This window comes from Phascolarctos cinereus, unplaced genomic scaffold, assembly GCF_003287225.1.
Source record: "Phascolarctos cinereus isolate Bilbo 61053 unplaced genomic scaffold, phaCin_HiC Scaffold_5;HRSCAF=322, whole genome shotgun sequence".
NCBI classification, from domain to species: domain Eukaryota; kingdom Metazoa; phylum Chordata; class Mammalia; order Diprotodontia; family Phascolarctidae; genus Phascolarctos; species Phascolarctos cinereus.
In genome coordinates, this window is record NW_027555958.1 from 440,753,464 (window position 1) to 440,878,364 (window position 124,901).

Here is a 124,901-nt window from a genome sequence, read left to right on the forward strand (position 1 = left end):
CTTTGTTGTCTTCTTCTGAGTGTGTGTTTTGATCTTGCCATCACAGTAACTCTCTATGGTCAGAATTTTTTTTTCTGTTGTTTGCTCATTTTCCAGCCTATTTCTTGACTTTCAACTCTATGCTAAAGTGTGGCTTTGCTTCCCAAGTGGAGGGGGCAGCATCCCAAGCTTTAGGTTTTTTGTGCAGCTGTTTTCAGAAGTAATTCTGGCAACCTGTAAGTTTTTGGCTCTTCGAAGGTGGTACGATCCAGGAAGAGATGTGTTTACTACTCTCTTGCACTGTGCACTGGTTTGTGAGTGACCATAAGCACTCTTTTCAACTCTGGAACTGTGACCAGGGTCCCTGTTCCCCTGTGACCCCAAGCTCTGCTGGGTTAGTGCTCCTCCTTGCCCTGTGACTAAGACCCAGGACTGAAACCCAGATCCAAGTACACATCCTTGGTCCCAGCAAATGGATCCTGTAAATCTCCTTCTGACCTGTTGCCTGATCCCCTTACCATCTGCGGGCTAAGAGGTCTGGAAACTGCCATTGCTGCCACTCGGTCCCTCTGAGCCTTGCTCCTGGTTTGGGCAGCTTGTGCTGGGCTGGGGCTCCTCTCTCACCCTGGTGCAACAGACCTCTTTCGCCAACTTTCTAAGTTGTCTTGGTCCAGAAAATAGTTTCACTCTGTCTTTTTGTGGATTTTGCTTCTCTAGAATTTGTTTAGAGTCATTATTTAAAGGTATTTGGAGGAGTCTGGGGGAGAGCTCATGCGAATCCCTGCCTTTACTCTGCCATCTTGGCTCTGCCTCCCTCAATTCTACGCATTTCTAAAGACCCTGGCTGTGTTAACTACTTCATGGAGCATTTCTGGAACATCCCAGCTAGAATTAATACCACTTCTATACTCCAATAGCATTTGTACCATCACGACCCTTCATGACCTGTCCTATCTTCATTAGATACAGATTTGTGTACTTGTCACCTATCCTACAGAGCTATAAACTCCAAGGGAAGGGACAGTCTCATATTTTGGTACTCCTACAAATACTCAAAAATTTTCAACTCACATATAAGGACAAACAGCACAGAACAGCTAGGATTCTTTTTCAATTAATACTTATCGTTGCAGTGTTGTGGTAGTAATTAATACAACATTGAGAACTTAAAAACCTTAGCACTATTAAGTACAGCTATATTGTTTCCCTGATAGTTGAGTCTTTGGTGTCAATTTTGCACATCTCTGACCACTTCGTATCTTCATGCATTGTTCTTTGCAAATCCATGGGTAACAAGAAAGTGGTGTCAAAAGTCAGGGTTAGAACTTCATACAGAATTCTAATCGACCAAGCTTGGCTCCAGAGTACAGTTGGGGAAAAGCTCCCCACTGGCACAAAAGTGAGGGGGTGTGATGAGACAGAACATTGGGGATGCTGTGCTGGCAGATTCGCTGAACTGCTCCTCTTATTTTTTGTGGTGGGGAGAAGGTAGAGATATTTGAAAATGAAAGTCACATTAAGAACAAAAGAAATCCATAAAAATAAGATGAGGAAAAAACCTTAACAACAGAGCATTGTCACTTTCTTTTCTGAGTAATGAAACCAAATGTTCAGGACAATTTTGGCTTTGTTCACATTCCAGGAACAGATTATCTGCTGTACTTAGGATCTCCTCCTCCTATCGTGTATCTTCATTAATTGGCCATAAATAAAGTCTTTGGCTTTGTCTGTGTGCCATGCTAGATAGGAAAACAATTGTCAAGATTATGAAATGATCCTGTTTCAGACTCACTTTATTATTCACAATGAAATACATAATTTGTGGAACAAGTTATTTTTGGAAAACAATTTATTCAGAATTACATAATTTCAAATATCTTCCAAAATACAATTTACTAGAATGCTACAAAAGAAATGAAATACAATAAGAAATTAATCTTAACTGCCATTAAATATTTACTTTCACTAATATATACATACAAAATGCCACACAATTATTTTGCTTAGCCTTGGAATGTGCATTATGTTCCATACTGCTGCATCTTCCCGTTTGTTTCTCCAACCTCATGTTAGGAAGGCTCAATTTCAGCAATTTATATAGTTCTTACAATGGGCAAGTTCAATGTTCATGAAAGCTTAAAATACATGTAGCAATTTACAGTTGGGGGAGTTTGTCCACGGGTGTATCAAATTTGAAGTCTGCAGGAAACAGGTCTGGGGCTCGAGGATAGATGAGTCTGTAAGACTGCCTGATTGTAACATCAGCAACTCCAGCAATATCTCCAATTTCTATGAGGCCCAAAACAAACAAACAAACAAGTTACAGGCTACACAGTTTTTCTTTTCCCACATTTATGTTACAACGTGTTCGTATCAGAAAGAAATAGAAAGGTAATTTTTCAGGAAGTTGATAAGAGTTGAGCTCTTGCTTCAGGCAGTGTTTACAATGACTGAGCACCACTTAAAAACCTAGTCTGATAAGACACAAGTGTACCTCTTTATGGCACAGTGAGTCTCCAAAGAGCTGTGTCCTGGGGAAATGACATTTTTATAAACCATATTTTGTAAGCTCTCTGAAATCACCGGTCACTTAGACTGCTTTGCCAGTCTATCAACTACACACTCTGGCCTCCTCTTCTTTCCTTTTAAAATACTGATGCTACAAGTTAACCAGTTCAGCTTCACACTGTCCTCCACACGTGAGATGCCTTTAATCCCTTTTCACCCTCTGCCTCTGAGCAGGACCCATGTGTGCTGGACAAAGTTACCCAGCTGCGCTGACAGGACCACACACCAAACGTGTGCTCCTGCTGCTGCTCACCAGTCGCCACCACACTTCCCACAGTATCTACTGTAAATTTACAGGGTCGCTTCTCATTCTCTGCCAAGAGCACAGAGGCCACTGAGCTCCCACCTCCTCATCACCTCCCAGCCTCCTGATCCCATTCCCTCCACCCTGCCCCTTTGATCATTCTCTCCCTTTTCTAATCCTCCATGCCTCATGTCTTTTAAACACCGGTTCCTCCTTTCTTGTTGCCTACAAACAGGCTCACATTTGTTCTGAGCTTATTATCCCTTCCCTTGATCCTATCATTCTCTCAAACTATCATCTTATCTCTCTTTTATAGTCAAAGTCCTAGAAGAAAAAATATTATAGCCTTCTCCATGTTCTCATTCCCCATTCACCTTTTTTTCTCCTGAGGATCAAATGAGATTGAAGTACCACACGAACAAGTGGTCCTTATAATACAGTAAATAAGTCATCTACTTTGTAAACATATGGGGCTTGGTATATTGAGTTTTCTTGAAGGAGGGGCAGATCTGAATTCCAAATCATTGAGAAGGTACCTTTTTATACCAATAAAAAAGCTCCCAGTACTGAGGAAACTTTTAAAAAACTCTAATGGCATTCATTTTTATACTACAACAAAATCTCATATACATCAATTAAAAACTTAATGAAGATGTTGGTGAGACTTACATGTTAGGTATTAAAAAGTGCTAAGTATGTTAAAATAGGAAAAAGAATTTGACACTAGAAAGTTCATTACCAGCTTCACATTAAGTCTGAAATTGTAGGGATGTGGTAGTGGAGGAAAAATGGGATGGAGACTAGCACTTGGATTTTTGGAAACTGTTCCCTGTTCTTTTCAAGCACTCCTTTATAATGCAGTTACTTTTATCAGCACAGGCGGGCATAAAGTGGATATTTAAGCTGATAAAACTAAAATTAAGACATACAGGGAGACTTCAATCTCATGACAGCAAGTTTGAGCTATGTACCAAGATACACAAGCTTAGCCACACAAACAAAAAACCACCCACCCACTCTCTTCAATAACCAACCACTCTTCAAAATACAGCAATCCAAATGTCCCCAAGAATGTAAGGCTGAGTGCTGAACTACTTACACCTAATTATGTTACAGAATGATCACTTCAGTTCATATTAGCATATAAAAGTGTAACTGGAGGTTGCATGAAAAGAGTCATTACATAAACATTCCCTTTTTGGGAAGGGGCTGGCAGCTGCTGTGACAGTACAGGGACAGGGGTCTTCCTGACTCTCAGGCCTAACTCTCTGTTGCTCCCTTATGAGACACACAGATAAAACCAAGTAATGGCCTTTTCCTTTTATACACTATAAGTGATAATCACCAGAAGTGTCAGGGTAAGCCATAAATATTTCATGTCATCCTAACCAAGTTTACTTAAAATATAAATAAGAATAATTGAACTCTGATCACACATCACTGCCTCAGGTGGTGAAATCTGTAGTGCTAGCTTTTTCTTTCTTTCTTTCTTTCTTTATTTTTAGGCAATTGGGGTTAAGTGACTTGCCCAGGGTCACATAGCTAGTGCCAAGTGTTTGGTCTGAGGTCACATTTGAACTCAGGTCCTCCTGACTTCAGGGTCGGTGCTCTATCCACTGCACCACCTAGCTGCCCCCCAAGTGCTAGCTTTTTAAAAAGGGAAAAAAACAATGCCAAGGAAGAAGTCAGAAAACAAGAAAGTTTAAAGAGGGAAAGGATCTGAAGAAAACACTGACAGCGGTTTGAACAGTTCACTACCAGAAGAAAAGCAGGACCTGATTTTAGCATCTGGGGAACTCTTGTCTAGTGGCAGGTCATCCACCTAACAGAAGGCTGAACCCATCATCCCACAAAGAACCCACACTGACTCCTTTTGCTCCTGCTGGCACTAACGAAACGCTTACCTTTTTGGGTCCTTTTCTCTGCAGAGGCTTGGGAGGCCATGTAGATGGCTGCAGCAGCCACAGAAATGGGGCTCCTGCCGGGCACCAGGTCCAACTCCACAGCCTTCCGGGCAATGTGTGTGGCTGCCATCTGTACTTGCTTAGGAAGACCAAGGTTGGAACAAAACCGTGACATGAAATCCCCCGTTGTGATCAAATCCACACTGGTTTCTAAAGCCTTCAAAATTAGTTTAAAACACCGGCCTATTTCTTTCTTGGAAATCCGTGATACTGCACATATTTCTGAAGACAGAAACAAGACACACAAGAAGCTTTAGCTATAGCATAATTTACGCCGTATTATTTAAGATTTCTTAGTAAACAAAAGTAGTACTTTTTCCCTTAAAGAGGGAAGTATGAGGCTGTAATAAGAGAATATATTCAAATTCTGCCTGACACTTTGATCATTTAATATTTATCAGAATTTCAAGCTTCCCCATCTATAAAACAGGGACAACTATTTTCAAACTATCTCGGTTATTTTTTTCTTTTTTCTTTTTGGTGAGGCAATTGGGGTTAAGTGACTTGCCCAGGGTCACACAGCTAGTAAGTGTTATGTGTCTGAGGCCAGATTTGAACTCAGGTCCTCCTGACTCCAAGACTGGAGCTCTATCCACTGTGCCACCTAGCTGCCCCTATCTCAGTGTTATTTTGAGGAAAAGCTTTGTGCAAACCTTAAACATTATTAAAACAAGAATTGTTGTTATATCTCCATGGATTGATTTAGGCAATTTTCTGATAAAAACTTAAGTTATTTCAGAAATTCAATAAATAAGCAATTAAAAAATATCAAGCCTTCTCTTGAAGAACTGAACATAAACAGACAATCCTTAACTCCTTCCTTCTCAAGGGGGCAAGAATGGGACAGAGATCCAGTAGCACTTCCTGAAGAATGCAGAAGTTCTCTGATTTAAGGGGAAGGTACACGAGTTATTACTCCACAAGTCCTATCCTACGTCACAGGCTTCAACTATAAGATAATGCCGTCAACTAGTATATCAAAGCATTCTGTTTTGACAAGCATGCTTGGAGTGAAAAAAATTAAGCTAACAAAATATCGAATTAAATAAAGGACAAAATAAAATGGTTGAAAAATCAAGATAAAGGTAGAAACTGGGGGCAGGTAGGTGGCGCAGTGGATAGAGCACCAGCCCTGGAGTCAGGAGGACCTGAGTTCAAATCCTGCCTCAGAAATATAACACTTACTAGCTGTGTGAACCTAGGCAAGTCACTTAACCCCACTGCCTAGCAAAAAAAAAAAAAAGGTAGAAACTGTCTGTAATCAAAGTAACAAAAGAAACTCAAAGATGGCACTCAAGTAGGTCAAACTGCATTGTGAAAAAGACTACCAAAAAATAAGATGTCTGTACAGATATTATTTAAGCTACTGCTGAAAACAGATAATTTACTCGGAACCTGCTTTTAACCAGCATCTATGAAATTAACATTTTTTGGATAATAAATCTAATGATGGTAACATACCTTTAAATGTTCGAGGAACACCCTCTTGTCTACAGGCAATATAGAGACAAGCAGAAGCTATGGCATCATTAGCTCTCCCCTTCAGGCTCTTCTGTTCGTACACTTGCTTGAATAAATTATTTGTTCGATCCTTCAAAGCAAAGAAACTAAGTTTAATTAACTCTAGGCCATTTAATTAGCCACAATATCAAAAATTCATATGCTCATTATATTATGCTAACTAAGTCAATGCCAGCACAGTTTAAGAAAGGTAGACAAGAACTTACAACTATATTTCGAGGGAGGTTGATTCTGTCTGCCATGGTAGTAATTTCTTTGAAAGCATTCATCATTGCACGATCAGAACTGCTCATAGTTCTGCGATTTTGATACTTTGAATTTCCAAATTCGTCAAAGCTTGCTGCTCCTGTACCCTAAAGAATAAGAGTTTGTTTAGAACACAGTTTAAATTTAAATATTTAAAATTTCTTCAATAAGTTTTGGACACAAATTAAAGTAAAACAAAAACATACAATTAAAGATCCATTTCTAGATAGATCTAGGTATGCTGCTAACTTCTTTTAAAATTGCATATACAGAACATAAGGTTCTTCTGAATAAGAACTGTGATTTTAACTAAATGGTATGAACAGCAAAATAATTACAGAATTTCTCTCAATACAATTTTAAAAACAGTATATTTACTTAATTTACGTATTTAATGTCATACTGAATTACCAAAGTATCATTTTATAGCTACAAAAAATAGTAACAAAACTCATCTGGAAGAACAAGAGGTCAAGAATATCAAGGGAAATAATAAGTAAAAAAGTGGTAAAGAAAGAGACAATCTTAGCAGTAGTATACCATCTCAAACTGTTCTACACACCAGCAGTCATTAAAACTATTTGGTAAGGACTGAAAAATTGAGAGGCTGATCAATGGAACAGATCATGTATAAAACAAAAATAAGCAAATGAATACTGTTGGCATAGTACTCAAGAAACCCCCAAATCCCAAATCTTACTTGGGTAAGGTCCACCATTTAACAAAAAGAAGCAGTTTGGCAGAAATGAGGAGTAGACTAATACCTTACACCATATACCAAGATAAGCTCCAAATAGATATATAATTTTAGATATAAAAGATCACACCATAAATCAGAAGTGCAAAGAAGGGAACTGCAACTCTGGCTGGAGAAAGAGTTCATGCCCAAACAAGGGGCACAGAGGATTGTAGAAGATAAAACAGAAGGTTTTTATTATATAAAATAAATAATTGTTTTTACACAAACCCAATATAGTTAAAACTGGGAAGCAGAAAAAAAAAACCCCAAGAACTTTTCATCCAGGTTCTCTATTAAACATCCAAAAGTCAAGCTATACAAGTAACTGAGCGAAATTTATAAGATCAAGAACTGTTCCTAAAACAAATGGATGTGAAAAGGCAGTTTTTAAAGGACAAAATCCAAACTATTAACAGCCATATTTAAAAATGCTCCAAATCGCTAGTAATTAGAGAAATGCAGCTTAAATATCTCTTAGGTGCTACACCTCACACCTATCAGATTGGCAAAGTTGGCAAAAAAAAGAAAAAGAGTGTCAGTAGAGAGGCTTTGAGAAGCCATGCATATTAATGCAAGACCAGCAGAGGATGAGCTGGTCCAGCCATTCCAGAAAGCAACTGGGAACTACATCCCAAAAGTCATTAAAACTATCTAGTAACATAATCAGCCTCTCTTTATATGTATACATGTGTGTCTATGTGTGTATATATATGTTTATGTGTTTATATGGGGGGGGTGTATATGCTCAAAAGATTTTTTAAAAAAATGAGGACCCATAAACACAAAAACATTTATAGCAAAGACCCAGAAAGTCATAGAGAGTTCATCAACTGGGAAATGGTTGAACAAATTATGATATATAAATGCAATGGAATAGTCTTGTGCTGTAAGAAATGATGGAAGGATGATTTAACAGAAACCTGAGAAGACTTGTATGAAATGACATAGAGTGAAGTGAGAAGAATCAGAACAATGTATACAATAATAACAACATGGTTAAAGAAAGAAAAAAAACTTACTTTAGAACTCTGATCAATCTAATGACTGACCATGATGCCAGAAGACCAAAAAGGAATCATGCTACCCTATCCCTCCCAGGTAATTTATGGATTAGAGGTGAAGAATGATGCACAGACAATGGGACAACATGTAGATTTATTTTTCTTGAGTAGCAGTATCTGTTACAAGAGTTTTGTTTCTCTTTTCTTCCCTTCCACCCCCATCACATACCCCACTCCCACTATAGGGAGGATGGAAGGGAGAGAAGGTAGGGATAGAACAGCCAAAAGGAAAAAGAAAAGAAAAAAAAGATCGATTAAGTATTTTTTAAAATCCTTAGAAAAGAACACAAGGAAGTCAGAAAGAATCAAGGACAAGCAGGATGCTTCAAAAGTTAAATGTACAAAGAACTTCAGCTTCATATTCAATTCTCTTCTTCTTGATTTGGTATTCGGAGCGCAAAAAAAATTCTTTTAAAAAAGGTGAATTACTCTATATACCTGATATAGAACATACAAGGCCTCTGGGGACTATTCACTTGCCACTAAGTTTAGATAGCTTGACTATGTTATTTGCAGATTATTGTACCACTTAAATGTTAAGAAGAGTGAATGGATAGAAAATCAAAATCCAAAAATCAAAGAATACACATCTGTACAAGTTCAATCCATCTCAATATACTGAAATAAAATATTGATTCTCCCCCCACAAAAAAACAAGCACATGATCCTATTTCAGAGCAGAATCTTTTCAAACTCTCCAACAATCTGTTATGTAGATTACTCATAAAACAAATATGAATAATCAGTATCTTCTATGAGGTAAATATGGTGTTGACTTTAAAGCCAGTTAAATGCTACAAAAAAAAGAAAATATAGACCAATTTTGCTAATGAATACATACAAAAAATACTAAATAAAATAGCAGTCAACCGAAATATAGCAATACATTGAGAAAATTACTCATCATGACCAAACCCAGTTTATGGTAGGCTGATTCAATATCTGAAAGACTATAATAAATAATGTAAACAAAAAAATCTTCAAAACTACAATTACATAAACCAAATTTTAAAAATTACTTGATAAAATCCAATACAATTTATGATACAAATCCTAAAGAAATGGTCAGAGATAGATTCCCTATCCCCAACACAATTAAAGCCACTTTCTATCTACACAGCAATACCTAGGCATTACACAAATTATCATACATCCCTTGGACCAATCATTCCAACACTGGTGACATATCTTGAAAGTGTTAGCAAAAACAAAACAAAATCTATTCAGAGATTTCTGCAACAGCATCATATGTAATTGCAAACAAAAAACTATCAAAAAAAAAACTTTCCCTCAAACCTAGAAGCAACCAAAATGTCCAACAATAGGGGAATTGATCAAATTGTGGCATGTTCATATAATGTAATACAAGATAAGATTAAATGGACAACTATGAGGAATAAAAAGAAATGTTACTTTTAATACTGAAATGAATTTTAATAGTTACTAAGCAAGTTTAGCTATCTGCACTGATATTAAAAGCTTCTATTTTTTTTAAAACTATGTGAGTTTCCTCACTGTTAGTTAGAAACTATACTTAAGGAATGAAGGGATAGGAAAAAAAAACAACAAAAACAGGGCAACCATCAATACCCTTCTCCTCCCTCTCCCCTAGACCTGACTTAAGGGGAACACGTTTCAAAGTCCTTGTGTCACACCAGCATAAGACACATAGACTATTTCTAGAACAATGATTCCCATATCTTGCTTGTGTGACAAGGTAGGGTGCTTGGCTACATACATTTATTAAGAATACAATGAAGTTTTTAAAATTAACTTTCACACATGCAAATGATGAACACAACTTTGAGGGAGGAAAGAATGTTATGAAATTAAACTACTGATAAAGTGCCAACAACTCCAAGAAGGTTGCGCACTGTTGTGGGAACAGAACATATCAATCAATCAATCACTCCATCCTTGTTTAAATGTCACCTAGAATACTGGGAATTCAAATGTCAAACATGTCATTTATGTATCTGCACAATATTCAAAATCGGTACAGTTTGCTTAATGCAAATACGACTCTATTAAGAAGAGACTGAGTCTTTATAGTATTTCCTTTTTAAAAACCACAATTTATAAAATCTCAAGTGTCCTTCAAAACAACAAAACTAGTTTTTGTCTAATCCTAGTTTTGCACAATTGCTGGCAGTGGCTGCTCTGGGGACCATCCCAACCTCTTTAAGCTCCTGGCTCTACCCTAAAAATAAGACAGCAACGAAAAGGGACACAGTCACCCTGTAACAGAAACACCTTTTGCCCTGGTCTGTACTCATTTAGTTAAGGTGATGTAAACATTACCAGGCAAAAATCACTATGACCCTCCTCAAAGGTTACTCCTTATACTCCATTTCTTCCTTTTTCCATCACACTTCCATTTTTAAGAAAGATAACCAGACCTACATGGGAAAACCCTGTGATGTTAAGCACATCTGATTTAGTTCACACTACTTCTTATGGCTGAAAATGAAATGTTCTAATTTAGTTCTTCCCCCAATGGCAGGTGGAGCACAAAAGAGGACAGTTTTCCTAATGACAGAACATACCTTGCCAATCATCGTAGTCAAGTCTCCATCACTCAAGAGAGGATTCTGAGAGTCTCCAACCCGAGACGGGTCTTTGGTTGCTTTGTCATTGCTGAAAGTTCTCCATTCAGATCCCACGTCTATAACACGATCACCTGAAGAAGCAAAGTTCTAATTTAATCATTAAATTTCAGCTTTCTGAACACCATATAAATATCTAAGTCGGGTTATAATTCTTCACTTTTCTCTATGGATGCAGATATCACCTGAAATGTCAATCTTCCTCTAGGAGCTTGTTTTGAAGTAAGAGATATTATCCCACCTCGAAAAAGACTGTACATGTGCGCGCACGCGCGCACACACACACACACACACATACACACACACGCGTGCGCCAGGACCTAATTAGTACAAACAACAAATTCCCCTGAAGTGTTTAGCACGTATTAAAAGTCTCATTATTCAAAGTTATAATTGTCTTCAGTATTCTTTTTTAAAAAGCAAAAATTAAAGGTGGAGGGGAAAAAGTGGGAAAGAAGAAAGATCTGGAAGTTTAGCTGTGAGATCCTGATTGCTTTTCTGGGCCTAAGCTTCATCTGTTAAACAAGGGAGCTGGACTAAATGAGCCCCTTCATCTCCAAATTCCGTGATAAACTATAATGAAAGATAAGACAAAGGTGACTCGGAAGCAATTACAGTACAATTGTTTTGAGAGGCAGAGAAAATAAAATACACATCAGCGTTAATAGATAAGGCACAAGTCCAGAGAACAGGTTCTCATTTTCTCTTTCACTTTCAGTTAAGTTTTCACAGGAATTTTGTCTCTGGAATGAGATCACTTAAGCAAAATCTTCAACATTCTACATTTGTTGAACAAATGTTCTTTTGGCTTAGTTTATGTGTGCACACGCATGTGCGCGTACACACACACACACACACACACACACACACAATGTGCACACACACATACACAGACACCCCCAACCATTAATTCTTTCTGTCTGACAATCTCATCTTTCTGTACCTTAGTCTGAACTTTCACTCCACCTTATATTGCTTATTATTACTATTATTCATCTTGCCTAATGCCATTAACTGGCTCTGCAAAAAAAAAAAACATTATATGCAGCATTATGGGGAGTTAATGTCATAAAAATGATTCAATACAACCATTTATTAAGTGACTGATCTGTGCAACAGAGTAGGTGATACAAAGATGAAAACCAACAGCCCCTAACTTCCAAAACTTTATCATCTACAAGGAGACAGAACATGCCAATAACTTACAAGAGACAAAGTACAATGTGATCTAACAAGGATGAGGGAGAGAGGGCTTTGGGGGTTGGGTGTGTCAGGGAAAGCTGCAAGGAGGAATTATAACCCCAAGCTGGAATTTCAAGGTAGGGTACTGGAACAGATGGAGGATGAGGGAGACATGTCCGTGATGATGGGATAGTCTCTATGAATACACAGAGGCAGCAGAGTCCTAGATCAGTCTGGGGAATAACCAGGAGTCCAGCCTGCTTGTCAATAGCTGGTAAACCGTTATAAGTGCTTCCTATGGGTCAAGCTGAGGGTACAAAGGTAAATGCCTCTGCTTTCAAGCTCAGTACAAACAAGTAATATACAGAAAAAACAGTAAATAATCAACAGAGGGAAGGCACTGGAATGAAGAAGGGTTGGAGGCAGATATGAGGAGAGACCATTCCAGGCACAGGGGGCAGCCAAGGAAACAGACGGTGTCAGGAGATGGGGTGTCTGTCATGTGTGGAACAGTAAGGAGACCAGTGTCACTGGATCACAGAGGACGTGGGGCAGGGGAGTGGATGGTGTAAGAAGAGTGGAAATGTACAGAAGGGCTTGGTTATCGAAGACTTTGAATGCTACATAGAGGATTCTATATTGCATCCTGGAGTGTATCAGTGGTGTGTGCGTGTATGTAGAGTTAACATGGACAGAACTGCACCTTAGGAAGATCACCGTGACAAACCCACCAGCAGGCTACTGAAAGAGTCCAGATGCGAGATGATTAGGGCCTTTGGGAGAGGTGGGGAGGAAAGAGTGGGAATGGGAGTGTCAGAGAAAGGGATGTACAGGAAACGTGTGGAGAGCTGGGTGGTACAGTGACTAGAGCTCTGGGCCTAGAGTCTGGCAGACCTGACCTCAAATCCTGCCTCAGATACTTACTAGCTGTGTGACCCTGGGCAAGTCACTCAACCTGTTTGCCTCAGTTTCCTTAATCTGTAAAATATGAACAATAATGAGAGAATAACTGTAAACAGTTTAGCACAGTGCCTACCACACAGCCTTCTCTCCACATGAATGTAAAATCAACAGGCTGTGGCAATAGACTGGATAGAAAAATGAGGAGTGCAGAATGACACCCAGGTGGCAACCCAGGGAGCTGGGAAGATGGTGGTGTCTTTGACAGTAACAGAGGTTTGGAAATAGGGAAGGTTTTAGCGGGGGGGGGGAATATATAACACACTGAGTTTAACACGTCTATGGGACGTTCAGTTCCAGCGATCAACAGGCAACTGGAGATGTGACAGCGGAGGTCAGCATAGAGTTTAGGGCTGCATAAGCAGATATGAGAATTATCAGCACAGAGATAACCGAGTCAATGGGAGCTGATGAGATCTCCAAGTGAAAAGGTTTAGAGGAGAAGAGGGTCTAAGACAGGGCCTTGTGGGGTACCTGGATAAAATTCCACAAAGGAGACTGAGAAGAGTGCCACAGAAATCCAGAGAGTATTAGGGAGAAGAGGGTGACTGAGAGTGCCAAAGGTCGCAGAGAGGTCAAGAAGGAAGAGGACTGAGAAAAGGCCATCAGATTTGGCAATTAGAATAACTTCAAAGAGAGTACTTTTGGTTGAATGATGACGCCTAAAGTCAGACAGTAAAAAATTAAGAAAGAGTGAGAGGAAAAGAAGGCGGCACCAACTATCAATGCCAGCAAGGGAGATCTAAGAGAACAGTGGGCAAGGACGGCAAAGACACTGGCACACTTCTAGGCAGCAGAGGAGAAGCCAGTAGACAGGAGGAGACTGAGGATGAGTGAGAGAATGAGAATGACAGAGGGGGCAGTCTGCTGGAGGAAATGGGGAGGAGGGGCTGACCTTGGCCAGGAGAAGGGTCGCCTCTTCGTGTAAGACCCTAGAGGTGAAGGAGGAGACAGCAGCACCTGAGTGACAGAAGAGGAGCATGGAATGACTTTAATTTAGTGTTCATACCACAGCTGCCAGTGTTGATGGAAATGGAGCTATCAAGGAAGGAATGAGCAGATACTACAAGGAAAGTGAAAAAAAGGATATCATGCTGGGCCTGAAAAGGATCCCTGGTGACCTTGGTAAGAACATTTACCATGGTAATCAGGATGGAGCCAAATTGCTGGAGCTTCAGGAACCAGTTGTTAGGTGGAAAGCAAAAAGAAGCAGTGAGTGTACGCTATTTTTTCTTCAAATTTAGCAGTAAAAGAGAGAAGAACTAGCAGAAAATATCTGAAGTAAAGGAAAAGTTTTTAGGATATGGAAAACCTGAATAGGTTTGTAGGCAGGAGACTGGAGATAGTGAGAGATGGGATAACAGATGGGGCAGACAGCCCAGAGGGCACAAATGGAGGAGAGAGCCTAGGTGGATAGATATTACATGTTAGAATTTCCTAAAGGAGTAATTGGTTGAATAGTGTAGACTAACTATTTAATTATAATGATTCTATTAATGTCATCTTGGCAAAAACTTCATTGGTTGAGACATCATGCAACACACACCCATATGCATCTGTATCACTTCCTCTAAAACAATAAGTTTAGATTCCACTCAGACCTTAGCACACTGTCTTTTTATTTGTAGGGACTCAATATTTGTTGAACCTGATGGAATGAACTGCCATGGCCTACCCTAAACTGTTAAGAATCAAATCCCAACAATCCTCAAAGAACTTGAGCTCAGAAGACCCAAAGCACAACAGAAAACCGCTTGCTGGGTGTAAGGAGGCTGACACATTAGCAACGATGACACAGTCACACAAATAATATAAAATTTTTCATCCACAGAGTGTCTGATTGGAAAGGGAGATAGACTGCTCAGGTAGTGAGAAAAGGGACAGAGGAAGCTCTCCACTGCATTGCCTAGGATCATCTACTTTTTTTTTTTTACAGAAGTTTTACAGAAGGAGGCAGACAAAAGTCACAGATAAAGAAAGCATGGAACATTAGTCACTTGTGCTGATGGTAGATGAAAATATGGCTATTTTAGGTATTCAAAAAATTTTTTAAAAAATGAATAAAAAAATCAGCCTCTCCCTGTTCACCTCTCAAGTCTCTCCTCACTCCAGTTAATCCACACCCACATATCAAAGTGATTTTCCTTAAGTGCAAATTTGACTGGGTCACTCCTTTCTCAATCAACCACACTGGGCTCCCTAATGCCTTTAGGACAAACTATAAATCCTGTTTTGCAGCCTGGCTCCCAGCTCTCCTTACAGCTTCCCTCCCTCCCCCTCAGTGACCCAGCCCCCAGCCTGCTCTTAACTTTTGCCATCTCCATGTCTTGGCACTGACAGGCAGTCTCACAGGTGTGGGCATGCTCTGCATCCTGACCTTTGTCTCACAGTCCTTCCCCTTCCTTTAAGATGCAGCTCAGGAACAAAAACGAAACAGTCCCTGCTCTCACAATGTAGTTTACACTTCATTAGCAGAGACAACATACACACATATTCTAAAGTACAAGTTCATTGGGGGAGCCTCATTTAGATAGCAATGTTTTAGCAGAGATTTGAAAGAAATCAGGGATTCTGAGAGGCAAAGATGAGGCACTGAACTGTTATGACTTGTGTGGGGGACAGTAAGTTTGGCTACACCATAGGGTATATAAAGGGAATAATGTATAAAGACTGGAAAGGTATGAACAGTTACCTACTTGCTGGAATGGCATCCACTGACTATCAAAGTAAATACTGTTACACCACTGTTCCAACCAGGACTGAAGAAGTTACAAACATGTGCAAAAGGCCCATGTGATTGTGGAGTGAACTAAAGAGTGCCTACCTAAGGAAATGAAAGTTGTGTGAACATTTAGGAAATTAGAAGATGTGATCAAAGGCAGGTAGATATGTTCACATTTCCCTGTGTGTGTATATGTATGTATAGGTGTGTATGTATGTATATATGCATGTATAGTTATATCCTCCAAATACGTAATTTACCTACACACCTCCTCACTGTGATTGCAAATGTCTGAATAGATAGTGTTCTTCTTCTGGCCCAAGAATAACTTCTGACATATGACAAGCCCTTTTACTGCTTTTGCTGTACCTTAAAGAAAGCAAAATTTTAAAGAAAATCTGGCATGGCATAAATAGAACACTCAGTACTGGGCGGTGATGTAATTTTTCCACACACAGGGAACGACCTAAATGACTCATTCAAGTATCTGTGGTTTGAGTTACAAACCAGTCCCTTGTTAATGATTTTTAAATATACATATAATTGTTCAGGACGTTGCATTTACAAGAACTCAACTAAATTTCCAACACCTAAATCACAAAATGCATTGTGAAGAACCACCAAACCAAGAAGGTAAGTTCATGAGGAAGGGAAACAGACAAAAAAATCACATGGAAGATAACATACAAATCATTTAAAGACTATCTTAGGAAAGCAAACTTTTACGTGTTCCTTCAGAAAAACACTACATATGGATCACAGGATCTTCTCAAAGTTTAACTGGACTGTAACAGAATCCTACCTACCAATGGGTGTGGTGCCTTTTGATGAGGAACAAATCTGTCACTCTGCCAACAAGCACATCACATATGCTTTAAAATTCTAAAAAGAGAAAACTAAGTACCAAGTTTTATCAGTTCACATTCTCAACCACACCTTGATCTTTGGATGTTAATATCTATAAGAAGTGTAAACACCAGTCTTTCCTCTACCCACAGACACTCTAGTACGGGGTACTAGAGAAAAAGACCGGATTTAGAGTCAGTTACTCGGGTTAGCGTCTGGCTCTGCCACTTACTAGTTGTGTAACCTTGGACAAATTTCTTAATTCTTCTAAACTATATTAGCTCCTCCATCTGTAAAATGGGGACAACACTTTATAACGATAAAGCACTGTATACAGGAGTCCTGATATAGGCTAATTTAGGGGGTGGGATACACTGACTCAGTATCACTACTGCTGCAGGTTGCAGAGAATGCCAGCCTTCAAAAGGGTCCTGCCCCCCTCCCCTGTCCTGTTCCCACTCCAATGCTGACTACAGGCCATGCAGGGCAGGTTAAATCCAAGAGCCCCAGTCCATGAGCTGTGCTTCCAGCCCCCTCCCCTCCCCTTCCCCACCAGAGCCATCATCCAGGCGAGTGACTTCTATGGAGAAGTGGCCAACTCTACCCACTCCCACTGATGGACAGGGAGGACAAAGAGCTCCAGGCAGAGCAGGCCTCTGCAGCCGTGACGCATGGAAAAAATCCTTTCCTAGCTGTGCCCAGGCAACTGTCTTTGAAGGTGCCTCAGTCCTCTCCTCTACCATAGGTGTGGCTACTGAAGAACCAAAAACTGAGGTTCTCAATACCAACATCCCTGACATGGTCAAAGACTTCTTCAAACTTACAATTTGTTCATTGAAATGACAATAAATGAAATGCATTATCATCTGCCTGGAGGAGTTGTTCCTCAGGAGAACCACAGACACAGCTAAATTTCCTAAATGTGTCGTCTTTCTCTATCAGCAAGTGATTGCCCAGAGACTAGGGACTGTCTTCCTTTCTACTGGTATTCCAGCACTTTGCACACAGTTAAGAGCTTAATAAATGCTTTTCCATTCATTTAGAAGAGAAGCCTGTCACAGAATCAGAATCTGTGAGCTGAAAGGGACGTCCGTGGCCATTGATTTCAACTCTGCACAAAAGGAAGCCTCCAGCACTATGATGTCCTCAAGAAGAAGGAGTCATCTCCTCAGCCTGAAAAGAGACCCTGAAGACAGGGAACCCACATCATCTCTAGGCAGTCTGTTTCCTCTTCTGGACAGTTCTCACTGGCACCAAGTTCTTCCTGGCATCAGTCTACATTTGCCTCTTTGCCAAGTTCATCCACTGCTCCTGGTTCTAGCCCCTCCTCATGATAACCCTTCAAATCCTTGAAAGTAGCTGCCATGGTCCTATGCCCAGTGTCTCCCAACAGATCCTCGCTGGTCTGCTCTCGAGATCCTTCATCCCTGGAACATGCTCACTGATATCCTTTTTAAACAGCAGTGCTCAGCGGGACTATCACATCAATTTTTGGGAGCCTATGATCATCTAAAGGCAGCACAAGATCAAAACTGCTTCTTCAGTTGTCACAGATCACTCTGGTAAATCATAGTGAGCTTGCAACTGCTGTCTATCCATGCTTCCCCCACACTGTACTTGTGAAGACTGGTTTTTTGGCCCCAAGTACAAGGCTTCATATTTTATCCCTACTGAATTGAGTGTATTACATCTAACCCAGTGAACTAATCTGGCAAGATCCTTTTGGATACTGATTCTATCACCCAGCGAGTTAGCTGTCCCTCATAGCATTGTGTCTTCTCCAAATCTGATGAGTGTATTCATCCAAGTCATTGACGGCAATGTTCAACAGCACAGATCTCCCATATGCTCCTGTGCTGACATCCATCCAAGCACTTCTGAAGCTATTTGACTCTAGTCAGATCTAATCTGTATGCCTCTGCTCCCTTCACAAGGATAGTATCAAACACTTCACCCCGAGTTTTGCTAAAATCTAGGTGAGCTATATCTATAGCATGCTTCATCTCATTTACTAGGTTAGCAATCCTGTCAAAAAAGGGAAATAAGAACAGATTCTACTATCCAGAATTTTGTTTTATGAGCACATTTAATTCACAGGTCACAGTGACAACTGTCTCTTAGTCTACAAGTACCTAAAACACAGCAACACCAAGCCAACTGCTTGTAATTCAGACCATCATTTGGTGCCAGCCAGATAAGGAATGTATTTACACAAGTCTGTGACCTTGGCAAAGTCATCTAATTGGCTCTTATGAGGTACAGAAACCACATGTGTATGTTCTTGGTGTCATCTAAAAGAAAAGAGCCACATAAAACGAGGACTTGTTATTAGGAAGCAAAGAAAATTCTGAATGAAAAGTGACAAAGTATGCTTAACATAAAATAACTACATCTCAATCTTAACTTTTTAAATAAACCGAAAACTATATAAAAAACATAAAATTCTCGGTTCCAACTAAGTTTTATCTTAACAAGCTGGGAAGAAAATGTGAAATTTACTGAAGACTTTCTTTTAAAGTTCCTTTTAGGCATATTAAACTGTTTAAAAGCCTTTACAAGACAACATACAGTAGCCCAGGGGTGGGGAACCTGTGGCCTTAAGGCCATACGTTTAAGGCCCACCCCTGCAGTACCTCCCTCATCTCTCTAGAATCCTACTATTCAGTGATCTCACTTACTCCCAACAATACAGATTCACAGCACAGAAGGAAATCAGAAGCTACCCAGTTTGACTTTTTCATGGAGATAAGGAAAACTCCCAGAGCTCCCTAGGACTGTATAAAATTCTAACTACTATACAGAAAGACAACAGGTTAATCATAACCAAATTAACTTTGGATTTTTTTCTTTTTTAGAAACTGGGAGAAATACTGACAAATACCAAACTTACAGGCTGTCACAACCCCAATAACTTATTTTATTTAGCACTTTGTTTGCAAAGAGCTTTTCTCACAATGGCCTGGTGAGACAATTAGCATAAGTATCATTATATCCATTTTACAGATGAGGAAACAGAAAGCTGGAGACATATAGGAAAGAGACTTGTCTTGTGGTCACTAGTATTAAGTAACACCTCCTTAGTCTGTTCAGGCCTCAGTAAGCATTCAATGCCAAAGAAGGGTCTGTGAACACTTTCAGATCAGCAATCTAGCCTTTACTGGGGACAAGCAGCATGAACAGTATAAAGGAAAAAGCACTGGATTTGAAATAAGGAAATCAGGTTTAAAGGCCTGCTCTGCTATTTCCTTGCAGTGACCTTGCAGCAAGTCAAAACCTCTGAGTTGGAATTTCCTCATTTATAAAATGGAAATAGGGATGTTGGGAGGAAAAGCATTTTGCAAACCTCAAAGTGCTCCAAGTGTGAACTCTCATCACCTTAAAGCACTGTTCCATTCAAGTTATTACTAACAGTAGTAATAAAACAGCAAATAAAAAGTATTAGCCAATGCAAAGAAATGTTGTTTTTTTCATTTCCAACATTTACTGAACATCTAAATCAACAAATGATTGCATATTTCCCTATGTGTAGGATATTACATGCTAATTTGCTTTAGGGAATAAAATATAAGACTATGTCTGCCCTCAGGGAACTTATGCCATCCCTTTGGGGAAGCAAGGCAAATACAGCAAAGGAAGAATAAATAATGAGAGAGAAGCCAAGAGCTTCCACACGAATAGTGGAAACAAAAAATGCTACAATTTCAGAAGTCATTTGATCACAAGTTTATAAAATCTATGAACACAAATTGCAAAATACGCCAGTAAAGGTATGAATATGCTGCCACCTAGTGATCAATTTTTAATATGTTCAACATTTTAAACAAAAACCGAATATCAATTCTAACAAGATTATGTAGTCACTTGATTAGAAATGCAAAGTCTTACTTTATAAACAAGCTCTTTAAAAATGGAAAAAAAAACATACAACCCCCCCCAAAACTACTAAGTCAGCCAATTTTAGTTTAAAAGCACCAAATTATGCAGTTAAAAAGCCTCAACAGTTCCAATTTTAAACACAAAAACAAACAAACCAAAACAAAACAAAAAACCAGATACTGTACACTGGATTCTGACTAGTTTTTAAAACAAATATTGATGCCAAGTTTTGAATACAAATAAAAGTGAACCAAAAAAGCCACAAATACGATCAAGGCTCAGAGGACTTGACCCATAAGAAAAGGGTAAAGGAACAGATGATTTTCTTTGGGAGCATTTAGAGAAAGCAAGGGAAAACTTAATAATGTTCCTCAAAAGCTAATCTGTAGACTGAGAAAACATGTCTATTGAGGTCAGAATGAGACAAAGGGCTTCGTCTGGAAAACAAGAAATTTAGGCCAGAAATGACAAAGTTCCCTGACAACGAGGAGTTTATATATTGTTGAGAGCTGCAAAAGAAAACTATGAGAATCTTTTACTGCAGCTTTTAAGTGGTTTAAATCTGTGTCAGCCCTGGCAAATTTGAGTATGGTTTTAACTGAATAAATTTAGGAAATGATATTCTAAATTTTCATCGAAGAGAATACCAAAATCTCCTCATGTGCCTAACAGTGCTCTGAACTTAGGCATTTAGAAAGCATTTACTATGCACCAGGTACTATGCTAAGCCTTGGTAAGGTGGCTTCCCATTATTAAGCATCTAAGTTTATGCAAGTTGTCATTCACTATATACTCAAAACACTAAGGAGGTACCATAGACTTTTCCCTCTTGGGAGGTAAGAGGAAATGAATTTTTCCAGTCCTCAATTATTAAATGCTCATCAATGCTCTTTCCATGGCTCTCAATTTTAATAAGAATTAATTAGGGAAGGGGAACAAGCATTTATTAAGTACCTACCATCTTACTAGGCACTGTGCTAAGTATTTTACAAATATCATCTCATTTGATCCTCACAACAACCTTGGAAGGTTGTATTATTATTATTATTGTTATCTTCTAACAGGTGGGGAAACTGAAGCAGATTTCTAGAGACAAAGTAACTTAACCAGGGTCAAACAACTTGGAAGTTTCTGAAGCTGGACTGGAACTCAGGTCTTCCTGACTCCAAGCCCAGTGCACCATCTGCTAACTAATTAAATGCCTATTTATGTCAGGCACTGGGGATGATATGAAGACAAAAATCTCCAAATCCCCAACTAGACAGTCCCTTACTTCAAAGAAAGGGAAAGGGAGCTAGGTGCAGAACACAATCAAGATATAACAAAGATATTTACAAAATAAAAACACAAGGGGAAGTTAAGAAAGAAGAGCCTTCCAGGTTGGGGGGGTGGGGTCAGCCTGGCCCATATGGCTGCAATAAAGAGTTCTTGCCTGCATAATCAGCCTGGAAAAGTAAGGTAGAGGCAGACTGTGTAAGCCTTACACTTTTAATAAATCCTTTTAATAAAAGGATTTGTTCTGTAAAATTTGGATTCAGTCAAAAGGCAGCACTGAAGGATTTAGAAGGCCACAAGTCCCCGTCCTGGGTAAGGCTTTAAAACGCCACAAACAGATGACTTTATATTTTATCCCAAAGACCAAAGGGAGTCAAAGAAGTCCTGGCACCAACAAAGTCCAACTTTAGGCATCTGTCTGGAAGACTGATGAGGGGAGAAGCTGGATGCATTCAGACCAGTTAGGAAGTTAATGCCAACAGCTTTGGTACAAAATGAAGATCACTGGTTGTGAGGGACAGGAAGGGGTGACCAATGACTCTGCTCACTCACGTGTTTATCTTCCCATGGCTTCCATGAGGCACCTTTCTCCTAATGACTCAAAAATTGTACCTCAAGCTGAGCCTGGACTCATTTTCTACAGGTCCCCACGATATCCTCACTTGGTTGTTCTGCTACCTCAAAGTTAAAGAACAAACACAATCCACAAAAGAGGAGAATGAGTAAATTTAAACAAGGGTGAGAAAGTAGGAAAGCCATAATTCTTGAATCAGCAAGTTCTATCTCCTAAATGGGGACGGGGATGGTGAAGCACCACTCTTCAAAAATATTCAGGGCTATCGTGGTTAGAACTAGTACCAAAAGGTCGGACGCAATTTCAGGGGGGCAGATTTCTGTTTAATAAAAAGAGCCTTCTAACAGAGAGAAATGCCCAGCAACAAATGGCCCAAGCTGCCTAGATATGTCGTGAATGCCCTATCGATGGAAGCTTCGAGCAGAGGCTTGACGACCACTTGACAGAGATGTGACAAGATTCCTACATCAAGCCTGGTGCTGGACTGGTTGTCCACCTAAGTCCCTCCGCCTTGGCTTTCACAATCACCTTCCTTCACCTTCATCCTCTCCATCCAATCAATCCCTGAATTCTGGCCTTTCCCCCCTTCAAGTTCAGCATTACTCTTTAGTTCCACAATCACTGCCTGCAGCTGACTTAACATAGCTTTGAGGTTTGCAGAGCACTTTACAAGTCATCAAATTTCATTCATTCAAGCCATTCACCTCATTGGACACTTATCCACTAAATAAACTCCAACATACATGGATGGCATGTTGCTAGGTATGACTCAGAAAAAAGGCATAAGACATTGTGTCTTCCACCCTCCAGGAGCTTAAAATCTAGTAAAGACAAGACCTGTGTCCAAATAGCTTTAATATATAAATGCATGAGACAGGTACAAAGCAGTCCAATGACTAGTCTCCTGGCTCATCTTCCTATTTGTAGCCTCTTCCCCTCTAATCCAGTCAGGATCATAGACCTAGAGCAAGAAAGAAACTCAGAAGTCACCTAACCCCAAATTGTCACTTTACAGCTAAGGAGCTGAAGTCCATGGATATTAAGGGACCTCCCCAAGATCAAGTGGCAATAAATGGCAGAGCTCTCAACTGAACTCTAGGTCAGCGATATGTGTAGTTGCCTTGAGCCATGATGCTTTAAAATTTTAGCCAATTCAAAAATCTATGATGATCGATTTCTTTAACTGCCAGTATACAATGATTTCTTCTGCCCAGATTTTAAGGGTCTCCATACTGGCTTCATGAGCAACCTTCTTTCCACATCAAGTGGAATTCCAAACATGTGCCTTCCTCAAGGCCACTTTCCTATGCTCCTCATAAGCACAATGCTTGTGAAGTTCTATTTTTGTAGATACTGTCGTCCTTAAGAAAAACACCTACCTAATAAAGCTGGTGACTTTGCATAGCCCTCTCTCACTTAAATCCAATTCACCTGCATGTCATGACATCACCTCCTTCGTGTCATGGTTTTCTTTGAGAATAAAGGACGAACAACCTCTGTGAGTAGTAGTAGGAGCTGCCCCACTGGGGACTCAATTGGAACTTACCAGCTAGACAACACAACTCCTTCTTTTCCTTCCTTCCTCCCTCCTTCTGTCCACATAGGGCTATCATACCCTTGCCTGCAGATGCTCTGCCCAAAAGAATGTAAATTTTGATTGCTGAAACCTCACAAGATATCTTGGGGTTATAGCTAGATTTCCTTCTTAAGGACCATGCCTTAAACCCAAATCACTCTGGCTCTCATTGACTGGCCAACAATAAGTCCTAGGCCAAGCCCCACTTGGTCATTGTTTGGGCCCTAATTGGCCCAATCACACTCAGAGAGTGAGTGTAAATAGTACTTATTTCTGTTATGGCCAGAAACCCTGAGGGTCTTCCCCTCCCAGATTGTGTGTGTGTGTGTGTGTGTGTGTGTGTGTGTGTGTGTGTGTGTGTGTGTGTTTGGCTAAGAAAGGAGAACACTCTCTACCTCATTTCTTACCTAGTCTTAATCACTGAAAGGGTGTTGTCTCAGTCAAATTGAGATCTTAGCTTAAAACGTCAAGGTCTCCCATTGCATCCAGGGCCATCTCCAGTCATCCCGATTTGTTATCTTGCCACTGGACACAATGGCTCCAGAGGAGAAAGTGAGGCTGGTGACTTTGCACTGGCCTCCTTCCCTTAAACTCAATTCACCTGGAAGTCACAGCATCACCTCCCTGATGTCATGGTCCTCTTGAAGAACAAAGGATAAATGACAACCACCACCTGTTGGGCAACTATTATATTCAAGGTACTGTGTTGTTGGGCACCATGGCATATACAAATATGAAAAAAGGCTCCTGCCCTTAAGGTGCTTTCAACTGCCAGGAGGAGCACATGAAGGAGGAAAAGGATGAAGCAGGTTCATCAAAGACCACATGACAAGACAGAATCAACGGCACATAAGAATCCATCATTACAAAATACCACGACAGTCCAGAGGAAGAAATCCTGTCCAGCAAGGGAAAAGTCAGGGGAGAAAGGGTATAACGTTTGAATATGGCCTTTCAATATAAAGAAGACTTCAGGGGAAGCATTTCGGGCTGGGGAAACAAAATAAGTAAGACAGAGAACATGGTATGCCTGACTAGAAGGAAGCAAGTGCCAAGACTGGTGTGTGGGATACCCAAAGAAAGAAATAAAGATAAGACTGTAAAGACCGGGGACAGGAAAGGGGAGAGGAGTTTTGTGGACCAAGGCAAGAATTTTCAATGTTACTGAGGAATCACAAAAGATTTAAAGATTAAGAATTTTAACTGGATATCATAGCCATTTCCCCCGTTTGACACCTTATACACTGGCAAAACCGAATCCAGCTGCCAAAGCAGCTCTTTGAGCCTGTTGACACCACTCCCGTCCTGCTACTGAAATGAAGCACCACAGATTGAAAGAGTCTGAAGAGACCTTAAAGACCATCTTGTTCAAATCCTTCATTTTACAAATAAGGAAACTAAGGCTAAGGTTACAAAGGTTAAGTGATTTACCAAAGAATACAGAGACATACAGCAAAGGGAAAATTTGCCTGCAGGTCCTGCTTTAAAATGCTCTTTCCACCCCACCAGTTCCCCCACTCACCCCATTCTTCTGCCCTCAGGAATTAGCAAGTAAGTGCACTAACCTACTCTGCTGAAGAAAGTAAGATCTGGGGGCAATGGGATATACATTTTCATGTTAAAGAAAATTCAAACGTGTACTGTTTAGACTACTTGGTTTGGTGGAAAGTACATTAAGACTGTTTGTCTTACTGGATTACTATTAAGTATTCAAGCGGTCATCTTGGACAAGTGCTTCACACTTCCCGATACAAGCTATGCTCTTTCTTTCCCTTTTAAGGAGGAGAGAGGAAGCAACGGAGACAGATTCCAGCTTTTGGGCATTAATCTAGTAAGTGCCTGCTACATGCCACAGTGAGAGAGTTCTTATTTCAAGGATCTTAAGATCTTTAAACTAAATCTGAGACCTTTCATTCCTGGTAGGTCTGGATCTTTGAGGGGCAGAGATTTACTTCATGCGTCATCCTAAGGTAAATGGATCTTATGTGGCTCACAACAGGGGAAATCACAGTTCACTTGGCACTATACCTTTTTTTGGCTTGGATTTTAACCAAGGGTCCTTGGATAGATTTCAGGAGGCTCTGTAAATTTGAATGGGAAAAAATTTACATCTCTATTTCAATATAATTGGTTTCCTTTGTAATCCTGTATCTTTTATATATTTAAAAACATTCTGAGACGGGGTCCATTGGCTTCACCAGAATGCCAAAGGGAGTGCAGGACACACACAAAAGGTTAAGAACTGCTCTAAGTCACCTTCATTTGAACTCACCAAGGAAATTAAAAGCTACACTGAACTTTCTTCTCTTTCATCCTCCGTCTCCCACATTCAGCCAGTCATTGAATTTAGTCTGCTCTGCCTGGCTTAGAGCTCTTCATCTGTCCCCACTTTTGTCCATGCCTTTGCTCATTCCTTCCTTTATGTTCCTCACCCCCTCCCCAACCTCTGTTTTCTACTGTTTCAAGTCAGTCAGTCAAGTGCTAAGAATACAAAGAAAGGCAAAAACACAGTCACTTCGCTCAGGAAGAATCCACAATGGGGGAGTTATCATCATGTTAATAAGTGAGTTTATACCATATATTTACAGAGTGGATGCAAGGCAATGGCGGGAGGAGAGGGAAATGGAAGAGGGAAGTCATCTGGGAAAGGCCGGCATAAGAAAGGATTTTCACTGAGAAGTCAGGGAAACTAGGAGAGGTACAGGAGGGGGGCAGAGCATTCCAGGCATGAGGGGTGAGTCCACACAAAGGCACATGAAGCTCTGTGTTTAAGGTAATAAGGCCTACTTCAGTGTAGCTGGATAACATAGAGTGCGTGAAGGGGAATAAAACAGAACAAGATGGGTTTTATATTTGATCTTTAAGGTAACAGGGAGACAATGACACTCAATGAGTAGGGGGCTGATGGTCACACTTGTGGTTTAGAATTATCATTCTGGCAACTAAGCAGAGTTGGACTGGAGTGGGAAGAGATCTGAAGCAAGAAGATAAATTAGAGGCTGGTGCAGTAGCCCAGGGTACAGGTGATGCTGGTCTGAGCTAGGGTAACAGACTGTGTGAGTGGACAGAGGAGGAAAGGCATAGAGAAGAACCACTGGGAAGGTCAAAAGGACATAGCAACAGACTGGACATGTGGGGTGACAGAAAAGAGTGGAGGGTGACAATGAAGTTGTAAGCCTGGGTAACTGGGAGGATAGATGTTTAACAGGGAAGCTGGGAAGAAGTAGGGCTTGTGTTCAAGATGCCTACAGAACACCAAGTTCAAGATCTCTAAAAGACACTTGGTGATGTGGGACTCTTAGTTCAGAAGAGAGACCAGGGCCGGATACTAAAATCGAGGAATTGTCTGCATACGGTTAACGAAGCTATGCAATCACCACATCAAAAAGTGCAGCACAAAAGGAGAAGAGGGTCTAGGAAAAAGCCCTGAAGGACAGACATTCTGTTACCAAAACTGAAGGACCCTGAATGTGCGAGAGGAGAGACTATTCAGGAAATGATGATCAGCAAGAAAGGTCAAGAAATTTGAGGAATGAGAAACGGACATGAGATTTGGCAATTAAGAGACTACTGGATACTGTGGAAAGCAGTTTCAGTTGAAAGATGAAGCTGGAAACCAGACTGCAAAGACAGGACAGGAAATGAGGACACTGAAAAGCATGGCACCTCCTCCCTAAAGCCTTCCCAGGCGCCCCACAGGGACCCCAAACTTCTCACAGCATTTTTCCTGGACCTGTTTTCAGTTTTCATTCATACACATACGTGCACACGCGCGCACGTGTGCGCACACACACACACACACACACACACACACACTCTTTAATGTTATTTAAAATCCAATTTCATTGTATTTTAAATTTAAAATTCGCTCCCCTACCCACTGAGAAGGCAATAAAAACAAAATCTGTTACAAATATGTAGTCAAGTAAAATAAAATTCTGCATTAGCCATGTTCCACTCTGCTTTCCCCCACCCTCCCTCCCCCAAAAAAAAGAAGAGGAGAGAAAGAAAATATTTCTCAATCTGCACTGAGTTGATCAACTCTCTTTCTGAGGGCAGGCAGCATGTTTCATCATGCATCCTTTGGAACTGTGGTGAGTCATTAAGCTGAGAAGAGTTAACTCTTTCAAATCTGATTATCTTTACAATGTATAAATTGTTCTCCTAGTTCTGCTCATTTCATTGCATCAATTCATACAAGCCTTACCTGGGGTTCTTCTGAAACCATCCCCTTTATCACTCATCATTTCTCACAGCACAATACCGTCCCATTTACATACCATAACTTGTTCAGTCATTCCCCAATCAATCCCCTCAGTTTCCAATTCTTTGCCACCATTACAAGAGTTTCTATAAGTATTTCTGCACAGAGGTGGACCTCTCCTTTACCTCAGTTCAACAAACATCAAGCAGGCACTACGGTCAGGGCACCATGCTCAGCTCTGGAGACACACGGATAAAAATTAAATAATCTATGTTCTCAAGGAGCTTATATTCCACCAAAAACATTCTTTATAATATCAGTTATTTGTATACATGCCTTTCTTCCCTATTAGATTTTCCAAATATCTCTAAGGCATGGACTGTATTATATCTATCATTATATCCCCCAGTGCCCAGCACACAGTAACAAATATGATGAATATATGTTGAACTGAAAGGTCACATACACCAAAAAAATCCAGAAACCAAGAAAATTTAAATATGAAAAACAACAAACAGGTGTTCCAACACTTTAGGAAAATTACTCTACTTCATCCCAAACGCCATTGTCAGAAAAGGGAAAGAGACTAAATTGTGAAGACCAGTTGGGAAGCTATATTGCAAGAAGGCAAGGGCAAGGACCTCTAAAATTAAATAAAATCAAGATCTGCGCATATAAAATAGAAATGAAGTAAGCTGAAAAATTCAGGAAGATAAATATAGAAAAAAACCTCAATAAAGCAGAATAATTCAGAGCATGAAAAAAATGCCACTGTTGAAGAAAAGTACAGCAAAATTTCAAAACATTAAGCTAGAGAATTATTTAACTCTTTACAAATCAAAGCAAAAGAACTAGAGTTCAGAAATTGGGAAGACAGTTTAAGTTAAGATAGTTTTTACTGGTCTACTAGAAAAATATGAAGAAAGTCTGACTACCCCATGCTAAAAAACTGTTCAGTTGCTAAGAAGAATGAGTGCACATCTACCAAATCCAAAAGAACCTCATACAGAGAAATCCTAAATTTTACAAAGCCCAAATTAAGCCAAGTCACAGAGTTTAAACAAAGAGAATTTGGCGAGCAGTTAGGAAGAAGCAATTCACATGCTAAAAAGGACTAATTCAAATTATGTAAGAATATTCAAAGAAAATGAGAAATGAAAGAGGCAAAAACTCGATACATGGAAACAGGAAATGTGCCTCCTCCCCCACCCCCTATCACCTGCATCTAGTAACTGGACACAGGAGGCACAAGTCCTCTGTTGTCAGCTTCCACTCCTTCACAAGCATTTGTTGTGCGTCAGGCACTGTGTTCAGTGCTAGGCATACAAAGACATGCAACAAAAATACCTGATCCCTGCCCTCATGGAGTAGACATTCTAATAGGGAAGATAACATGAAAAAAAAACTATGTACAACATGTAGATTGTAAATAGCAGTTCATCTCAGAGAGAAGGCATACCTCTGCAACTGATCTTTGAAATAAGATCCTCTCATCTTAGATCACAAATCATGTTAATTTAAGTACAAAAATTCTGATACAAAACAGCAAGCTTACAAGAGCAGTTTTACTGAGTTTGGGATATCTGAAATGTAATAGTGGTCAAAGGAAATAGGAGAATTTGCAATGAACAAGACGGGCAAAAAACCGAGTCATAAAAAAGCTGGATGTATAAATTCTCAATCCCTTGGTTTAAGCTAGTAACATTATAGTCTTGAATATTTAATAATAATAATATTTAATAATTTGTGACTTTCCCTATCCTAGTTTTGATATATTGTGGGTCAGCACAAGAAATTAAATGATAATTTTTGGAGTGTGCTGCAGAAGCCACAGATGACATGTGAAGGCCAGCAGATGACACAGAAAGTTTAGAAACTCAGAAATGCATAAAATATATGTATAGAATTGTGCAATATCAAGAAAAAAGAGAAGGAAACCTGCAAAGCCAGAAGACTACTTCTTTGGTACAAAGGAAGGACCAATAAACTTTACAAGGATTTTCCAGATAGAGGGGGCATTGTGCCCCTAACCCCAACGGTGTGGAAGGGATAACTGTAGTTCAAGTAATAAGTAGATTTATATCAGCAGTTCATCCAGATCAGTTTGGAAAATTTAGTTAATTGGGTATTGTTGTTACCCTAGAGGTTATTCAAGGTAACTGGAGAGAGGGGAAAAATGGGGTCCTTATTACAAAACACACAAACTACCTTAGCAGGCCAGGCAATGTGTATTTTCTCCTATGCTGATGGGAACCTTGAGTGTCTTTGGCCTTGCAGACTTCCACCAAACCAGCAAGTACCAAGATAAGGGATAAATTCTCTATTGGAATACAGAAGAAATACTAACAATGGTGAGCACTTTAAGAATCACAAAGAGCTTCACACATGTGATCATACTTGGACCTCACAACATCCCACGAGGGAGAGGTTCAGTGACTTGCTCACGGCCCCCTATCTGGGGTACAGAGCAGAGAAGGCACCAGGGTATCAGCTCACAAGTCTGAACTAGGAGTCTTTTACTTTTACCTACAGGGGAATGGCACAGCACCAAACATCAGATTTTTACATACTGAGTGAGGGTTCTCATACTACTTTGTACTGACATAGACTTAGGCTAGAATTCTGTACATCCCACATGAAGGGCTGGGGGAGCTGTCTTAGGGTGATTCATATTGGCTTATTTGTTGACAAATATACTCAAGGAACAAAGGCAGGTCTAGAAAGCCTGACTCACCCTCACACCTCAAGTACAAGTCCAAGGAGTTGCAAGGATATCATGACTCTAGAAGGGAGACAGCACATGATGTCAGGACTGAAATACAGGAGAGCGGGAGACAATCTTGGAATCAAACTTCAGGTCCTAAACTTAACCCTGAATTTCAGATAATGATTTCAACAAAAACTGCATATTAATAACAAACAATTTGAATTGATGATTTAGGGCATGATTATTCAAGTACACTATTAAACTCCCGTAACAATCTGCAATAATTCAAAATATTTCAATACCCCAAAAATGTCCAAACCACGTTATCAGAATTGATTTAGTGCTCACATTCACAATTTAAAAGCAAAATATTGTAAGTTTGCAAGCAATTTTTAAAAATGATAAGCAGGATCAGCCCATTGTCTGAGTAATTTTTCTTGAAGTTGTTCAGAGGCTGAATCCAGACATCAGAATAGACGTCAACAATTTAAATGTAAAGAACTGTAAATGGGGGCAGCTAGGTGGCGCAGCGGATAAAGCACCGGCCCTGGATTCAGGAGGACTTGAGTTCAAATCCGGCCTCAGACACATAGCACTTACTAGCTGTGTGACCCTGGGCAAGTCACTTAACCCCACTGCCCAGCCAAAAAAAAAAAGGAAAACAAAACTGTAAATGTTATCTCCTTAATGTATTATAGAGTATTTGCCCAGCTTGAGTTCTTCCTCACTTCCTTAGTGTAATAGGTAGAACACTGATTAAGCTGGTTACAGACGGCACATGGCTGGAACCAATTAGCAAGAAGCCAAATTTGACAAAGTGTTAGTGAGATCTTTTTTTTTATTGACAAAGGCACTACCTTAGATTTATTTTGCTTCTTCTTAAAAGAAACACCTAAGAGAAATTTACCTAAAAACAAAATTTATCTTATCTAGACTCTGAATGTCAAGAGCCTCTCCAGGGATTCTTAGGATTTCCCTAGCAAGGTACTATTCAAACATATCCACAGGTTTTCTGTCCATCCTTGTCTAGTTAAAGAACAGGAATTTTGCAGTGTAAGTGACAACTACCTAATTCAACATCTGCTGGATACTTCTATAACATACTTTAAAATTAAAGTTACATTTTATACTATCATTATAAGAAGCATCATGTAAAGACAACTATGAACGGGGGGGGGGAGCAAATAAACCCTCAAGTAGAACACTGAAAGAGCCCTTATTGTATTTTGCAAGTGTTAGGTCTTAAAAATGTGTATTCAAAGAAGCATAGGTAGTGAGGGGGGTGTAAAAGTCAGTCAGCAAGCACTGATTAAGCACTGTCCTAAGTGCTGGGAATCCAAAGAAAGGCAAACAGGGCTCTAGCCTCAGGGAGCCAACATGCTATGGGGGAGATAATATGTACTTACTAGACAGGTATATATCTTGTAAGATATATGTATATATAAAGTTCTGTGCATCTCATATATGATAAGGATATATCTTTTATCTACATCTTATATTTTGCAAGATACTTATCTATGGTTATTTGCATATTATCTCCCCCAGAACAAGTCAGCTCCTGGAGGACTTGGGCTAGGTTTGCCTTTCTTTGGATCTTCAACACTCAACACAACGCTCTCTACATACACTGTTTGTGTGTATATACACATGTGTATATGTGAATACACATATACATGTAACATACATGTAGCGTAAACAGAAGGTAATCTTGGAGGGAACTGACTTGAGGGGGAAAGGGAAAGGAGGGGTGAGGAAGGTCTTCTGCAGAAGAGACTTGAGTCTTGAAGCCAGGGAAGCCTGGAAGTGGAGGTGAGCCGGGAAGGGAATTCTAGGCATGGGCAATGGCCAGTGACAATGCACTGAGTGGACAGATAGAGAGTCTTCAGTCTTCTTGAGAATCACAAGGTAGGAAGAGAACACATTATGAAGGGTTTTAGGAGCCAAACAGAGGATGTCATATTTGATCGAGGAGGAGGGATCATTGGAGTTTTCCGAGTAAAGAGAGAATTGAGGACAACTGGAAGACTATTAATTGCAATACTCCAGGCAAGAAGTGATGGGGAGTACTATGGAGGTGGCTATGTGGATGTACACAAGAAGTTGTGAAGATAAAAAAACAAAAAGACTTTTTTTTTTTTAGGCAATTGGGGTTAAGTGACTTGCCCAGGGTCACACAGCTAGTAAGTGTCAAGTGTTTGGTCTGAGGCCAAATTTGAACTCAGGTACTCCTGACTTCAGGGCCGATGCTCTATCCACTGCACCACCTAGCTGCCCCCCAAAAATTTAACATTATATTAGATATATGAGGTGAGTATAAAGAAGCAGAGAATGGAAGAGAGCATGGGGGGGACTAACTGCCCTTGACAATAACAGAAGAGTGGAAGCAGGGGAAAGTTCGGGGACAAGAGATAATGAGTTCTGCTTTAGATGTAATTTGAGAATTTGAGGAAATCCAAGATGTCCAAGATGTCCAAGATGTGAGGAGAGGGACGAGGGCTGGATTTATAGATCTGGGAATCAACTCCACAGAGATGAAAACTGAGCCCCCAGCACCTCACCAAGTAAGACAGCATAGAATGAAAAGAGAAGACAGTCCAAGGAGAGAGCCTTGGGGGACACTTAGGGTCAGGAAAAACTACATGGATAATGAAGAATCACTGAGAAGGAGCATACCTGACCAAGGGAACCAGAAAAGAGTAGTGTCACAAAAACCTAAAGAGAAAAAGGTATCAAGGAGAAGCCCAAAAGGTTACAGAGATCTCAAGAAGGATGAGGATAGAGACAAGAAGCCAGATTGCAGAAGATTTAGAATTGTGAGAGGAGAGGAACTGGAGGTAGTGAGTCCAGATGACTTTCTCAATAGCTGAGATGACAAGGTGGAAAGAAATGGACATGGGACAATAGCACAGATTGTTGAATCAAATGATAAGGTGTTTTAGTTTTTTTTTTAACCCTTTTAACCTAAATAAAGGTCAGAATTGAAAATTAAATGGAAATAGCTAAACCAACTTTCCTTTTGAGTTGATATAGAATGGAAAATGCAAGAAAAAACAGGCTAGAACTTAAGAATCTGAGAGAAGAAACTCAATTGTCCAGCTCATAGCTTGATCTTTGTCTATACCAAGAAACTCGTGGTTGCCATAAAAAGTAGCTAATGTCAAAGCACAGCCATTATGAAGCACAATAAAACAAATTCATAACATGTTAAGCCCCTCCATGAAGCACTGATCTTACTCCACAAGACTCCTCAAAGGTCCTGATGAGATGGAGCTCCAGTCACTCCATTTCACATCCCTAACACAAGGGGTTTTTTTTCCCCATTACTTTAATTCTAGGAAACTCTACAGAACCTGAGATTGGTTACAAAGTCTTTTCACTACTAGCTTTTAGTGTGAATTCCAAGGCCAAGTCAGTTACATGTTCTCCATATGACTGATAAGAGACAATACATTTGCACCATCCTGCTTCAAGTATCCTTGCTGGATGAAATGAAATGCTAACACCAAGAAAATGTTCATTCTTTATCTCATTTATCTTAGTGGTGCCATGCTCAGATAGAAAGGGATCTTGCTGGCTGCACTGACTTAGAAAACTACCAATGCACATTAGACATGCACTATATTTTTATTTAGTTCGTTAAACATTTCCCGATTACATTTTAAGCTGGTCTGGGCCTCTCTTTGACACCTCTGCTCTCCATCATAGGAATAATTATTTTTACACACTGTCTTCATAAGAACCTCAGGAAACACCACTCACCAACAACCAGGCCGCACTCAGGGCAGATCATGTCCCCAGCTCGGTAGTCTTCCACCAAAATAGCATCTGGATGGTTTGGACACGTAACTCTTGGAAGTACATCCAATCTAAATTAAAAAGAAAAGAGTTTTATATTGATCTTCAACCAACCAATCGCATTTGTTTTGCAAAAAAGGATAAAGTATTCAAATGGGAGGCTTTTGAATACTCTTCTACTATCACAGACACAGCTTACTTTATAACTTATATGTACCTTCTAACTTATTAGTAACAAAAACACTAATCGCACTACATTTCCTTATCATCTTTTGTACTAAAAAGTAGAAAACAAAGCTTATTTTCTACTAGGGCCATCTTGGTCTGTTAACACTTAAGATTTAGAACAATAATCCCAAATTCTTAAAATACTTTTTAAAAGATATGTCAAAAAGGAAGATCATTTATTTTTAAAATGTAGACAAACTGCCTAGACCAGAAGTCTCAAAGGCACAGTGTACCCACCAGATCAAAATGTAACTGAGAAATATAAAAATACAATAAAACATAGACTACATTACAAATATGCAGTCAGCAAGGATGCTTAGTATGGTTTAGTGGCCCCTATTTCTATTTAATCTCACACGCCTGGTCTAGACCAGTGTCTCCCAAGTAGGGGCCACAGGAAGTCAGAACAGACCCATAAAGTGCATAACTAATGGTATGCTGGTGAGGTGTCATATCCCCATTCTCCCTGATAGCCAATCACACACCTACCTTAGTACATCATCCCCCTACCACTCTTCCAATTCATTCCCTCCTTCCCCTTTCCCCCACCAGCATACTTAGTCCTCCCCACCCCAGATCCCCAATTGAGCAAAGTCTTACTAATTGGCCTCCTGGCCTCAAGTCCCCACTCTAATTCATCTTCCACACCTGCCAAAGTGATTTTCCCGAACTGCAGATCTGACCATGTCAACACTTCGGGGGCTCCCTCTCCCTCCCCAAACTCTAGCAGCTAGATGATGCAATGGATATAGAGTTGGGCCTGGAGTCTCATCTGTAAAAAGATGTTGAAAATAACAGCACCTACCTCATAGAATTGTGAGAATCAAAGGAGATAATACTTATAAAGCCCTCAGCACAGTGCCTGGTACATAGCAGGCTTATAACTGCTTAATTCCTTCTTTCCTTCCTCTGTTAACTTGTTCACTGCAAGACCAAATACAAGCCAATCTCTTTGACAGTTAAGGTCCTTCACAACCCTGTACCAACTCATCTTTCCAGCCTTATTACCATTGACTCCCGTCCCTACACTCTACAGTTCATCAAAACAGGCCTTTTTCCTACTTCACACTCAGACAAAAATCCAACTAAAATACATGAACATGAACAAAGAGGAAGTTATGATGTGATACCATCCACTAATCAAAAAACACAAGTAAAGAATAGACGTAAATAACATTCTGTTTAGCTGAAATCATACCTTTTACTAGTTTTTGCACTAGTAAATATCAATGGAAAAAATTACTCCTGCTGAAACATTAAATCCAGACAGAAATTCACATTGCTTTCACTGAAAAATACTGATTAGTAACAGAAACAGTTTTGTATCATTAAAATGTAAAATATCATTTATTTCATTATAATTTGTATTTTGTGTGATTTATAAGGTACACAGCACATTAACACAGTAGCATATATAATCTATACATAAACAAATATTGAGGATACATTTTCAAAACTTTCTTGTTAATAAGAGTAATCAAAAAAGTTTGGAGATCATTGGTTTATAGTACAAATATTGCTTTACATAAACCGGACTTCCTGAAGGTTGTGATGATTATTAACCAGAACTACAAAAAAACTACACGTTGTGTAAAGTTATATTTAGGCAACTGAACTGGATTAATTCAGAGACTAATTATCCAGTTGTGGGTTTTCCAAGTAATCTGGTTTCACTTTCTGCCAACTGGTTGATTCCCTTGTTGTCAAAAAAAAAGAAAAGCTCTACTCTGTTAATTTTGGTACTTGTTACTTACTCTAGTAATGTTGCTTATGTGTAATCAAATATTTGTGTACACACTAGTTGCTGGTTAAAGTTGAACCTTTTAGCCTTAAGATTTGTTAAAGGCAGAACATGAATCAGTTAAATCAGAAAGGCATAAGCATTCATCATGTTTTAAAAGCTGCCTTCCTCACCCTCTTAAGATCCAATTAATATTGTCTCACTTATCACTTCTATTCCATTCATAAATCCACTTTAGGACAGATATAAAAAATGTTTCCTCAACAATCAATATCCCATTGAATGAAAAACTCCCATAATCCAATTCTTAGGGCTAATGCTAAGTATCCTGGTTCTCCAAGTACGTTATTTGAGGTAACTAAAGATTTTCACAGGCTATAGCATCAAGTAGCTTGACTATTATAGGTCTGGTTTCAGGATTTTTATTCTCAAAGAATGGACATACCAACTCAGGTTAAAGCTTAACAGAGGAGCAGTTAAATTTTCAAAGTTTCATAGACCTTTCACTGGAAGGTGAACTAGAGGATCATTTAGTCAGACATCTTAACTTACAGATGAGGAAACTGAGGTCTGGTGAGGCTTAGTAACTTGACTGAGATTTCTTGACTCCCACATCATTGCTCTCTGCACTATATCATAATGCAATTTTGCATCGATATGATAACATATAAAGATGATTCCAATTATTCCTGCAAAACTTAAATTTCCTTGAGGTATACTATTAAGCTTTCTACTCCATTCTCTTCCCTTACCACCAATAAAACATGAAAATCTCCCTGACCTATAAATACCTAAAACGAACATGAAAGCATTAAAAAAAAAAAAAACAATTACACCACCATCAAAAGATATTGGAGAAGGAAGAAGATGAAGGGAGAAAGAGAATCCAAGATAGAGGATTCTACGGTAAAGGGAAACAGGAAGCAAATGGCCCCTCTAAAGCTAATTACAAACTCTGTTTTGGGTTCCAGGCTGTATCCAACTCCATGAAGGCAGGGCCTATGTCTTATCTAAACTCTTTAAAAGTGCATAGCACAGGCTTCTACTCATCGCCGAAGTTGAATGTGAAAATATAACTTTCTTTTTTTGACGGGGACCATAGCTCTTTCAAAAACTCAACAGCTTAAAGAAGTAACATTAACAGATTAGGGTTTCCCAGTCTTTCCTTGTAGCTCCTTTCTTTGATGAAGGTACTAATTCAGGAGAAATCGATTAGGAGAAGAAAAGAAAAAGTCCTTAATCCACAAACTGCAAACACAGCCCTGAATAGTGATTTAACACATTCTCTGATTCGCAGGGCAATCCCTAGCATATTCCAACATATTTTCAACAAATTTCTGCCCTAAATATCATTGATGATTATGAAATATATTTAAATATCTATGGTCAAGAGATTTTTTTTAATTAAGTGCTGAGTGGCCGTGTGAACAACTGAAACTCTGCAATAGGGAAGGCGCTAAAGGCATTAGGCAGATTGGACTGTCAAGTGCTTCCCTCCACACCCTCAACCTAACAGCCACACCCACTTCGATGATGAAAGTAGTGGTCACCCAAAGCATCCTCGGCAGACTGTAAACAAAGGCGTCGGGGCCACCCAAATTACTGCCATCCGGGCCAGCAATCAGGCAGCCAGATGATGGTTCTCCAATCGTTTATCCAGGTCAGCGCTCGGGAAGGGCCCGAGAGCTTCCAGAAGTAGTTTCATTGGGAACGCTCAGAATTAGAGGCCACCCTGGAGATGCAGGAGGCTGCCGGACAGACCCCACGGGGGTGCACGGGGTACATGGGCACAGTGTCATGACGGCGGGAGGAAAGCTACGAGTAGGTGTGTCTCCCAGTGGGAAAGTCAACAGCCGCATGACTCAGTTTCGACTTCGGGTAAGAGGCCCTAAGAACATCTTCCCGGGAAGGGAGGGTTGGCTGTGGTCTGCACCCACCCGAGAGACCCGCGCCCTGGTGCAAGGGCAGCCGGCCCGGAGGAAGGTCCCCTACCCCCACCGAGGGACTTCCCCAAATCGCCCCAACAGATTTTTGGCAGAAAGATTTGTTTTCAGAGGCCGAAGGCGAAGCCGCCCCGGCGGCCTGGGCTGAGCCCGGGACGGAGGCCGGGGCGACAGAAAGAGGAAGCGCCGGAGGAAAGCCCCGGGGCGGGGGAACAGAAAGAAGCCCCCGCGACCCCCCGAAAGCGCCTTTGTCCAACCCCGCCTCCTCGGCCTCGTTTCCCCCACGACGCCGCCACGACGCCCCTGGAAGCTGCCCCACCGAGGACTCGCTCCCGGCCGGTCTCGGTAGGACTTACTAACCGGCTGGTGGACGCCATCTTGACGGCGGCCGCAGCTGCAGGTTCGCTGAGACTCCAGGGGGACAGGAAAACACGACCAGAGGCAGAGATGAAGCAAACACAACTCCGGGAAGCCGCAGGCGGCGGCGCTTTTATAGACGGACAGCGGCGCAGTCGCAGTGGGCGCGCGGAGTACGGGACGGGAGAGGAGCCAAGAAGCTCCACGGTGCACGTGCTTCGCCTTTTCTTCCGCCTGCGCGCCTCCATTGTAATTAACTCAGCCTCCCACGGGAGTCAGCTGACTCAACCTGAGTAATGCTCGTAATGAATGAAAAAGCAGGAAAGGACGGGGCGAGGAAAGCTTTTGCTGTGGTTCCTAGAGCTATATTACGTAAACCGGGCCTGCCCCTCACAGTCACGCCTGAAATTAGACACCGTAAGTACAGCCTTTTTGGTCCCAAGACCCGTTTATTATCTAGGATTCCCCCAAAATGTTTGTTTATGTGGCTTGTATCTATCGATATTTACCACTTTAGACATTTAAACTGATAAAAAATGTTAAATGTTTATAAATTTATTATTAAAATAAAAACAAACCCATTATGATAGCATCAATCAATCAACACTTATATAATTATATATTAATCATATATTTATAAATAACATTGTGTGTGTGTGTAGTTAGGTGGTGAAGTGGATTGAGCACCAGGCCTAGAATCAGGAAGATGTGAGTTCGATTTCAGCCTCATACACCTACTACCTATGTGATCCTGGGCAAGTCACTTAACCCTTATTTAACCTCACTTCCTCATTTGTATAAAGGAGACACACTGGAAAAGGAAATGGCAAACCACTTCAATATCTTTGGCAAGGAGACCTCATTGACAGAAGTCCATGGCGTTACATAGAGTTGGACGCATCTGAACAACAACAAATATAATACTGTTGTATGAGACCAGTGAAAGTTTCTCGTGTAAGATGTAAGCTATGCTCCATAAATGTTGTAAGGCTTCAGTATGAGCTGGGCCTAAGTTTCACTTTCATTTCTGGGGAAGGGGGTTGTGCACCAGCTGCCCACCCCCCTCCCTTGTTTTTTGACCACCCTCTCTGTTGTTTTGTGCTTTAACTTTACCACATAAGGCAATCCTCTAGCTCCCAAGCTAGTTTTGAGTAAAATGTATCTCTTGGGTTCTGAATATAGACTGCAAGGTCTCTTGCCTCAGCCAATGAGGATAAAGAGATTGAGACAAACAGGTGGGGAGGGGGGCTTTTTGGCATGCTTTGTCTAAGACTATGTAACTGCTTGCTGTTTGTGCTTCACCTCTCTACACCAGTCTGCCCTGGGTAGGAGATGCCCAACTCTTGTGTGAGACTTGTTAAAATAAAACCTTCTGTTTTCTACCTGGAGATACCTCTGAGTTTTTATTTGGGTAGGTGGTCTCTATTACACACTGTAATGTGTAATATCATTATATAATCGATAAATGTTTAATAAATACCAAGTATGTGGTAGACACTGTGCTAAACACTGGGGATACAAAAGGAGGCAAAAGACAGCCCCTGCCTTCAAGGAGCTTACAATCTAATAGGAAAACAACATGCCAACAGTTATCTAAAAAGCACAAGATAAAAAAAAAAGATGAACAGAGGGAAGACACTAGAATTAAAATGGGTTGGAAAAGGTTTCCTGTAAAAAACATAATTTTATTAAAAAATAACTATTTTCCAAAACAAAATTAGAGACAAGTGGCAATTCAGCCCATTTTTGCAAAACTGTTTAATGTCTGGCTTAAGTAGAAGACAGATTCTCATGCCTGCTTCTGCAGTCTGTCTGTCTGTGAGCACCTTGGAAGCCATAAGATAAAAGTTTCTGCCGAGGTACAAAGGAAAGACAGTTCGTAAAAATTTTTGCATTACAGAAGTTTGCATCTTTATAACAGTAGGGCAGGAAGTAGGAGGTACCGGATATCTCCGCCTAAAGGGGTGTGGTATGGGAGGGGAAAGGTGAAGTAAAGGTGGGAAAAGGACAAAACCCCTCTTGAAGGGGTTTTCCTTTCGGAACTTCTGGACAGAAAATAGGATGGTCTGCTTATCTGCAGGGTCCCAGCTGCACAAGCAGATTCTCAGCCTAGAGCAGACTAACGGATCCCCGCCTTAACTCCCAAGGGCACACAGCGAGTCCAGTTTGGTATGCAAACAAAAATGATGGGCCTCCTGTATATTTCAGGTCCAGTGTTTCTGGAATATATGGCAACTCAAAAAAGACAAATTCAGGGGATCCCTTAACCTTCCTTAATGCGTGCCACCAAGCTGTATCATGTATTTAGAACTGAAAGGACTCTCAGATACCAGCTAATCTAAACTCCACATTTTACAGATGAAGAAACTGAGACCCTGGGAAGGTTTAGAGATTTGTCAGAGTTCACATAGGTTGAGCTAGGATTCAAACCCAGGACCACTGACTCTAAATATAGCAGTCTTTTTACTGTTTCATGTTTCCATGGCCCCAGTTGCAATAGAGGGCAACACAAGACAATCTTATTTCAAACCTACATTTAGGATTGAAGAGAAGCATTGGAGTGAAAAACTACTTTGCACAAAACACAGAAGAGACCCAAGGAAACCAGTCATCTTAAAGACTTTACAAAACCAGAAAGATAATGACCAGAAGAAAAATAAGAAATCCATAAGCATTTCTATAACAATGTCAAATTCTAACATCACTGCCTTCTATGCAAATGAGAAAATAAAAAGTGGCAGTAAAAAAGCCAAAACCAAAAGAACAGCTGGAGTAGACCAAGAATATACAGCAGAGGTTTGTTCTGTAGGTGACACAATTTTGAGGATGCTGAGGCATCCGTACTAAACTCTTGGGGAAAAAAATCATGTATCTTATTGCTGAAAAAAGGGAAACCGAGAAGACATCAATAACTAGTGAGCAACGTGGTTAGTTTCTCACTGACACAAATTTTTTTTAGTATTTTATTTTGTATTTAATATAAATTTATTTATTTTTAGTTTTCAACATTTACTTCCACAAGGTTTGAGTCCCAAATTTTCTCCCCATCTCAACCCTCCCCCCACCTCAAGATGGCACACATTCTGAATACCCCTTTGCCTAGTATGCCCTTCTCTTCCCCACCTTTCTCTTATCCCCTTCCCCTTCTATTTTCCTGTAGGGCAGGATAGACTTCTGTACCCCATTTCCTGTATTTCCTATTTCACAGTTGCATGTGAAAACATTTTTTTAAGCATGTGTTTTTAAAACTTTAGGTTCCAAATTTTCTCCCTTCCTCCCTCCCCAACCGTCCTCTTTGAACAGGCAAGCAACTCAATATAAGTTATACATGTGCAGTTATGCAAAACACTTCCATAGTAGACAATGTTGTAAAAAACTAACTCTATTTCCCTTCATCCTATCCTGCCCCCCATTTATTCTGTTCTTTCTTTTGACCCTGTCCCTCCTCAGAAGTATTTGCTTCTGGTTACCCCCTTTCCCAATCTGCCCTCCTCTCTATCATCCCCCTGCTCTCTTCTCCCCTTCCCCCCCCCATTCTCCTGTAGGGAAAGATAGATTTCCATACCCAACTGAATGTGTATGTTATTCCCTCCCTAAGCCAAATCCTAACAGAATAAGATTACTCTCATTCCCTCTCACCTTCCCCCGTTTCCCCTCCACTATAGAGCTTTTTCTTTTCTGTTGTTTGTTTTTGAGATAATTTACTCCATTCTACTTCTCCCTTTCTTCTTCTCCTAGTATAATCCTCTCTCATCCCTTAATTTTATTCTCCAGATATGACCCTTTAATCTTCAACTCACCCTGTGCTCTCTATCTATATATGTGCGTATAATTTTTTCCCCTCCAACTACCCTAATACTGACAAAGGTCTCATGAGTTATAAATATCATCTTTCCATGCAGGAATGTAAACAGTTCAACCTTAATAAATCTCTTATGATTCCTCTTTCCTGTTTACCTCTTCATGTTCCACCTGAGTCTTGTATTTGAAAGTCAAATTTTCTATTCAGCTCTGGTCTTTTCATCAAGAATGCTTGAAAGTCTTCTGTTCCACTAAATGACAGTTTTTTCCCCTGAAGGATTATACTCAGTTTTGCTGGGTAGGTGATTCTTGGTTGTCATCCTATCTCCTTTGCCCTCTGGAATATTATATTCCATGCCCTGTGGTCCTTTAATGTAGAAGCTGCTAAGTCTTGTGTTATCCTGATTGTGTTTCCACAGTACTTGAATGGTTTCTTTCTGGCAGCTTGTAATATTTCCTCCTTGACCTGGGAACTCTGGAATTTGGCTACAATATTCCTAGGAGTTTTCCTTTGGGGATCTCTTTCAGGAGGAGATTGTGGATTCTTTCGATTTCTGTTTTGCTCTCTGGTTCTAAAATATCAGAGCAGTTTTCCTTGATAATTCCTTGAAAGATGATGTCTAGGCTCTTTTTTTGATCATGGATTTCAGATAGTCCAATAATTTTTAAATTCTCTCTCCTGGATCTATTTTCCAGGTCAGTTGTTTTTCCAATGAGATATTTCATATTGTCTTCTATTTTTTCATTCTTTTGGATTTGTTTTACAGTGTCTTGATTTCTCATAAAGTCACTGTCTTCCAATTGCTCTATTCTAATTTTTAAGGAAGTATTTTCTTCAGTAATCTTTTGGACTTCCTTTTCCATTTGGCCAATTTTTCTTTTTAGGGCATTCTTCTCCTCATTGGCTTTTTGGACCTCTTTTGCCATTTGGGTTAGGCTATTTTTTAAGGTGTTACTTTCTTCAGTATTTTTTGGGGGTCTCCTTTAGCAAGCTGTTGACTTGTTTTTCATGATTTTCTTGCATCACTCTCATTTCTCTTCCCAGTTTTTCCTCTCCTTCTCTTGCTTCTCAAAATCCCTTTTGAGCTCTTCCAAGGCCTGGGACTGATTCATATTTTTCTTGGAGGCTTTGGATGTAGGAGCTTTGACTTTGTTGTCTTCTTCAGGTTGTATGTTTTCATCTTCTTTGTCACCAAAGTAAGATAATATAGCCTGACTCTTTTTGCGCTGCTTGCTCATGATCCCGGCCAATTACTTGAGTTTTAAACTCTTTGTTAAGGTACAAATCTGCTTCCAATGTGGAGAATGTACTGTCCCAAGCTTCGGGGGTTTATACAGCTATTTTCAGAGATACTTGTAGGGACCTGTAAATTTTCAGTTCTTGCAAAGTGGTATGATAAGGGGCGAGGTGGTTACTCCTTTCCTGGCCTGTGCTCTGGTCTATTAGTGACCACAAGCACTCCTTTCTGTCCTGGAACTGTGAGGAAGGTTTTCTCTTCACAGCCACTACAAGCTCTACCACCCGCCAGCACTCTTCCTTGGCCCAGGACCGCTGCCCAGAACTGTGACCTAGATCCAAGCATGGGCAAAGCAAGAGATTTCTGCCTCATTACTGGCAAAGAGAACCCTGCAATCCCCCCTCTGATCAGCCATTGGATTCCCCCTCAGTCTGTGGGCCAGAAGCTCAAGAGGTAGCCCCCACCTTGGGCTGCATTCGGGGAATGGAGCTGAGACCCAGCACTTCTCTCTCATTACTGCAGAAACAGACTTCTCCCACTGACCTTCTAAGCTGTCTTTGGCATTTGTGGGTTGAAAAGTCTGGAAACCACCACAGCTGCCCACGGTTCAGTCCTCTGAGGCCTGCTCCAGGTCAGCTGTGGCCTGCACCTCCACATCGCACTGTGCTCCTCTTCCCACATTGCACAATATACCTTTCTGATCAATCATCCAGATTGTCTTAGGCTGGAAATTTGCTTCACTCTGTCTTTTTGTGGGTTCTGCTGCTTTAGAATTTGTTTAGAGCCATTTTTTATAGGTAGTTGGAGGGGTTTGGGGGAGAGCTCAAGCAAGTCACTGCTTTCACTCTGCCATCTTGGCTTCGCCCCCAATACAAAATCTTTGTGATGATAATCTACACACACATCAAGAATATAATCAATAAAAGCTTAAAAAGGAATCAAGTAGGCGCTTGCAAATTACGTTTTACAGCACACTACATCATCTCGGTTTATTCAATTTTTAGTCATATCTTTTGTTTTTATATCGACTTCATTTCTGAACAAATCTTCCCACCCACACCTACCCCTACCTTGAGAGTCATACTTTGTAACAACGAATGAAAAAGGGAAAAAAAATCTATTTATGGAACTAATCTATATATCAGCTGAGTCTGATAAAGTTGTCCCCCCTGCCTGGAATGCATTCCTTCCTTACTTCATCCTCTTAAAGTCCCTTCCTTTATTTAAGATACAGTTCAAGGGGCAGCTAGGTGGCTCAGTGGATAGAGTACTGGCACTGGAATCAGGAAAACTCATCTTCCTGAGTTCAAATCTGGCCTCAAATACTTCCTGGCTGTGTGAGTCTGGGAAAGTCAGTTAACCCTGCTTACCTCAGTTTCCTCACCTGTAAAATGAGAGAGATGGCAAACTACTCCAGTATCTTTGCCAAAAAAACTCCAAATGGGGTCATGAAGAGTCAGACTTGACTGAACATCATTATCATATTAATATGCCAGAGACATAATGGCTTTTCACTTTCCTTTTATGAGTTGTCTTCCTCATTAAAATGTAAGCAAATTGAGGGCAGGAACGGCTTTTTCTTTGTATTTCCGGCACAATGTCTGGCACTTAGCAAGCCCTTAACACATGCTTTTTGAGTGACAAAAATAGGGTCCTTGCCCTCCAGTTGTTCACATTCTAATGGAGGAGACAACATGTAAAAAACTATATACATACATGAGATACACAGTGTAAATGGAAAGTCATCTTAGAGGGAAGGTAGCAAGAAAAAGATAGCAAAGGGGCCTCCTGAAGAAAGCAGAATTTGAGCTGAATCTTAAGGAAAGCCAGAAAAGCTGGGAGCCAGACTAAGTGATCATTGGCCATGGAGTTCATATTTAAAGCAACAACCATTACATTAATTTTTGTGGACGTCTGAAAAACTGTGATTCTTAGCGCTCTCTCCCCCTTTTCAACCACCTTGACAATGTCACTGCAGAATAGAGCCGTAAATAGGGTAAGGCCATGGAACCCCAGGAGGGGAGCCTTAGAAGATCTGAGCTTGTTGGCCTGGGGCACATTTCTTCTCCCTTCCCACTAGGCCATTTGCAACTTTCTCCCTGATCCTGATCCTTCCCCTTTCTGGCTCATGCCAGGACTCTTTCCTTTCCCTTCGTTGTTGGAGAAGCATTGTGGTCTCCAAGGGTATACTTTTCCTCTGAAGCTTCAGCTGTGGTTACAGGTATAATCCTAGAACCCCTTCTCCTGTACCCCTACCCCAGCTGCTCCTACACCTCATGGTATCCCAGTGTGAGCAGCTAGATGCACAGTGGGCCTAGAGTCAGGAAGACCTGATTTTAAATCTAGTTTCGGTTACTTACTAGCTCTGTGATCCTGGACAAGTCACTTAACAAACTCTGTCTGCCTCTGTTTCTTCAACTATAGAATGGAGTTCATTTTAGTATGTAACTCTCAGGACTGTTGTGAGGATTAAATAAATATTTGAAAGGCACTTCACAAATAATGTCCGGCACACAGTAGGTGCTTTAAAAATACCCTCCTCTTCTCTTTCTGGGCTACACAGTGCAGGTAATCCTGCCCTGGCTAGTACCCTGGTCTTTTAGCATATAAAGCTTGTGATGTCAAGGGTGACCTTCCTCTCACCAAGGCTCCAGCTAGGATAGCCCCTCTTTTCTCATAGTAGTGATCCAGGAATAGCTTCCTGCTATTCCAGGTGTAGCCATCACTAGTTATGAATATGCCAAAGTCCCTCAGGATTGAGGACAGCTTTATATTTTTCTTTTTCATAGGTTGCCACGGCCAAAGAATCCAGCACCAAATGGCCAGCCTTTGGTATTGAGCACAAGCGAGGCTGGTTCTCAGAAAGCAGTTTGTTGCTGTAGAGGCAGCCAGAAGTTCAATGGCCTTCAAGAATCAAGGACCACCTTCACATCATGTGGAGGCACCAGAGTAGGACTTTGCAGGCTCAAATTAATCGTTTGAAGGCAGAGTTTCTTAACCTTTCTTGTGTCAGCTTGGAGAAACCTATGCATCCCTTCTCAGAATCACGTTTTTAAATCCATAATATAAATATATGTATGTAATAGATAATGTATCATAAATTACATATTATATAATATATTAATAAAAACATACTATACATAAATACCAAATAATAACCCTGGCATCCTCTTTGATGCCTTCCCTCCCATGGCATCAGTCCCATTTTTCATTGAATAGTCCAGTTTTCTACCCTCTGTGCACCTAGCTATGATATATTATATTAACATGTATAATACAGTATGATAGTAATGTATTATATATATTTAATATAAAATACATAGGATTGAAAAAGGAACCCATTAGGTTGAAATACAGTTATTAAAATTAAAAGAAAAGTTGGAGGACCCCAGGTTAAAGAACTAAAGAGGTTAGTAGTACCCTGAACTAAATTCAACATAGCAGGGTGTGATCCACCAGGGCCAGGGAAAATTGTTATCAGTTATCTAATTCGGTGATGCTGTGACTCTCTTTATGGTGTTTGTGATCGCATTATCTTTCTTAGCAGCCTCATCCCACTATTAAGTCATATTAAGTTTGTGGTCTACCAAAACCCTGAGACTATTTTCAGATGAACTGCTGTCTTATCATGTCTCCCCCATCTTGTACTTAGGAAGTTGAGGTTTTGAATCCTTTGAATGCTTAATATTTGTCCCTACTTAATTTCTTTTTATTATATTTTGCCCAGCATTCTATGAGGGAAGGAAACATTTATTAAGTACCTGTTATGTACCAGGCAAGTGACTTAACCTCTATTTGCCTAAGAGGCAGCTAGGTGGCTCAGTGGATGGAGCACTGGGCCCGGAGTCAGGAAGACTTGAGTTCAAATGTGGCCTCAGACACTTATTAGCTTTGTGACCCTGGGCAAGTCACTTGACCTCTGTTTGTTCCACTGAAGAAAGAAATGGCAAACCACTCTATTGTCTTTGCCAAGAAGACCCCATGAATAGTATTGGTGTGCCACGACCCAAAGGGTCACAAAGAGTCAGGCATGACTGAACGAGAAGGAATGTAAGAGGCACTATGCTAAGTTCTTCACGAATGTTATCTCATTTGATCCTCACAATAACCCTGGGAGGTAGGTGAAATATGGTCCTCACTCTGCACTTGAGGAAACTGAGGCAAAGAGAGATTGAGTGATTTTCCCAAGTTCATACAGCTAGTAAGTGCCTGAGGCAGGATTTGACGCTACGCTCAGGGCTCTGTGCACTGTATCACCACCTGTTGGCCCCAGTTGAGGCAGATATCAGTTGAGATCCTTTGAATCTGACTTTTTCATCCAATGAATTAGTGATCTCTCTCAGCTTTGTCATTTGCAGATCCAATAAACATATTCCCTCTATCTTTATACAAGTCTTTTTTTTTCATTTTTTTCTTTTTTTGGCCAGGCAATCGAGGTTAAGTGACTTGCCCGGAGTCACACAGGTACTAAGTATTATGTGTCTGAGGTGAGATTTGAACTCAGGTCCTCCTGACTCCAGGGCTGGTGCTCTATCCACTGAGCAACCTGGCTGCCCCTCTTATATAAGTCTTTAAAAAAAAAGTATTAATTGCAGAACCCTGGAGCACTCCACTGGAGCTCTCTTTCTACCTTGACATCTGATCATTAATAATTACTTATTTAGCCAGTTCTGAATCTAATTATAGTAGTGGCTATCTAATATCTCTTAAATTTATCAACAAGAATATCATGAGAAATTTTACCAAATGTTTACCTGAAATACAGGGAAATTACTAGTCATGTCTAATAGTCTTGTTATCCTGTTGAAAAACTAAATGAGGTTAGTCTGGCATGACCTGTTCTGGATGAAATTATGAGGGCACTTGGTGGTGGCTGCTTCCTTTTTGAGTTTTTACTTGCCATCCTTCTAATGAACTGCTAGGATTTAGGCAATTTCTGTCTTGAAGGACTTTGCTCTTTAGTAGGTAGAAAAGGTATGAACACAAATAACTGATACAAGGCAGTGTGTATGTTATATATGGTATATGATAATATATTGTGATATAAAGCAAGGAGAGAGGCCGCTATTGGTTGGGCTGAACAGGGGAAACTTCAGAGAGGAGGTGGCAGAGAAGCTAGGTTTGGAATGGTAGGGAGGCGTTAAATTGTAGAGGGCCTCGAATAGCATACTGAGAAGTTTGGACTAGATCTTTTAGGAACTAGGGGACCATTTAAAGGTTATCGAAAGGGATGATCAAAGTGGGGCTACTGTAGAAAGATTACTCCAGTGGTAGTGGTCAGGCTTGATTGGAAAAAGACACTGGGAATGGGGAAACAATTAGGAAGCCTTTGCAATAATTCAGACCATAGGTAATAAGGAAGGGGCAGATGGGAGGGCTATTCTGCAGACAGAATCAACAATCAATGAAACTCGGGGGCTGATGCCATATGAGAGAAGGCATCAAAGAGGACACAAGGGTTAATATACGCTCAAAAAGCAAATCCTTCTCCGTAGTGCCTTGACTAAGCCAAACTCTGCTAACCTACCTCGTGTTGTTGCATATTCTTACATTGCGTTTCTTAAAAAAAATAGTCTATAATTCAAGTATCTCCCCAGTATCCACAAACTCAGGTTTATTCCAAAAGGCTTTGCCCATTAATGATTGTGGGAAGAGATGTTATGACTGCCTTTGCACTCTTCTTTCCCTTAGCCTCACCGCCCTTGGTCTCTCCTTAACTAGTTTTCTGACCTTTCACAGAAGAGGTAGCTTAGCTCTGTTCCGAGAGACAGGATGTTGGAATGGAAGGGCTACAGAGCCCTCATTTGCTTCTTATCTCTAACTTCATGGTTTTGTTATATAGAGACTGGATTTGTGGTTCTCCTGTGATAGGAAACTCCCTGGGGCAGAAACTCCCTCTGGCAATGAAAGTGCCTGGCACCTTCTTTGCAATTTATATCCTCATTTGTTGTTGTTCAGTCTGGTTGAACTACTCGAGACCCCATTTTGGGGGGATTTTCTTCTAAGAGGTTTGCCATTTCCTTTTCCAGCTCATTTTAAAGATGAGGAATTGAGACAAAAAGTGACTTGCCCAGGGATACACAGCTGGTGAGCTCATTTTACAGATGAGGAAACTGAGGTAAACAAGGTTAAGTGACTTTCCCAGGACACAGTTTGTACGTGTCTGAGGCCAAATTTGAACTCAGGAAGATGAATCTTCCTGACTCTAGGGCCAGTACTCTATCCCAGTGCTCCACCTAGTGGCCGGATTTAGGGAGTGGCCTATTTTTTGTACTTATTTTTTGAAACTAATGATGCAAGACAATTAACTCCTTCTGTGTCTCTTTCACTGTCTTAGCATACGTACCTTGGCTCTGTAGTTCCGTATATCCAGGCACTCTACCATGACCATTATCTTATCAGCTGACTGAGGATGTAAGCCACCTGAAGGCAGAGCCTATTCCTCCTTCTCTGCTGTCTTCCTTCCTTTCCTCCTTCCCCCTTTCTTTTCCTACCTTCCTCCCCAATCTCTCCTTTCTTCTCTCCTTCCCTCCTCCTTCTCCACGTCCGTCCCTCCCTTTCCTCTTCTTGCCTCCCCTCCCCTCCTCTCCCCTCTCCTTGCCTTTCCTTTCCTTTCATTTCTTTTCCCCTGATACACAGTAGGCTTTTAATAAATACTTGCTTAATTGAATTAAATTGAAGCAAGAAAGACAATCTCTTTGCCCAAAGTTTAAAGTGATCTTAAAACAAACAGTTCCAAAACAGTTAGCCATTAGGATAGTCACAATTCAATTATCAAAAGTGACTTTTGTTTTGGCGGTAGACTTGTGGGGCAAGGGGGAAAGACATGAAACAAATGTACTATTAAATTTCAGCTTTTAAAAAAATTACATCTACAGGGGGCTCAGCATGTCAGAAATCCTCCGCTGATTTTAATGTCATTCTTCTCTGCATCCTGTCTCAAAATTCAGAATAAAAGTAACATTGGAATCAGTGAAGCTTTTCTCACGCATCTGTCTTGACCCAGGTCTCTGATAGAAACACTGCAGCTAACTCAGTGGTACATTACCATCACATCCCCACTGTTAGAGTATCTATGGGTCATCATTTTTATTCTTTTCAATAGCACTGAAGTCTGGCTGTGGTTGCACCTTATTATCTACTCTGGGCAAGAAGTGTTAGTTATTCAGATCTTTGAAAACTGGAGAGATTTTGGTTTTTGACTGTTTTTTAAAAATCCCTAAGGCCTAGGTCTTCCTTTCAGTATATACTATAGGTCATGGGGATGTCCCCCCAAGCAACAAATGTTCTCCTAAGTCCAGTGAAATCAGTCACAAATCTCTATACTCAAAGTGGCTGAAATTTTTCTGACCCTTTCAAGTCTCTATACATGATATCCTACCTGAGTCGGATATCATGAGCTGCATTTCAGCCTAATGAGGATTTTGCTCTCTTTCAAACAGTCAGAAGGCACTACGGGACACTGACATTTTGGACTGCTTTGACTTGTGGGTATCAAAGGAGTTTAGACAGTTAATGTGCTTGCTCCTCTTGAAGCAAATCGGTACTGTATTCCCCCAGAGCTGATTAGGAAGCTAAGGAAGGAGCTTAAATAGTTTGCATGAAGTCATGCTGGGCACCAGTCAGGAGCTCCTGATGACTATATTTAGCAGCTCTGTCACGAGCCTGGTTTGTGCTCTCATTAGCTCTTGACTAGGCTATTGTTATAACCTCCTAACAGCTTTCCCTGTCTCCGATCTCCACCTTGTCCAACCTGTCCTTCACACCACTGCTGTTGTTTCAGTCATGTCTGACTCTTCCTGATCCCATTTAGGGTCTTCTTGACAAAGATACTAGAGTAATTTGCCATTTCCTTCTCCAGCTCATTTTAGAGATGAGGAGATTGAGGCAAACAGTTAAATGGCTTGCCCAGGGTCACACACCTAGTAAATGTCTGAGGCCAGTTTTGACTCCACATCTGGTCTTCTATCCACTGTGCCTCCTAGCTACCTGTATCTTTTGCCATTTATCGACTGGGTATTTGCTAATTTCTGTGTAAATCTGAATCAGTTCCTTATATAGAAACTTGCTGCGAAGACTTTTCCCCCACTTAGCCGTTTCCTTTTTAGTTTTAGCTGTATTGGACTTGACTGTGCAAAACCTTTTGTATGCAATCAAAATTGTCTGTTTTGTTTGCTCTGCTTCTCTCTATCCCTTGTTTGGTCATGAACCCTTCTCCTATCCATATATCTGACAGTAATTTCTTCTTTATTCCTCTATTTTGTTTATGATACGTCATTTTATATGTAGGTCATATAACCATTTGAAGCTTTTCTTGGTATTTGGTGTGAAATGTTAGTCTAAACCTAATTTCTGCCAGCCTACTGTCTAATTTACCTAACAGTTTTTGTTAAAGTGACTTCTTATGCCAGGAGCTGGAGTTTTTGAGTTTGTCGAATACTAGGCTACTAGCGTCTTTTGCTTTGGTATGTTGTATAACCTGTTTCACTAATCAACCTCACCATCTTAAAAATCAATGTCAAATTGTTTTAATGATTATTTCCTTCTTTTATATTTTGAGAACTGGTATTGCCAAACCCCCTTCCTTCCCTCTTTTTTTTTTATGATTTCTTTCAAGAGTCTTGATCCTTTTATTCTTCCTGATTAATTTTGTTTTTTTTTAGTTGTATAAAAGAATCCTTTGATATTCTGATTGGAATATCACTAAGTAAATTAATTTAGGTAGTATTGTCATGTTTATTACACTGGCTCAGTCTAACTCATGAGGAATTAATACTTCTCCAATTATTTAGGTCTGTCTTAACTTTCATAAACTATGTTGTAGTTATATTCATCTAGTTCCTGTGTGTATCTTGGTTAGTCAGTTAAAAAAAACTTATTATGTACCTACTATGTGCTAAGCACTCGACATACAAAGAAAAGCAAAATGTGGTCTCTGTCTCCAAGGAACTCACAGTCTAATGGAGGAAGACAACACATAAAAAAACTGAAAAGCAGAGGAGGGACCTAAGGGTAACCCGAGAGGGTGTGGCCGAATATTAGCATGTTGACCTTCTGCAGCTGGGTGGTACTCTAGGCCCCCTCCTTAAGTGGAGGACCTAGGAGGAAATCTCCGAAGTCCACCCTCCATCGTCTCCAGTCAGAGGGAGGGACCTATGCTAGGAGAGGGGTTACTGAGGAGATGTGAGTTTCAGAGTTGATTCCATCTTGCAGGATGATGGCTTTCTAGGGACAATAATGGAGTTGAGGACAGTTACCAGGTGGGAAATGATGATCTTGGTAGCTTGCAAATATTTTATCTGTTCCCTAAGTATTGTAAATGATTTTCTCTTTCTCTTCATGCTGGTCTTTATTGGGCATATTTTTTAAAATGTTGGAAGATTGATAAGGATTTATTTTCTAACCCTCAACTTTGGTGAATTTATTGTTTCAGTTATTTTTTAGTTGACTGTTTTGGGTTCTCTAGGCACATTTCCCACCCAGCTGCACTTCTCTGCACTTTATTACACATACCACAAACCTCCTTCTTCTGCAAGATCACATCAACCCTGCAACTCATACCTCAGCAGTACCATCTGCCTGTGGGGCCCCTCTTTCCCTCTGATTACAGAAGGTGGAGAGTAGGGAACAGAAATCTTTTCCTAGTTAGCCCCTTCATTTAAGGGAAATATCTAGGTCAGCCACCTCTTCATTTTCCACATTTGATTATGAGCTCCTTGAGGGCAGGGACTGTCTTTTTTCTTTCTTTACATTCCTAGCAGTTAGCACAATGCCTGGCACATGGTAACTTCTTAATAAATGTTCATTAACAGACTGATTACACCATCATATTATTTAGAAAAAGTGTTAATTTTCTTCCTTCTTTGCCTAAGCTTATTCCCTCAAATTTTTTTTTTATCTCATTGCTTTAGTTTTACTAGTGGTCACAGTGGACATGCTTGCTTCACTGTTGGTCTTACTGGAAAAGACTCTAGTGTGTCTGCCTTACATATAATGCTGGCTGTAGCCATATCGTATAAGCTTTGTGATGTGACGCTGTGGTCTCTTTGCTAATGTATTATTTAAAATTTTCACATCAGTGATCGTTAAGTCAACAAGCGTTTATTCAGCTTATTTACTGTGTGCCAGGAACTATGCTAAACATTGTTGTTGTTTGTGCTTTGTTCTCGAAGAGGACCATGACTTCAGGAAGGTGAGGCCGGGCCTTGCAATTGGATTTAAGTGAGGGAGGGCTGTGCACAGCCTCACTTACACCTCCAGAGCCATCTGGATCCAGTGGCAAGATATGAATCAGGATGACTGGAGATGCCCCCCTCCCCCACCGTGTTAAACATACAAGCAGAAACAAAAAGACACTGGCTTCTAGAGCTTACATTCTAATGGGGAAACAAGACATAAAAGGAAGCTGAAAATTGTTGGTGGCAGGAGCGAATTCAGGAAGTACCCAAGATTCACTATGGTAGAGAAGGAAGGCTGAAGAGTCAGAAGTGAGGCCCACAAAAGAATGGAGGATGCTTTCAGAAGAAAGTTTTCTTTCTCCGGTTTGACTCTCCCTGATTCAGATATCAAGATCATATTTATACCATAGAAGGAATTATGTGGGACCCCTTCTTTTGCTGTTTTTTACAAATAATTTGTGTAATATTGGAATGAATTGTTCTTTGAATGTTTGATAGAATTTGCTTGTGCATTCATCTAGTCCTTAGGGCTTGTTTCTTTTTTTCTCTCTCAGTTCATTTGTGTCTTGCTTAATTTCTTCCTCTGAAATTGGGTTATTTCTTGTTCTATTAATGGATATTTTATGTTTTGTAAACATCCATCCATTTCTATGATTTCATCAGTGGAGAAGTTTCTCCCAGCAATTTATAATCTTATAGTTGTCTGAGGCTCAGAGAGGCAGAGAGACATTAGCAGAAATTTTGGGGTTTCGGGGGCTCATTTGGAAAGAAAAGTATCCTAGGACAGAGAACCAGTTGCTGCTGGGAAGTAGGATTAGGTATGTAACTGGTAGGAAACATACACTGAGACAGTGCTTTGTGTGCCCTCAAAGTTTCAGTGCCCTGGAACAAAGTCCCATGAGGGGGAAAGGAAGGAAATAAGTATTTACTTATTTATTTATTTAAATTAATTAATTTTTAGTTTTCAACATTCACTTCCATAAGCTTTTGAGTTTAAAATTTTTTCTCCCTCCCTCTCCTCCTTCCTCCCCAAGATGGGGTGCAATCTGATATAGGCTCTACATATACATTCCTATTAAACATATTTTCACATTACTCATGTTGTAAAAAAGAATTAGAACCAATAAAAGGAACCACAAGAAAGAAGAAACAAAAGAAAAAACAGAAGGGAAAAAAAAGAGCAAATAGTATACTTCGATCTGCATTCAAATTCTATAGTTCTTTCTCTGGATGTAAATAGCATTTTCCATCATGAGACTTTGGGAGATGTCTTAGATCCTTGCATCACTGAGAAGAACTAAGTTTATCAGAGTCATTGAACAACATGGCTATTATTGTGTACGACGTTCTCCTGGTTCTGCTCACTTCACACAGCATCAGTCCGTACAAGTCTTTCCAGGTTTTTCTGAAGGCTACTTGCTCATCATTTGTTATAGCACAATAATATTCCATTACATTCATATACCACAACTTGTCCAACCATTCCCCGATTGATGGGCATCCCCTCAATTTCCAGTTTAGGAAACCAGCATTAATTAAGCACCTACCACATGCTTAATTGTGGACTGAGCAATTGATGTAACAAGATTATTACCTCTTGAAGTATGAAGTTTAGGAGTGTGTGTGTGTGTGTGTGTGTGTGTGTGTGTATTTCCAAGGAGAACCATTTGATTCCATTAATTCATTAAATACTATGTGCAAAGCTAAATGAATCATCTGAAGAGCTGGGTGGGGGGAGAGTTGGAAGGTAAAGTTCATTTATCTGGCTGTGTCTAATTAAACAAGAAAATACAGGGGGAAAGATGAGATCAGTGTGGAATTGTGTGAGACTATAGATATGAACAAGCAGATGGGATGTGTGTGTGTGTGTGTGTGTGTGTGTGTGTGTGTGTGTGTGTGTGTAAATGTGGAATGAGGTGAATGAGGCAGCAGGGCATAATGGATAGAGTCCTAGACCCGCAAGACCAGAGTTTCAAATCCTGCCCCGACACTAGCTTTAAGACCTTGGGCAAGTTACTAACTTCTTTAGTTCAGGTTCGCTTTGCTCACCTCTAAAACCAGGAGGGTGGTAAGGCCCCTTCCAGCTCAAAATCCACCATCTCTCATTGTTGAGAGGCCCCTCAGCTAGAAGAGAATTAGTAACCCCAAGATGGTGATTCCAAGGCTTTCATTTGAGTATTATCTATATTTGGCTCCAGAGTAAGCCATTTGTCCTTTATTTCATTTGCCTTTTGTAATGGTATGGGCAGTGTATTTGAAAGAGGCACATTGGGCTGGCCAGTACAGAGGTTTTTTCCTCAGGATTCTGGGTGGGGGCTCTGAGCTGTTAAGGCGAGAAACAGCTCCTCAAGGTGGTTGAGCTCTTTGTGCCAGAGGGGACCCCAGTTCAAAGGTTGTATCAGGTGTTAGGTTGGTGGGGTAATATTACTGTGTCCCATCCAAAATCTCTTAAGGCCCAGGTAAATTAACTTTTTTATTCTAACTTCTAGTAACTCTATACTCTAACAGAATAGCCAACTCTTTAAAAATGTTTATTTTTTTCAATCAATGAAAATCTGCCTTCTTTCTTCCACCTCCTTCTCACTTTTCCCAACCACACACTGAGGAAGAAAAACAAAATCCTAGTCATACATGTATAGTTAAGCAAAGCAAAATTCCCCACCAGCCATGTCAAAAAATATATCTCAATTTGCACTGCATCCATCATCTCTCTTTCAGGATGAGGGTAGCCTGTTTTATCACAGTCCTCAGGAATCATGATTATAGTCAACTCTTCTCAACAGTAGTGAGGTAGAGGAGAAATATGGACAGCAGAAAGACAAATAATTCATTTTAGTCATTATCTCCCCCCCTTTCCTCTAGGTTATTCTAAGATTTTTAAAGGCATTACTTTATAAAGTACATCATAAAGGCATTGAGTTTCAATAATTAAGATTCAACCAACATTAAATACCTCCTAGAGTTTAGCTAATGCACAGTCCCTAGAGAAAAGGCAAAAGATTTGGGCAACATAAATTTTAAAAAGCACTCTTTGTGAGACAGGATTTACTATTTAGTTTCTGTATCAGGTGGTGTCATTTCTTTCAAACCTTCAACAAAAGTTTTAGTTTGGTCTTAAAAATGCTAATCTGAACAATTTTGGCAGCTGAAAAAAAGTTTATTTTTTAAAAGAAAATATTTAGACGTCTGTGTGCTACAGTTACCCAAAAATAACACTCAGAGATTTTCTAGGTATAAAGTGAAAGATTTATTACGTTCTCGCGAGAAGCGGTCGTCTGGCAGTCCGAGCGAAGCGAGGCCAGACACAAAAGTCAGAACAAAGGTTATATAGTCCTAACGCAGAGACACCCACCCACCACTGGCTGTAAATTCCCATTGGACAGGAATTTCAGCCTTACAATCTAAAACGCGAAAATCTACCCCAGAAACAAGGAATCTCATTATAATACTACCAATCCTCGCTATTTTATCCTTATTTAGCATTAGCCATTACCTAGTACTAATGTAACAGTACAGATCATGTGTTTTCTAGGAACTTGAAACTTGGGCCTATTCAGGCTAGTGTAACCAACCTTGAGTTTGTAACAGTCTAAGAAATTGCTACGCTCAGTCCATCTCAGAGATCTCACATTGTTTACACTCAGTTAAAAAAACCAGTCTTGGCAAAAATTTGCAAAAGGAGAGATCTCTTCATTGACTTTCTCGAGAAAGTGCACCCCCATGCTGCCTCAGCTGCCCCGAGAGTTCCGCGTGCTTTTTGTTCAAGCATGACTTCATAGATCCCAATGTAGCAGCCCACCCTAACCCCCTTCCGACGGCTCATTGACTGAGCCTCGGGTAAACAATCTATTTGTGTAAAAACTACCCCAGCAACAGAGAGAACAAAGAGGTATAGAAATTATGTTAGCGCGTTCCCCTTTTCAGGGCCTCACAGCTTCAGCAGTCTTTTACCCAAGGTCATACAGCCAGCTAGAGGACGAGATAGACAGGATGCTCCCATGTCTCAGGAATTTCTGCTAACGCTATCCAAGAGCAGGAGAGGGAGAAGGCTAGGGGAGGGGGTCTTGCATTCTGAGGGGTCTTCACATAGTGTTGGTACACATGTGCCCCTCAAAAGCAACAAGATCAGAACCATTAACAAGAACTGATGACCCTTTGAGGAGGCTTCACTTCTGAGAGATCACCTCTCACACGTTTGAACTCTCTTTAAGCTAATTTTTGTTACTGATAGAAAGTCATTGCCTATACACTCATACTAAAAAGTTCAAATGGTCAGTTCTGAAGCACTAAGACTATGGGAGGATAAAACACAGCTAATGATCCTTTTTCTGCTGAGAGACATTCTCTGATTCCCTCCTACCCCTGCCATCAAACTTCTGATTAAAATAATTAGCTACTTCCAGAATTACCAGAATATATAAAATCAGGAATTATCTGATCAAGTGAAAGTTCCCTTTAGCCTTAGATAATTCAGGAGGGAGACAAAAACAACTCACTAAGGCATCAGGGCTTCATTTCATTGCTGCTGAGAGAGGATACATCTAATTACCCAATCATCCCAATAGACAGGAAGTTCACCTGCTGACAAACAGCAATCTTGGGATCGCTTAGAATAAATTGTAGAAATAATTGGCATTTCCAATCAATATTAACCTCATCATACTATACAGCTGCTGCTGTGTCTTCCACACCAGCTATGGTGCAATTTTCTATGATATCTAACTTAAGTTTGATGGCAAAATTTCATAGCTAAGAAGTCAAAGTATAATCTTTGTTTAGTATTTTATTTCCTATTATGGTCAGTTAAGTAGAAATAAGTTGCCATCCTTTTTGAACACACAAATTCTTGTAATTAATTCTTTCTCCTCAGAGAATAAACCTGAATTGTTATAGAATTTACTTAAAAATAGCCTTCTGCCTATGATATATCTCCATCCCAATCGCCCTATCATGCGTTCCCCCACAAATCTAAGAAATATGTCTGACAAAAGAATTATCTTGATAGGATAAATAATAGAGGTTTAAATCCCCTTATTTCTAGAACAGCAGGACTCGAACCCACATTAGAGAATTCAAAACCCCCTGTGCTTCCTTTATACCATATTCTAGTAAGGTCAGCTAAACAAGCTATCGGGTCCATACCCCGAAAAGCTCTTCTTTCCTACCTACCTTCCCAAAGCCATATCCTTCAAAACCTAGCAAGGATTAAAGGCCAATATTATTTGAGCTTTCCCCCTCAAAAGTGTACAAATGAAATTTCAAGATTTTGTTAACAGTGAACTTCAGAATACATCTTGCATTTTTTGATTTGTGCATCTTGTAAAATTCTGCAGATTCATTTGCTCTGAGAGAAGGCTGTGAAGATAGCTTCATATGATTTTTAGAAAGAAGTTAAAAATTAAGACTAAGGTTGAACTTGAAGTTTCTTTGAATTAATTTACCAAGAATTAAGTGCCTGCTATGTATAGAGTCCTGTTTCAGGTATTAAATTTGTGTTGGCCAATGTGAGCATGGGAATGAGCCTCATTAAACAACCAAGTCTACAAAGTGACTCTCTATGAAAGGAAAATGACTCTGTTTTGTTAGCATGTGGTGTTAGTTCCCTTTCCCAAAGAGAAATGGAAATACTTCATTTTCTTCTTCCATATTGGACAATTTCACAAATAAGGTGGCAAGGGAGAAAACCAAGAATAAGGATGGCACAGTACAAAGATTTGCTGATTATGTGAACTACAAATAGTGTGAGCCATGAAGCATGAATAGCACACATAATTCTCGTAGCTTTATTATGAAGTGTCCAAAATATGTTAAATAGGACACTTTGGGGAAGAAGTGTGCAGTAATATAAAGTAAACACAGAGTATGAAGAAGTGTGGGAATAACTTATCAAGCTCCGTTTGTTAGTTCTGTTCCAGGATTTGTCTGGAATTCTGAAATGCAGCTATTTTCACTTCTTTCTATGTCCTTCTTGCAGCCAACAGTCAACTTTTTTTTTGCATGTTTCTACTAATTTTCCTTTAAAGTCTCCACATTATATGACAGTGTCCTGTGACATTCAATAAATCATGTTATTTGTACTAAAAGATTTCTTTTCCAATATCCAGTAGGTGGCAGCAACTTCATTTTGTTAAATTACAAAAGTCACACAAAGGTATGTTGGCAAAAATTAGGATTCCTTCATCCAGGCCTTAATGATCTTCTCAAAAGCATCCGGGGTACTGTTTTGCTCTAAATGAAGAATATACTTGTTAAAAGATCTGTAAGTTATATTACTTATTTAACAAGTATTTATTATCCACATGTGTAGAGGGACTGACAGCTAAAAAAATATCCAGGACACCATTCCCTGTGTTTCAGGAACTTACAGCCTAATTAAATATCTGACAATGCATTAAGTGCTAGAAAAGAAGAGGCTTGATCAACGTCAAATAACTGTCAGTCTTCATGGAGGACAGAGGATTTGGAGTAATTGTAAAGGAAGATTAAGACTTCTGAGGTGGAAGGGAGAAATGGTGTTTCAGGTTTGTAGGATTAGCAAACTTAAAGCTAGTAATGTGTGTGATGTGTTTGAGCTATAGGCACCACTAGAACAGAACATCCCTCAAGGACATGAGGCTGCACCTCTCCTGGAGAAAGCATTCACACCAGCCATCATCAATCTAAAAAACAGTCAACTCATGATTCCCTAAACTACTTCTTGACCTTGTCCCCTGCTCTTCTTTTATGGCTGTCTTTCCTAATTCCTTACATTCTTTAAGGCCCACAAGGGCTGGGACTATCTTTCTTTTTGCTTGTATTTGTATTCTGAAAGTTTAACATAGCATCTGGCACATAGTAAGGTGCCTAATAAATGTTCTTTCTCTGTCTGTCTGTCTGTCTGTCTCTCTCTCATATCAGAGGAAATTCTGTGATTCACTAGAGCAGAATATAAACTTACTTTAATGAAGTGAAACTGTACATGTTTCTCAAAATCTTTTTTGTTGGCACTACAGAATGCTGTAATAGGAATGGCTGATAATTTCTAAAGAAAATAAACATAACAATTTATAATAAACTATAAGTTAAGATGTTACCATAGGTTTAAATTTAACACTATTTTAGTGACTATTCACATTAGAAACAAATTGATTTTAGATAGTCGTAATAATTTTCTTTTTTTGTCTTTATTTTTTCCAATTATATGTAAAACAATTTTAACATTTGTTTTTTAAAATTTTGATTTCCAAATTCTCTCCCTCTTCCTCCCCTCCATTGAGAAGAAGGCAATTTGATCTAGGTTATATATGTGCAATCATGTAAAACATTTCCATATTAGTTATATTGTGAGAGAAAATACACCCCCCCAAAAAAAAAACTCCAGGAAAAATAAAGTGAAAAAAAAGGATACTTCGATCTACAGACTCCATCAGTTCTTTCTCTGAAAGTGGATAGCATTTTTTATCCTAAGTTCTTTGGCATTGTCTTGGATTAGTTGTATTGCTGAGAATAGCTAAGTCATTCACAATTGATCATCATACAATGTTGTTACTAGTACAATGTTGTCCTAGTTCTACTCATTTCACTTTGCATTAGTTCATGTAAGTCTTTCCAGGTTTTTCTGAGAGTATCCTGCTCATAGTTTATTATAGCACAATGGTATTCCATCACAATCATATACCACAATTTGCTCAGCCATTCCCCAATTGATGGGCATCCGCTCAATTTCCATTTCTGTGCCACCACAAAAAGAGTTGCTATAAATATTTTTGTACAAATAGGTCCTTTTCCCTTTAAAAAAAATCTCTTTGGGATATAGACCTAGGAGTGGTGTTGCTGAATCAAACCGTATGTGTGATTTTGTAGCCCTTTGGGATAGTTCCAAATTGCTCTCTAGGATGGTTGGATCAGTTCACAACTCCACCAATAGTGCATTAATGTCTCCATTTTCCCATATTTCCTCCAACATTTGTCATTTTCCTTTTCTATTAGCCAATCTGATAGGTTTGAGGTGGTGCCTCAGAGTTATTTGAATTTGCATTTCTCTAATCAACAGTGATCTAGAATATTTTTTTCCTATGACTATAGATAGATTTGATTTCTTCTGAAAACTGCCTGTTGATAACCTTTGACCATTTCCCAAATGGGGAATAATTTGTGTTCTTATAAATTTGATTCAGTTTTCTACATATTTGAGAAATGACTTTTTAAAAAAAATTTATCTGCCTTTTTAATAATTTCTCCACCACTTTCTTGACTCCAGACAATCAGCAAAACAATCAATCAAGTCCTGCTTTGTAACATTGCTGATTTCCAAGGAGTAAATGCTCCCATTGAAAATTTAACAATTGCCTCTCCCGAGTGGAATGAGCTGACTCTAGAACACCTGTTTTATCCCTAACCCTAAGAACAGCGTTTGGTACAACTGAGTCAATACCTAATAAATGCTCATTGAATGAATCATTCCTTTTCATTGCCTTTCTAGGACCCATTTGGTCACCCATCTGCATCTTTTCTTACAGCCTCCTGGGTGTTTTACCTGTGTGGTGCCATAAATTTCCTTCCCTTTGGCCATACAATCCTAGATCTCCAATTCACTCACTTCTGCACCTCTCAATTCTACCCCAATCTGCTCTACTTTTCCCTAAGGACAGAGAAAAAGAACAAAGGGGCACATTCATTCAAAAAAATATTTAGTGATTACTGTCAACCATTCTTAGATTTTGGTCTAGGAAAGACAAACACAATTAGGTTGTGTCCATCATTTTATTTCTCTCAAAGCAGGCAGCATGCATATACATGAAGCTGCAATATTGGAATTGAGTTCCTTTTGGGGTTCGGGTGCCCAGTTTATATATCCTTCCAACAGGGGCTGATATCAGAGAAATGAGGACTTTATCAGAGAAACTTGCTGTAAAACTTTTCCCAGTTATGATTACTGTATTTCCCTCTATCCTATTTATCCTTCCATTTATCCCTCCTCCCTCCCTCCCTCTCTCTCTCTCTCTCTCTCTCTCTCTCTCTCTCTCTCTCTCTCTCTCTCTCTCTCTCTCTCTCTCTCTCTTTCTCCCTCTCTCTCTCCTTTCCCCAGTCTGCCTTCAAAAGTGTTTTGCTTCTGACCACCATCTCCTCTAATCCACCCTCCCTTTTATTAGCCTCCTCTTGCCTTCTCTTATCCCTTTCCCCTCCTACTTCCCTGTAGGGTAATATAGATTTCTATACCCAGCTGAGTATGTATTCCCTCTTTGAGCCAATTCAAATGAGAGTAAGGTCCAAGTGTTGTCTGCTACTCCCACCCCTCAGTCTCCTCCTCTGTGGTAAAAGCTCTTTTGCACCTCTGTTATGTAAGATAATTTATCCCGTTCTACCTTTCCCTTCCCCTTCACCCAGTGTATTCCTCTTTCTTACCCTTTAATTTTATTTTTTTTTTAGATATCTTCCCATCATGGTCAATTCAAACCTATGCCCTCTGTATATGTATACTCCTTCTAACTGTCCTAATAATGGTAAAGTTCTTAAGAGTTATAAGTATTATTATTGTCTCATTTACAAATGTAAAGTTAAACCTTATTGAATCTCTTATGATTTGTTTTGCTGTTTACCTTTTTATATTTCTCTTGGGTCTTGTATTTGAAAGTCAAATTTTCTTTTCATCTCTGGTCTTTTCATCAGGAATGCTTGAAAGTCCTCTATTTGATTAACTAGCTATTTCCCCCTGATAGATTATACTCAGTTTTGCTGGGTAGGTGATTCTTGGTTGTAATTCTAGCTCCTTTGCCCTCAGTTCCTTTAATGTAGAAGCTGCCAACTCTTGTGTGATCCTGACTGTGGCTCCATGATATTTGTTCAGTTTCTTTCTAGATGCTGGCAATATTTTCTCATTGAGTTGGGAACTCTAAAATTTGCCTATAATATTCCTGTGAGTTTTCATTTAAGATGCTCTTTTGGGAGGTGACTGGATTCTTTTACTTTTTACCTTCTGATTCCAGAATGTCAGGACAGTTTTCCTTGATGATTTTTTTAAAATTTTATTAATTTATTTTGATTTATCAACAATCATTTCCATATGCTTTTGAGTTGAAAATTTTTCTCCCCCTTCCTCCCCCCCCACCCTCCCCAAGATGGCACACAATCTGATATAGGCTTTACATTTACATACCCATGAAACATATTTTCACATTAGTGAAGTTGTAAGTAAAAATTAAAACCAATAGTAGGAACCATCAGAAAGATGAAACAAAACTCAACAGAAGGTAAAAATAAGTGATAGCGATTTGACTTCCATAGTTCTTTCTTTGGATGTGGACAGCATTTTCCATTCTGAGGCCTCTGGAGATGTCTTAGATCCTTGTAATGCTGAGAAGGGTTCAGTTTAACAATCTTAGCCATTGCATAATGTGGCTGTTATTGTGTACAGAGTCCTCTTGGTTCTGCTCACTTCACTCAGCATCAGACTATATAAGTCTTTCCAGGTTTTTCTGAAGTCAGCCTGTTCATCATTTCTTATAGCACAATAGTATTCCATTACATTCATATACCACAACTTGCTTAGCCATTCCCCAGTTGATGGGCATCCTCTCAATTTCCAATTCTTTGCCACCACAAAAAGAGCTGCTATGAATATTTTTGTACATGTGGGTCCTTTTCCCATTTGTTTGATCTCTTTGGGATATAGCCCTAGAAGTGCTATTGCTGGATCAAAGGGTATGCACATTTTTGTAGCCCTTTGGGCATAGTTCCAAATTGTTCTCCAAAATGGTTGGATCATTTCACAACTCCACCAACAATGTATTAGTGTTCCAATTTTCCCACATCCTCTCCAACATTTATCATTTTCCTGTTTTGTCACGTTGGCCAATCTGATAGATGTGATGTGGTACCTCAGAGTTGTTTTGATTTGCATTTCTCTAATCAATAATGATTTAGAGCATTTTTTCATATGACTATAGATGGCTTTAATTTCTTCATCTGAGAACTGTCTGTTCATATCCTTTGACCATTCCTTGATAATTTTTTTAAAGATGATGTCTAGGATCTTTTTTTTTTCAGGTTATCCAAAATTCTTAAATTATCTCTCCTGAGTCTATTTTCCAGGTCAGTTGTTTTTCCAATGAGATATTTCACATTTTCTTCTATTTTTTCATTCTTTTGATTTTGTTTTATTGGGGTTTTTTTGATGTCTTATGGGGAGTCATTAGCTTTTAATCCCCCAGTTCTAATTTTTAAGGAATTACTTTCTCCAATGAGCTTTTGTATCTCCTTTTCCATTTGTCTACTTCTGCTTTTTTAAGGAGTTCTTCTCTTCAGTGAATTTTTGTGCATCTTTTATCCTTTGGCCAATTTCTTCTTTTTAAGAACTTCTCTTCAGTGGATTTTTGTGCATCTTTTACCATCTGGCCTATTCTTTTTTATGTGTTGGGGTTTTTTTTGAGTATTTTTTTTGTATGCTTTCTTTGCCAAGTTGTTGCCTGTTTTTCATTATTTTATTGTATCACTCCATTTTTTTCCCCATTTTCCCTCTACCTGTCATATTTTTAAAAAATCCTTTTTGAGCTTTTCCAAGAATTCTTTTTTGGGTCTGAGATCAATTCACATTTTTCTTTGAGGCTTTGGATGTAGAAGTTTTGACTTTGTCATCTTCTTCTGAGTTTGTGTTTTGATCTCCCCATCATAATAGTAACTTTCTATGGTCAGGTTCTTTTTTGTTGTTGTTGTTTGCCCATTTTTCAGCCTACTTCTTGACTTTTAATTTTATGTTCAAGTTGGGCTCTGCTCCTGGGGTGGAAAGAGCACTGTCTCAACTTTCAGATTTTTCATGCTGCTATTTTCAGAACTAGTTCTGGGGTGTGTGTCAGTCTTCAGTTCTTCTAAGGTGGTATGATCTAACTAAGGATAGGTGTATTTACTCCTCTCCTGACCTATGCTGTGGTCTTTCAGCAACCACAAGCACTCTTTTCCGCCCTGGAACTTTGACTAGGGTCCCTACCCCCTTTTGACCACATGCTCTAATGTGCTAGTGCTCCTCCTTGCCCTGGCACTGTGACAGAGTCCTGCACCCAGTGCCAGCAAAGGATCCCGTGTAAACTTTTTTTGATGGATTGTCCAGGCCACAGATTGTACATCTGTGAGCTAAGAGCTCTAGAACCTGCTGATTCAGTCACCCTCAAGGCCTGCTAGTGACTTGCTGGTTGTGATTCCTACTGGACTGTGCTCTGCTCTAACCTCAGTGAGACAGATATTTCCTGCTGATCTTCTAAGTCATATTGAGGTGGAAAATTGTCTATCCTGTCCTTTTTTGGTTCTGCTGCTCCAGAATTCATTTTGAGGTATTATTTCGGAGTTGTTCGGAGAGGAATTTTAGAGAGCTCAGGTAAGTCCCTGCTTTTACTTCACCCTAGTCATTATAATTTTCAAGAGGTAGATTTTTAAAAAGCATCATCTTAGCAACCAGCTATGATGGTATAATAATGAAACTCCAGGTAACATTTTTATAATGCTTTAGTAGCAACACAAAGATTCCCTTCTGTACGTTTCTAAAATAATATATTAGAGTTGATAATAACCTATTACCTTATTTTTAATCATCCACTTCACAAATTTATAGTCATAATATTCATTTTCCGTCATTTCAGAGAGGTCTATATCTAACATGAGGGGGAAAAAGAGTTAGTATATCTAATGCAAATTATTCTTTAGTATTTGATTATTATTAATAGCCATTTTCTTTTTTTCTCCATGTAACTGAATGTAGTTTGAGATTCTCTCATTGGAGACCAAGACCTGGAGACTAGAACCCACTACCATAGGAATAGAGGAACCAAACCATTCAATGGGCCCTATGTAGGCCATCCTTTATCTGGAAGTTACAGATACATTTTTTAAGTGAATCACTTTGTTGATGCTCTAATAGTGTGCCTGTTGGCCTTCAGTTTAAGTGTAGTTACAAATTAGTGTGCTCTATCAGCTGGTCAAATTGACTGTGTATATAGACCAGTCACAATTGCTAGATGAGAATCTCTAACATTCTGGTGGAAGCTCTGGGGAGGGAGAGGTGTGGCTTGCCTGTCCTAAGAATGAACCTCAGTATGTAAGACTCTTTGGTCACTGCAAAGGAAATGCCTCTTCATATAGGAAAAATTTTCACCTCATATTTCATCCGTTTGAAATAATTATATCACCAAATATTCTATTCATTAACAATCTTTGTTTTCTTAGATTGTTTAGTCAGATCTTCTCTTCTACAGCCCCATATTGTCTTGACTCTCTCTCATCCCTAGTATTCCCAGACATCTCAGTTCCTCAAGGTCTTTTTCATAGTCTCAGGCTGGACCCAGATGTTTCCCTGGTGTTCAGTTTGAGTGATACCCTTAGCTCCTTCTTCTTGTAACCTTCAATTTCTATAAATTCTTATACTCAGATGTTTTTGAGTGCCTTACAATCATTAGTTTACTTTCATCAATAACATAAAATGACTTATTTTTCACAAAATATTCATGAAAATGTTCTCCATATTCATTAAAATACTTTTTAGGTAGAGAAGTTAACCTCTAATTTAAATTTGTGTCAGTGTTTCATTAGGGATTATATATTAACATATGACATTTGAAATTTAAGTATGACCCTAGAGGAAATTAACCAATTTCAAACTTATTACCCATTTGTAAATCATATGAACAATTTAGAAATGATATATAAATTACAGAGACCAAAATTGTTAGGTATCTGTCATTGGGATACTTCAATCAGCCATTCAGTGAACAAACATTTATTAAGCACTTACTGTGTGGCAGGTACTATGCTAAGTACTGAGGATACAAAGAAAGGTTAAAAAAACAACATTCCTTGCTCTTAAGAAGCTCACAGACTAATAGGGGAGACAATTATTATGAACAAGTTATATAGGGTAAATTGGAGATAAGAGGGATTTTAAGAGGGATCAGGAAGGGGTTCCTGTAGAAGGAGGGACTTTTACTGGGGCATGAAGGAAGCCAGGGAAGTCAGGAAGTGGAGAAGAGGAGAGAACATTCCAGGCAGGGGGACAGACAGCCAGTGAAAATCGATTAGTTTCTTATGTGCAGAACAGCAAGGAGACCGATGTCACTGGATGATGTGCTTTATAGGAAGATCACTATGATAGTTGAGTGGAGGAGGATGGCCTGGAGTTGGAAAGACTTGTGTCAGGGAGATCACCTAGCAGTATCTAGGGAGAAGAGGGTCCAGGAGAGAGTCTTGTGGGACACCTGTGGGTGTAACCTGGATGAAGAACCCAACAAAAGAGACTGAAGAACTGTCAGAAAGGTAGGACGAGAACCAGGAGAGAGCAGGGAAATCTGGAGAGAAGAGGGAATCAAGGAGAAGAAAGTGATCAGCAGTATCGAAGCTGCAGAGATGTGGAGAAGAAGGAGCATTGAGAATATTGGATTTGGCAATTAGGAGATCGTTAGTAACTTTGGCAAGAGCAGTTTTAATTGAATGATGAGGTCAGAAGCCAGACTGGAGAGTTAAGTATAGAGTGAGAGAAAAGAAGTGAAGGTGCCTATTACAGATGGCCTTCTACTTGGCAGATTTCTCAGTCCTCTGCATGAAATTTGTTCTGTTTTAAAGCTCTCATGTTCTGAAGATTAGCACATTCACTTCAAGTCAACTCTGATTTTTTGCTTCTCCTAAGCTTGATAAGAGTAAGATGGGCTATGTGAAGAGGACAAACTGAATTCAGTTGGAAAATCCAGCCCACCTGGTTCACTACAGATCATCTTCATGGAAGAGCATAGCTCAGAATTGAACACATCATGTTTGCTATTCCCTTAGTGTCAAGAACGACATTATTTGGCTCGTTACAGTCTGATCTCATGACCAGTCAGCTTTTTTTTTTTCTTTTTGGTGAGGCAATTGGGGTTAAGTGACTTGCCTAGGGTCACACAGCTAGTAAGTGTCAAGTGTCTGAGGCCGGATTTGAACTCAGATCTTCCTGACTCCAAGGCCAGAGCTCTATCCACTGTGCAACCTAGCTGCCTATCAGTCAGCTCTTCTTATAGAGTCCCAGACATAGTTTACTTTTTAGAGCACTGATTTAGAACTTAAGCTCAGGACATTTCAGTTTTTTCCTCTTTTCTATAAAGAAACTTATTATGACATATCTGCTAGCTCAATAATCATTACAGAATTACATTCATATTTACTAGAACTACTTGTAACAATTACTATAAGATGGAATTGATATTACGTGCATTTTCTGAGTAGACAAATCTTAACCAATTTCATAGGAAGATTGCTCTTTTCCATAGTTAGAATATAGATGGAACCACCCAATAAAAACATCATTCCACATTGATGTTTATGTGCCCCCAAAATTTACAAAACCTTTACTAACTTAGCACTGAAACATCAGCAATGATGAGGTATCCCTCTTTCGGGGCATATGGGTGTCAGTCCAATGCTTTGGAGTAATTGGACCATCCGATCCCATTTTGCTTTTAGTTCCCAGGGCAGAGAACAAAAGTAGCATTCTGGTCATCCACGTGTTTAATGTCAAACCAAAAAGCTCAAGCCAAAGCCTCCTGTATTTTAAAGATTCAAAAATAGGGAGGAAATATATGATTTTTCCCCATTAATTACTGTAATGCAAATTTAATAAAAGAGAATCAGTATTGTTCCTAATAAATAGGTCAATGATTACTTAACTAAGCAGATAGAAGAGGTTCCTTCCTGGGTTAGCTGTGGTTAAATTTATGCAAACTTTGACTTCTACAAATGTTTTTGCCTGGTTATGACTTCATAAGTGTCTAACTGCCTACTATAGAGGTTATGGATGTGAAACTATCATATTCTTAATCATGGTGATGTACATTAAAAAAAGTTATTACACAAAAAAAGTTTCCCTCTGGAGTAAAAATGATGCCAAATTATTTTTCTAATAAGATGAATTACCAAATGACTCTGATTAATGGATTGGAGTGACCAGGACAGGAATTGTTTTGCTTTTGCCTTTTTATCCCTAGCACCTAGTAGAGGCCCTGGCACACAGAAGGTGCTTAATACATGTATGTTTAATGGAACTGACTAGAGAAATGATGACTGAGGTCGGTGGCTTCCACCCTGTGGGCCAAGGGCTCTGGTGGTATGGCTGTGGCATGTTTGGGCAGGGCTCATGGATCCACAGACCCACCAAGGATTGTCATCTTGATATTTAGTTCCAAGAAAATAAACAGTGTGAATAATACTTGTTTTTATTTGTTAAGTGGATGCAGATGCTGTTGTAATGAATAACAGAAATACATTTCAAAGTGTCATTGAATTCATAGGAATCTTTTGTCATTTCATGTTTCATCAGTCAATGGATGCTAGCAATATAATTTCTGTTATGGGGGAAGTCTATACAATATTTAGATTTTAAGAAGCGGACCTTATACTTGAAAAGGTTGACACCCATTGATGCTAGGCATACACTGGCACATAGAGCATATATTTATATGGAAGATGTTAAGTGTCTCTCAGCCTTTCTTCCAAGTTCACGGGAAGAGCTTTATGTTAGCACGTTCAGGAAGGATCGAGAATTGTTGAACAGGAAGGCAGCAGCTGTTACCAATATACCTGACCCAGATGCTAGACTCTTTCCCCCTCTGAAGCCACCTGTAGCCAGCCTACAAAAATCCAAGCCAGCCCAGGCTCCTTGGCTGGTGTTTCCTAAAGTGGTTCTCATACTGTAGACATAATTGGTCTATGGTAAGGAGAGAGCTCTAAGAAGCCAGGTCCGACCCCAGAAGAACAGTGTATCTCTGAGGAGTATTTCATAGGACCCTAAATAAGCACTTAACAGGATCATTGAGCAGGGCATCCTGTGTGCGGAGATTTGGCAGCCTTGGTTGATACGGCTCGTATGACCATCCAAAGAGATGTAGAGCTGGGAAAAATATATTGAGCCATCAGGGAAGTGGACAGATTTCAAGTCCATGCAGCAGTGAGTACGAAGAGCTGCTCAGTCAGAGGTTACGGTCACTCAACTCCTTGAGTACTAGTTGCCATGTTCTGCCCTTGTGATGTGGCACCCTTCACCACCTAGTGCAGTCTAAGGACTTACAGGAATGGGCCCTAAGACCAGACAAGTTGAGACCAACCACAGACCTTAGTTTCCCAAGATATGACCGTAAGGGGGTCAGTCACTGGGTCTAGAGTTTCCAATGTAGAGGCCTTAGTCTCCTGTTCTAGTGTCAGAGAAACAAGTGACCATGGAGAAAAGGCCTGCCAGTGGCAGCCAAGCTGTGCTGAAGGTACAGGTGGAGCTCTGCAGAATCGCCAACTCCCTTCCAGGCTCAGCTCATGCACTGTCGTATTCTCCCGGGAGAATATATGTTCCATGAAAGCAAGGACTGTTTTTCATTTTGTTTTTGCATCTCTAGCCCCTAGCAGAATACATAGTACACTGTGGGTGCTTAATAAATGCTTGTTGCATTGGATAAAATCATTAATGCTGTTCTTCTGAGATCTATAGGCAATATGGAGAGATGTAGGCCAGACAAGAGTAAAATAAGTAGATCTGGATGTGGCTCAGCAGAGAACATTTGTATGTGCCAGTCCCTTGATGGCCACTACCTTTAAGAAGTGTATACTGTACTGGGGGAACTGACATGTACACAGATAAATCAATTAAAAATTGACACGCTCATACAAAGATTGGTACAATATGAACATACATGATATATGTGAAGACATGTTTTCTCTTTTTTGAAACTGACCTGTGATTTTACTAGTAGAGGGAACTTCTGATAAGAGAACTTTCCACCAGTGCAGACTGGCACCTGCCTTTCAACTTATAGACTTAGAGAGCTGCCCCAGGGCACTGAGCCTCAGTGACTTGCCTTGAGTCACAGGGCCAGTATGGGGCAGAGTCAGGACTCAAACCCAGGTCTTCCTGGCTCCAAGGTCAGCTCTCAGTCCACTGAGTAGTAACACCTCTTGTACAGAATATCATAAAACATGTATAAAGTAAATACAGAAAATTTCTAAGGGAAGAGCAGGGATCAATAAGTCAACAAGATTTATTAAGTGCCTGCTATGTGTCAGGTGCTAAGCTAAGCACTGGGGATACAAATGATATACTAACATTATATATACTAACTATATATATATATATACATACATACACACACTAACATTAATTCACATTTTTTAAGCACCTATTGTGTTCCAGGAAGCATATTAAATACTGGGGATACAAATAAGAAAAGAGGCAGTCCTTGCCCTTTGTGAGCTTACATTCTAATAGTGGAAGACAAATGCACAAAAGAAACTGAAAAAGGGCGTGGCTCAGTGTGGAAAAATGATGATAATATTGGAGTAGAAACCAACAACGCAGCTGGTGGCAAGTGAAAAGGTGCTGGGATTTGGAGCCCTTTGTAAGGGGGAATGATGGAAGGAGCTCTTTGATCTGCTCTCCAGCTGGCCAGATGGACAAGAGCAATGGAGGGGGCTGAGGAGGTGACAGTGAAAAGCTGAAGCAATCTCCACGATGCTGAGGTTCTGGATAATGCTTATCCTGGGAGGGGCATGATGATGATGATGATGATGATGTTGTATACAGAAACAAAAGTGAAAACACTTCTTGCCTCTGACACCCTCATGGGGGACACAGATGGGACTCATGTAGAAATTTGCAGGTGATCTGAACCCTGAATCAACTGAGGAATTTTACAAGGCAGGTGAGGAGGAAGAGCATTGCAGCCAGGAAGGACACTTGTCCAAAGGCACAGAGGTGGGAGATGGGCATTGTATATACAAAATAGCAAACAGGATAGGTTTGCCTGCAATGTAGAGAGCATAAGGGACAGTGATACAAATTGTGGAAAGATAGGCTGGGGTCAGATTATGAGAGACTTGAAATGCCAAACAGAAGAGTTCGTATTTTATCCTGAAGGGACAGGGAGATGCTGGAGATCCTCTGTGTTTCAGGAATGTTTGCATGGGCTGCAGACTGGACAGAGGAGAGACAGGAGGCAGGGAGACCATTTCAGTCTCTGACTGTAGTCTAGGCAAAACACTAGGAGAGCCAGGGAAGAAGAATGAAAGGGAAAGATGGCAGAAAGGTAGAACTAGCAACTGATCAGATAGAAACTTCTCAGATAGAAACTGATCAGATAGAGGGAGAGGGAAGAATGAAGGATGATGGAGATTGCAGACCTGAGGGACTGGAAAGATGGTGGAGCCCTTCCACTGAAGCAGATTGACACCTGCTCTTAGACACTTGACTGGGGGCAATGAGAGGTTTAGCAACATGCCCAGAGTCACACAGCTAATGTGTGTCTGAAGGAGGATTAGAACCTGTTTTTGCTAACTTTGAGGCCAGTTCTCTATACGCTATGCCAAGCTGCCTCTAGGGTGGAATGTATAAAGAGGAAAATTTAGATGTGATATCAGGAAAAACTTCATAATAATCAGAGCTTTCCTAAAATGGAATGAGCTGACGAGGCAAGTATCAGCTCTCTCTTGACAGGAGACTTTCAAGCAAAGAGTCAATGGCCATTTGTTAGGAAGTTATAATTTTTTTGTTCAGGTTGTGGGTTGCATTATATGGGCTCCTGGGTTCTTTCCAATTTTGAAATTCTGTGACTTGGGCTTTTACTCTATATTTTTTGGTTGTATTTACTAAGTATTACTAGTTTTAAAAGAAAATTATTGTTTTAAAAAATAATATGATTAGATTAGTACTTACCATCATCCAAACACTGTATTTGTATAAACAGCCTAAAATTGCTTTAATTTTTTAAAAACTGACCACATAACATGGTTCTCATCTTTTTTATACTGAGCTTTTGAGTCTAAATATTGACCTTCAATTTATCTCTAACTTTCATTTTGTTGATTTCTACCTGTTCTGCTACAATGATTTGTAATGTTGATTTTATTGTCTAATATAATACCTCTCTTACTAACTTCCTGTGTTCTTTGAATTTGAGAAGCATGCCATCCACGATCTCATTGTTAAATGAGATGATATAAAATTATTGGTAATTCTTAAAAGTGCCACACAAATTGGCAGCTATTATTATTGTTATTAATACTGTTGTTATGAATGTTTTCAGCCAAGTTATCAATAAAAAAGATGTTGAAAAGGAATCCAATGTAAGTATAATTAGTAGGCCTTAGAAAAATATTTTAAACCTTTGTTAAAAATCAGCATTTTAAAATAGAAATTTTTCCATTCAGGAGTTTTTAGTGGTGGGATTTTTGTTTTTGGTTTGTTTCTTAGAAAAAAATTCATTTTTCAGTGAAAATATGATTCACAAAATAGGTAACAGCCAAAAGCTAAGACTTTGGCTATGGAAACATTTTTTAGGAAAACCATTTTTTGTATATAAAACATCAAGGATTTACTATGGAAGCATTGTTACAGCAATTGATAATGTTCCCTAAATTCCCCAAATGTGTTATATAGGGTGAAGTGTTACTTCTGGGCATGAAGGCAAGAACTCAACTATTTAAAACATGTATCACATCAAGTGCCACCTTCAAATAAAAAGACATTCATCATAAATCCCTGGGCACTACATGCATTTACCTATAAAGGAGCTGCACAAGTATAAATGACATCTTGTGTACAATCTTCATTTGTCTGATGAGATTCTTAGGACCGATAGACTAACCAAGCTAAGAAAAGAAACAGCAAGAGCAGATGTGAATAATCTAATTGCTAATAATAAATTCAAGAGAATAAAAAATTTTAAAGTCGTATGTAGTTTACAAATTTACAAATGCATGGTGAAGACAAATGCTGGAATTGGGACTCATTTTACCACTTTCTTTTTGAGTAAAAGTCTATCATCAGTTCCACTGACCTTAAGTCTTTACAAACTTTGGGCTGAGAAGGCTGTCTGAACAGGAGGATGAAGGCCCAGCCCGCATATAGCTGCTCCTGCAAAACCCTTAAGTTCCACTAGACCAATAGAAACTACAGTTAAGTGACTTTTTATGCCCCAGTACTGTACCGTGGACAACAGAAAAGAGGGCCCAGAAGCAAAGTTAGTGTCAGAGCATGGTAACCTTGAAGGGCAACCAAAGATGGTCTGGGATATGTGTAGCCTACAAGGCTCTGTCTCTGGAGTCAGCAACAGGGCAGGAGGGCAAGGGCCCCTGAGAAAGTCCCAGGGTAGGGACCTTGGAAGCCTCAGGAACCACAGCAGAAAGCAAGCAAAACAATGCTATAGCAAGCAATCAGACTAGGACACTGAAGGCCCAGGGGCAGCAGAGATAGAAAAGGTCATTCTACCACAGCCAGATACAAGAGACGCTGTCAATAGATACTAGATTAACAAACACTGATTCAGAGATAGACTATCTGTTGTTCAAAGACAACCCTGGGAGGTTCATCACAAATAGACTGGCAATTAGGTCATGAATTCTTTGAAATAAATAAAAATGTGAAATGGCCCCCACCTTTGTCATGAGTCCTTTTCTGCTTCCACTGTGATGGTGACTGAGTAGTGGAAAAGGGGCAAATATAAAATTAATTTAATGGCTGATGACCTGAAAGTAAGGTCGTTGGCCAACATCAATGAGGTGGAAATGAACCATATCGATAATGATGTTATTGCTATAAATGGAAGTTGCAGCTAATGGGAAGGGTGGCACTTGTTTCTTGGAGAGGCAAATGAAGTTAGCAGAATAGGCTTCAACCTGTGCCCAAAGTCAACAAGAAACATCACAGGACATTGGTCAACTCTCCTTTTAGGACTCACAGTAAGCCTAAAAGAAAAGAGATGTGAAGATAATTGCAGATTAGGCATCAAACTCTGTTGCAAAGAATGAGAAGTAGAAAAATTCTATGAAGAACTAGACAAGATCCTCTAAAGTGGATCAATATATATCTGAATATTTGTTGACACCAAAAAGAAAGTAGCATATACAAATGCAACAGCTCCAATATGAACTATTCAAATGAATTATTAATGCCAAAAATGGGAAAGGGATAAAGGAAAAGACACCATTATGTTTTATTATAGCTTTCTATAGAAGTATGATGGGGGAAGCTAGGTGGTGCAGTAGATAGAGTGCTGGCCTGGATTCAGACACATCAAATCTGGCCCTAAGACACTTATTAGTTGTGTGACCCTGGACAAGTCACTTAACTCTATTTGCCTCAGTTTCCTCATTTGCAAAATGAGCTGCAGAAGGAAATGACAAATCATTCCAGAATCTTTGCCAAGAAAACCCCAAATGAGATCACAAAGAGTCAGACATAACTAAAAATGACTGAAAAACAACAACATACAAGTATAATGCATATAAAGAAGTGTAATTTCTATAAAGTTGTCACCACAATGAAGAGACCAAGAGAACTGAGAAATTATTTCAAGTATTTGAATTGCTATTTCAAACTTCCAGGCTGAAAAAATGTCTCACTCCAAACTTTTGTTGGCTCTGCCACTCCAAAGTTTAATTTGAGGCATTATTTTAAAGTTGTTTGGAGGGGGAATATTGGGAGAGTTCAGCTGGGTAGGTGCCACTCATCCTTCATCTTGCATCCCAGATTTCTTCTTGATGCACTTAGTGTGGTCCAAGAGGTTGTCCAGTTTTCATCTTCTATGGTACTATTGCTGTTTTCTCATGTAGCACATAGAAGATATGATATATGAATAAAGTGGTTCATTCTGGCTCTCATTGATTGGTCATCAATGGGTCCTTGCCCAAGTACCACTTAATGGTTATTTGTTGGGCTCTTATAGCTCAGAGTAAATGCAAATAGCAAATGTTTCTCTTTTGGCCAGAGACACTCAGGGTCTTCCCCTCCCAGTTTGATTTTTTTTTTTAATTTTTGATTAAAGGGGCTATCCTTTGACTCACTTCTTAAATAGGCCTAATCGTTGAATGGGTGTTGCCTCTGTCTAAGTTAGAACTCAGGAAGACCTTAGCTTAAAAAGGCCAAGGTCTTTCACTGCATCCTGGGCCATCTCTAGTTGTCCTGATCTATATCTGGCCATTGGACCCAGATGGCTCTGGAGGAGAAAGTGAGGCAGTAACTTTGCATAGCCCTCCCTCACTCAAATCCAATTAAATCGCAAGTCTTGGCATCGTCTTCCTGATGTCATGGTCCTCTTCGAGAATGAAGGAACAACCACAACCACAGCTTTTGATGGAGTTAAATGCTGCCTCTTAGAGATGCTCAGACTATCCTGTGGGTAAACCCTGTGGAGTTCTCATTTTTTGTTTAGCAGCTGCTGAATTTCCCTATCATTTTTTTCAGACCTTTGTGATGTTTGTTAGTGTTCTGGCTAAGATGAGTGAATGCAGTGCTTTACACAAATCTCTGAAAACTGCCCACTCCTTTTCTGCTCCACTGTTGCCGACAGTGTGTTGGCTCAGGTTTCCCTCCAAGTTAGCAGCAAACAGGTCATAGTGGAGAAGCGCTCTAATCTATAGACATTAAGTCTTCTGGTAGTCATCTTGCCTTGGGGCCACTGCTTTTGTTGAATGTGGATGTTTAGGTCAGAAAGGAAAAGTATATGATCGGTCCAGCACTCTGCACCACACATTGCCTTTGTCACTCTCATGTCCCGTCTTCTCCTTACAGTGACATAGTCTGTTAAATGTCAATGTTTGTTGTGAAGGTGCATCCATGAGATCTTATTGCATTTAAGTAAAGAGAAGACAGTTGGTGATGAGAAGGTCATAAGACGCACAAGCCTTCAGTTGTAAGTGACAGTTGCTGTTTCCGATTCCATTTCTCCCAATGACTCCTTGCCATGTCTGATAGTCTGTGTCTGCTCTGGAGTTAAAATCACCCAGAATTACAGTCTTGTCCTCTTTTGGCACACTGATGATGAAGGTCTCCAGGTCATCATGATATTTATCTTGGCATCATCAGAGTTCATCATGGTGGGAGCATATACACTGATCACGGTGGCATGGCGTTTTCTGGCAAGTAGCAATTCCATTGTCATAAGCCTTTTGTTCACTCCTCTTGGGAGGCATTCAAGCTTGTTGACTAGATTGGTTTTGATTGTGAAACCTCTGCTTGGCTTCACCACACTGTGACCACTCCAGAAAAACATGTATCCAGCTCCAACTTCAGTAAGCTGGTCTTCATTGGCCAGTCTTGTTTCACTCAGGGCTGACTCCACCTTTGGATGTGGCACCTGCTGGGTTCTGTCCCAACAAGAGCTATTTGTCTTTCAGGTCTACTGGATTTTGTCATCAGTGTGTGCACACGCCATGTACCAATGGTGAGGGGAATCATCTTTGCCAAAGTTTTTGTACTTTGTTTTTTTTGTATTTTGACTGCAGGGTAGGATCCCCAACTGCTGTGGTAAGCAGACCAGGATTAGGTTGGGTGAAGCAGATAATTTTAGGGCACCTTTTCTAGCCCCTTTTGCACACCAGGAGATGGGCAGTGCCATCCTTAAAAAAAAAAAAAGGCTGCTTAGACACCCAGGGGGCTATCAAATCCCATTGCTGTTTCAGTCTGGTGAGATGACCCTATGGCCTAGGATGCCTGTCTGTGTACAAGGTTGTGACAAGCTCCCAGTGTAGTCATGCCTGCTGCTTCTTTACTTGCCTGATGCCACAGGACTTTGATGTAGATAAAAATGGTAAAATGGTATGAGTGAAATCTTTTTTTTTTTTAGGCAATTGGGGTTAAGTGATTTGTTTTTGGGCAATTGGGGTTAAGTGACTTGCCCAGGGTCACACAGCTAGTAAGTGTCAAGTGTTTGGTCTGAGGCCGGATTTGAACTCAGGTCCTCCTGACCTCAGGGCCGGTGCTCTATGTACTGCGCCACCTAGCTGCCCTCGAGTGATATCTTTTGATTTGCACATTGACTGGATTTTAAGTGAGGCAGCGCCCTTTGCAATCATCATTCTCACTCTCTTTTCCAAAATCATTGAAAGTCCAGTGGCTAGACAAAAGTTAAGAAAACCAGTTATGGCTTAGGATGCAGTAGATGACCTTGACATCTTCAATGTCTAACAAAGCTCTAAGCCCTCCACAGCTCCTACCTCCTTAGCCTTCATGGTCCAATGGAGCAAACTGTTCTCATCTGCCCATTCCACTGGGGGAAGTCTTCACATGTTAGGAGTAGACATCCCCCAGACTTACTGATGGGTTTATGCCCTATCTGCAGAAACAGCTTACTGGAGTGTGGCCACTGTACATGCTACAGCTTCTTGCAGCTACAGGTGAGAGTTGGGTGGCAGGTGGATACCAAAGACAGAAAGCATCCCTGAAAAGGGCATGGCAGCCCTCACACCAGAGGTGCGAGTCTTCCCTGAACACTCTTACACCGCAACAAGCACCTAATACTGGGGTATATCTACAAGAAGGTGGAGCCAGTAAGAGCAGTGTGCCTTTTCCCTGACATAAATGTGACTGTTATGTTTCTGTAAGCCCAGGAACTGAGTTACCTCAGATTGGTATTGTCAGCTAGGCATGCCAGCCTTCCATTGTTTACTTTGCTATGAAATCACATCATTCCTAACACCTGTAGGCTATCTAAGTTTGGGCTATTGCCTTGGATAAAGCTGACTTGGATCAAATGAAGACAGAGATGGCCTGAGGGTATGGCAGTGAGATTGGCAAAATTCAAATGTCTCCTTGCTTTTGTTTTGCAAGAATATGTCCATTGATAGTTTTTATGTTACTTAATAAACTCTGTAAATGATCTTAAGATGGGTATTGCAGTGTCTCTTTTCCTTGGTATCCCAAACCTAATCATCTTACTTGCCCATCCATGGTCACACAGCCAGTATACAGCAGAGGCAGAATTGGAACTCAGGTTTCTCCTCTCAGTTCCATACTTCTTCTACAACATCATGCACACATCTACATATCTACACATACACACATTCTACAACATCTCCACAACAGATGAAAAAGGGAATAGAACTGTCAATATGTCTATAGCAACCTTTTTTCAAAATTGGTTACAGTGGAACCACTATATTATGTATTATATGATCTATGTGCTATATGAGGAAACAGCAATAGTACCATAGAAGATAAAAACTGGACAACCTGTTGGACCACACTAAGTGCATCAAGATGAAATCTGGGATGCAAGATGATGGATTAGTGGCACCTACCCAGCTGAACTCTCCCAATATTCTTCTCCAAACAACTTTAAAATAATGCCTCAAATTAAACTTTGGAGTGGCAGAGCCAACAAAAGGTTGGGGTAAGACATTTTTCCAGCCTGAGAAAATTTAAGAGGTCAGCAGAAGTCTGTGGCGCCAGGGGGAGGCCTGACCAGAGTCCACACATGCAGTGGTGGCAACACTAGCTGTAGCAGTAGCAGCAGCTTTGGGAGCTCTCAGCCCAGAGATGGTAAGGGGTCAGACAATTGGTCAGAAAGAGATTACAGGGGATCCTTTGCCAGCACTAGGTATAGCTGGCATGGATTGGCAACTCTATTGCCTATATGCAGTACTGAGCTGTAGCTTCAGGGTAGAGAGGAGAGCTGGGGGTCAGTCACAAGGGAGCAGGGGCCCTGGTCCCAGTTTCAAGGCAAAGAGAGCACTAGTGGGATTAGGGGGAGAGCTTGCAGCTGTAGAGGAGCAGGGACCCTTTTTAAGCAAAGACCAGATCAAAGACCAGTAGAGCAGTGACCACATCTGTCCCCAAATCATACCACCTTGGAAGCATCAAAAGCCTGTAGACTCCCCCCACACACACCCAACAGCTCTGAAAACAGCAGCATAAAAAGGCCAGAATTTTAGGACAGCACCTCTCCACCCCCAGATGCACAGAGCCCAACTTTAACATAAAATTATAAGTAAAAATATAGTCTGGATGAATGAACAAACAACAAAAAAGAATTTGACTTAATTAAAAAGCTACTATGGTGGCAGGGAAGACCAATATATAAGCCCAGAAGAAGACAACAATGTGAAAAAAAGTTACCAAAAAACCCCTCAAAGAATGATGCTAATTGGACCTAAACCAAACAAGAATTCCTGGAAGAATTAAAGAAAGAGATAAGAGTGGTAGAAGAATTAGGAAAAGAAATGAAAGTGATGCAAGAAAATTAAGAAAAGAGAATTAACAGCTTGGTTTAAAAAAAAAGGCACAGCAGAGATAAGTTCTGAACCCCACAAATCTGTTGCTTGTAGCATTTGCTTGCTCTCTGACACTGTTCCTTAGAGAGGCTCCACTTCCAGATTCTCCTCTTCCCTCAACAATGGGCAAAAAAACACCCCCACTGAAACAGAGAGAAGCATTGAGTCCATGATAGTTGTTTTCCAGAAGTATACTTGACTGAGAGATAACTGCCTAAACACCCTCTCCAAGACTGAGTTCCTGGCCTTCATGAATGCAGAGCTGGCTTCTTCACACAGAACCAGGACCCCAGTGTTCTGGACCAAATGATGAAGAAACTGGACCTCAACTGTGATGGCAGTTAGACTTTCAAGAATTCCTGAATCTAATTGGGGGGTTGGCACAGGCTTGCCATGCCTCCTTCACAGCATCTGGCCAGCCCGTCAAGAAAATGTGAATGGGGGGCAGCTAGGTGGCGCAGTGGATAGAGCACTGGCCCCAAAGTCAGGAGTACCTGAGTTCAAATCCGGCCTCAGACCAAATATTTGACACTTACTAGCTATGTGACGCTGGGCAAGTCACTTAACCCCAATTGCCTAAAAACAAACAAACAAAAAAACAAAAAACACTAAAATAGGGCAGCTAGGTGGCATAGTGGATAGAGCTCCAGTCTTGGAGTCAGGAGGACCTGAGTTCAAATCTGGCCTCAGACACATAACACTTACTAGCTGTGTGACCCTGGGCAAGTCACTTAACCCCATTGCCTAGCACAAAAAAAGAAAAAAAAAAGAAAATGTAAATGGGCCTTCCAGCCAATTTTCCAAATACATCCTTTTTCCAAACCAGGAAATGTGCACCCATTCCTTATAGTCACACACTGAACCCTAAGAAGCCAAGGCTACAATACAAGCCATTCACTTTGTAACAATAAAATGTGATTTTTTAAAAAATAAAAATAATTTTTAAAAAGGCACAAAAAACATGAAGAAAATAATACCTTAAAAAGCAGAATTGGCCTAATGGTGAACAAGGCACAAAAATCCACTGAAGAAAAGAACTCCTTAAAAAACAGAATTGGACAAATGGAAAAAGAAGTACAAAAGCTCACTGAAGATAATAATTTCTTAAAAATTAGAATTAGGCAAGTAAAAGCTAATGACTCCATGAGACATCAAGAAACAATAAAACAAAATCAAAAGGATGAAAAAATAGAACATGTTAAACATCTCATTGGAAATACAACTACCCTAGAAAATAAATTGAGGAGAGATAACTTAAGAATTATTGGTCTGCCTGAAAGTCATGATCGAAGAAAGAGCCTAGACGTCACCTTTCAATAAATTATTATCAAGGAAAACTACCCTGATATCTCAGATCCAGAGGGTTAAACAGAAATCAAAAGAATCCACTGATCACCCCTTGAATGAGATCCTAAAATGAAAACTCCCAGGAATATTAAGCCAAATTCTAGAGGTCCCAAGTCAAAGAGAAAATATTTTAAATAGCCAGAAAGAAACAATTTAAATATCATGGGGCCACAGTCAGTATTATACAAAATTTAGTGGCTACCACATTAAAGGAGCTGAAGGCTTGTAATATGATCTTCCAGAAGGCAAAAGAGCTAGGATTACAACTAAGAATCACTTACCCAACCAAATTGAGTGTAATCCTTTGAGGGAAAAATAGATATTTAATGAAATTAAGGATTTTCAAGCATTTCTGATGAAAAGACAAGAGATGAATAGAAAATTTGACATTCAAACACAAGACTCAAGAGAAGCATAAAAAAGTAAAGATGGAAAAATAATAATGATAAGGGATTCAATAAAGTTAAGCTATTTACATTCTTATATGGGAAAATGATATATGTAACTTCTAAAAACTTCATCATTATTAGGACGCTTAAAAAGAGTTTACACAGAGAACATGAGTATGAGTTGATCATGTTGGAATGATCTCAAAAAAAAATGAAAAGACAAGAAAAGGAAGCACCAGGAGAAGGGGGAAGGGAGAGGTAAACTGGGGAAAATTTTCTCACACAAAAGAGGTGCAAAAGGAAAACTTTTACAATGGAAGGGGAAATGGCAGGGGAAGGTGGCAAGTGATGCTTGAATCTCCCTGTCATCAGAATTAGTTCAAAGAGGGAGGACTATATAAACATACTCAGTTGTGTATAGAAATGTAACTTATTGATACGGAAATTGGAGGGGAAGGAGATAAAACAAAGACAGGAGAGAGGAGAATGATAAAAGGGAGGGTGGATTAAGGGAGGCAGTGGTTTGAAGCTACATGGACTTTTGAGGAAGAACAAGATAAAAAGAGTGAGAGAAAGGAAGAAACAGAATAAAATCGGATGGAGGGAAGTACATATTTGTAATCATAATTGTGGATGTGAAAGGGATGAACTCACCCATAAGATGGAAGCAGACAGCACAATGGATTAGAAACCAGCATCCAACAATATGTTGTTTACGATAGTCACCCTTGAAAAAAGGACACACATAGGGTTAAAATAAAGGGCTAGAGCAGAATCTAATTTGCTTCAGTTGAAGTAAAAAAGACAGGGGTAGCAATCATGATCCCATACAAAGCAAAAGAAAATATAGACCTAATTAAAAGAGAAAGCCAGGGAAAACTACACAATGCTAAAAGGTACCATAGACAATGAAATGATATGAACATTTTTTACAGCAAATTTCTCTGATAAAGGTTTCATTTCTCAAATATATACTGCGTATAGAACTGAATCAAGTTCATAAAAATAAGAACCATTCCCCAATTGATAAATGGGCAAAGGATTTTAACAGGCAGTTTTCAGAATACATCAAAGCTGTAGTAATATGCAAAAAGGCTCTAACTCACTATTGATTGGAGAAATGCAAATTAGAGCAATTCTGGGGTACTACTTCACACCTATCAGGTACACTAATGAACTACTTACTGTTGGAGTAGTGAGCTGGTCCAACCATTCTGGAGAATAATTTGGAACTATGCCTGAAGGGCTGTAGAACTATGCATGCCCTTTGACCTAGAAATACAACTGCTGGGTTTGTATCCTAAAGAGAACAAAAAGGGAAATGGACCTATGTGTACAAAAATATTTATAGCAGTTCTTTTTGTGGTGGCAAAGAATTGGAAATTAAAGGGATGTTCATCAATTGGGGAACGGATGAACAAGTTGTAGCATATGATAAGTGAGGAAGTACTGTTGTGCTATAAGAAATGATGAAGGGAGTAGTTTCAGAAATCATGGCAAGACCTATATGAACTGATGCAAAATGAAATGAGAAGAAATGGGAGATTATTATGCATAGTAACAGCAATGTTGTAATGATCAACTGTGAAAGACTTGACTACTCTGATCAATACAATGATCCAAGACAATACCAAAGGACTCATGATGAAAAAATGGTACCCACTTCCAGAGAGAGAACTGATTAACTCTGAAAAGTACAAATTAAAGTTTAATTTTCCTGCTTTCTTTATTGTTTTCTACTTTTTAAAAACATGGCTAATATGGAAATATGTACTGCATGATTTCACATGCATACTTGATGTCATAATTTGTGCCTTCTCTGTGGGTAGGGACATGGGGTAGGAGACAGGGAGAGAATTTGGAGCTCAAAATTTAAAAAGTATCATAAATAAATAAATAATAAATTGAGATGTAAAAAAAAAGAAATCTGAGATGGATGCAACCCAATTTTAAAGGAATTCAGGGATCAATTTTCAAGATATTGGAAGGCAAAGATGATACTGAATAGTGGGAAAAATCATTGATTATATTATTTTCTCTCCCCAAAGAAATCAATAGCCATTAACCCATATATTACTTTCTCTTCTCTGTAAAACCTTCATGATAACAGTTGACATATGTCAAGGGTATTCTTGGTGAAAAGGAGAAGAGAACAAGAAGGCTTTTCCAAGCCTTCTTTTACCAAAGAATACATCTTGACAGTCATACAACTGACTGAAATAAGGTCCTGCTGTGTTTATTATTTGTAGATTATAAAAGAATTGATGTGCCAAAATAGAGTGTTAGTCACTGCCATGCAGGATGTCCTTGGCAGATACTTTTACTTGTGGATGACATCGTCTTGATGGCAACAAGCCCTAGAATGTGACAGAGCTCAGATGCCATTTCAGTTTATTTCTTATAATCTGATAGGCAAAGTTGCCTGATAGCTAGGTTCTGGTGAGATGACATTGTTATTCATCTCTGAAAGTTTTTAAAGAGGATCACGACATCACAGGGTGATGTCTTGACTTGTGTGTGAATTGGATTTAAGTAAGGCAGAGTTGTGCAGAGTCGTCAGACTTTGAGATGAGTTATTTACTGTAATAAACAATCACCTTTTTTCTTTTTAGAGTTATGAAATCTTCATGAATTACACTCTTCTGTTTATTTTATTTTTAAAAAGAACCTCACCAAATTCTTTTTTTTCCTTTTCTTTTCTTTTTTCTTTTTTTTTTTTTTTTGGTGAGGCAATTGGGGTTAAGTGCCTTGCCCAGGGTTACACAGATAGAAATTCTTTTCATTTTCTAAAGATGTTGTGAAAATTGATAATAGGTCACAACAGTATTGAATTTTAGAGCTGGAGAGGGATTTAAAGATTCAACCTCCTCATTTTTGAGATGAAGAAACTGAAGCCTAGAAAGACTGTCACATAGCGTATTAGTGGCAGAAGCAAGACTATGGTGTGCTATCTCTAGAATAAAGATCAACATGTCTGAGTATTATGAGAATAAAAAACCCAACTATGTATATATTCTGTAAATCAAAGAATAAATCTTCAAATTAAACATAGAAACTTAAAAACACTGCAAACAAAAACGTGTGTCTGTTTCCATCTACAACATGCTTTCATTCATCCTACCTTTCAGCCAGTCACACTGAATGTTTTTCTAGCACTGCCTATTGTTATTGCTCTTTCCCACATACCCGGCAAAGTAGCTGTATACGGGGAAAAACATGAAGTTGTTAATCTCTAATGAATTTACATTTTCTGTATTCTGATACTAAATCATGTCATTTTAAACTAAAAGTCATTTTGGATTACATAAGTGTAGCCAAAATACTTACTAAAAGATTACAATGTTGAAGATACCAAAATTCTATACCAGCCTAATATACTTTTAATTGTCTTTGGTGTAAATTTTTTCTCAATTAAGTGATGCTACACAAAGGATTTTGAAAAGGCCATCATGTTGAAGTAGCATTGGACTTTGTGAAATCATGTCATCTCAAGAGTTGAAAGGAACCTCAGAGACCATCAAATCCTACCAATATCTGAACAAGTATCCTCTCTATGGCATACCATACAAGTTGTTGTCTAGCCTTTGACTGAAGACTTCTGGAAATGAGAAGCTACTGTCTGTCAAGGTAGCTCGTTTCACCTTTGGATAGCTTTCATTGCCGGAGAGTTCTTTCTTACATCAACCCCCAATTTGCTCTTTTACAACCACCTGCTTGCTTTTAGTTCTGCCCTCTGGGGCCAAGAAGAACAAGTTTAAACTCTCTTCCTTAGTCAGCTATTAAAATACTTGAAGACAGTTTCACGTTCCACCCCTCTCCCCCCAAGTCCTTTCTTTTCTAGGCTAAACATCTCCAGTTCCTTCATATGATTTTCTTATGGTATGATCTCAAGGTCTTTCACCATTATGGTGACCCTTCCCTGAATACTCTCAAACTTTAATTTACTTCTCATGGTATGGGCCTATGGTCTGACTAGGGAAGAGGGAGCAGTACTAAGTAAGGATGCATTAGCAGGAAAGGAGATAACAGTGTATGTGGTTCCAATAAATATTTATGGTAACTGGTAAATTCCTATGATTATTTTCTTTTCTCAAAAAAATAAAAACCACATCAAAGCTTGAAACATTTTGCTTGGGTATAACAGATATTTCCCAGTAAATACTCAAAACTCCCTACAAAGTAAATCTCTCAAAAAATAATTGGTGAAAACTCTGAGTGTGATTACATGTCACTTTCCATGTGTAATTGATCAATTCCTCTAAAGGCTATGTCCTTTAACTGTTAAAGTATGATCCCAGCACTGACTATTGTTACTTGTTTTGCTGTCTCAGTGCTATAGGTCTAAGGATTAGTGAAAGTGCTCAAATGAGGTTACAGATAATCACATGAGTCACTGGCGTTGCTACAAGAATCCTCAGTTACAATCTGTGTTCATGTTCTTTAAATCAGCTAAGGCAGCTCTGTTACTCATAGGTAGCTCATACTTTTATAAGTCAGATAAGTGTTAGAGACATGATAGAGAGCCCCACTCTAGGGAAAACTGCCTATGGGACAACATAAACACGTTACTAATTTCCTGATGTATGGTTGGAAACCCTTATTATATTATGTTAAAGAACCACCACTACATTCTGCAAATTGATATAATAACCGTTGTGCATCTTTCCTGAAACAAATGTCACTGCATTTCATGGAAAAGGTAAAGTTTAATGGAAGTGAATGGCCCTCTCTAAATAGTGAAATAGTGGCCTCGTTTTTTCCCTTGTTTTATTTTTATAGATTGTGATAAAAACTAAAAAGCTGAGTTTAAAAAGATGTCTTGCTTCTCTTTGGTAAAGCTATTTTATTAGTTACATTTTTACTCTGAAGGGTTTATAGTTTGTAGTTTTAAACAATAAATTTCATGGTCGTTTAAAATGACCTGTTGGAAGAACATCCCTAAACGAAGTTAACTCAGACTCTGGAGCTTTGAGCAGAGCCATTATCATGTAGATATATTTTATGTTGGGCATAAAATGCTTTTGGTTCATTAGCTACTCTTCTTCCCCCTTTAAAATCTTAAAAGTGATTTCAAATGACTATATTTCTCTAACTTCCTACTGTGGAAAGATTCAAGCCTGCATATACTTCAAGCAGTCACTTACGATAAAATTCTCATGTTGCATCACAAACTACTCATTCAGGAAAATACTTCCTTAAGTAAATACAGGTCAAAAACCCATTCAACTTGCTGCATTCCTGAGGTAGGTTCAGTCCCAGACAAAGTGTTAGGGTTCTAATCAGGGCTTATCTGGCCTGGCAGGTCAGTCTTGTAGTTCCAGGTCTCCCAAGGCCAGAGGACCTCATACAGGTCAAAAGAATTTTGCACCTCAGCCCACATGGTTTAGGTTATAAATATTGTATCTAGAACTTAGAACTGAAGTCTTCTGAAATCCTAAGATTCACAAAAATATTATTTAGCTCATTAGTTTGAAGCAGGGGGCCTATGTAACATTTTTTTTTTGGTAACATCTTTGATGAGTCAGTCTGCACTACTCAGCTTTTATTCTTACTCTTCTCCTTTATAAAGGCCATGCCAGTAGCACCAGTTATCTACCAAGCTGGTAGAAAAAGGGTGTTCCCTAGTTGGTGACAGGAGCCTGTGCCATATAACAGCACTGATGCTCCTTCTCCCCAAAGACCCTGATAACCCTCCTTAAAGCCAAAGTCAAGGTCTCAGAAGTGTAGAAACCCTATGCATGCAGAGAGTAGCATGGTTTGATAATCAGAGCACAAGGATAAGAATGAGGAGATCTAGATTTCAGCCATCATCTGTAACTTTGGTTAAGTTGGTGCATTAATCACTTAAATCTTCTGCCATACCTACTTCACAGAGTGGCTGCTAAGAGAAGATTAGGTAAGAAATAATATTTTCTATTACAGTATAAACCATCTTTTCTTTCTGGGCTTAGTGCCCACTATTCTCTTTCATGTATCCAATGTTTCAGCGATCCCTGGTTTTTTTTTTACCTCCAGATCGCTTCTCATACAAATCCCTTAACCTAGAGAGGGTCCCCTTCCAGTAACTCTGTCAAAATATCATCCATTCTTTAAAGTTCAACTCAAATAGCACATCATTAATGAAGTCTCTGCTGTCTCCCCCCAATCAGTAACATCTGCTCCTCCTCCTTGGGACCACTAGTACACTGACATCTTTTAGAGTACATCTAATCCGTCTCATGGTATAGGCACAGAATGTGTGTCCTTGTCACCCCTTGACAGATAGGACTGTTTTACTTATCTTGGGAAGCACCTACCACTGTGGAAAGACCACATGAAGTATTCTGCTGCTCTGGAGACCGTGGCATTATGGGAATTGGTTAGAGTTGATCAGTGGAGACAGTCCAGCTCTAGGTAGAGACGCAGCAAATTCTATCCTGAGGAACCAAGGAACAGCTTATATTTTGGTGATAAGCCAACTAAAAAGTAGTGAATACTAACTTGATTTCTGTAGACTAAGGGCCTCCTTCCTCTTACCTTGAGGCCAGGTGGCCTGGCAAAATGGGCTTGGGGTTTTGGTCTTGGTTTTTTTTTTTCATTTCTAGGGGCAGAGAATGGAGTCCCAGATACAAGCCATGGAGACTTTGGAGCCTAGGATTCCAGGTCAGATATTGTAGCCTGCCCAGAAGGGAACTCCTGAGAAGCCGGGATCCTAGGAAGCTAGTCCAGAGGGGCTTTGGACTAGGAACTTGGTGGGACTAATGCTAGGTAGGAACTGAGTTGGGCTGTAAGCCTAATTCCCCTCTATTGCCCAGAGACTGACACAGCAGTGTAGTGGGATTATGCTTTGGGGAAGGGTAAAAGGGATATGGGGAGAGGAATGATCATATCTTTGTTGTGGCTGAACTATGAAGTGAGTGGCTGTCCCCCAAGCCTGGAATTCACTTCCTCTTCTTCTGTGCCACCTGGCTCCCTTCTGCAAGAACCCTTTCCCAATCCCCCTTAATGGTAGTGCTTTCCTCTGTTGATCACCTGTAAATATCTTGCCTGTACATAGTTGTTCATATACTGTTAGAGGGCTAGATATATAGAGATCAGTGTATAGACATCCCATATGTCTACATTAGAATATATTCTTCTGCAGGGAATCTACCTGAACTAGGTTAACCCTTTAGCACCAATTCTGAGATACTAGATTTTGTGTTTTATTTTCATATATTAGTTAGCTGGATAGAAATTCTTAAAAATCACACCATTCTTAAAGGGCCACAAGGTTATTGGGAGAAAAGAGCTTTATAAACTACAAAGTGGTCCTTAAATGTGAGCTGCTATTGTTGCTTTCTAGTATAGTTGTTGACAATCAATGGAAAAGATTCAATAACTAATTAGGAGATGTTGACAAACTCAGAAATACCATTTTCACACTATCCTTGTCCAGAATAACCACGGAATCCCTTGGAACGGTGTTTCGGACCCTCCCCCCCAATTCATTCATTTCATAGCCTCCTTGTCAGCATACTCACATGGCGTAAGGGGATAATGACAGGAATTGCTCCTGCCATCTTTATCGTGGGATTGTGGCAATCAAAGTAAGGCTCAATGACGATCACCTGAAAAGGGCAGCACTCTGGGACGGTCCCTGCAGGCATTGTTGATCTCCTCCTGCCTGCCTTCTCCCAAAGAACACAAGGAACACATCCCTTCCAGATCTTGTCCTCCTTGTGTCCTTTTCCTTCCAGGCCCAGGTGAGGTGCTGACTCCTCCATGAAGTTGTTCGCTTATCCTCTTTTCCAATCATTCTTCACATCGGCACAAAACAAAGTAAGCTCTTTGAGCATAGTGACTATTTCACTTACGTCCTGTGCCAGTCCAATTGAGCAAGAATTTATTAGTCATTGAGTACCAACCTTGCACATACCACTGTGCTAGAGACCAAAGAGGAAACATCCCCTGCATTCCCAGAGCTTACGTTCTGAAGAGGAAGGATTCGGGTTGGGGGTGCGGGTGGAGAGGTCACTGTAGCATGTAGTCTGTTTGGCTGCAGTATAGCAGAGGTGTCCAGTTCACAGCAGGCCAAACATGCAATGCAGATAATGTTAATTTGTGGTTTTCTAAATCAGTTGGTCCATATATGTTTGAGTTTGACACCACTGATGTAGAGCACATGGAGGAAGAGACATAGAAAGAAAAATGAGTATCAGTAGCAAGGACGGGTAAGTCAGGGAGACACACTCAGATGTCTGCCTACAAATGCACAAAATATGGAAGTAGAGATCCTAATACGAATGCTATCATAAGAATCATAGACTTGGTAGAATGGGATTCATGACTGGAACGGGACTATGAAAGAGTGAACATGACTTCTAGGGAGAAAACTAGATGATGGGGCAGTGGAGAAGCATTACAGATGTAACCTGTGGGCTAGGACCCTTCTGCTTCTCTGCAATCCCTCCCCCCTCCCCAATTCCCATCCTGGAATTCTAAACTCACAAAGGCCAGATCTTAATCCTGGAGCCTTGCACATGATAGTCACTTAAACATGCACTGGGTTACAGATACTAGGTCAATGGGTATCTGTTTCATCATCACCACATTATTTACACTTGTGCTTTACTGCTTTCCCAAACTTTCTAATTTTACTCAAATGTCCATAATGGGTGGCAGATCAATGAGATCATTGATCAGAGTCCTCAGATCTTTCAAAGTTGTTTTTCTTTACAATGTTGTTGCTATCATTTAAACTGTTCTCTTGGTTTTGCTCACTTTGCTCTTCATCAGTTCATACAAGTCTTCCCAGGTTTATTTAAAACAACGTCTTTCACCATTTTTTATGCCACATTAAAATTTTGTTACTTTCAAAGACCATAATTCCCCAGTTGATGGACAATCCTTAGTTCCCAGTTCTTTGACACTACAAAGGAAGCTGTTATAAACCCAACTTCATTGTAAACTCCCTGAAGGCAGTGACTTACTTGTGTTATCATTCATTCATTCAATCAATCAGCAAGGACCAAGTTATGTACCTGTTTTGTGTAATTTCTGGGGTTTACTGTAGTAGAATACAAGAATAAGGGAGATTTTTATGAATTTTCTCTCCATTTAAATAAACTTTAAAATATGCCAAAGCAGGACAGAAGGTAGTAATTAACTTGATAATTATGCTACATTAACAGATTTAATATAACAAACACCTCAGTAAACTTACTTCCTCTTCTTCATTAACTAATCCTTGTATGGCATTAAAAAGAGATCCATATCTTCCCACTGTCACTGTTGTTTCATGATTTGGGTCAACCAGTCTGTTATAAATCTTTTCACACAGAGAAGATAAAGCTTCCACCAGTGCTGGATGACCCTGTACAAACCAAAGAAAAGAAATCTTAAATTTTATTTTATGATTAAACTCTAAAAGATGAGCATTTTGTTCCTTTCAGTTTAAATGCTTGAACTTCTGCCAAGATGACTCATATTTTAAAGAATATTATAAAACCATTAAAATGTGTAACTAAAAATACTATATCTCTGTGTACCTATGTCCAGTTCCTAAAGTGGTAGCTATTTTATCATTAGGCGGTAGATATTTTGTCATTAAAACTGTATAAGCCTGGAAAGGCATTCTACAACAAGAATGTGAGTCATTCTACAATTGATAAATAATAAAACTATATAAAAAGTTTTTTTGATGAAGAAATCAAAACTATATAGTCATATGAAAAAATGCTCTAAATCATTATTGATTAGAGAAGTACAAATTAAAACAACTTTGAGATATCATTTCATACCTATTAGACTGGCTAAAATAATAGAAGGGGAAAATGACAAATGTCGGAGGGGAAAAACTGGGATACTAATACACTGTTGGTGGAACTGCGAACTGATCCAACCATTTTGGAGAGCAACCTGGAATTAGCCCAAAGAGTTATGAAACTGTGTATACCTTTTGGCCCAGCAATACCACTATTAGGTCTGTTTCCCAAGGTGATCAGGGAAAAAGGAAAAGAACCTATATATTCTAAAATATTTATAGCAATTTTCTTTGTGGTGGCAAAGAATTGGAAATTGAGGGGATGCCCACCGATTGAGGAATGGTTAAACAAGTTATGGTATATGATTGTGATGGAATACTATTGTGCCATAAGAAATGATGAGCTGGTTTATTTTAGAAAAACATGGAGAGACTTGCATGAAATAGTGAAGAGTGAAATGATAGAACCAAGAGAATATACAATGTATACAAAACAGCAATATTATTATACAATGTATACAATAATAATAATAACAGCAGTATTATTTGAAGAACAACTGTGAATGGCTAAGTTATTTTGAGTATTATAAATTCTCAAATCAACTACAGAGGACCTATGAAGGAAGATGCTATTTATCTCCAGAGAAAGAATTAATAAATAGAAGTATGCACAGTACTTATTTTATAACTTTTTAAAAAAAAGTAAATTGTGAAATGGAGATTCATAGTTTCATACTGAATCCTCTTTTTGTGTTATGCTGTGTCCAATGAAATGCTTTCCCCCCTTTTTGTATTTAAGTTCAAAGTGAATTTCAAAAAAGAATAAAAAGAAAGTCAACTTTTATCAAGCTGCTATTACCAGAGGTTATTATTCTTAAGCCAATCTTTACCTTAAAAGGGAAATAGTTTTCCCACTTCACCAATGTGATATTATACATATCAGTTTACTATCTGGCTATGAGATATTTAGAGCAATGATCATTATCCTTCTTTTATGGATAAAACTGAGTATCTGAGAGGTTAAATAACTCCTCTATTATCACCCTGCAAGTACATGCCTGGGAGGCAGCTAGGTGGCTCAGTGGATAGAGTGCTGGGCCTGGAGTCAGGAAGACCTGAATAAAAAATGGCATCAGATATTTACTAGTTGTGTGACCCTGGGCAAGCCATTTAACCTCTGTTTGCCTATCCACTGGAGAAGGAAATGGCAAACCACTCCAGTATCTTTGCCAAGAAAACCCCATGGAGAGGGTTGGTGGGATGTGGTCCATGGGGTCATGAAGACTCAGACACAGCTGAAAGACTAAACAACAACAGAATGTGCCTGAGGTGCAGTTGGAACCTGGGTCTCCTAACTCTAAGTCAAGCACTCTGGCTGGACACTGTACACTCACATTAAAGTAGACATTAGGTTTGGAAGGCTCTTGCCTGATAGCAATACGGGTGGCATAAGGATTATTACTCCTGCCTCAGAGACAAAGAAACCAAGGCTTGTAAGGATGGTTAAAAGCAGAGCCTGAGCCTGGGCCCATGTGATCTTAATCCCAGGCCAAATATTCTTTCCATTAGACCATCTCCGCTACATCTAAGCTGTCTGTCACTAAAGAAAAATGGACAATAGTGGCTGACACCTGCAACCCTTCCAACAAGCTATCACTATGATGAAAGAGAAAAAAATAATAAACAATTGAAGAACTATAAAAGCTCTAGCTTTTGACAATAAAGTTAAGAAGTATCTGGATATATGATAAATTTTCTGATTTCATGGTGCATCAAATCCAGTGCCCCACATACTTTGCAGAATATCTTACTACAACATGGACATTTTATAAAGGGGACATTTGTGTTCCTTGTTCCTAGACCCTAACATTACAATGAAATTCTTTTATTTACATATACTTCCTACTGTATGATCATCCAACATGTGAGCTTGCTTAAAATGTTTTTATATACTTACAAAACCCTGTATATACTGATTCATTTTATCGGTTGCTGCTACCTTTGCTAATTCTTCTTTAACATACATGGGAGGGGATATATCTGGTTGGCCTTGGGTAAGATTCACAACCACGGAGTCTGCAGATAGATTAGAAAATTCAACCCCAAGATGGAAAATAAAGAAAGTGTTAATGTTAATCAAAATTATTAAATTTAGTCAATGTTTCATGTTCTGAGTATTAAACTGAAAAACAAATTTTAGCCGACTGTCATAATTCAAAAGGACAGGAAAAGGAAAAAGAAGGAAGGAGAAGGGAGAGAAGGGGAAAAAGAGAGAGAAAAGGAAGAGAAAGATGGGAGGAGAAAATTTATTTTCTCACAAAGTATCCAGCTTTACTGAGCTTTACTAATTCTACCTTCTTCTGACCAATTTTTCTTATAGCTATCCATAACTAGCTCAATTGGTTATAGCATACACTCATAAAAGCAAAGTTATGGGCAAGATACCCCCATAAGTGGATTGTGCCACTGACTAAGAGTCTTACAAATCTCTAACTCTGGTTGCAAAAAAAGCTGCTGTCTAATAAGTGTGGCTAAATATACACAAATGTATTACAACTGGAAAAAACAACTCAAAGTATATGCTGATGATGGGTCAGCAGTGCCATCTTTGTATAAGAAGATCAACATATTATCTGGCTAAGAGAGCACAAGTTTATGCCTGTAATCGAAACACTTTAGAGTTCATTCACAGATAAAAATATCCTGAAGAATTAAAAAAAGACAACAAAATGAAGGGGTGCTTCTTGAATTCTGTTGGAGTCCACTTAATGTCCTTTAACTCATCAGATAAATATGACCTTCTTAGTGTAACAAATATAAACATTTTAACTCATATTAGCCAGTGGATTTTTTAAAAATTTATTAATGCTATGGAAGTTGACACAAGCTGAAGTCAGATTTCTTATGCAATATATTTTTAGACTTTCTGAAGTGTTTCTTTCTATTCTCTTCATATTTTATAAGTTAGAAGATAATATTGGTTTTACCTACAGAACACACACACACACACACACACACACACACACACACACGCACGCACACACCCCTAACAAACTCCAAATAAGATAAAAGACTTGAAAAAGATAGCAAGTAAATGGTAACATTTTGTAGATGGTTAGATACTCACCACACGTGACTATCAAGTCCTGCAATTTGTCTTGCAGTTTTGAACTTCTTGGACATTTTCTAAAAGATGCAGACACACGCACACAATGGGGCTCTTTCATAATAAAAGAAATCACAACATTTTCTCTTTCTGACAGGCATTTATCAGATAACCATCAGATGATTAGCAGGTACAAATTCTGGTAACTAAACCAAACTTTTTTTAATCTAGCTCAGGGTAGGAAACCTGCAATTTGGATTTAGTCAAAAGGCCTTAAGGATTTAGAAGGCCACATGTGGCCTTAAGGCTGAAGGTTCTCCACCTCTGACCTGGTTCTATATGCACTATAACCTGCCATGCCCTTATAACCTACTCCAGGGCTCTCTAGAGGTCTCTGGAGGGGCTTTTTAGCTTTTAATCCTTAAAGGGTCTGTTTGCTGGGTCCCTGGAATCCTACTTTAAATATATATATATATATATATATATATATATATTGTAGCATTTCAATGAAAATATTTGTACATGGTTATTTTTAAAATACTTTATGAAAACTTGTTGATGGACACTTAGTATGTCATTTATTGATACAAAATGAAGCAGAAAATGGACACAATTTTAAAAAATCATTTTTCTGAAATATCTGGATAGCGAATTCAAGCACTATTTGTGTTTGCTTCCATTATTTCAATAGTTGCTTCAATTATTTGATTTCCTTTTAATACCAATATAGCTTCTGAATGGAATGAATCATCCCCATAGGGAAGCAGGGCTTTACACAGACAAGGCTGCCAGGTGAGGAGGCAGCCAGAGCTTTGCCCTTGAAGTCAAGGGTACTTAAGCTCCTACTGCTATGTGGCCTTGGGGAAGTCATAGCCTCTCTTAGTTTTTCTCATTTGTAAAATGAGGATAATAATACCACTTACCTCACAGGGTTTTGTGAGGATCAACTGAGATAATATTCATAAATTTTGTAATCCTTAAAGCATTGCATATGTCAGTTACATAAGTGAATTTTCTAGATAACTAAAGATTATCCCCTTTTAAGTATTGAGCCTTTCATTTTGGTTATTTTAGATGAAGCTCTCTACCATATGATAGATTTTCCAGCCTTAGTAAATAGAGTATGCCAAATATAAATTAACCCTTTCTTCATGACTCAGTGTCCCTGTTATAAACATCAAGTGCTATATTATGCTGTAAAATATGGATGATGGAGCTGTTTGAGCAGGATTGTGTTGAAGACAGAGATGACTTAAATATTCAATGTGAGCATTTAAACTTCAGAAACTAGAGAACGGGGCTCCATTTACTGCTTTGTTGATTGTCTAAACTTTAGAAAATGTTAATAATGCAGAGTAAATTTTGGAAGGCAAGTGCATACTTTTTTCTTACCCCTACAAAGCCCACTGTCATTGTCAAGTATTTACCAGCACATTCCTGTGTGTAAGGCCTTTCTTTGTGTCCTCAGCACTTAGCACACTCCCTGGCACATAGAAGGTACATGATAAATGCTTCTTGATAGTTTGTCCTAATTGGATTGCTTCCTTTTCCACAATTCTGTAGGCCTCCAATGACAATAAACATTAATTAAACATCTTAAAATGCGGTTATGCTGAATTCTGTGACCTGGGGTAAGTCATCAATTTCCCCATGTGTAAAATGAGGTTTTTGACTATCTGAGCTCTCAGTTTCCTTTTAGCTCTGAATCTCTTATCCTAAACATCATAGGTGGAGCTAAATCTCAGAATACTTTGCACAATACTTGAATTGTTTCTTTCTGGCTGCTTGCAGTATTTTCTCCTTGACCTGGGAACTCTGGAATTTGGCTATGATATTGCTAAGAGTTTTCCTTTGGGTTTCTCTTTCAGGAGGTGATCGGTGGATTCTTTCAATATCTATTTTTCACTCTGGTTCTAAAATGTCAGGGCAGTTTTCCTTGATAATTTCTTGAAAGATGATATCCAGGCTCATTTTTTGATCATGGCTTTCAGATAGTCCAATAATTTTTAAATTATCTCTCCTGGATCTATTTCCCAGGTCAGTTCTTTTTCCACTGAGATATTTCACATTATTTTCTATTTTTTCTTTCTTTTGGTTTTGTTTTACAGTGTCTTGATTTCTCATAAAGTCACTAGCTTCCAATTGCTGCATTCTAATTTTTAAGGAAGTATTTTCTTCAGTAAGCTTTTGGACTTCCTTTTCGATTTGGCCAATTTTGTTTTTTAAGGCATTTTTCTCCTCATTGGCTTTTTGGACATCTTTTGCCATTTGGTTAGGCTATTTAAAAAAAAATATTTATTTTTTATTTTTTGAAAAACATAAATTTATTTATCTTTAGTTTTCAATATTCACTTCCACAAGTTTTTGAGTTCCAAATTTTTCACCCCTCCCCCCACCCCAAGATGGCATGCATTCTGAATATCCCTTCCCTGGTCTGCCTTCTCTTCTATCTCTCCCCCTCCCTTCTCTTATCCCTTCCCTTCTATTTTCCTGTAGAGCAGGATAGACTTCTGTACCCCATTTCCTGTGTTTCTTATTTCCCAGTTGCATGTGAAAACATTTTTTTTAAAACATGTGTTTTTAAAACTTTGAGTTCCAAATTTTCTCCCTTCCTCCCTCCCCACCCACCCTCATTGAAAAGGCAAGCAACTCAATATAGGTTGTACATGTGCAGTTATGCAAAACACTTCCTTAGTAGACATGTTGTGAAAAACTAACTCTATTTCCCTTAATCCTATCCTGCCCTCCCATTTATTCTATTCTTTCTTTTGACCCTGTCCCTCCTCAGAAGTATTTGCTTCTGATTACCCTCTTTCCCAATCTGCCCTCCTCTCTATCACCCCCCTGCTCTCTTGTCCCCTTCTCCCCCTATTTTCCTGTAGGGTAAGACAGATTTCCATACCCAATTGAATGTGTATGTTATTCTCTCCTTAAGCCAAATCCTATGAGAATAAGATTTCCTCATTCCCTCTCACCTTCCCCTGTTTCCCCTCCACTGTGAGAGACTTTTCTTTTCTGTTTTTTTTGTGAGATAATTTACCCCATTCTACCTCTCCCTTTCTTCTCTGAGTATCATCCTCTCTCATCCCTTAATTTTATTCTCCAGATATGACCCCTTAATCTTCAACTCACCCTGTGCCCTCTATCTATCTATATATACATACATACAATTTTTTTCCTTCAACTACCCTAATACTGACAAAGTCTCATGAGTTACAAATATCATCTTTCCATGCAGGAATGTAAACAGTTCAATCTTAATAAGTCTCTTATGATTTCTCTTTCCTGTTTACCTCTTCATGTTCCACTGGAGTCCTGTATTTGAAAGTCAAATTTTCTGTTTAGCTCTGGTCTTTTCATCAGGAATGCTTGAAAGTCCTCTATTTCACTGAATGACCATTTTTTCCCTGAAGGATTATACTCAGTTTTGCTGGGTAGGTGATTCTTGGTTGTAATCCTATCTCCTTTGCCCTCCTGGAATATTATATTCCATGCCCTGTGGTCCTTTAATAGAAGCTGCTAAATCTTGTGTTATCCTGATTGTTTTCCACAGTACTTGAATGGTTTTTCTGGCAGCTTGTAATATTTTCTCCTTGACCTGGGAACTCTGGAATTTGGCTACAATATTCCTAGGAGTTTTCCTTTGGGGATCTCTTTCAGGAGGAGATCTGTGGATTCTTTCAATTTCTATTTTGCCCTCTGGTTCTAAAATATCAGGGCAGTTTTCCTTGATAATTTCTTGAAAGATGATGTCTAGGCTCTTTTTTTGATCATGGCTTTCAGATAGTCCAATAATTTTTAAATTCTCTCTCCTGGATCTATTTTCCAGGTCAGTTGTTTTTCCAATGAGATATTTCACATTGTTTTCTAATTTTTCATTCTTTTGGATTTGTTTTACAGTGTCTTGATTTCTCATAAAGTCACTGCTTCCAATTGCTCTATTCTAATTTTTAAAGAAGTGTTTTCTTCAGTAATCTTTTGGACTTCCTTTTCCATTTGGCCAATTTTTCTTTTTAGGGCATTCTCTCCTCATTGGCTTTTTGGACCTCTTTTGCCATTTGGGTTAGGCTGTTTTTTAAGGTGTTATTTTCTTCAGTATTTTTTGGGTCTCCTTTAGCAAGCTGTTGACTTGTTTTTCATGATTTTCTTGCATCACTCTCATTTCTCTTCCCAGTTTTTCCTCTACTTCCCTTACTTGCTTCTCAAAATCCCTTTTGAGCTCTTCCAAGGCCTGGGACTGATTCATATTTTTCTTGGAGGCTTTGGATGTAGGAGCTTTGATTTTGTTGTCTTCTTCTGGTTGTATATTTTGATTTTCTTTTTCACCAAAGTAAGATAATATAGTCTGACTCTTTTTGTGCTGCTTGCTCATGATCCCAGCCAATTACTTGAGTTTTAAACTCCTTGTTAAGGTAAAAAGTCTGCTTCCAATGTGGAGAGTGTACTGTCCCAAGCTTCGGGGGTTTATACAGCTATTTTCAGAGATACTTGTAGGGACCTGTAAATTTTCAGTTCTTCCAAGGTGGTATGATAAAGGGAGAGATGTTTACTCCTTTCCTGGTCTGCGCCCTGGTCTGTAAGTGAACACAAGCACTCTTTTCTGCCTTGGAATTGTGAGGAGGATTTTCTCTCCACAGCCACTACAAGCTCCCCCATGCCAGCACTCCTCCTTGCCCCAGGACCGCCACCCAGAACTATGACCCAGATCCAAACCCGCATCCAAAGCAAGAGAATCCTGTACCAGCAAAGAGAACTCTGCAATATCCCTCTGATCAGCTACTTGATTCCCCCTCAGTCTGTGGGCTGGAATATCTGGAAGCAGCCACTTTGGGGCTATAGCCAGAACTGGGGCTGGGACCGAGCTTCTCTCTCACCACAGTCACAGACTTTTCCTATTGACCTAAGTTGTCTTTGGTGTTCATAGGTTGAGAAGTCTGGAAACTGCCACAGCTGCCCATGATTCAGTCATCTGAGGCCTGCTCCAGGTTCCCTGTGGCCTGTTTTGCCTGCGCACTCACCTGAACTGTGTTCCTCTCCCAGCCTGGCATGATATACCTTTCTGATCAATCATCTAGGTTGTCTTGGGCTGGAAATTTGTTTCACTCTGTCTTTTTGTGAGTTCTGCTGCTTTAGAATTTGTTTAGAGCCATTTTTTATAGGTATTTGAAGGGGTTTAGGGGAGATCTCAAGCAAGTAACTGCTTTTACCCTACCATCTTGGCTCCGCCCCCCCCAACATTTGTTTTAAATTTTTTATTTCAAATTCTTTCCCTCCCTCCTTCATTGAGAAGGCAAGTAATTTGATATACATTATACATGTGCAGTCATACAAAACATATTTCCACATTAGTCATGTTGTGAAAGGAAACACAGACCCCTACCCCTCCAAAACAAACAAGAAAAATAAAGAAAAAGTATGCTTCAATCTGCATTCAGACTCCATCAGTTCTTTCTCTGGGGATGGATGGCATTTTTCATCATAAGTCTTTCAGAATTGTCTTGGATCATTGTACTGCTGAGAATAGCTAAGTCATCACATTTGATCATCATATAATATTGCTGTTACTATATACAATGTTTTCCTGGTTCCATTCATGTAAGTCTTTCCAGGTTTGGAAACTAGTATTTTAATGCAACATATTCACTGAGTGTCGACTATATGCAAAGCACTGTGAAATAAATCATCAGAAAATGCTCTTCTGAAGACTATGGTTCCTTCAAAATTGCATTTGTGATTAAATCCCCACCTGTCATAAGAGGCAGTTCTAGGCAGTGCTCATTATTTTAAACTAACAAGCCATAACATGAAAAATAATTGAAAGCATCTTTACAAACATCTTTTGCAATCCCCATGTAAAAATTTAAAATTCCAAAGACCTTAAGGAATATAAGGACAATTAAGGTAACATTAATAACAAATGACCTTAGATGAAGGGGTTTGACTTGTGAAAAATGATTTTGTGTTTGGGAGACTCCGAGTTCCACCTTGCCGGCCTTCTGTTCAAATTTGTTTAGAAGGACATCTCTGATAATGAGATTGCATCGAATCTTCATATCTTAATCAAACTCCAACCAAGGCCTGAATTGATTTTATCCTACTCAGGTTTGGGTGGAGACAAAATTCCAAGACTAGGGGTGGTATTTCCTTTGTTGGCAGGAGATATGGGGATATCAGCCCCTGTGGACTGAGTGATCTAAGGAACCCACATACCTCCTAGTATGTTGACCAATCATGATTGATGGGCACTCCCTTGGGAACATCTATGCTTTGAAGGGCATATAATGCTATACCCCAAAATCCCAAACCAAGCCAGTTCTGAACTGGCCCTCTTATGGGGGCCCAGTTTTGGATTGAACTTCCATGCAATGCATGTCAAGCCACTTCAAGAAGTTAAACTGTGGACACATGTACCCCAATTTCATTTGTCTCTTTCTTAGAGCAGACTCTGTTTCAAATTGGGGCTCATGGAGTTCATGGTTCACAGACTAGATCAGGGATGTTTAACCTAGGGTTTGTAAAGTTACTAATGTGTATGTATATACATGAACATATATGTATGTCTTTTGATAGATGTATTTGAATATAACCGGTTTCCTTGGTAATAATTTATTTTTTATTTATAAATTTAAACACGTTCTTTTGAGAAGAGGTGCAAAGGATTCTCCAGACTGCTGCCAATCATAGGGGGCCAGGACACAAACAAGACTAGAATAGGCGATCTTTAAAGGCTCCTTTCTACCTCTTGAAAATCAGTAAAAATGTGATTTAGGTAAAAATCTTGTTTGACTTAAAACTATATGCTTGGATTTAATTATTTTTATCATACGAATGTGTGGCATTAGTTTTCCTTTTATGATTTTTTTAAAAACTGGACTTGTCACTCTGTTGGGGAAGGAAATTCCTAAGAAGAAACTCTTCTTGATGTGAATCAATATTTTTGGCAGCTTCTATAGTCTTTGGGGGTTGCCTGAGGTACAGACAGGGTAACTGTCTTGCCCACAGGCACAGAGTTTGACTCCTGTCAGAAGGAGAGCTCAAACCCAGGTCTTTCTGATTCCGAGGATAGCTTTCTATCTACTACATCATACCATCTCTTAGGTTTAGTTATTAGCAACAAAAAACATTTCTTCATTTGGGTTATCATCATTATAGTATATATAAATCAGGCTAAACTAAATGACAGTAATACCCTATTCTGATATGCCTGTACATGGAACATGTATATGTTACATACACATATGTATACATGCACACAGATAGATATATGTACAAATATATGCACATTTATGCTTACATATAAACACATCCATGTATAACATGTATAACATGTAAGCATACACACATATCCAGGGCACATCCCCCAAACTGTGCTGAGCATATGCCATCAATAAAACTGCCAGTCTTAATACAGTCATTTAAAAGTGTGTAAATGATGTAACGGTCTGAAATATGACCCCTTTCTGACCAGGTAGCATCTGCTGGCCAGACATGTGCACACCCTTAGCAATCTTCATGGATGGACTCTGTGACTGCACTCTTGTCTCCGTGAGATGGAGCACATACAGATGTTTCCCCTTTTGAAAATGAGAGCCATACAGGGACAGTTTGAGTTTTCTATGTAATTAACTCTGCTGCCAGAATATATTTTAGAGTTTGAATAACTACATATTTGGGGATGGAGATACTGTATGTGAAACAAGTAGAGAGGCAGGAAAATGCCACTTGTGCCTTTTGAATTGTTATGTGGCCACTGACCCTATTAATCATCTCTGGCTCCTATGACACTGTATTATGGGTGGGTGGGGGTCTTCCTTTGTTTCCTTGGCTACTTCTTCTTCCTAAATGCAGCAATCCCCCAAAGTTCTGTTCTCAGCCCTCTTCTCTCATCCTTTAGCTATTTCTTTTGACTATTCCTTTATGCCCCAGGTCCAGTACAAGGAAAAAAAAAGAGTTCGTCACTACTTGGTGGCTTCTGGACTCTTCTGCCTGAGGATGCAAGTCCTCATATGATTGGGCTCCTGGCTTTTCAGTCTTATCCATACACCAATAAGCCAGGGGAGACAGTTCACCATTCAGTTACTTTACCATACCAAACCCTTTCATGATTAAGTGCGTGGCACCTGGAGCCACAGGCCCTGGTGTTACATCTCAGCAGCTCTACCAGCTGATCCCTGTGTGGCACTACGCAGGTCATTTATTTCTGTGGGTCATTTTCTCCATCTGTAAAATGAAGGAGCTTCACACCATGACCTCTGAGGTCCCTTCCAGCTGTAAGTATATGACCCTTCTACCTTTGCTCAGGTTGTTCTCTCTACCTGGAGAGTCTTCCTCATAATCTCAGTTTATCAAAATTCTACCCATTTTTTTAAGCCACAGCCCCAAGGCGCCCCCTTCAGTGGAGCCTTCCTTGATCATCTCAGATAGAAATGACCAAGCTTGACTCTGAACTTTGATAGCATTTTGTTTGTAGCTTGTTTATGATGTGTATTACATACTACCTGCCATTATCAGAATTTCTGTGCCTGTTTGATCTCTTCTATTTGAATTTAAGCTGCCTGCAGGCAGAGACCATGTCTTAGCATAGAATCCTAGGTCCAGGGTAGAGGTGTCAAACAATGGCCCAGTGTATCTTGCAACACTCTAGAGCTCAGCCTGAATCAGATTAAAATGTAATTGGGAAATGCTTAACAGAATAAATACAAATACAATAGAAAACAGATAATGTTCACATGTGGTTTTCTAAGTCAATATGTGGCCTTATGAACTATTTAATGGCCCCCATTTCCATTTGAGTGAAACACCACTGGTCTACAGTAAAGAAGGAGCTCAGAGGCAATCTACCTAACTCTCTCATCTTATAAAGAAATTGAAGCCTAAGGAGGACAAGTAACTTTCCCAAGGTCACAGGGCTGGTGAACACCAGAGGCAGGATTTGAACCCAGGTCCTGAGCCACTGCCTCCCTGAGGCATTCATTTTCATATCCCTCATAGTACCCACTGCAGTGCTTCCTGCATAAAGAACACTCATTTATTTGTTGACTGGATAAGCTGTCAATGCAACATTAGTCATCAAAAACTCAATTAAAGTGACAAAGAAAAGCAGGCCAGAATTGATTCTTCAATATGGTGGCTATCCCTCAGCTCCCATAATAAAACTGTATTCTATTACTATTTTCCTACACTGATGTTCTGTACTGATGTACTGTCTTACTATTTTTATATATTTTAAATATCCCAACAGAATATCCACACGCATCCTCTGCAGATGGGTGCATCTTTTCTTGCCAAGCTGCACAAATTATGTAATTTCTAAGTGATCAGTGATGCATATGGCAGAAGTCAAAAAACGGAGCTGTCCTGAAGCACACATTGTCTTCAATAGTTCTGCTTTATTTCTGAGTGAGCAAAGACACCTCTGTATTAAAAACATCTGCATGATAATTCGGAAACAAGGAAAAAGAGAAAAATTAGTCACCAGCATGAGAAAGCACTACCTTAGCGGTGATGTGTAATAGACTATAACCTTGTATTTTAAACTGAGTCTCCATGTCCCCCATGATATAATCTCAATATATTGGAATTATCCTAGTAAATTTCTTTCACCTTAAAGCCACAAGCATATATGTGAATATTTTTAGCCCACAGTTCAGGAAGGGAATACTAAACAACATTTGACAACACTAAATTATCACAAATAAAAGTCCTTTCTTCTAACATGGGTAAAATCTAGGCTATTTTAGTCTAGGGACTGCTCAAAGCATAGAGGTATTTATGTATCAGTCCTCATTTCAAATGCCACCCATAACAGCAGTACAAAGGCATTACAAACCAATGGCTATTCAGAAACTTGTATTGAAAGAGTTGTTGGTCTCCAAACAAAACCACAGAGAAAAGGTATTCTGAAATAAGAGTATAGTTACAGAATATGAATGCACGATGAACTTGCTTTTGAGTTGTGAGGTGATTGGTTACAATAGTTAGGAATAAAAGCAATGTAAAGTTATGTTATTTCTTTGCCTTTTTAGAAAAAGAAAACTAGAATTCCTGGCTAAGTACTCACAACAAAAGGCTTTCCATGAAATGTAAATCTGATAACATTGCTCTCTCAATTAAACGGGCTGTGCATCTGAGAATTATGTTCCCTGGATTTCCAGGGCTGAAACGAGAACAATAGAACAAAAATTTGGCACTCCAAAATAAACCCATAATCCTAGGGCTGCTATTTGTTGTTCTGTCACTTTAGGTGTGTTTGACTCTTCATGACTCCATTTGGGGTTTCCTTGGCAAAGATACTGGAGCAGTTTTCCATTTCCTTCTCCAGCTCATCTTACAGACGAGGAAACTGAGATAAACAGGATGAAGTGACTTGCCCAGAGTCACACAGCTAGTAAGTGTCTGAGCTGGAATTGAACTCATGAGGATGAGTCTTCCTGACTCCAGGCCTTGTATTCTGTGCATAATGGCACCACCTTGCTGCCTTGTGCTGCTATTACAAGATAGCAAAATAGAAGTTTTTGCAAAGATTCCTATTCATGTATCATTTGGATTTACTGATCTAGTAAGTCCATCCTAACTCTTGAGATACTGTGAGAAATGATTTGCATCCAACTCCACCTTAATGCAGACCCTTATCACCCAGTAGGCTTCTAGCTGGTCTTCCTGCCTCAAATCTCCTCACTGCAATCCATCCCGCTACACAGCTGCCAGTGTGATTTTCCTTAAGAACAAATCTAATCTAGTTATTTCCTTCCTCCACAAACTCCAATGGCTCCCTATTGCCTCGCAGATAAAACATAAAATTCTCTGTGTTTTTAAAAATGTTTTACAACCTCATTCCAACTGATCTTTCCAGCCTCATTATGTACTGCTATGTTTCCTGAACCCTCTGGTCCTGATACTAGCCTTCTCTGTGTTCCACAACTCTCCACTCCATCTACCATCTCCATGTGTTTGCACTGATGGTTTCCTGTGCCTAGAATGCACTCCTTCACCATCTTTAACTCTTAGAATTCCTGGGGCACCCCTTCATCCAAGATGCTTTTCCTGATGTCCACTTCTTAGTGGACAGTCTGTATGTATTTTTCTGTGAACATGATGAATCCCAATAGAACAAAAGCTCTTTGAGGGCCAGCACTTATTGTTTACTTTTTTTGTATTTGTATCCCCAGGGCCAAGAAATACCACATGCACACACACCAGCACATATGTTGTACAGTTTTGTCTTAAAAGCCTTCTTTTGAATATTTGAATACTTCTCCTTGTCTCTTGCCTTTGAATAGGGGGATGTCTTCTCACTTTCTCTACCCCTCCTTGAACTGTGAAAGATGCTACAGAATGTTACTTATTGACTGGCTGTGACCCTAAATGTTATAAAACAAAATTTGTCCTCTAGGAAGTTGAAGTCAGCTATTTCCTTAGCATCCTAGTATATTTCTTTGCATTTAATTTGGCTTTCCTCTATTTGAACTGGAGTCACTGGGCCCCCACTGAGGGTCTGACTCTCCTAAGAAGTTATATTCCTTTTGGTTCACAGAATTTCCTGCAATTTGGTGTCAGAAATGGGATAACTGAGACTCTGTCTGAGCTAGTGAAATGATTAGACACCTGGCATAGCAGGAGCACACATAAGGCAAACATTTTGCCTATGTTAATCTCCTCAAGGTGGTGTGTATTCTCCTACTCATTGGACATGAATCATTTTCCTCAAATTTTTTTTGTCTGAAGGAGAGCAGAGTGAAACACATATAAAAAGTGATGGAGGCTTCTGGAGTTCTCAACCCATAGAGGGTAGGACAACTGGTCAGAAGGAAATTACTTAGTTCCCTTTGCTGGCATTGATTGTAGGACTCTGTTGCATTGCCCATACTCAATAGAGGTTGCAGTGAGGAGGAGCACTAGCACATTAGAGCTTGTGGCCACAAAGCCATAGTTCCAAGGCAAAAAAGGATAATTATGGTCACTTATACACCAGAGCACAGGCCAGGATAGTAGTAAACACACCTCTCCTTAGATCATGCCACCTTGGAAGAATTGAAAGCTTACAGACCCTTAGAACTAGCTCTGAAAACAGCTGCACAAAAGCCTAAAACTTGGGACAGTGCTCCCTCCACCCCAGGAACAGAGACCAACTTTAATATAAAGTTGAAAGTCAAGAAATAAGCTGGAAAAATGAGCAAACAACAAAAAAGATCCTGGCCATAGAAATTTATTGTTGTGATGAGGAAGATGAAAACACAAACTCAGGAGACAGTAAAGTCAAAACTGCTATATCCAAAGCCTCCAAGAAAAATGTGAATTGGTCTCAGGCTATGGAAGAGCTCAAAAAGGATTTTAAAAATTAAGTAAGAGAGGTAGAGGGAAAATTGGGAAAAGAAATGAGAGTGATGCAAGAAAATCACAAAAAAAATTCAACAGCTTGGTAAAGGAGGAACAAAAATTCTCCAAAGAGAACTCCTTAAAAAGCAGAATTGACCAAATGGAAAAGGAGATACAAAAATTCACTGAAGAAAATAATTCCTTAAAAATTACAATTGGGCAAGTAGAAGCTAATGACTCCATGAGACATCAAGAAGCAATAAAATGAAATCAGAAGAAAAAATAGAAGAAAATGTGAAATATCTCATTGGAAAAACAACTGACCTGGAAAATAGTTCCATGAGAGATAATTTAAGAATCATTGGACTATCTGAAAGCCGTGATCAAAAAAAGAGCCTGGATATCATCTTTCAAGAAATTATCAAGGAAAACTGCCCTGATATTCTAGAACTAGAGGGTAAAATAGAAATTGAAAGAATCCATTGATCACTTCCTGAAAGAGATCCCAAAATGAAAACTCCCAGGAATATTATAGCCAAATTCCAGAGCTCCCAGGTCAAGGAGAAAATACTGCAAGGAGCCAGAAAAAAAAATGATTCAAACACTGTGGAGCTGCAGTCAGGATAACACAAGATTTGGCAGCTTCTACATTAAAGAAGCAGAGGGCTTGGAATATGATACTCCAGAGGGCAAAGGAGCTAGGATTACAACCAATAATTACCTACTCAGAAGAACTTTGAGGGGAAAAATGAATATTCAATAAAATAGAAGACTTTCAAACATTTCTGATGAAAACACCAGAGCTAAATAAAAGACCAGAGTCTTCCATAGAAGACTCAAGAGAAGCATAAAAGGTAAATAGGAAAGACAAATCATAAATGATTCAATGAAGTTTAACTGTTTACATTCCTACATGGAAAGATGATACTTGTAACTGATAAGAACTTTCCCATTATTTGGGCAGTTAGAAGGCATGTGCATAGACAGTGAGCATGGGTGTGAATTGAATATAATGGTTCGATATTAAAAAAAAACAGTAAAAGGTGAGAAAGAGGAATGTACTTGAAGAAAGGGAGAGGTAGAATGGGGTAAATTATCTCATATAAAAGAGGCAAGAAAGAGCTTTTACAATGGAGGAGAATGTGGGAGAGGTAGACAAGAACACTTGAACCTTACTCTCATCAGAATTGGCACAAAGAGGGAATAACATATACGATATATAACATATAACCTTACATGAAAGTAGGTGGGGAAAGGAATAAAAGAAGGGGGGTGGGCTGATAGGAGGGTGGATTGGGGGAGATGGTGGTCAGAAGCATAACATGTTTGAGGATGGACAGGGTGAAAGGAGAGAGTAGAATAAATGGGAAAATCAGATGGAGGGAAATACAGTTAGTAATTGTAACTATGAAAAAAGTTTTACGCAACTTTGTTTGATAAAGGCCTCATTTTTCACACATATAGTGAACTGAATAAAATTTATAAAAATAAGCCATTCCCCATTTGAGAAATGGTCAGTGGATATGAACAGGCAGTTTTCAGATGAAGTCACTAAAGCTAACTATAGCCACATGAAAAAAATATTCCAAATTACTATTATTTAGAGAAATGCAAATTAAAACGATTTTGATATACCTCCTCACATCTATCAGATTGGCTAATATTACAGAAGAGAAAGATGACAAATGTTGGAGGGAATGTGGGAAAATTGGTGGAGTCATGAACTGATTCAACCATTTTGTAGAGCAATTTGGAACTATCCCCAAAAGGCTACAAAATGACATACATTTCATCCAGTAATATCACTAATAGGTGTGTATCCAAAAGAGATAAAAAAAACAAAAAGAAAAAGGACCCGTATGTACAAAAATATTCATAGCACCTCTTTTCTGGTGGCAAAGAATTGGAAATTGAGGGGATGCCCATCAAATGGGGAATGGCTGAACAAGTTGTGGCATATGATCGTGATGGAATACCATTGTTCTATAAGACATGACTAGCAGGATATTCTCAGAAAAAACCTGGGAAGACTTATGTGAAATAATGCAAAGTGAAGTGAGCAGAACCAGGACAACATTGTACACAGTAACAGCAATATTGTATGATGAAGAATTGCGAATGACTTGGCTATTCTCAGCAGTACAATGATCCAAGACAATTCCAAAGGACTTATGATGAAAAATGCTATCCATTCTGCAGAGGAAGAAGTGATGGAGTCTGAATACAAATCAAGCATACTTTTTAAACTTTATCTTTCTTGGTTTTGGTTTATTTGTTTGGGTTTTTTTGGTTTGTGTTTTCTTTCAAAATATGACTAACATGGAAATATGTCTTGCATCACTGCACATGAATAGCCTATATTAAACTGCTTGCCTTCTCAATGGAGAGGGAAAAGAGAGAATTTAAACTCAAATTAAAAAAAAAACCCAAATGTTAAAAATAGTTTTTTTACATGTAATAAGGGAAAAATGAAATACCAAATAAATACTTTTTAAAAAGTGATGGAAAGGGTGCTGATTTAGTTGTTTGTTGGCTAGTGCCTTAGAAGAAAGCTCCTTCTGTCCTGGGGTCTGTCTCAGTGATAAACTATTGACCAAGGATTGGACCACTCATCTCGGGAGCCACACTTCATTCTCAAGATTTCTCTTGAGGAATTTTGTTGTTGTTTAGTAGCTCAGTCATGTCTGACTCTTCATGACCCTGTGGGCCATACTATTCATGGTGTTTTCTTGGCAAAGATACTGGAATGGTTTCCCATTTCCTTCTCCACTGGATTAAGGCAAACAGAGTTTAAATGACTTGACCACAATCACATAGTTAGTAAGGTCTGAGGCCAATTTGAACTCAGGTCTTCCTGACTCCAGGCCCAGTACTCTATCCACTAAATCACCTAGCCGCCTCCTCTCTTTAGGAAAGTAGACTACAATAGTTGGATGTAGGAACTTCATTCCTTAATGGGAGGGAGACTTCTTTTGTCTGAGCAACACCAAGGCTAGGACTAGGACTTCATTCTTAATCCCTTGTTCCTTGAACCTTAGGAAAATCCTTCTCCAGTGAAATGAACAGAAACAGTCATTTGGCCGGGTCGCAAGAATGTATAATTGATGGCCAGTGATTGCCTGACAGTGTAGAAGACTGATCCTATCTTGAAGTGAGCTTCAGAGCAGACCTGAGGATAGCTCTCCTCATAAAGAGTTCTGGGCAGTTAATGGTTCCCTCTCACACCATTAGGGTATGTCAGATATCTATGTAAACTCTCCTTTGGTGTTTTGTTTGTTCTGCGTAATATACAAGTATATGCTGTCAGCATTGTCTGTATTCTGTGTCTTGGTTAAGTCTGGCTAAACTTTTCTTGTGGTCTGATAAACCAAAAGGGAAAAAAAGGCGAAAAGGAAGAGAACTTTTCTGACAAAAGTTTCAAAGCTTTCCAAAGATACAGTCTCATCTCTGTGTTCCCAAAATGGAAGTGCTTTACTTGAGGAAATGAGAAAACATCTATAAAGTTTGAAGTTTCAATTCTAATTGGGGAAAACCAAAGTTTTAAAAAAAATTTTTTTTTGATGAGGCAATGGGGGTTGAGTGACTTGCCCCGGGTCACACAGCTAGTAAGTATCAAGTATCTGAGGTCACATTGGAACTCGGGTCCTCCTAACTCCAAGGCCAGCAGCCTACCAAAAATGGATTGCAATGGATTTGTGATACCTAAGAAAAATGGGCTTCAAGGATTAATGGAGTAAGTAGACTAGTTCTGAAAATGGTGTGACATGATTCGGAAGCAGAGGTGTAGGCTTGAGAAAGGAACAGTACTGGAGAATTCAGTGATCTTTAAGGTTCAGTCTGGGGTTAATTGGAGTTGGTAAAAAGAGAGATGAAAGAAATTAGAGTAAGTTCACTGTGACACATTGTAGACTTGAAACTCAATTAAAAGGCAATGAGAAGTATGAAGGTGCTTTTAAGGGTAAAAAGTTATAAAAATGCAAATCAATTTTGATTCTCAACTGCAGGAATAAAGAACTGACTTTTTTTTTACCCCAACTAGGACAATACAAAGTCTTCATTTTTTGCCAGCCAGTGCTTCCTAGTAATTCTTTTGAGAAGAGAATTCTTGGTATTGAATTAACAATGAGGAAGAGAATATACCATGTGCCAGGTGCTGTTAAGCACATTTCAAATATCTTACCTGATCCTTAAAACAACCCTGGAGGTGGTGCCATTATTATCCCCACTTTACAGTAGAGAAGATTGGGGCTGAGAAAGGTTAAGAGACTTGCCCGGGGTCACTCAGCTAGGAAGCATCTGAGGCCAGATTTGAACTTAGGTCTTCCTGACTCCAGGCCCAGCACTCTGTCCAAGTTGGAGAGGTGGGCTGGGGCCAGATTGTGAATGTCTTTAAAAGCTAAACAGAGGAGTTTATATATTATCCAATAGTCAATAGAAACATAATGAAGCTTATTGAGCAGAGGAGTGACCGTTACTGACCAGTCTTGTGTGGTGTCTCTTCTTTTACTTTTTCCTAAGAGCAAGAAAAGGGCACCCTAATCAGAAGATACAAGGCTAGTGGCTCTGCTAGAGCTGAAGTCCCAAAGTGCTTTGCGCCTTCTTTCTCTCAGTCACATATTTCTACCCCCAACATCCTGACACAGGTTAGGATTCCACTCTATATCTTCAAATTCTCTTATTCCCCTTGTAATGATTATTAATTACTTACAATATAATCTAGTTAGTTGAATGTTGGAAAGCATGATACAGACAGTTAGGTAGCCCCTGGATAAAGCATTCGCCCTGGACTCAGGAGGACATGATTCCTGCCTCATATTATTCCATATGATATTCCTGACACATATTAGCTGTGTGACCTTGGGCAAGAAAGTTCACCTCTCTGTCATTTATCAGATGAGGAACTGAGGCAAATAGGGTTAAGTGATTTGCCCAGGGTCATACAACTAGAAAGTCTGAGGCGATATTTGAAGTCAGGAAGATGAGTTCCTAACTCCAGGCCTGGCATTCTCTCCACTGTGCCACCCACCTGGCCTGGATTTGGTTAAATACTATGCCCCAAAGAGGCAATATTTTACATCTGAATCACTTGCTGTGTTCCTCTCACTCTCCCAATTTACCCTCTCTCTATATATATATACTGTGTATTAACTCATCTGTGTACTCCTTATTTCTCTCAGGAGAATCTATATTTGGCTTCCTCATAGCAGAGATCATTCTTCTCTTTCCTATGCGTAGCATGATTCCTGGTACTTAATATGTTGAATAAATTAAGCTCAATCAAAAAGCATTTATAATAAGGTCCTCCTGTTATTTCCTCTGCATAGGACTGGAAGTTGAATTTCATTGGTAGAGGGACCTCTCTCACAAAGAAATTCCCTTTGATGATGCAGGTTGGCATCTCTGCAATTTATAGTTTCAGAGAGTGGCCCAGTGGAGTCAAACTCATACAGAAATAGATCCTGCAAGAGGCATATTGACTTAGAAAACCACAAATTCACATTTTAATCTGGTTCAGGTAAATTTGACCCCTCAGGCCTACAACACTAGCCCTTGTCCAGGTTGTCTAGTTGGACTTATCTCACCCCTTCTTCCCCACTCTTACCTAGCCCTTAGTCATTGAACAGGTGTTGCCTCAAACAAACTGAGACCCGGGAAAGACCTTAATTTAAAAAGGCCAGGGTCACCCCATTGCATCCCAGGCCATCGTGGCTTGACTTTTCTCTTGCCACTTGACTTCCATGACTCTGGAGAAGAGAGGCTGAGGACTTTGCTCAGCTCTGCCTCACTTCAATCCAGTTCACAGGCAAGTCAAAACATCACCCGGTGATGCTCTTCAAGAAGGAAGGAGGAAAGGGAGCGACAACAACATGCATACTTACTGCGAAGCTTGTTTAGAGGCAGACAGATGGCCTGAAACAATCAGTAAGCAGGTAACAAGTTTAAGTGTCGGAGCTGGCCAGGACTTGTACCATCACGGACGGATTCGAGTCTGTTTACCTTGCAATACTCCTTCCCGGGACTCTGGGCTGCAGAAACACTGGCCATTACTGTTATTACTAATGAATAAATGCCACTCTCACAAGCCCTGCCTTGTTTTGACCGAGGGGAGAGGCGTGAGGGTCCCTGCCAGAGGTCCTGGTCATTTATGACTCTTGGGTTCGTGTCTCTCCGGACTCCAGCCACACTGACCTTGGGCAGAAAGAGCTGAGCCCTGGCTGGCACCAGCTGGAGCCCGGGCAGAGCGGCAGCTCCAAAGAGAAATCCAGCAACGCCTCCCCCCTCCCCCAAGCTTCCCATTTCTTTCCACCTGCTCGAAAGCAATTCGATTCGATCCAGTCTTGGGCAGCCCGGGGTGGGGTGGGGTGGGGGCCGGACTTGGGAGTCAGCAAGACATGGGATCAGGGGAACTTGGATCTAGGGCTGGGAGAGACCTCCGAGGCCATCTAGTGTCACATCTATCCCCCCCACCCCTCCCATTTTACAGACGAGTACACTGAGGCGCCGGGAGGTCAAGTTCCCAGGCTCCCCTGGGCCTCACTTTCTTCCCCTGAAAAAGGAGAGGGGCCCCCTTTCTGGAGGTCGCACAGACGGGGGCCGGGGTCTTTCAGGACCCGGGTCAGCACCACAGCTCAGTTAGAGGTGCACCGACGAGCGCCCCCAGCTGGGCCAGGAGGAGGGCGGGGGCTCTTTCTCGACACTCCAGGCAGAAGTCGTCTTTGACCCCTCCGCCGAGGTCGCTCTTCATTCCCCATGGGGGAACTCACAGCTGCTGCCACCACCGACTCCAGGGTCTCCAAAGGTGCCTGACCTCTGAAGTCTGAGGAGGGGCGGGGCCTCGTGTGGTAAGACGAGGGAGGCGTGGTCAGAGGGGGCGGGGCCTAGTGTGGGAAGAATGGGGGGAGCGCGGGCTGAGGAGGGGCCCCGCAGCTGGTCTAGGGAGGGGCAGGGCCTAGTGCGGTGGAAGACGAGGGGACTAGTCTGAGGAGGCTAACTGGAGACGATGAAGAGAGGGAGCGGGTCTGAGGAGGGGGCGGGGCATGAGCGAAGGGGAGGGGGTTGGTTTGGGGAGGACTGCGAAGGTTGAGGTAGGGGGGAGGGGCACGACCTACGGAAGGGGCGGGACTTAGGGGAGGACGCGATCTGAGTGGATGAGGACCGGGGCGGAAGGGGTGGGGCCTGAGGGACAGAGGCGCCCAAGTCTGAGAGGGAAGGCGGGCCTTGGCGCGTGGAGGAGGGCACGCTTCACCCGGGGGAAGCTTGCTGTGCCCCTCATCTTCCCCCCGCAGCCTTCCCCACCCGCGCGGGCTCCATCACTGTAGGAAGCACCACCATTCTCACAGTCCTTCAGGCTCACGAATTGGGAGCCTTCGTCCCCTCCCCCACCTCAAAATCCAAGGTATTGCCAGGGCTTGTCGATGACGTCTTCGCAACGCCCCTCAAGTATGCTCCTCTTTTTCCCCTCGAGGTAGCCGGCTGGTGAATAGAGACTTGCATCTAGAGTCGGGAAGACCCGAGTTCAAATCTATCCTTAGATACCTCTGAGCTGTATGTCACTGGGCAAGTCACTGAACCTCTGACCCTCTTTCCTCATTCGTAAAATATGGGAACAGAATGAGATTTCTGTAAAGATCTTTGCAGACCTTACACCTCTATATGACACTGCCACTGTGGTGAAGGGGAAGGGAACAGGCATTTTTATTAAGTACCTACCACGTGCCAGGTACTGTGCTTAGCATTTTATAGCTATTCTCTCATGAGATGCAGGTCTCCTCACCTCATGCATTTCTGGATCGTTACAGCAGCCTGTTGGATGATCTCCTCGCCTCCACCAGCTGCCAAAGTGATGTCAAGGCAGGGTCGGACCATGGCAGCCCCTTTGCCCCTACTCAGTAAACTCCAGGAGCTCCCTGTCACCTCTAGGATCCAATATAAACTCTTCTACTTGGGACTCAAAGCCCTTCATTATCTCTGCTCCCACCCCTCCACCTTTACTCACTCCTTCCCCATGTACTCTCCAGCCAGTGACAGTGGCCTCCTGGCTGTTCATTGTGGAAGACCTTCCCATCTCCTGACTCTGGGTATATTTGCTGGCTGCCTGCTCCCCCCCCCCATGCCTGGAATGCTCCCCCTCCTCATTCTCTGTCTCCTGCCTTTCCTGGCTTCCTTCTATCTTTTACAGAACACTTTGCTCAGTCCTTTAATGTTATTACCTTTTCTGGGTTGGTTATCTTCAATTTATGCTGCGTATAGCATGGTTGTACATAGTTTACATAGCTTATTTGCATGAGTTCCTTGAGGTCAGGGACTAAAGTTTTTGCCTTCCGTTGTATCCCCAGGGCTTAGCTCATTGGCTAAAACAGAGCAAACATTTAATAAATGCTTACTATTGTCTGAAATCAAGAAAGACTGGGTTTTGGCTATGAGGGAGAAACAGAAAGGGGGAGAGGTGGGGTTGAACAAGGTAGTGGGTTGTCTAATGGAAGGGGGAGGAGGTGGGCCGAGTCTGTTGGGGTGGGAGTTGACTGGGAAGAGGGCATAGTAATATGGTCAGGGAAGGAAGGCAGAGGTGGGGCACAGCCTGAAGGCCTTGTGGCTTAACTTGGAAAAAAGGGATCATCTAGTCTTGGGAATAAAACTGGGGTAGGAGGGGGGAAGGGAGGAGGTGAATGAGGAAGAAAGGCCAGGCCTGAAGGAGGAGTGGATGTACCCTAGGAACTAGCTAGGAGGACCCAGCCTTGATACCAGATTTGGGGTTTGGGGGAGCTAGGGGCAGTTAGTGAGGCAGTAAGCGCAGTGTAGACTAATAAACAATTTTGACTAATGTGATTGGCTTGTAAAAGAATGAGTTCTGGTGAGGCAAGTTGGGATGGTCAGAGAATTATATGGGGGCTGGAGGAAGGGTGTTACTTAAGAGAGACGAGAAAAAGATGGCCAGAGAGCTGTGATTAAGGGAAAGAAATGGATTTTAAAATTAAGACTTTTTGGCAGTTGTGTCCCAAATTGAGATAAAAGGTCTGAAAGTGCAGATTCTGAGAAGAGTGTTAGGGAGTTGCCTGTAAGATAGGTAAGCTTCAGGGCTTCAGGGGAGGATACAGGGAGCGTATGAAGGGATATAGGGAATTATTTGAAATTAGTATAGAGGACCGTCTCCTAAGGAAGCATAAGGAATCTAGGAGAGGGGAGAGGCTAAGAGGCTCTGGGAGAAAGGCTGTAGGACAGATTAGGGAAAGAAATGTGAAGAACAACATCATCAGTATGCCGTGATTTAAGTAAGGGTTACAAAGCACTATCTAACCCTAACAGGAAGAAGGAGAATAAAGCAGAACTCTAGGCAAGAGGAGAAGGTATCAAAATGTGACTAAGGAGCACATCTGGCTAAACAAGGAAGGGAAAGAGTAATGTATTATGTTAGAAATAAGGCCTTAGAGAAATAAAGCCCTGTAGTTAAAAACGAAACTAATCTTGGAGTGAAGAATCGTTTATTACAATTCTAGAGCTGGGCAAAACCTCTTGGAAGAGATTGCCCTGATTACAGAAGTGAGAAAACATTTTATACTGTTAGAATGCCTCGACTCCTCTCAGCCAGGCCCGGATTGGTCCGTTCCTTTCCAGGTTACAATCTTATACATCCACCCATCTCATGCCCCCTTGACATGCCCCCCACTTCCCTCATCATCCAAAAGCCTTTGTTCTACTTAGGGCTAGTTAAAACCGGTTCTGCCCTCTAGAACTTTGGGGCCTTTCTCATTGGCTTGCCCTTTCAAGGTTTTGCAACCTTGTTAAAACAATGTAGCTTGTTATTGCCAAATTCTTTGCTGATGTTATAAGATGTCAAAGGTTATCTTAAATTGTGGGAGCATGATACTTTGTCCTTTACATATTATAATTATGTTGTTATATGTTATATTATTTTATATAGTAATATATATTAATGTGTCGACCTTAAAATTTGGTTAAAAGAAGCAAACAAGTTAGGTGATAAATATATATATATATACACACACACACATACATATATACATATGTATATATCATGAGAAAGGAATTTTCTTAATTGAATAGGTTGTAAATACAATAAGAGAAGGGTCAAAGTGTCAATTGAAGTTCCAGTCCCAGGATATCTGTGTTTCCCCTACATAGCATATGTCCATAAAATACCAAGATAAGAAAAGTCGCATTATTCAAGCAGTGTTCAGTCCCAGGCATCCTATCCTTAGTGGTTACAAACAGAAGAATGATCCTAGTCAGCCTCCTCCAATCTTGTAGTTGCTGACACAGGAAGGGGCATTCTGGGTTTACTCAGAGAGCAGAGCAAAGCATGTCTGTTATGTCACAGTGCTTCTTCTGGCTGATTAGTTCAGGCTTTGGCCTTTATTGGGATCAAATGATCTTACATGATTTTCAAGTGCAAGAGCTCATTTGATATAACGCTTTCACTTTTACAGAGAACCTTCTTTACAATAACTTCTGGAGATTGTTGTAAAGTGTTATTCCCATTCTGCAGATGAGAAAACTGAGCCTCAGAGAGGTTAAGTACTTGTCTACATTCACAGAGATAAGTGTGGAGCTAAGAAATGGACTAACACCTACTTGTGCCTGCCCTGTCCTTGCCGCTCTTAGATAAGCAGCTCTGCAGGGCACTCCCTGAGCGGGCCCAGGCTCCTCATCTTCACCTTGCCCGTTTTCCACACTGCTGCTACACAGGAATCCTTTTTCTGTCTCTCTTCCTCTCTCCCCAGGAACTGTGAACTGTGATCAATTTACACTGCTATTGCCTCTGTAAAGGCCATGCCAATGGAATGACCTATGTGACTTCCTGGATCATAGTTCTCTTCCCTGGCCTTCACTCTCTTCTCCGTGTTGTCTCCCCCATTAGAATAATAGAAACTCTTCATAGCCCCAAGAATTTAGCACAGTATTTGGCAAAGAGTAAATGCTCAAATGCTTTGTATTTATTCATTGATTAGAGGACATTGTGTGTTGTCTCAGCTGAATTGGTAGAATCCCAGATGACTCAGTGTGAATGTGTTAACAAGGAGTTAATTCCCAGAGATCTCGTCTGTACTTGCTGGTTTATCCTGATGCTTCCCTCCGTGCCTGAGGCATCCCTGCCTTGAACATAAATTTATTCAGAGTAGAGCAAAGGTTCGCAGCTTAGGCAACAGTTCAGTTATAATGTGCATTATCAAGCAGAGAAATACTCACTTAACTTTTGGCAGAGCTAAGGACATTAATTTTCCTAAAATTATCCCTTTGAGGAGGCTCCTCTCCAGATGGTCAAATGTGACTTCAAGAAATCTTCCGTTAGCTGAAGTAATAAAAGTCCTTTTCCTTCTTATTGTCTGATAGACAATAAGACAATAGACAATCTGGTTAAGGCATTGGAATAGATAGGCCTTAACTAAATTGAAGTATTCCCTGTCCTACATTTGATCACTGTCCTTAATCTATTTTCTGGAACCTTAGCATTCATTCTTAACCCTTTACATAGTTTCCTAAGAGAAAATGGCTAGGCTTTAGACTAGGATAATTAAAAATACTTTCTTAATGTTTCTAAAAGGGGTGGGGTAGTCTGCTTCTACATTCCTCATGGACACTTCTAGATTATTCCTGTGCTACCATTGCTCAGTCACCTCTTCTTCTCCTAGTTCCCACCATTCAAATATATAATTCTTACCTCCTGGTTCTCAGGTCATTCTCCCTCCTCTCTCAATGAGTTTTGTGTATGCCTCTCTATCTTTCTCTTCACCCTAACTCCTGCCCTCATACTAGGGGACTTCAATATGCATATTGATGTTCTTGTAAATACTCCAACTTCCCACTTCCCTAGTCTACTCAGTTTCCTTGTTTTACTCTTACATTCTACCTCAGTTATATGTAGAGATCCTCATATCCCTTAATCTTACCATTACCCAGGAATGTTCCTGTTATATGTTCATGAACTCTGAAATCTTTATATCATAATAATATATTATCATTCCCTCTGGCTCTGTGCTTTATGATTCTTAATCCTTCCATTCCTCAATACTTTCTCAGTAACCCTAGGCTATACTCTCCTACCTTCACAATCTTGACCTTCTTGGGGAGCCATACAACTCCATACTCTCATCCACTATTCAGTCCCTTGCCCCTTTGTCCTATTGGTAATCACATCTTGCCAAACTTGAAACCTAGATTACTGCCATCACCTGATTCTGTCATTCTTCTTTATGTGCTACTCAGTGGACCTAGAAGAGGTCATTAAACTGTGCTGATTGGGTCTCCTACAAATTTATATTATCTAGTCCCTTTGCATCTGGATCAAGTCCAAGCTCCTCTATATTCATGCTTTCTCTGCTTCCTGAACAGAACACCACCACCCAGTTCCCCATCCCTCTTTAGGAACTTGGTTTTTGATGTCACATAAGGACAGTTTATACTTTGTTTCCTGGAAATTTTGACATAGATGGAAACCGAAACTTGTCTGATTCTAGGAAATCAGCCCATTACTGGGCTGTTTGTGAATGTGTATTTGTATGTCTCTATGAAGGGCTCTGAACACCAAAGAGAGGATTCTATATTAGACCCCTGAGGTGACAGGTAACCTCTGGGGAGTACAGAAAAGAGATATGACATAGTCAGACCTGCATTTGGAACGATTACTTTGGTAGCTGAGTGTAGGATTGGCTGGAGTGAGAAGAGAAATGAGGCATGGAGAACAATCAGAAGATATTACAGTAGCCCGGGCATGAGGTGAAGAGGACGTGCACTAGGGCAGTAGGAATGTCAGAGGAGGGAATGTACATGGGAGATGTTGTAAAGTAGAATCAATAGGACTTGACAATAGTTTGGAGATGGGGAGGAAGAGATAGTGAGGAGGTGAGGATGACTATTAGGTTAAGAGCCTGGGTGATTGAAAGGATGGAGGTACCCTCAGCAGTAATAGGAAAGTTAGGAAGAGGGGAGGACTTTGGAGAAAAGAGAATGAGTTTAATTTTGGACATGTTGAGTGTATGATTTCTAAAAGATGTTCAGTTTAAGAAGTCCATCATGCAATTGGAGCTGTGAAGCTGGAGGTTAGGAGAGAGGTGAAGGCATGAGAATCATTGGAGTAGAGATGGCAATTGAATCCATGAGAGCTAATGAGGTCACCAAGAGAACTAACATAGAGGGAGAAGAGAAGAGAAGAGGGCCCAGGACTTGCCTTGAGGAATACCCAGTCAGCAGGCTTAGCCTGGAATGACAGGAAACAGTAGTGTCTCAACAATGTAGAGAGAAGAAAGTACCAAGGAGAGGAGAGTGCTCTAGATCTAGGCTGCAGACAGGTCAGGAGGACTGATGACTGAGAAAAGCATCAGATTTGACAGGAGATCATTGTAACTTTGGAAAAAACATTTTCAGTTGAATGATGAAATTGGAAGGCAGATTAGAAGAGTCAAGAAGGTAGTGAGAGGAGAGGAAGTGGAGGCACTGACTGTGGATGGAATTTAGCCACAAAAGGCAGGAGAACAATGAGATGATAGTTAGCAGGGATGGAATGTCTGTATTGCAATTATTAGAGATAAAGAATGTGAGGGATGGAAAGAAGAGGTATGACAGTGAGATCTGAAGTAAAAGCCACTAGGTTCTTTAGTCCTTATGCTATTTACAGACTTTAGCCAATTGCCTGATTTCCAGACTAATCTTTCCTTTCTTCTTCCTCTTCTTCCTTCTCCTCCGCTTCCTCTTTTTCTCCTCCTGTTGCTCCTCCTCCTCCTTTTCTCCTCTTCTTCCCTCTCTTCTTCCTCCTTTTTCATCTCTTCCTCTTTTTCCTCCTCTCTGCATCCTTCTCCTGCTCATATATTATGTTTTTTGTCTACACAACAACCCTGAGAAGTAGGTGTTAATATTCTCCCCATGGTATAAAGGAAGAAACTGAGGTAGACATGTAATTCATGCTTTCTCTTTTCCTCTTCCAGATGAAACATGGGACTATTACTTCCTGGTTCCTTTTGTGTGAGGGAGAGAAGAAGAAAAGAGAGGATGAGAGACAAACTGTTTCTCCTAGACTGCTAGACTGGTCAGTATCTACACTTTATCTTCTTATTTCCCCTTTGAATTATTTTGTCTTTTCATTCTTCTGGTATAAAACACTGTCCCTTGAAACACACTTGGGTTAAAGTATTTTATTTTCTGGTTTGAGTTGATGATGAGAAAACAGAGAAGTTTTTCCTTCTGGAGACACAAGACGTACTGAACCCATTCATCAGAAGGTGAGGTCTGGTGGAAGAGGCCCCTGAATCCATTTTGACTAGAGAAAAAGTCTAGGGATCATGTTTACCCTTTGGTCTAATAAGTCCATAAGGCACCTGCAGAGATAAAAGCCCAGGTGACATGAAGCCTAAGGAATTTAATATTGAAATGATTGGAACTTCCTGCTAGTTTACTTTTGAGGTCCTGGTGCTCCAGGTCACTGAGCCTGAAGGGCTTTGAAATGGCTAAAGCTGGGGGCCACTTTCAGGTTTCTCTTTGTGCCTGAAGGGTTTCTAGCATCAAACGATTTTCCCTGTCAGACCTGAGAAGAGAGGCTTTACCCAGGACCATCACTGTTATTTAACATGAGCAACCCTTTTACATGTGTGGGTGTATTAGAGGGGAAAGACATCATTCAAGCCGTTTGTTGTGTCGGAAATGAGAGTGCTCTCTCACTGGGACTAAGATTTAATTAGTACAAGGATCATCTGTATGTGGAAGTTCCCCTTATAAATGTGGGCTGGTATCTTCTCTGTAATTTATGGTTATAGAGAGTTGTCTAGGACACTGAGAAGTGAGATGAAATGTCCAGGGTCACAGAGCCACTATGGGTAGGACTTGAGCTCAGGTCTTCTTGGCTCCAAAGCAAACTCTCTATAATCCATGATGTCATGTGTACCCATACCTTTGTCTCTTCAAATACACATGGGAACTCATGTTCATATTTGATGTTTCTTACTTGTTTGATATGTAAAACATGTGGGGGCTCTGTATCTGACCTATATAAAGACACGATTCACAATATTACAGAAGGAAGTTCTATTTTGAAAAGGAGAAAAATAAAAGAGACCTTCAAAGGCATCGCCATCAGGCTAAAAGGTGTAGTGAAGGAAATGAAGATGGTTTAGCTTGGAGGAGAGAAGCCCAAAGGGACAGAATCAGTGTCTCCAATTAGCCGTTGGGGTGTCATGTGGAAAAGGGATTAGATTTTCCCTTATTGGTACCAGAAGTCTGAAATGGATATGATTCTCAATTGCATGTTGAACCCTCCCCTCCTGGCCTTCCCCTCGCCTAATGGAGGCACAGAGAATTCAGAGGAGCATCCTGTGATGTTTTAATTTTCAAGGGAAACACAGGGCTAACTCAATAGCTGTCAGATACCAGACGAACTACTGCCTAGAGACAGCTCACAGATTCAACATTAGATCATTTCATTGACATTTTGGAATGTTTGAAATGAATCTGTTCATTTGTGCTTTTGGCTAGGATAGTCAATTCTAGTTTACATCTCCATGATTTTGTGAACCTGAATTTTTGGCAGTTGTTGAGATAAAAGCAAGACTGAGCAAACATTACCTTGGAATGGGAAATGGGGTGAATGGGTATAGAGTCCAACTGGATTCCAAGATTTGAGAAGTTGTGCTGCGCCCAACAGGCACGTACATCCCATTGGTAACTGTGGCTATTTAAGAATAAAATAAAAATATTTTCTCCTTCCTATTTTTTTGTTTACTTTTTCAAATGGTACCTAAGTTGTTAGGACATAAATACTTGTTACAGTATTTCATAAACAGGAATCTTAGTTATTTCTTTTGTCCCTGGGCTGCTATGAAAAAATACTGAGACACTAAGGATTCTGTGAACTAAAAAAGTTTGGGAACTTCTGAGTTAGAAGTTCAAAAGAGTCATATTCACACTTGTCATGAAGCATATAACTACACTCACTTCATTTATTGGTTCAGAGAGAACTCTCTTTGCTTGGAGATTGTAAGGGCATAACTTACAAAGTCAGTTTATAGGACTAGGAATCTCAATACGTCAGACACCTTCTGGACAACAGTAGGGAGGAGATTCTGGGACCCCTGTCTAATACCCAACCAAAAGAAATAGGATTTACAGCTTAAGGGACCCTAGAGATCATCTAGCTCAGCCTGCTTATTTTACAGAGGAGGAAACTGAGGCTGAGGAAGGTTAAGTTATTTATCCAAGGTCACATAGGCAATAAAGGCATTTGAACTCAAGTCTTCTGACCACAAACTCAAAACTCTATTGCTCATACGTGAATATTTCTACTTCAAAGTATAATTGGGGGTCCTGAAATGAGGAACTATTCCACTACAACTTTTTTTTTTTTTGACAATTGGGGTTAAGTGACTTGCCTAGCGTCACACAGCTAGTAAGTGTCAAGTGTTTGGTCCGAGGCCGGATTTGAACTCAGGTCCTCCTGACTCCAGGGCCAGTGCTCTATCCACTGTGCCACCTAGCTACCCCTCCATTTCAACTTTTAAAAATCTTAAGAAGCACAGGGACACATTTACATTTTGTCATCTTTGAAGAGAGGCCAAGGAACTTGTCTTCCATGGTCATGAGAACATATTGAGAGTCAAGAGGTCTCAGTTTAAGTCCCATCTTCTGTGTGACTTTGGACAAATCACATAATATTAATAGCTAGAATTTATGTAGCACTTTGAGGTTTCCAAAGGGTTTTACTCATTTGATCCTCACACCAAACCTGTGAAATAGGTGCTATTATCACTCCCATTTTATGGATGAGAAACCTGAGTTGCAGAGAGGTCCAGTGACTTTCTTAGGGTCTTACAGCTCTCACGTGTCTGATATCAGATTGGACTCAGATCTTCTTGGGTTCTTGCCCCACCATTGTA

The 124,901-nt window shown here is 39.9% G+C and overlaps 2 protein-coding genes and 1 long non-coding RNA gene across 3 annotated transcripts; 1 reads left to right on the top strand and 2 right to left on the bottom strand.

Annotated features, from left to right (window-relative positions):
- Positions 1–1,754: 1,754 nt before the first annotated feature.
- Positions 1,755–39,030, bottom strand: GTF2B (general transcription factor IIB). Its single transcript, XM_020988765.2, has 7 exons — positions 38,918–39,030; positions 34,610–34,716; positions 10,869–11,002; positions 6,483–6,629; positions 6,217–6,346; positions 4,696–4,977; positions 1,755–2,268 (listed from the first exon to the last, which is right to left on the bottom strand). The coding sequence occupies exons 1-7, from the start codon at positions 38,932–38,934 to the stop codon at positions 2,135–2,137; spliced, it is 951 nt and encodes a 316-aa protein (XP_020844424.1). The 5' UTR covers positions 38,935–39,030; the 3' UTR covers positions 1,755–2,134.
- Positions 39,031–39,209: 179 nt separating this feature from the next.
- On the top strand, positions 39,210–40,302 carry LOC110209971 (uncharacterized). The gene is made up of 2 exons (XR_013487396.1): positions 39,210–39,331; positions 39,577–40,302. It is a non-coding gene; the product is annotated as an uncharacterized LOC110209971 (long non-coding RNA).
- Positions 40,303–57,304: 17,002 nt separating this feature from the next.
- Positions 57,305–98,006, bottom strand: KYAT3 (kynurenine aminotransferase 3). The gene is given in 13 exon segments (XM_078155799.1): positions 57,305–60,357; positions 61,069–61,152; positions 66,678–66,751; positions 69,478–69,514; positions 69,516–69,619; positions 69,622–69,664; positions 74,659–74,696; positions 74,699–74,747; positions 86,004–86,114; positions 90,361–90,471; positions 92,067–92,216; positions 94,564–94,709; positions 95,735–98,006. Coding segments are annotated over 13 exon segments (1,062 nt in total). The 5' UTR covers positions 95,790–98,006; the 3' UTR covers positions 57,305–60,297.
- Between the last annotated feature and the right edge of the window lie 26,895 nt (positions 98,007–124,901).

Excerpts from the sequence above, each read along its gene's own strand:
- GTF2B (XM_020988765.2), bottom strand. Across the intron at positions 6,347-6,482 it reads ACCTCCCTCGAAATATAGTT|GATCGAACAAATAATTTATT; the intron begins GTAAGTTCTTGT and ends TTTGCTTTGAAG. Across the intron at positions 4,978-6,216 it reads TGTTCCTCGAACATTTAAAG|AAATATGTGCAGTATCACGG; the intron begins GTATGTTACCAT and ends TTCTGTCTTCAG.